Source organism: Schistocerca piceifrons, chromosome 3 (assembly GCF_021461385.2).
Source record: "Schistocerca piceifrons isolate TAMUIC-IGC-003096 chromosome 3, iqSchPice1.1, whole genome shotgun sequence".
Taxonomy (NCBI): Eukaryota; Metazoa; Arthropoda; class Insecta; order Orthoptera; family Acrididae; genus Schistocerca; species Schistocerca piceifrons.
Window position 1 is genome coordinate 915,287,236 of NC_060140.1, and position 144,179 is coordinate 915,431,414.

The 144,179-nt window shown below is 43.3% G+C and overlaps 6 protein-coding genes and 1 non-coding gene across 7 annotated transcripts; 6 read left to right on the top strand and 1 right to left on the bottom strand.

The window, feature by feature from the left end:
• Window positions 1-13,801: 13,801 nt before the first annotated feature.
• LOC124789435 (cuticle protein 38-like) lies at window positions 13,802-14,506 on the top strand. The gene is made up of 2 exons (XM_047256782.1): window positions 13,802-13,870; window positions 13,996-14,506. Exons 1-2 carry the CDS (start codon window positions 13,859-13,861, stop codon window positions 14,428-14,430), a joined length of 447 nt encoding a protein of 148 aa, XP_047112738.1. The 5' UTR covers window positions 13,802-13,858; the 3' UTR covers window positions 14,431-14,506.
• Window positions 14,507-36,290: 21,784 nt separating this feature from the next.
• LOC124789437 (cuticle protein 16.5-like) lies at window positions 36,291-38,191 on the top strand. Its single transcript, XM_047256783.1, has 2 exons — window positions 36,291-36,386; window positions 37,673-38,191. Exons 1-2 carry the CDS (start codon window positions 36,375-36,377, stop codon window positions 38,114-38,116), a joined length of 456 nt encoding a protein of 151 aa, XP_047112739.1. The 5' UTR covers window positions 36,291-36,374; the 3' UTR covers window positions 38,117-38,191.
• A 1,815-nt stretch (window positions 38,192-40,006) lies between these two features.
• LOC124791136 lies at window positions 40,007-40,112 on the top strand. Its single transcript, XR_007016556.1, has one exon. It is a non-coding gene; the product is annotated as a U6 spliceosomal RNA (small nuclear RNA).
• A 10,001-nt stretch (window positions 40,113-50,113) lies between these two features.
• Window positions 50,114-51,469, top strand: LOC124789729 (cuticle protein 16.5-like). The gene is made up of 2 exons (XM_047257179.1): window positions 50,114-50,157; window positions 50,943-51,469. The coding sequence occupies exons 1-2, from the start codon at window positions 50,146-50,148 to the stop codon at window positions 51,384-51,386; spliced, it is 456 nt and encodes a 151-aa protein (XP_047113135.1). The 5' UTR covers window positions 50,114-50,145; the 3' UTR covers window positions 51,387-51,469.
• An 11,456-nt stretch (window positions 51,470-62,925) lies between these two features.
• LOC124789779 (cuticle protein 16.5-like) lies at window positions 62,926-64,849 on the top strand. Its single transcript, XM_047257244.1, has 2 exons — window positions 62,926-62,969; window positions 64,330-64,849. The coding sequence occupies exons 1-2, from the start codon at window positions 62,958-62,960 to the stop codon at window positions 64,771-64,773; spliced, it is 456 nt and encodes a 151-aa protein (XP_047113200.1). The 5' UTR covers window positions 62,926-62,957; the 3' UTR covers window positions 64,774-64,849.
• Window positions 64,850-81,022: 16,173 nt separating this feature from the next.
• LOC124789888 (cuticle protein 16.5-like) lies at window positions 81,023-82,181 on the top strand. Its single transcript, XM_047257409.1, has 2 exons — window positions 81,023-81,067; window positions 81,688-82,181. The coding sequence occupies exons 1-2, from the start codon at window positions 81,056-81,058 to the stop codon at window positions 82,120-82,122; spliced, it is 447 nt and encodes a 148-aa protein (XP_047113365.1). The 5' UTR covers window positions 81,023-81,055; the 3' UTR covers window positions 82,123-82,181.
• Window positions 82,182-102,908: 20,727 nt separating this feature from the next.
• On the bottom strand, window positions 102,909-103,603 carry LOC124790138 (cuticle protein 16.5-like). Its single transcript, XM_047257724.1, has 2 exons — window positions 103,562-103,603; window positions 102,909-103,433 (listed from the first exon to the last, which is right to left on the bottom strand). The coding sequence occupies exons 1-2, from the start codon at window positions 103,571-103,573 to the stop codon at window positions 103,011-103,013; spliced, it is 435 nt and encodes a 144-aa protein (XP_047113680.1). The 5' UTR covers window positions 103,574-103,603; the 3' UTR covers window positions 102,909-103,010.
• Between the last annotated feature and the right edge of the window lie 40,576 nt (window positions 103,604-144,179).

Below are 144,179 nucleotides of genomic sequence, written 5' to 3' on the forward strand. Positions count from 1 at the left end.
ATTCGTGACAGTGGCTCGATTGGATTGCGTAAAAATTTGGACTACGTAAAAAAAATTGTAACCTTGTACGGGCGCTGTTGACCACGCAGTTGAGAGCCACAGAAACCCAACATCATCATCATCATCATCATCATCATCATCTGAGAGAGAAAATATTCAAGCAACAGAGAAACCATGGGTTCTACTACAACAGAAGTAAGAACGTTACAACAGACATACGTCCGAAAAAAAAAAATCTTTCGCAATATTATTTCACTTATGCGGTGACGAGTCACCGCTGATTTCAGTATGACATATTTTCTTAGTTGTTTGAGACGCTTTCACTAAGTCACCGAATGACCGGGCTCAAATTTTATCTATGGCCTACGTTAAATAGAAATACAATACTACTTCAACAGGTTACATGTCACAGTTTATTGTAGACTCATGTCTGTAAAAGGAGGTGTTTCACGCATCATGTTCACATTTGGATGCAGTACTGAACTCGTATATCCTATGAATTACGGCACACCATCTCATAGATCTTGACATGTCTGTATAATGTGCTGCTCAGTTTCTGTAACCATATCAACGGAAGAGCCGTACGCTGCACTTTTGAGACGACCCCAGACAGAAAACGCCAACAGATTGAGGTCAAATGATGTCGAACACTGAGTTACGTTCCCAGGTGGATCTATTCATATTGAATCGTCTTACATCAGCTGCAAAATGTGCTAATGCCCACATTTTCCAGACTTTTACTCTGTGTGAAAACTGAGCCCAATTTAATGGGCAACTTTTGCAAAACGTTTACGCTTCAAATACCTTTTTACATACTAGGTCAATATTTCATACTACTTTGTATCTTATACATCAGCTTCTGTTGTATTAATGAAATAATAAGCAACCAGTTGCATAAAAGAAGTATGAGAAACTAAATTACTTTTATATAATTGGTTGCTTATTATTTAGTTATATTTCATACTGAATTCATCAGCGAAACGATTAAGGGAACAGTGGACGAAGAGGTGTCGATGTTAACTATCAGATGATAGGCTACTCAAATGAACTGCTACAAGATAAAACAAATGTTTTACACTATGTGAACAAAAGTATCCTGACACCCCCAAAAATAAACGTTTCTCATATTAGGTGCATTGTGCTGCCACCTACTGCCAGGTAATCCATATCAGTGACCTCAGTAGTCATTAGAGAGTAGAATGGGGCGCTCTGTGGAACTCACAGACTTCGAACGAGGTCAGGTGATTGGGTGTCACGTGTGTCAGACGTCTGTAAGCGAGATTTCCACACTCCTAAACATACATAGGTCCACTGTTTCTGTTGTGATAGTGAAGTGGGAACGTGAAGGAACACGTACAGCACAAAAGCGTAGAGGCCGACCTCGTCTGTTGTCTGACAGAGATCACCGACAGTTGAAGAGGATCGTAATAGGCAGACATCTATCCAGATCATCACAGAGGAATTCCGAACTGTATCAGGATCCACCGCAAGAACTATGACAGGCGGGAGGTGAGAAAACTTGGATTTCATGGTCGTGTGGCTGCTCATAAGCCACACATCACGCCGATAAATGCCAAACGGTTCCTCGCTTGGTGTAAGGAGCGTAAACATTGGACGATTGAACAGTGACAGTGGAAAAACGTTGTGTGGAGTGACGAATCATGGTACACAATGTGGCGATGCGATGGCAAAGTGTGGGTATGGCGAATGCCCGGTGAACGTCATCTGCCTGCGTGTGTAGTGCCAACAGTAAGATTCGGAGACGGTGGCGTTATGATGTGGTCGTGTTTTTCGTGGCGGGGGCTTGCACCCCTTGTTGTTTTGCGTGGCACTATCGCAGTACAGGCCTAAATTGACGTATTAAAATCGTAGACCAATAGATGCATACACTAAGCAGATTCAGAAGGATGTAGGCTGCAGTACATACTGGGAGATGAAGACACTTGCACTGGATAGAGGAGCATGGAGAGCTGCATCAAACCAGTCTTTGGATTGAAGACCACAACAACAACAAGCACCTTCTTGCTTTCCACTGTTGAAGAGCAAATCGGAGACGGCGATTGCATCTTTCAACACCATCGAGCACCTGTTGATAATGCACGGTCTGTGGTGGAGCAGTTACACGACAATAACATCCCTATAATGTGCTGGCCTGCACGGAGTCCTGCCTGCATCCTGTAGAACACCATTTGGATGTTTTGGAACGCCGACTTCGTGCCAGGCCTCACCGACCGACATCATTACCCCTCCTCACTGCAGCACTCCGTGAAGAATGGGCTGCCATTCCCCAAGAAACCTTCCAGCACCTGACTGAACGTATGCCTGAGATAGTGGAAGCTGTCATCGAGGGTAAGTGTGGGCCAACACCATATTAAATTCCAGCATTCCTGATGGAGGGCGCCGCGAACTTGTAAGTAACGTTTTGCCAGGTGTCCGAACACGTTTGATCACATAATGTACACTCCTGGAAATGGAAAAAAGAACACATTGACACCGGTGTGTCAGACCCACCATACTTGCTCCGGACACTGCGAGAGGGCTGTACAAGCATTGATCACACGCACGGCACAGCGGACACACCAGGAACCGCGGTGTTGGCCGTCGAATGGCGCTAGCTGCGCAGCATTTGTGCACCGCCGCCGTCAGTGTCAGCCAGTTTGCCGTGGCATACGGAGCTCCATCGCAGTCTTTAACACTGGTAGCATACCGCGACGGCGTGGACGTGAACCGTATGTGCAGTTGACGGACTTTGAGCGAGGGCGTATAGTGGGCATGCGGGAGGCCGGGTGGACGTACCGCCGAATTGCTCAACACGTGGGGCGTGAGGTCTCCACAGTACATCGATGTTGTCGCCAGTGGTCGGCGGAAGGTGCACGTGCCCGTCGACCTGGGACCGGACCGCAGCGACGCACGGATGCACGCCAAGACCGTAGGATCCTACGCAGTGCCGTAGGGGACCGCACCGCCACTTCCCAGCAAATTAGGGACACTGTTGCTCCTGGGGTATTGGCGAGGACCATTCGCAACCGTCTCCATGAAGCTGGGCTACGGTCCCGCACACCGTTAGGCCGTCTTCCGCTCACGCCCCAACATCGTGCAGCCCGCCTCCAGTGGTGTCGCGACAGGCGTGAATGGAGGGACGAATGGAGACGTGTCGTCTTCAGCGATGAGAGTCGCTTCTGCCTTGGTGCCAATGATGGTCGTATGCGTGTTTGGCGCCGTGCAGGTGAGCGCCACAATCAGGACTGCATACGACCGAGGCACACAGGGCCAACACCCGGCATCATGGTGTGGGGAGCGATCTCCTACACTGGCCGTACACCACTGGTGATCGTCGAGGGGACAATGAATAGTGCACGGTACATCCAAACCGTCATCGAACCCATCGTTCTACCATTCCTAGACCGGCAAGGGAACTTGCTGTTCCAACAGGACAATGCACGTCCGCATGTATCCCGTGCCACCCAACGTGCTCTAGAAGGTGTAAGTCAACTACCTTGGCCAGCAAGATCTCCGGATCTGTCCCCCATTGAGCATGTTTGGGACTGGATGAAGCGTCGTCTCACGCGGTCTGCACGTCCAGCACGAACGCTGGTCCAACTGAGGCGCCAGGTGGAAATGGCATGGCAAGCCGTTCCACAGGACTACATCCAGCATCTCTACGATCGTCTCCATGGGAGAATAGCAGCCTGCATTGCTGCGAAAGGTGGATATACACTGTACTAGTGCCGACATTGTGCATGCTCTGTTGCCTGTGTCTATGTGCCTGTGGTTCTGTCAATGTGATCATGTGATGTATCTGACCCCAGGAATGTGTCAATAAAGTTTCCCCTTCCTGGGACAATGAATTCACGGTGTTCTTATTTCAATTTCCAGGAGTGTATATGAACGTATTTGCATTGTCAGACAGCTGAGTCCACATCCTCCTGGTGTCCAACGGGCGTTCCAAACCATCTGATGAGGATGCTTAGGTATCAGAAATTCATTTCGGAAGCTACAGTAGGTAGGTTATTACCGTATACCATGGATTATTTGAACGATTTTTTTATATCGAAATCGTTTCGAGTGACCAGGATGTGTATACAAGATTAGTTTCAATGTTATTACACATATTTTTCAGTTCTACTCAAGTAACTAAACCAAAAAGCTTGTTTGTTTCCAGTCTATCGGTTTTTAAATAAACATTCGTCTGTGTAACAGTATAGGGTGTCCAGATGAAATTGTTTTACGTTATATTTAAAACTTGCTTCGCTTCTCAACACACATTTTATGTTATAGGGCGAATTATGAAAAACCTTTGTTGATGCACATTGAACTCTCTTCAGAGGCATTTACAGCTCTAATTATAGGTAATTATTACTGCTAGTGTTGTAGGTATGGACACCAATATTCTTCTCAAATCGTAGTTCATCATTTATGACACATATCATATACAGAATATAAAGATGCAGTTAAATGCTTCTTCCAAAAGGTGTCTACAAGATGACTACAGGTGAACACATATTATTCTTACTGTTCGCTTTCTTGCAATTAATAGTTCGGTTATAAGTCATGAGCTAAGCCAGAAATTTGTAGAATAAGGCACTATTCAGAGGAAAAATGCAAAATATGTTAGGACACGACACTTTTGTTCCCAAGACTGGAAACTATTCGAAGGGCAAAAATAGTTGAAATTCACTGTACGAGCAGCTAAGCAACACCCTTCTACCTGTTCGATATGCACACTTGTGGAAGGTAGCGTGTGCCGTGGTGTCTCGTTTGGACACTCGGTTATCGCTGTACAGCGTGCTCTGGACGTTAATTCAAAAGATTTCTGCCTGTGTCTGTTCTACTGAAGGCTGCTGGCTGGCATCTGGGGAAAACGTGGCGAGGCCGACGAGCTATTGGGGGGGCGGGCGGTTGCCTGGGCCAAGGGAGGCTGGTGTTCGAGGCCAAGTGTTATAGTTGGGCGGTTGGGTGAGGGAGGGGGGGGGAGGGGGTCAGCCATCAGTCAGTTAGGGTGAATAGGACACTGTCTTCAACTATTGAGTTCGTCCATTTCTGTGGGACCTAAGTACTTGTAAGGTGTCAGGCAAATCCAACACATTCCATGAAAACCCTGACATGATAAGCAAATCCAGTAATATGTCACATAGCTCCGAATAAATCGTGACATTAAATTAACCAAAGTAATACGAGTAACGAGTGAGGAAATGGAATACCACAGACTAACACAAGAATGCCTAAATGCATGTCATACCTTCCCACCGTGGGACAGACGCAGTTCCGAGGGGAGAAGCGAGAACAGAAGCCGATAGCAGAACCGTGTTAAGCTGGAAGGCCCTACGATAAGGGACGGACGGACACCCACGTCGCCAGCTAACCGCTAGGACGACACCACCCGCAAGTTTTTAGCGTGAGACTTTTTCGAGTCTCTGTCACGTTAGGACCACCCCCCAGCCCATGTTAAGAGATAGAGCCCTCCAGAAGAACGGTATAGATCTTACAATAACACAATCGGTATTGTAATTGTCAACTGTCGAAGCTGCGTTGGTAAAGTACCGGAACTTCAAGCGCTGATAGAAAGCACCGAAGCTGAAATCGTTATAGGTACAGAAAGCTGGCCTAAGCCAGAGATAAATTCTGCCGAAATTTTTACAAAGGTACAGACGGTGTTTAGAAAGGATAGATTGCATGCAACCGGTGGTGGAGTGTTCGTCGCTGTTAGTAGTAGTTTATCCTGTAGTGAAGTATAAGTGGATAGTTCCTATGAATTATTATGGGTGGACGTTACACTAAACAACCGAACTAGGTTAATAATTGGCTCCTTTTACCGACCTCCCGACTCAGCAGCATTAGTGGCAGAACAACTGAGAGAAAATTTGGAATACATTTCACATAAATTTTCTCAGCATGTTATAGTCTTAGGTGGAGATTTCAATTTACCAGATATAGACTGGGACACTCAGATGTTTAGGACGGGTGGTAGGGACAGAGCATCGAGTGACATTATACTGAGTGCACTATCCGAAAATTACCTCGAGCAATTAAACAGAGAACCGACTCGTGGAGATAACATCTTGGACCTACTGATAGCAAACAGACCCGAACTTTTCGACTCTGTATGTACAGAACAGGGAATCAGTGATCATAAGGCCGTTGCAGCATCCCTGAATATGGAAGTTAATAGGAATATAAAAAAAGGGAGGAAGGTTTATCTGTTTAGCAAGAGTAATAGATGGCAGATTTCAGACTACCTAACAGATCAAAACGAAAATTTCTGTTCCGACACTGACAATGTTGAGTGTTTATGGAAAAAGTTCAAGGCAATCGTAAAATGCGTTTTAGACAGGTACGTGCCGAGTAAAACTGTGAGGCACGGGAAAAACCCACCGTGGTACAACAACAAAGTTAGGAAACTACTGCGAAAGCAAAGAGAGCTCCACTCCAAGTTTAAACGCAGCCAAAACCTCTCAGACAAACAGAAGCTAAACGATGTCAAAGTTAGCGTAAGGAGGGCTATGCGTTCATTGAATTCGAAAGTGAAATTCTATGTACCGACTTGACAGAAAATCCTAGGAAGTTCTGGTCTTACGTTAAATCAGTAAGTGGCTCGAAACAGCATATCCAGACACTACGGGATGATGATGGCATTGAAACAGAGGATGACACGCGTAAAGCTGAAATACTAAACACCTTTTTCCAAAGCTGTTTCACAGAGGAAGACCGCACTGCAGTTCCTTCTCTAAATCCTCGCACAAACGAAAAAATGGCTGACATCGAAATAAGTGTCCAAGGAATAGAAAAGCAACTGGAATCACTCAATAGAGGAAAGTCCACTGGACCTGACGGGATACCAATTCGATTCTACACAGAGTACGCGAAAGAACTTGCCCCCCTTCTAACAGCCGTGTACCGCAAGTCTCTAGAGGAACGGAGGGTTCCAAATGATTGGAAATGAGCACAGATAGTCCCAGTCTTCAAGAAGGGTCGTCGAGCAAATGCGCAAAACTATAGACCTATATCTCTTACGTCGATCTCTTGTAGAATTTTAGAACATGTTTTTTGCTCGCGTATCATGTCATTTCTGGAAACCAAGAATCTACTATGTAGGAATCAACATGGATTCCGGAAACAGCGATCGTGTGAGACCCAACTCGCCTTATTTGTTCATGAGACCCAGAAAATATTAGATACAGGCTCCCAGGTAGATGCTATTTTTCTTGACTTCCGAAAGGCGTTCGATACAGTTCCGCACTGTCGCCTGATAAACAAAGTAAGAGCCTACGGAATATCAGACCAGCTGTGTGGCTGGATTGAAGAGTTTTTAGCAAACAGAACACAGCATGTTGTTATCAATGGAGAGACGTCTACAGACGTTAAAGTAACCTCTGGCGTGTCGCAGGGGAGTGTTATGGGACCATTGCTTTTCACAACATATATAAATGACTTAGTAGATAGTGTCGGAAGTTCCATGCGGCTTTTCGCGGATGATGCTGTAGTATACAGAGAAGTTGCAGCATTAGAAAATTGTAGCCAAATGCAGGAAGATCTGCAGCGGATAGGCACTTGGTGCAGGGAGTGGCAACTGACCCTTAACATAGACAAATGTAATGTATTGCGAATACATAGAAAGAAGGATCCTTTATTGTATGATTATATGATAGCGGAACAAACACTGGTAGCAGTTACTTCTGTAAAATATCTGGGAGTATGCGTGCGGAACGATTTGAAGTGGAATGATCATATAAAATTAATTGTTGGTAAGGCGGGTACCAGGTTGAGATTCATTGGGAGAGTGCTTAGAAAATGTAGTCCATCAACAAAGGAGGTGGCTTACAAAACACTCGTTAGACCTATACTTGAGTATTGCTCATCAGTGTGGGATCCGTACCAGACCGGTCTGACGGAGGAGATAGAGAAGATCCAAATAAGAGCGGCGCGTTTCGTCACAGGGTTATTTGGTAACCGTGATAGCGTTACGGAGATGTTTAATAAACTCAAGTGGCAGACTCTGCAAGAGAGGCGCTCTGCATCGCGGTGTAGCTTGCTCGCCAGGTTTCGAGAGGGTGCGTTTCTGGATGAGGTATCGAATATATTGCTTCCCCCTACTTATACCTCCCGAGGAGATCACGAATGTAAAATTAGAGAGATTAGAGCGTGCACGGAGGCTTTCAGACAGTCGTTCTTCCCGCGAACCATACGCGACTGGAACAGGAAAGGGAGGTAATGACAGTGGCACGTAAAGTGCCCTCCACCACACACCGTTGGGTGGCTTGCGGAGTATCAATGTAGATGTAGATGTAGAAAGGGCTACACCACCCGCAAGTTTTAGCGTGAGACTTTTTCGCGTCTCTATTACGTTAGGACCACCCCCCAGCCGGTGTTAAAAGCTAGAGCCCTCCAGAACAACAGTATAGATCTTACGATAACACAAAATGGGCTACACCACCCGCAAGTTTTAGCGTGAGACTTTTTCGCGTCTCTGGTACATTAGGACCACCCCCCAGCCCATGTTAAAAGATAGAGCCCTCCAGAAGAACAGTATAGATCTTACGATAACGCTAAGAGGACCACACCAGCTGCAAGTTTTAGCGTGAGACTTTTTCGCGTCTCTGTTACGTTGCAAACTTTAAAAAACATTGCCCACCACGAAAAGTATAACGTTTCTCATTGGATAGACAGAATTTTTGTAGGCGGAGCTTAAGGTTAACATTGAGACCCTGATTGGTCAGATGAAAACACAGCCAGTTAGTTTTTTTTAAACCAACTTCGGTAAATTGTAATAAGGAGAAGTTAGGGGAGTTGCTTCGGAGACGGCGAGGTGAGCGGAGCTGTGCTGTCCGCTACCCCCTGACGAACACCGACAAGGTAATGAACGCACGCGATGCCGCATAACAGCCCATAAAGCTTCACTCAGAACTGCAGAAGTCTCATCTGTTACATCCCCTCTTTGCGTAATACTAGTGTCGATCGTCAATTAAACCTCATGGTGTTCACATTTGCCACTTGAAGTAAAAATCTGAAACGCGATGATTTTTCTGCTATATAGTTATTGAGAAGCCACATCAGCCACTGTAATTTACGACAAGTTAGATAAATAATTAAAGATAATTCAGGGTCACTGTGGACCATTTTGATAGTTTTCTCTTTTGAGAAACTTAATTTAAACCTAGATATTATAGATGTGATATGGCATAGGTCATCCTTCGATCCATTGTAAAACTTGGAAACCCATTCAGGGAATATTCGTTCACAATTTTGTTGAACGCAGTTGGTTTTTACCATCCTGTCTTAAAACATTTCCTTTTATCAATAGTGCAATTAATAAACGATGTTTTGTGAGTAGAATAAAATTTCCAATGGTAAACGTAACTGCTTTTTCGACGTTATTTTACCAGCTACCTAAAAACAGGAAAGCCTTGAACCCCTTCCACTAAATTTAGTTAGTATTAAGATTCCTTTACAGGGAGTGCAGTGGAACTGATGCTGAAACCATTAAGTATTTGGTTATATCGTCGCTAGTCTCACTGAACTCTCCTGAATTCTACATGTCATGTGTGGTCTGACGCCTCCTTACCAGCAACAGGTCCCAGGTTCAAACTAGACAATTTCCTAAAAAACACGCTCAGAGCGTCGTTGCGCGAAAGTGGTAGGGAGACACGATATAGAAAAAACAGACACCACGCAGAATGTTTAGGTACTTGTCTGACTGGATCTATAACCAGACTTTGGACGTGTAAGTGAAGTTCCGGACACCACATGGGTTAGAGGCTGCTCTTCGTGTGGAGTGTAACCTTGGAACGGTTACGAGCTGGTATGAGAGGACATATCTCTTCTAACCGATCAGTACAACTGGTATATTGAGTGAACTGCCTGTTGTTGGGAAATGTTTTCCTGTTTAATTTGCAGAACACATACCAAATGTGCTAGCTCCTATTGAACATCCTCACCGCGTGCCACAAATGGCACGTTGTATACCAAAGACGGTACGCAGCCGCGCACCTGAGTATATCGAAGTTACTTCATAAGACATATCCGTGGAACAGGATAAGCAGTGGTGCCACAGAAGCAGTCACTCACTCGTGCATATAATAAACATATTTCACGCAAATTACGTAGGATAAAAATACCGATCACCCCAAGCTGAGAAGAACCGATCTTTTCGACTAACCTGCGGATGACCATATCGATTCAGAATCCCTCTTAAACGTACAAAAAGCTGAAACTATAAGTGAATTTGCTGCCTCCCCTTTTTCATGTCTCCGTTGCCACACGATCTCCAGTAGGAAGACGTCCGACTGCAACAGGTGTTGAAAGCTGACTAGATCCTGTCTGTATCCGAATAATCGGGAAATTTTTTATAATTCCAGGAAGATGCTGGATGTGAACTGAACACGGTAGATATGAGAGAGAATGTATGTCGTTAGATGGTCCACGTTTGTGCTGACATTGATAATCTTAAAATCAATAATTACATTTCAGAAGTACTCTTCCCTTTCTCCTTAAGCCTTTAATCCACCACATCTCTCATCATAATGCCTGATTAAGAATTTGGTCATCTTCTGTCTATACAGTCCATCTCAGTGTCAGTTACAGAAGGAAAAGTGGCAGACTACAAGGAAAACTGAAATATAAAGACACTTGGAGGAAAAATCAGCAATTTCTTGGAATACCAAAAGCGATTAGGCACGCACAAGATAGTTTGAGAAACACATAATATGGAGAAGCTTACCACATCACCGACATGTATTTTTTAAAACTGTGCGTTACAAAGAAATTCTAGTTTCGATAGTAGCTCTTTCCAAGGTGTATTTAAAAACATACTAGCACTCCAGAATTGTATAACAGCCGAATTACAAAAGCCCCCACAACCGTATTGGAGCAGTATTTTCCAAAATAACAGTAACTGTAAGTATTAGGACACGCCAACCTTGTAACACAAAAATCGTTTCGTAAGCATCCGTGTATACCACAGTCGTCTAAGTGACGATTTAAAACATAAAACCCACAGAGTGATAATGATTGCGATTGTTAGAGCAATAACACACAAATAAAGACCACAATAAACATTTGTTCTTGTTGTTGTGGTCTTCAGTCCTGAGACTCATTTTATGCATCTATCCATGCTACTATACCCTGTACAAGCTTCTTCATCTCCCGGTACCTACTGCAACCTACATCCTTCTGAATCTGCTTAGTGTATTTATCTCTTGGTCTCCCTCTATGAATTTTACCCTCCACGCTGCCCTCCAATGCTAAATTTGTGATCCCTTGATGCCTCAAAACATGTCCTACCAACCGATCCCTTCTTCTAGTCAAGTTGTGCCACATATTCCTCTTCTCCCCAATTCTATTCAATACCTCCTCATTAGCTATGTGATCTATCCATTTAATCTTCAGCATTCTTCTGTAGCACCATATTTCGAAAGCTTCAATTCTCTTTTTGTCTGTTTCATTTCCATACATGGAAGTACTCCAGACTAATATCTTCGGAAATGACTTCCTAACACTTAAATCTATACTCGCTGTCAACAAATTTCTATTCTTCAGAAACGCTTTCATTGCCATTGCCAGTCTACATTTTATATCCTATCTACTTCGACCATCATCAGTTATTTGCTCCCCAAATAGCAAAACTCCCTTACTACGTTAAGTGTTTCATTTCCTAATCTAATTCCCTAAGCATTACCCGACTTAATTCGACTACATTCCATTATCCTCGTTTTGCTTTTGTTGATGTTCATCTTATATCCTCCTTTCAAGACACTGTCCATTCCGTTCAACTGCTCTTCCAAGTCCTTTGCTGTCTCCGACAGAATTTCAATGCCATCGGCGAACATCAAAATTTTTATTTCTTCCCCATGGATTTTAATACCTACTCCGAATTTTTCTTTTGTTTCCTTTACTGCTTGCTCAATATACAGATTTAATAACATCGGGGATAGGCTACAGCGCTGTCTCACTCCCTTCCAAACCACTGCTTCCCTTTCATGTCCCTCGACTCTTATAACTGCCATCTGGTTTCTGTACAAATTGTAAATGGCCTTTCGCTCCCTGTATTTTACCCCTGCCAACTTCAGAATTTGAAATAGAGTATTCCAGTCAACATTGTCAAAAGCTTTCTCTAAGTCTACAAATGCTAGAAACGTAGGTTTGCCTTTCCTTAATGTATCAAAAATGGCTCAAATGGCTCTGAGCAATATGGGACTTAACATCTATGCTCATCAGTCACCTAGAACTTAGAACTACTTAAACCTAACTAACCTAAGGACAGCACACAACACCCCTTAATCTATCTTCTAGGATAAGGCGTAAGGTCAGTATTGCCTCACGTGTTCCAATATTTCTACGGAATCCAAACTGATCTTCCCCGAGGTCGGCTTCTACCAGTTTTTCCATTCGTCTGTAAAGAACTCGCGTTAGTATTATACAGCCGTGACGTATTAAACAAATAGTTCGGTAATTTTCACATCTGTCCACACCTGCTTCCTTTGGGATTGGAATTATTATATTTTTCATGAAGTCTGAGGGTATTTCGCCTGTCTCATACATCTTGCTCAGCAGATGGTTGAGTTTGGTCGGGACTGGCTTTCCCAAGGCTGTTAGTAGTTCTAATGGAATGTTGTTTACTGGTTCAAATGGCTCTGAGCACTATGGGACTTAACTTCTGAGGTCATCAATCCCCTGCAACTTAGAACGACTTAAACCTAACTAACCTAAGGACATCACACACATCCATGACCGAGGCAGGATTCGAACCTGCGACCGTAGCGGTCGCGCGGTTCCAGAATGTAGCGCCTAGAACCGCTCGGCCACACCGGCCGGCGGTTGTCTACTCCTGGGGTCTTGTTTCGACTTTTGTCTATCAGTGCTCTGTCAAATTCTTCACGCAGTATCGTATCTCCCATTTCATCTTCATCAACATCCTCTTCCATTTCCATAATATTGTCCTCAAGTAAAGCACCCTTGTATAGACCATCTATATACTGCTTTCAACTTTCTGGTTTCCCTTCTTTGCTTAGAAATGGGGTTCCTTCTGAGCTCTTGATATTCATACAAGTAGTAATAAATATTAACAAGCGGGAAACAAACATCACGATGCACAGCCACAAACCACACCTACATACAGCTGCCGAGCGGTTCTAGGCGCTCAGTCCGGAACCGCGCGACTGCTACGGTCGCAGGTTTGAATCCTGCCTCGGGCATGGATGTGTGTGGTATCCTTAGTTTAGTTAGGTTTAAGTAGTTCTAAGTTGTGGGTACTGATGACCACAGATGTTAAGTACCATAGTGCTCAGAACCGTTTGAACCATTACATAAAGCTGCTCACGGTACCGTTACATTCATGGTGCCTTATTTGTGCTCTCTTTGACAGTTACATCTTTCCGTGCACTCTTGTACACATGTGACGGTAGCATAAACATGTACACTTTATAAAATGATTTTGATTACGGTGTGTTTTTACGTTTTTAGATGGTTTTGATAATGAATCCCATTTGAAATTAGAAGTGCTTTATGAAGCACAATTCTAAAGTACAGCCTATTGGAACGATATGATTCCTCAGATTTCCTGAGGTTTTGGTTGCCACCCATAAGAAGCTGAAAGACTGGTAGCCAATCATAAGAAGTTGTTAGACAGTACACCACTGATACAGCATATTACCGCTTCTCTCAGCCGAAATCGGCAAGTTTTTGTAGCATGCGTGACTAAATCCGGCAGTTTCGAGCCAACGCCCAACACAGGACCTCAGGCAAGGCCTCGGCGCGAGGAGCAATGCTTTCACGTCAAGTGACACCGGTGTATATAAACCCGCACCGTCCACTACTGAGGTACATTTCGGCAGCGGCAGTAGCAGCAGCAGGAACTCCCCCAACCATGAACACCCTGGTACGTACTTGCCGTGGTGTTGATGCACCACTCACGCAGACTGAAAACCCTTTGCTGGTACTTTCCTGTTACATTACACTAGTAGGAAAATAAAGCATTGCCTAAGATTACTTCTCGTATTTCAGATCGTCCTTAGCGCCGTCCTGGCCGTGGCCGTGGCTAAGCCCGGCTACGTGGGCGCCGCCCCCGCCGCAGTCGTCGCCCCCGCGGCCTACGCCGCCCCCGCGGTGGTGGCCGCCCCCGTGCACGCCGGCTACGCCGCCTACGGCCCCGCCCCCGTCGCCGTCCGCTCCGACGGATACCTGGTGGACACCCCTGACGTTGCCGTCACCAAAGCCGCCCACCTGACCGCCGTCGCCCAGACTCAGGCCCGTGACGCCGTCGTCAACGGCGCCGCCGCCCTGGCCGCCCACGCCTACGCTGCCCACGCTTACGCCGCCCCCGCTGTAGCGTACGCCGCCCACGCTCCAGTGGCGTACGCCGCCCCCGCCGCCTACGCTGCGCCCGGTGCCCTCGCAGCTGCCGCCCACCTCCACGCCAAGGCTGCTCTGCTGGGCTGAAATGTCTGATTAATCTTCCCTTCATTACTTCTCTATCTATGTCGTATAAAAATAAATAAAAAAATCACAAAACAAATTTTATGATTCGTTATTTCCTTTCCCACTGTCATTCTGCAACAAGTAATACATTGTCTTAACATCACGCTACAAACTCAGGAGTTTCCTAAAATGTTGGCTGCTACATTTTTCTGTTCTAGGAGCACTGTTTTTCTTGATTTGTATCCGTAATGTGCCAGAAATCACAACAGATGAGTCAGGCAATATTTCAGTTTATGAATGACACGAGTTTCGTACATTCTTGGAATGAAACGTAAATAATTTAGCAAATATCGAAGTGGCGTCTTCAAGAATGTGGTTCGCAGAGGGCACATGGTCTCCTAACTCTAAGAACTCAAGTCTCGTGCTATTAGGTTGTTGCATGTTCATAGTGTTTTAGCTTTGGATGTCGGTCTTCCGGCTGCTGTGGGATTGTTTATTGATTGTCATTTCTTATTTGTAGTTCACTGCTGCTCTTAGAGTTTACAAAATGGCTTTGAGCACTATTGCGACTTATCTTCTGAGGACATAAGTCGCCTAGAACTTAGAACTAAGTAAACCTAACTAACCTAAGGGCATCACACACATCCATGCCCGGGGCAGGATTCGAAACTGCGACCGTAGCGGTCACTCGGCTCCAGACTGTAGCACCTCGAACCGCACGGCCACTGTGGCCGGCTAAAGTTTACATATTGTCATTTTGACACTTACAGATAGTGAGTGGACGCTAGAAAATGCAGTGTCAAGTACATTTCTGATATACTCAAAAATGGTTCAAATGGCTCTAAGCACTATGGGACTTAACATCTCAGGTCATCAGTCCCCTAGACTTAGAACTACTTAAACCTAACTAACCTAAGGACATCACACACATTTATGCCCGAGGCAGAATTCGAACCTGCGACCGTAGCGGTCGCGCGGTTCCAGACAGTAGCGCCTTTAACCGCTTGGCTACCACGGCCGGCTCTCTCCGTTTTCAGGAAGACCTTCGTCGTTTAATGAACATCGTTTAAACACGATAATCCACAACGATCCAATTCAGTTTACTCGAGAAGTGGCATATGTGATGAACTGTGACCATTCGTATGCATGCAATTGGGAAGATTAAAAATCGGATGTATGGGTACTTCATGCTCTAAGCCAGAATCACAAAAAGTCAGCTGATGGTCATACACGTATGTGCCTATCTGCTTGCTCGTCATCAATTGGCTCGTAAACAACATCGATGATTCCTATCCTGTCCCTTTACTGGTGACGAGAAATGGTGTCTTTTGGCTAGCGTAAGGAAAAGATGGTGATGGTTGAGCACAAATTAAACAGCAACATTCCTTACGAAGACCTGGGCGCATCCGCAAAAGATAATGTTATGCATCTGGCGCCGCAGTGACAGTGTGGCGCACTACGAATTGCTTCCCAGATGTGTAAACATCACCACTGACAGTTGCTGTCAACAAATGAGACGTCACGCAGACGCAATGCGAGAACAACTACTGACAAAACTGCCTGTGAAGTGATGTTATTCCACTATAACGCCCTCCCGAATTCTGCTTCACTGGCAAAATACACTATACACATGTTGGGTTGGGGAGTCATTCCGCACCCACATTATTCGTCTGATCTTGCGGTCTCAGATTCTCACCTTTTTCTCTCTCTATCTAACAGCTTTCTAGGAACTACCTCTTGGGATGAAAATGAGCTCCGAGTTCTTCTCCTGCAAACCATGTAATTGCTTCAGTCGCGGAATCAAAAAGCTATCCCAGTGTTGTAAATAATGAAGAAGAATATATTATTGATGACGAAAGTGTCTGTCATGCGTCTCTGTTGTGTTTATTAAACTTTGGGAAAAACTTCACGAACTTATGCACCAATTTCTAACACAAGACTAGAAGAAAACATAAACGTCGAACATTTCTTCTGGTTATTGGGTCTGAATGTAACGGAGAGCCTCGTTTGATATACCACAGTCAGCATTGTGTGCAGAAACTGATGTAGTTACTACAGTAACCTTCTCTGCCATTGCAACTGATATTGGAAAAGGTCACTAAAGGCCTTGCTGCTGTGCCCCATACCACCATATCATCATCATCATTCTCATTTGAGATTGGAAGTCTTCTTTACTGTAGTCATTTTCGTTCTATTAATGCTATAATGCCTTGTTTTGTGGCAAATATTTTCATTTACAAATAATCGTCTTCGGCTACAATATGAATATTAAAACAATTATTTTCGCAGAATCTGTATTGGCTTTTCTCCAACACTCTCCGAGTTTGAATGGCCCTCTCCACTCTCTCTATGCTTGTAATATGGGCCCTCTTGGAGGAGACTTCAGAGTTCACTATGGAAAACAGGGAAAAGAAAGCTGTTTGCATTTGGATAACACATGCTTAGCCATCGTTTGTACTATCCTACGGTTTCCATTTTCATTAGGTTACTACAAAAATCAGTAATGTAGTCAGTCGTGAGCCGATATTAATTGATCTTTGAGGTGTCAGTTTCGACTTCATTGAATCTTCTCAAACAGGGAGAAAAACTAGCTTCCGTCGCAACAGCAATTACGTATTTATACCAAAACTTACAAAACAGATCCGCAGTGTTGTCTTTCCATAATTAAGGAAACTCGTGCAGAAACACTTTGTAAAATGCTGAGAGAAAGAAGTATTATTGGGAGGAAATTTTGGGATCCAGACAGAAATTAAATAAATCACCTGTGATATCCAATTTGCCTTTAAAATTATGGTAGTGCCTGTATCATTCACTGAGGTGACAACGAACTCGGGATAGCTATATGCACATACACTGATGGCGGCAGTATCGCGTACACAAGGTATAAAAGGGCAATGCATTCGTGGAGCTGTAATTTGTACTCAGGTGACTCATACGAAACGTTTTACGGCGTGATTATGGCTGCAAGTGGTAATTAACAGTCTCTGAATGCGGAATGGTAACTGGAGTTAGACGCATGAAACATTCCATTCCGGAAATCGTTAGCGAATTCAGTATTCCGAGATCCATAATGTCAAGATCGTATCAAGAATACAAAATGCCACGCATTCTCGCCAGCGACAACGCAGTGGCGAAAGGCCTTCACCTAAAGATGGAGAGCAGCGGCGTATGCGTAGAGTTGTCAGTGTTAACAGACAAGTAACACTTCCGGAAAGCGTTTGACTCGGTGCCCCACTGCAGACTCGTAACTAAGGTACGAGCATATGGGATTGGATCCCAAATATGTGAGTGGCTCGAAGACTTCTTAAGTAATAGAACCCAGTACGTTGTCCTCGATGATGAGTGTTCATCGGAGGTGAGGGTATCATGTGGAGTGCCCCAGCGAAGTGTGGTGGGTCCGCTGTTGTTTTCTATCTACATAAATGATCTTTTGGAGCGGGTGGATAGCAATGTACGGCTGTTTGCTGATGATGCTCTGGTGTACGGGCAGGTGTCGTCGTTGAGTGACTGTAGGAGGATACAAGATGACTTGGGCAGGATTTGTGATTGGTGTAAAGAATGGCAGCTAACTCTAAATATAGGTGAATTAATGCAGGTGAATAGGAAAAAAAATCCCGTAATGTTTGAATAATCCATTAGTAGCGTAGCGCTTGACACAGTCACGTCGATTAAATATTTGGACGTGACATTGCAGAGCGATATGAAGTGGGACAAGAATGTAATGGCAGTTGTGGGGAAGGCGAATAGTCGTCTTCGGTTCATTGGTAGAATTTTGGAAAGATGTGGTTCATCTGTAAAGGAGACCGCTTATAAAACACTAATACGACCTATTCTTGAGTACTGCTCGAGCGTTTGGGATCCCTATCATGTCGGATTGAGGGAGGACATAGAAGCAATTCAGAGGCGGGCTGCTAGATTTGTTACAGGTAGGTTTGATCATCACGCGAGTGTTACGGAAATGCTTCAGGAACTCGGGTGGGAGTCTCTAGAGGAAAGGAGGCGTTCTTTTCGTGAATCGCTACCGAGGAAATTTAGAGAACCAGCATTTGAGGCTGACTGCAGTACAATTTTACTGCCGCCAACTTATATTTCGCTAAAAGACCACAAAGATAAGATAAGAGGGATTAGGGCTCGTATAGAGGCACATAGGCAGTCAGTTTTCCCTCGTTCTGTTTGGGAGTTGAACAGGGAGAGGGGATGCTAGTTGTGGTACGAGGTACCCTCCGCCACGCACCGTATGGTGGATTGCAGAGTATGTATGTAGATGTAGATGTAGACTGCGTGAACTAACCACAGAAATCAAAGTGGGATATAGGAAGAATGTATCTGTTTGGACAGTGCTGTGAAATTTGGTGTTAATGGGTTATGGCAGCAGACGAACGACGCGAGTGTCTATTCTAACAGCACGACATCGCCTACAGTGCCTCTCCTGGGCTCGTAACCATATCGGTTGGACCCTAGACGAATGGAAAACCATGGCCTGGCCAGATGAGTCACGATTACAGTTGGTAAGAGTTGGTGGTAGTGTTGAAGTCTGGCGCAGACCCCACGAAACTTTGGACCCAGATTATCAACAAAGGACTGCGCAAGCTAGTGGTGGCTCCGTAATGGTATGGGCTGCATTTATATGGAATGAACCGGGTCCCTGGTCCACGTGGACACATCATTGACTGGAAATGGTTATGTTCGGCTACATGGCAACCATTTTCAGCCATTCATAGACATCACGCCCCAAAACAACGATAGAATTTATATGGTTGATAATTCTGGACAATTTAAGCGAATGGTTTGACCACCGAGATCGGCCGACATGAATCCCATCAGACATTTATGGGGCATAATTGAGAGGTCAGTTCGTGTACCAAAACCTGCACCGGCAATATTTTCGCAATTATGGACGTCTGTAAAGGCAGCGTGGGTCAATATTTCTGCAGGTGGCTTCCAGAGACTTGTTGAGTCCATATCATGTCCAGTTGCTGCATTAAGCCGAGCAAAAATAGGTCAGACACGGTTTTGGGTGGTATCCTATGATTTTTGTCGCGTCAGTGTAAGCATGTCGTTAAAGCTTAGTTTCAGAATTATTTTAACAGTGGTATGGAATTAGTCTTCCTAAGAATTCCTCTTACAGTAAACAGCACCAGCCTAGAATTGCTACTCTCTGCATGGCTAGGCTTTGATAAGAAGGACCGGTGACATGACATTCAGCTCACGTGCAGGAATATAATGTGCGACTGAGCTGGGTGGACGGAGCTTAAAACTTCACAAAGAGAACAATTTGTTGTTAAAAATAATACTCTAAGTGGTTTACACAGTCTGACAAAAAAAGTGAAGCAAGTAGAAGTGGAGGAGGAAACGAAGTGAAATTACACAGGTTGAAAAGTATTTTATGTACTTCCAGTTATTACAAAGTTGAATCAAATTTACAAATAACTTGACAGTACGAATCCACATATCAGTATGATGTTACACCCCTTCTGACGTGGATTCATGCCTGATACGGATTGCAGGGACGTCATAAAGCCATTAATTCCCCCCCCCCCCCCCCCCCTGAGGCTACATGGCCCACGAAAGTTGTAACTGGATGTTGATGTCCTCGATGCAGGCACCGGAACAGAGTCGATGACCGAGCTGGTCCCACAAAATCTAAAACTGTACACTAAAGAAGCTATTGCGTGAAACTCGTTATTATACACTGCCATAACAGTGCTGTAATGCGCGAAGTCGTAGTACGTATCTTGCAATTCTGACACAGAAAACTAAGACAGTAAAAGTGTGCATAAAATTACAAACTGAACTTTGACAGAATAGTACCGAAAAATGCTTCATTTAAGATACTCTGCAAATTCACGAACCCAAACTAAGTACAATTCCGAATCCTGAATGACACACATACGGACATGTGATACGGCACGGTAAGGGTAAGAATTTCTGAGAGAAGAAAAGAGATATGAACTAAGCTTTAATTCGACTGACCCTTATTATAATTTATAAAGCTGGGATTGACTGTAAATAATCTTACTGTGCCCTATCACTTATGTCTACATCTAGATCTAAGTGATTACTCTGCTATTAAATGAACCACCTTCAAGCTGTCTCTCTACCGTTCCTATCTCGAATGGCGAGCGGGAAAAACGGGCACTTAAACTTTTCTGTGCGTGCAATGATTTCTCTTACCTTATCGTGATGATCATTTCTCCCTATGTAGGTGGGTGCCAACAGAATGATTTCGCAATCGGAGGAGTAAACTGGTGATTTAAATTTCGTGAGAACATCCCGCGCACTGAAAAACGTATTTGTCTTAATGACTGCCAGTCCAATTCACGTATCATGCCTGTGACACTACCTCCCCTGTTTTGCGATAATACTAAACCAGCCGCCCTTCTTTGTACTTTTTAGATGTCATCCGTCAGTCCCACCTGATACGGATCCCATACCGCACAGCAATACTCCAGAACAGAGCGGACAAGCGTGGTGTAAGCAGTCTCTTTAGTGGCTCTGAGCACTATGCGACATAACTTCTGAGGTCATCAGTCGCCTAGAACTTAGAACTATTTCAACCTAACTAACCTAAGGACATCACACACATCCATGAACGAGGCAAGATTCGAACCTGCGACCGTAGCGGTTGCCCGGTTCCAGACTGTAGCGCCCAGAACCGCACGGCCACTCCGGCCGGCAGTCTCTTTAGTAGACCTGTTGCACCTTCTTGTTAAGTGTTCTGGCAATGAATCTCAGTCTTTGGTTTGCTCTACCCACAACCTTATCTTTGAGATTGCTTCAATTTAGAGTATTTGTAACTGTAATCCCTAAGTATTTATTGGAATTCACAGCCTTCAGATTTGTGTGACTTATCGTTTGATCGAAATTTAGTGCATTATTTTTTTGTACCCATGTGAATAACTTCACACTTTTCTTTATTCAGGGTCAATTGCCACTTTTCGTACCATACAGATAACTTAGCTAAATCATTTTGCATTTCGTTTTGGTCATCTGATGAATTTACAAGATGGTAACTGTTAGCATCATCTGCAAACAATCTAACAGGGCTACACAGATTGTCTGCTACGTCGTTAATATAGATCAAGAACAACAGAGAGCCTATAACACTTCCATAGGGAACGCCGGATATTACTTCTATTTTACTCTATGACCTTCCGTCTATTACTATGCACTGTGACCTTTCTGTCAGGAAATCACGAATCCAGTCGCACAACTGAGGCAATATTCCATAGGCACGCAGTTTGGTTAGAAGACGCTTGTGAGGAACGCCGTCGAAAGCTTTCTGGAAATCTAAAAATGTGGAATCAATTTGACATCCCCTGTCGATAGCACTCATTATTTCTTGAGTATAAAGAACTAGTCTTCTTTCACAATAACGATGTTTTCTGAGTCCGTGCTGATTATGTGTCAATAAATCGTTTTCTTCGAGGTTATTCATAACGTTTGAACACAGTATATGCCCCAAAACCATATTACAAATAGACGCTAGTGATATGGGCCTGTAATTCACCGAATTACTCCTATTTCCCATTTTGGGTATTGGTGTGACTTGAACAATTTTCTAGTCCTTAGGTACAAAACTTTCAATGAGCGAGCAGTTATATATAATTGCTAAGTATCGAGCTATTGTATCAGCATACTCTGAGAGGAACCTGACTGGTATACAATGTGGAGCAGAAGCCTTGCCCTTATTAAGTGATTTAAGCTGCTTTGTTACACCGAGGATATCTACTTCTACGTTCTTCATCTTGGCAGGTGTTTTTGATTGGAATTCAGGAATATTTACTTCGTCTTCTTTGGGGAAGGAGTTTCGGAAAACCGTGTTTAAAAACTCCGCATCAGTGGCACTGTCATCAGTGACTGCACCGTTGTTATCGCACAGTGAAGGTATTGATTGCGTCTTGCCATTGGTGTGGTTTATGTATGACCAGAATCTCTTTGGGTTTTCTGGCAGATTCCGAGACAGAGTTTCGTTGTGGAATTTATTAAAAGCATCTCGCATCCAAGTACGCGCTATACTTCGAAATTCTGCAAGACTTTGCTGTTCTTAGGTATTTTGCCTTATTTTAAATTTGGCATGCTTTTTTCGTTGCCTCTGCAACAGCGATCTGACCCGTTTAGTGTGCCACGGGCGATAAGTACCATCACTTGTTAGTTTATGTCAATTGCTGTCGATACTATCTCTTTGAAATCATTCCACATCTTTTCTACGCTTATGTGAGCAGATCTGAAGGAGTGGAGACTATCTCTTAAAAAGGAGTTAATAGCATTTTTATCAGCTTTTTTAAATAGATGTACTACGCGTTTCTTTTTGGTATTCAGCCAGGAAGCAACTGCCTTGTGGTCGCTAATCCCTGTATTCGTCAGGATACTCACCATTTGTCCAGGATTTTTTGTTGCTAACGGGTCAAGTAGGCTCTCGCAACCGTCTGAGAAAGCATTCAGTACAATTTCGGATGACGTTTCATGCCTGAGGCCGGTTTTAAACATATAGACTGCCTTTAACAAATTTTAGTGACTCACCTAGTGGTAACAGAAACTCGAGATTGTCCGAATGTAGTGAATGCAGTGCAGCAGCAAAGTAGCTAAAGAAAAACTTGCCCAAGTGCAATGCAAGATAAAGCAACTATGCCAAGCACATCATACTTTAAGCCTTAAGTACCTGTGTACCTCTAAGTGCAATGCAGTGACACTCGATTACAGAAGAAAACTTTACTATCCTAAATGATATAGAAGAGACGAACATTGAGAAAAAGCTGTTATGAAACTGACTTTTCATGATAACAACAATATTTACGAAATTCAGTTCTTATAAAAAGCATAACTCTGCCATGTAGCTCGTTATTTAAATGGTAAAGGCGTGGTGAATTTCTTACTCTGAGTCCAAGCCATGGGAGTGGATGATTTTGTTTAATCTCGTCTCGACAATCAAATTAACCGAATCATCCCGAAAATTGGCCTTTCTCAAACTCATCGTAAAGTACATGCTAGCAATGAATGGAGCGGCATTTTACTTGAATATCTTCACACTTCTAAAATCAGTCTTAGCACACCATATCTGCAAAAACTAACATCTTCGGCGCTTGCATCTCTTTGTGCTGGTAACTATTTTCCCAAACCGCTAAGCAGGTACTTACAGACGTTTCTAGGTCAATACAATGGGTTGTGACTTCATCTGACGAGATGACACTCATGGATCATATATACACCACCTGACAAAAAAAGAATCGTAGCACACTGAAGACGTCGTAGAATGTCGAAGTAGCTTCGTGTACGTACGCACCAGCGGCGATGATGTAAATGACTGGATTTTAATTCTCTGTGATAGGTACAACGACCTCTAGAGTCCATTAGTATTGTTCGTCTATATTGTTCTTATCAAGCCTGATAGGATAGACACTGAAGAGCCAATGAAACTGGTACACCTGCCTAATGCTGCGTAGGGCCCCGCGAGCGCGCAGAAGTGCCGCAACTCGCAATGGCATGGACTCTACTAATGTCTGAACTAACGCGGGAGGGAACTGACACCATGAACCCTGCAAAGCTGTCCATAAATCCGTAAGACTACGAGGGCGTGGAGATCTCTTCTGAATAGGACGTTGCAAGACATCCCAGATATGCTACATAATGTTCATGTCCGAGGTGTTTGGTGGCCGGCGGAAGTGTTAAACTCAGAAGATTATTCCTGGAACCACTCTGTAGCGACTCTGGACTTGTGGGGTGAGGCATTGCCCTCCTGGAGTTGCCTAAGTCCGTCGGAATGCACAATGGACATGAATGGATGCAAGTGATCAGACAGGATGCTGACGTACGTGTCACCTGTTAGAGACTTACGTAGACGTATCAGAGGTCCCATATCACTCCAACTGCACACGCCCCACACCATAACAGAACTTCCACCAGCTTGAACAATCCCCTGCTGACATTCAGGCTCCATGGATTCATGAGGTTGTCTCCATACCCGTACACGTCCATCCAGTCGATACAATTTGAATCAGGCGAAGTGTTTCCATTCATCAACTGTCCAATGTCGGTGTTGACGGGCCCAGTAGAGGCGTAAAGGTTTCGGTAGTGCAGTCATCAAGGGTACACGAGTGGATCATCGGCTCCGAAAGCCTATATCGATGATGTTTCGTTGAATGGTTCGCACGCTGACACTTGCTGATGGCCCAGCATTGAAATCTGCAGCAATATGCGGAAGGACTGCACTTCTGTCAAGTTGAACGACTCCCTTCAGTAGTCGTTGGTCCCGTTCTTGCAGGATCTTTTTCCGGCCGCAGTGGTGTCGGAGATTTGATGTTTTACCGTATTCCTGATATTCAGGGTACACTCGTGAAATGGTCGTACGGGAAAATCCCCAGTTCATCGCTACCTCGGAGATGCTATGTCCCACCGCTCGTGCGCCGACTATAACACGACGTTCAGACCCACTTAATTCCTGGTAACCTGCCATTGTAACAGCAGTAACCGATCTAACAACTGCGCCAGACACTTTGTCTCTTGTATAGGCGTTGCCGACCGCAGCGCCGTATTGTGCCTGTTTACATATCTCTGTATTCGAATGTACAAGCCCATACCGCTTCAGTGTATGAGGGGTGTGAGCAGCATCAAATGCTGAGTGACCACAGTGGAGGAAACGGAGATATCACCAACTCTTGTGAGAAAGTGTTATCACACCTGACAAAATTTGAAAGGGAACTCATTGTGGTTCTCCAGTTGGCCCGCTGGTCGAATGGTGTAATATCCACTTACGTGGAGGCAAAATTCTGATAAGACAGTGGCCGGATGTTGGTCTGCATGGGAACGTGTGGGTGAGCATGCTGGGGTCAAAATTTTGGTCGAACATGTCTTTCCACGACAAGGGAGGATCGCGGTATTGCGCACCAAGTACATCGTAACCCCTTCACATCTGGGCCAGTTATCCGAGAACAAGCAAGGAACACCTCCAACGTACTGTGTCATCCTGCAACGGGTCACGTCGTCAATGCTAAATTATTCGAAAACGGCACAACGCATCGATTTCTTTTCTGAACAGTTGTTTCCAGCACAACCTTCTCTGTAACACCACAACAAGCTATTCAGACTCGATCTGTACGATATAACCCAGTGTTTGGCCACATCTGCTGTGACACAATGAAGACTATGTCACAGGGCGGACAGCACTTTCGATCCGGCTTTTGTTTCTTGCAGCATTGGATTCTGAAGCATTTGAAAATGAGTTCGATTTCAATATGTGGTTACAATTTCTTTTTTAATGTACTTGTTTTCTCTCACGCTTCAGCACCAACTTCCGTCGAATTGCCAAATTCCCCGTTGCCTGCCATCTATAGACTACAGTCCTGTTGGAGTTATAGTGTGGATGACGATTATCGCGTTATTGATCTTCGTTTTCCTGACGGCTTGCTTGTATTGGGACCTTTGCCTAATGGATGGAAAAGGGTCTGCGAACTAATGAATAATTCAGAATAAGATTTTCACTCTGCAGCGGAGTGTGCGCTGGTATGAAACTTCTTGGCAGATTAAAAGCGTATGCCGGACCGAGACTCGAACATTCTGAAACATCCTCAAGGCTGTGGCTAAGCCATTTCTCTGCCATATCCTTTCTTCCAGGAGTGCTAGCTCTGCAAGGTTCGCAGGAGAGCTTCTGTAAAGTTTTGAAAGTAGGAGACGAGGTACTGGTGGAAGTAAAGTTGTGAGGATGGGGCGTGAGTCGTGCTTGAGTAGCTCAGTTGGTAGAGCACATGCCCGTGAAAGGCAAAGGTCCCGAGTTCGAGTGTCGGTCCGGCACACAGTTTTAATCTGCCAGGGGTTTCAGACTAGTACACACTCCTGTTGAACAGCTCCAGGCAATGTGGACCTTCGGGAAGCTGAAAGGAAATCTCAATGGATTGATTCGTATGTTGGGCTCAAGGTATCAGTGGTGATTGGGTTGTTTCGGGGAGAAGACCAGACAGCGAGGTCATCGATCTCATCGGATTATGGAAGGACGGGGAAGGAAGGCGGCCGTGCCCTTTCAAAGGAACCATCCCGGCATTTGCCAAGAGCGATTTAGGGAAATCACGAAAACCTATATCAGGATGACCGGACGCGGGAGTGAACCGTCGTCCTCCCGAATGCAAGTCCAGTGTGCTACCCACTGCGTCACCTCGCTCGGTATATCAGTGGTGAGTCGCTGCATTCAGCAGTGGCCGAGCTAGCGTTATCCAGGGACGAAACCCGGGCAAACGTTGCATCTATTCTATCATAAGGGAATACTGGGGATCGTCTGCTTGCAGCAGGACTAAGATCACTTGTGCCCTATCCAGGCTCCTACTGACCCCTCGTCACCGCCAATCATGGCTACTCTGATGCTGTGAGGGAGTTGACTGGAGAGTGAAATGGCACTCTGTAGCCTTCAGTGGAGAGAGTTGGTACTGTCTGTCAGCGAATGATGGACGAATAAGTGTAAGGCGAGGACTTGGTGAACTGCCTGTTCCAGAGTGGATTTGCCCACTTCAAAAAGCTCCCACCCCAGGCTTCATGGTGTAGGGAGACACCAGTCACACCTTGCGGTCACATTTGGTGTTACTGCCGGGTAAAGGAAACAGTAGCAGCTACACTGCACGGGCTGTTTGCCTCCTGCTACTTCCATTATTTCGAGGGGAAGGTGATGTGGTTTTCTAGCAGCACAAGGCACGTCGATATGCGGCTAAAAAAATATATAATATCCTGTGAGATAATTTATATACGGCCCAGTCATACTAATGTGTCCACCGACTATGTGCGACGTCACCGCGCAATAACCATTCACAGACGGCAGATGACGGCAACTGAAATCGAGCGTAGTTCAGAGGGACGCGCAAAACAGCGCAGTAGTTGTCTCATTTCGGAAACGGAGCGGTATGTCTGATGTACGGAAAGGCATGATAATTGACTTGCGGGCCAAGGGTGGAAGCATATCCGAACCAGATAAGTTTCTAAACTGTTCGGTTGTCGCTGTAGTTCGAGTTTACTTTGCCTCGTAAAATTGCGCTCTCTAAAACTGGTGCTGAAGCAATTGCGGTGATACACAGGTCACAGATTACAGGGGTGAGCGAAAGCTGCGGAGATTTGTACGTGCGAATAGACGTGCAACTGTTGGGTATCTGACTACCCACATGCAACAAGGTGCCATCGAGAGCGTCTCCTCAACGACTGTTCAGCGAACGTTGCTGCATATGGGCCACCGCAGCAGGCGCCTGGTAGATGCACCCATGTTGACTGCCGTTCATCGGGGACGAAGGCTGCAATTTGCACGCCAGTGGCGCAACTGAGTGACGAACAGTGGTCTTTTCAGATGAATCACGTATTACGCTCCATCGCACATCCTCGATGATGAGTGTTCATCGGAGGTGAGGGTATCATCTGGAGTGCCGCAGGGAAGTGTGGTTGGTCCGCTGTTGTTTTCTATCTACATAAATGATCTTTTGAATAGGGTGGATAGCAATGTGCAGCTGTTTGCTGTTGATGCTGTGGGGTACGGGAAGGTGTCGTCTTTGAGTGACTGTAGGAGGATGCAAGATGACTTGGACAGGATTTATGATTGATGTCAAGAATGGCTGCTAACTCTACATATAGATAAATGTAAATTAATGCAGATGAATAGGAAAAAGAATCGCGTAATGTTTGAATACTCCATTAGTAGTGTAGCGCATGACACAGTCACGTCGATTAAATGTTTGGGCGTAACATTGCAGAGCGATATGAAGTGGGACAAGCATGTAATGGCAGTTGTGGGGAAGGCGGATAGTCGTCTTCGGTTCATTCGTAGAATTATGGGAAGATGTGGTTCATCTGTAAAGGAGACCGCTTATAAAACATTAATACGACCTACTCTTCAGTACTGCTCGAGCGTTTGGGCTCCCTATCAGGTCGGATTGAGGGAGGGCATAGAAGCAATTCAGAGGCGGGCTGCTAGATTTGTTATAGGTAGGTTTGATCATCACGCGAGTGTTACGGGAATGCTTCAGGAACTCGGGTGGGAGTCTCTAGAGGAAAGGAGGCATTCTTTTCGTGAATCGCTACTGAGGAAATTTAGAGGCTCACTGCAGTACAAGTTTACTGCCGCCAACTTATAATTCTCGGAAAGACCACAATGATAAGATATTAGGGCTCGTACAGAGGCATATAGGCAGTCATTTTTCCCTCGTTCTGTTTGGGAGCGGAACAGGGAGAGAAGATGCTAGTTCTGGTACGTGGTACCCTCCGCCACGCACCGTATGGTGGATTGCTGAGTATGTATGTAGATGTAGATGTAGATGAAAGGAAAAAACCATGCAACAATTGTCGGAAGAGTGCAAGCCGGTGGAGAGAGTGGTATAGTTCTGGGAATGTTTTCGTGGCATTTCACGTCGTTCTGGAGGGCACAGTGGATCAACACATGTAAGCATCTATCCTTGTGGCTATGTTCACCCCCACACGAAACTTGTTTTTCCTCGATATGATGGCATCCACCAGCAGGCGCGTACTTCGAAGACCACCAGAATGAGTTTATCGTACTTCGCTGCCACCAAACTCCCCAGATTTAAACCCAACCCAGAGTCTGTGCGACCACCTCAACCGGGATATCGTGCCGTGGATTCGCAATCGAGAAACCTAGAGTAGTTGACCACTGCAGTGGAGTCAGCATGGCTTTATTTCCCTGTCGGCACCTTACACTACGTCACTGAGTCTCTCCCTGCAACTCTCCCAGAGGTCCGCGTTGCAAAAAATAGACTTTTCACAGCTTTTCGCATTAACATGACTGTGGTTACTGTGGGAATCGGATGTAGATACACTGCAGCCACTAATGAACAGTCTACGACAAATTAAACTAGTAGACCAAGGGGAAGTGTACTGAAACCGTGACTGACACATCGGTTTTTTTCAATGATAGCTACTTTATGCCACAGCACCATACTAACAAAAAATTATGTTGACTGTCACTGTAATTAAATCCACAGTGGAATACTCTGGCAACGGTAGACGGTGTAGAAGGCATAACTGAATAGACATGGGATGGGAAGCAGTGGAAAAACAGTGCATTAGAATCCTGGAAGATGGCGGTTCAAATTCCTCTGGCACACCTAGATTTAGGTTTTATGTAGTTCTCGAAAATCGTTTAAGGAAAATTCCGGAAGCGTTCGTTTGAAAAGGATACGACTAATTACAGTACTCACGCTTACTCAATTTGAGTTTGTGCTCCATCTCTAATGACTTCGCTGCAGACGAAATTTTGAATCCTAGACTTCCTGTTTCACTTGAGTAGGAAATACTTGCTAATGAACCTCGCGACGCCCCGGGTTCACGAAAACTGTATAATAAACAATCCTGATAAACCAGTACGAATCTGTGACTTTGCAGAGGAATGCGCGCTAACGTGAAACTTCTCAGACAGGCTGAAACTATTTCCCACTCTCGGACTGATTCCGCACTGTGTTCTCACACTGTCCACAGTCGTAACCTGTAAGGGATTTCCAGCTTCCTGAACCGCTGAACAGCTATCATTGGAGATGACGTGACGCAGTATAGTTTATGGTGTTCTTGACGCTGACGACCTTACTAACGTTCATTGTGAATGTGGTGGCTGACTGACTAACTTACCAGTGCACAGTGTCTCAGACGTGCAGGCATTTGTTTCCGTATCGGCAGCGATCGCTGGTCCGCAGCTGCTTGTTTGACCTCTGGGTTGCCCTCCGCAGCCTTGGAACACTGGCCTACACGTGTGCACCCACAAGGTCGCCAGCGTACGGTTCACTTCGGCAGCCCCAGGCAGTCTGGCCGCAATGTACGGACTGCTGTCCGCTACATTCAGTCACAGTCAATTGCTTAAGTTTCTAAAAAATTACATATTTCCAATGGAAATTACGTGGTTCACTAGCAACTCCCTTTATTTCATTTATTACTTGTTTTTCACTGTTTTTTGCTAGAACTATCACAAAAGTACTTTAAAAATCAGTCACCGCTTTCAGTCTGCCAGTGGTCATGATCAGAGTCCATACAGATAAAACATAGCAGTCATTGTGCCGTCCACAGCTACCGAAGACCCCACTCAACGCAAGTGAATGTTCCCTGCAGTATAATACTCACCACCTCCAGCCTGCGACTCTGGCGCGTTGTACGCCCTCTGATCGAAAGTATTGGGACGCATACTTTTCTTTTTTTTTGGGTCATCACTCATCTGACTGGTTTCATTCGGCTCACCCCGAGTTCTTCTTCTGTGCCAGCCTCTTCATCTCAGAGTAGCATTTTCAGCCTACGTCCTCAATTAAGTACTGGTTGTATTCCAGTCTCTGTCTTCCTCTACGTCTATCAGTGGACATTAATATGAGATTTATCCAACCTTCACGTTTGTGATTACTTGAGATCTCCTGCGCACTCTATGAATGAGGTCAGTCATTGTCTGTGGAGGAATGGCAGCCCATTATTACATAAGAGTCTAAACCAAAGTTGACCTTCTGACTCGTACCAAAGGTGTTCCACTGAGTCCAGGTTGGGAATCTGGACAGGTGAGCCCATTTCAGGAAAGTCATTGTTCGGTAACCATGTCTCAGAGATACAGATTTGTGGCAGGACGCATTCTTCAGCTAATGCAAACAGTTATTGTCTCCGAAAAGTTTCTCTACAGTAAGTAGTATACAATGCTGTAAAATTTGTTCATATTTTTCCTCGTTTACTTAAGCCCAATAAGGGGACCAGATCTTAATCACGAAAAACGGCCCCATACTGCAATACCACCTCGCTGGTACAGTACTTCACTGTTGGCATTACAGATGATGGCAGGTAACACTCTACAGGCAATCGTCAAACCCAACTCATTCCATCAAATTGCCATGAAGTACGCTCTGGCTCATCAGATCACTGGTTTTCTGTAGAGGTAAAGCTGGATAAATGGGCCCCCACTCTGTTTTTTTTATATAACACCTTTAATTTTTAGTATAATCACCTGAAATTAACATACAACATTTCTCTAGTATGTTCTGCTATAGATACGACATGTTTTCGTCCAACTTTTTAATATTTAAAACAAAATTTTATTTTTTTCCTGATACTTTGCATTTTGTTGCGTCAAGAATTTGTGCCGGTAATATGGGCCCCAAGGTAGTTTGAAATAAAAAGAAACAAAAATTTGAAAAATATAATTTTATTTAATTTTATTGTATAATGAAAGAAAGATCCAGTCTGAACATTGTTAATTAGTCTACTGGTGGGATGATTTTCACAGCCTACGCCTAACCTATTTACAATAGTCACACACATAAGCATATTTTTCGCATCCAGCGCATTCGTTTTGAGCCCACGTCTCACAGGCTATACACTGGACCCAAAGTTCATCTTTTGTGTCCTTTGAAAAAATCCCTTCACAAAATAGACATACAGCGTCGTCAACATCAGGGACAGGAACACTAACTTTTTATTTCTTGTGCAAAGCTGGTAGGCCATGCGCCTGACGTCATTTCTGGTAAGGCCGTAGAATTTGGATTCCATAATGAGAAGATATTTAACCAGTTCATCCTCAAGTCCCTGTGGTAAAACCGGTGGAAAGCCTTTGCAGCGTGGAACGAGGGACAGAGTACACTTTAACCGCTTTTTTCAACCCCATTTTTTCTCTTTAATAGCTACAATAGCATTTGCCATATTTCCTTTGTCCCACGATTGCCGTTTCGATTTTTTTGGGTGTACAAGTTGTGTTCGAGGCATCTGAAACATAAAGAGTAGCAATATCTGATTGATTTTACGGGGCCCATAATACCAGCAGCAAAAGGGCCCATATATCCACCCTCGCCATCTTGGGAAAAACGATCTTGCCTACGGTTAGTTTGGTTCGCAACCGACGTTAATCAACGTAAAACGGTATCCCAACAGCAAGCCAAATACGTACCTTACCTTAGTTCTACTAGTAACATGTTAGAAATTTGAGTTTTATTCAAGTAAACACTAACCTTTAAAACTTTTGATGACAGCGAAAAAATTCACAGCACAACTACTCAGAAACCATGACAGCTACTACGTCTGCGCACTCTACAGTGAAGTTTGGCAACTAGTTCTAGTAGTTCATGTGCTCTCTTCTAGAATTCGTGGCCTGTACTTCCAAATATGTAGGGGGCCCATAATACCAGCAGGGGACCATTTTTCCACCTTTGCCTCTATTCCATCGTCCAGTGGCTTTGCTCTCTACACCACCTCAAGCGTTGCTTAACACTTACAGGAACGTGTGGCTTATGAGGATACTCTTCACCACCGTACCCCATTCGTTTTAACCCTCACGCACAATGACGGTGCTAGCTTGACTGCTAGTAGCCCGAAAGAGCTCACGATTGATTCCTTCCAATGATTTCATGCGATTTTTCGCAACTTCCCTACGAAATGCTCGTCAGCCCCTGTTCATCAGTACAGTGAGGTACGCCTGGCCTTTATTAAAGCTATGGTTCAAGATCACATCACTAACAGTCTACTTGGCCATATCTAGAAGAGCTGAAATGGCCTCGATGGATTTGTCACCCTGGTGACGACGTCCGACGACTACTGCACGTTCGAAGGCACTGAGCTCTTCTGACCTACTCATTGTGCTGTTACTGTTTCTCTGCTGACCACACCTTACTCCCTGCCTCCTCTTATATTGGTTTTTCCGCTTCTCGAGACATCTCGTGGCCAATTCATCATTACATGTTGCCCTGACACTTTTGATTACATAATATTTCGAGTAGCTGTCAGATGCAACAATCAATCTGTAATAAGAAACGTGATTTGGACCGACTGACCCTCGGTCGGGTCTCGATGATCCCGTGGTCACTGCAGCTGAGGCGTGACACATTACAAGGGTTGTCCAGAAAGTAAGTTCCGATCGGTCGCGAAACGGGGAAAATCCGGTAAAGCTTTGCACAAATGTGTTGGAAAGTGTCTCTAGTAAGCCCGTCGATGGTGTCGCGGAGCTCTTTTCAGTTTTGAGTGAACAGTGACCACGTAATGATGCATAGGAAATAGCGTCTCCCGCCAAATATGAGGGCCAGGTTAGAGATTTCGCCTGTGTCAGTTCCTTCTTCGTGCCCATTCTCGGCCGCAGATTGTAGTATCAATGAAGACAATCCTGCAGCGTTTCCGATGAGAAGTGTTTGATCACCCACAATACAGTCCATAATTGGCTCCCCCTAAGTCTCATCTCTGCTCACAAGAACCACTGGCTATGAAGACAAAGTTTTTCCACGGACAACGAGCAGCAGACCAGTGCAGATAACTGGCCGAAAGCACAGGCGGCTGCTTTCTATAACGAGGATATTGGGAAGTTGATACGTCACTACGAGAACACTCGAAGTTGGAGCGCCGACTATGTAGAGAAGTAGGTGGAAGATGTACCTAACTGTTGCAGATAAAAAGTTTCTCGTTTTTACTGTGGTTTCCATTTCGCGACCGATCGGAACTTACTTTCTGGATGAACTCACGAGCTTCGGACCTTTTTCTCTTTCTTCGCCACCTCATCTCGTATTTGTGTTCTAACGTTATTTGTCGCTCTCAAGGCGACCCTCGTATTATTATTTTGAAACATGTATCTCATTTAAATAAACGTTTTGAGGTGGCAGGAGTCTTGGGGTAGCAATACCCAAGTGTACAGATGCAGGTAGTACCACGTACACAAGGTATAAAACGGCAGTGCATTGGCGGAGCTGTCATTTCTACTCAGGTAATTCTTGTGGAAAGGTTTCCGACGTAATTATGGACGCATGATGGGAATTATCAGACTCCGACGCGGTGGGGTAATTGGAGATGGGCGCATGGGACATTCCATTTCTGAAATAACAAATTCAATATTCCGAGACTCACATTTTCATGAGTGTTCTGAGGATAACAAATTTCCGGCATTAACTCTCACCACGGACATCGCAGTGGTCGACGGCCTTCCATTAACGATTGAGAGCAGCAGCGGCGTTTGCGTAAAGTTGTCAGTGCTTACAGACAAGCAACGCTGCGTCAACCAGTCGGAGAAATCGATGAAGACATGCGACGAACGTATCCGTTAAGACAGTGCGGCGAAATTTTACGTTGATGAGGTGTAGCAGCAAACGAACAACCCGAGAGATTTTGCCAACAGCACGACATCGCCTGCATCACCTCTCCTAGGCTCGTGACCATGACAGTTACATCCAAGACGACAGGAAAGAAGTGCTTTAGTCAGATGAGTCCAGTTTTCAGTTGGTAAGACCTGATAGTAGGATCCGATTGTACCGTAGTCCCGACAAAGCTATCGACCAGAGTTGTCAACAAGGCGTTGGTTGTGGCTCCATAATGGTGTGGGCTGCATTTACATGGAATGCACTGGATACTCTGGTCATGCTGAACCGCTCACTCATCGGAAATGGTTATGTTCGGCCACCTGGAGACCATTTCCAGCCATTAATAAACTTCATGTTCCCAATTAACAAGGCGTTGTGTCACCATACCAAAACTGTTCTTTATTGGTTTGAAGGAGACTCAGAACAATTCGAGCGAAAGATTTAGCCACTCAGATCGTCCAAGATGAATACCATCGAACACTGACGGGAAAAAATCGAGAGATCAATTCGTGCACAAACGGAACACTTTCGAGTTAATGGACGGCTGTAGACGGAGCACGGTTCAATATTTCTGCAGGGAACTCCGAGGGACTTCGAGTCCCTATCAAGTCGAGTAACTTCACTACGCGGGGCAAATAGAGGTCCGACAACATATTAGGAAGTATCCCATGACTTTGTCTTCATAGTGTAGCGTAATGCTCGATACTAGTTCCGCAAGACAACAAATTTTTTGATGGCATTACGCAGCTGCAGTCGATATGTTACGTACAAAATGTACCCAACCTAACAGTCCTCTGAATGTAAACGATATTTCTGGTCGAGTGTTTGTGAAAGTAGTAGCATCTATTCCTGTGATATCGGAGTTAAAACCATGGATAAAGCAGAATATTCAAAACTAAAAGACACTCATTAACGTCGAAAATACTATCAGGCGGAAGTTAGAATACATGGAAAGTGATTTTAAAACAGCAAATTCCGTATTGAATCGAACGTTACAGCAGAAAATGTAGTGACAGGGATGTGAACATCTACCACAGATAACTGGGGGTTCTGAGAGCAGGGAAGATGAAGTAAAGAAAGAGCAGAAGTGCTCCAAGTAATGGTAGAAAATGTCTTACTTTAATCGGAGCTTTCGTTCGGTAGTAATAAATCAAATAGTTTAGTTCAGTGTGTGATTCAAATTCAGTATAATCTAGAAGTAATAATGAGACACTTTTTCACCGAGGAAACAAGTATTAACTGCTGGAATTATCTTAAGTAAGACAGTCGTCAACCCGAATACTGTTTTTAACACCACAGGGCTTCATTAGGCCTGTTGGAGGTGGTATGACGTTGCCTACCACCAATCGTTGAACTGACTTACGATATTAGTTCTAGGGGAACCTACGACTTAACATGAGCTGCAAACCACGGTGCCACTGAGACTTTTTCACAGAGGTGAAAGAAGCAGTCAGTAGCACACAAAAATCCTAGGAGTGACCGGATATCGAATCAGAAACCTTAGATCTGTGGTCTGGCACTTCGCGACTGAGCCTTTAATAATCAACCGATTGTCCTACACATCAATGAGTACAGTTAATAGCAAAAATGAAAATTACGATCACAGATATTGCGTTTTGATCGACAGCGACCACTTCTTTATTTATTTAAGAAATGTTTAAATCGTCTTGATCACTGACTCATGTTCAATTTATTTTGTTACAAAAGCGTAACTTCCATCCGGAGCACACGTTCCGGGAGGTGTGTGGCCATCGCAAGACTACGCCCACGGCAGGACCTAGCACAAGGTCGGCGGTGCAAGGTTCGCTACTTTCACGCATTGTGACGTACGCTTGGCCGACTTCGTATAAATAGCGGGCAGATACCAGACAGAAGCACATTTCGGCAGCAGCAGTAGCAGCAGCAGGAAGCAGCATAACCATGAACACCCTGGTACGTACCATTCTTCCAGACTCCAAGAGCAAATGCCTCGTTAGAGCCCATTACTTTAGCTTGTAATGAATAGCTACTGTTGTCTCTTATTTCAACGTTAACGGTACATTTCTCAAGTCTAGTTGGAGGCCACATTAAATGTAACGTAAGTTTGAAATGTTCGGAGATATATTCTAAATTCGAAAGTAGGACTTGAATTTGCTGTGAAAATGTGGGAATGAATATCAAATATAACATAAAGGAACTTTGGAGGTAATAATTATATCTCATGTGAGTACTGCACAGTTTTACTGGTCGTTACTATGTAGTATGAGACAAAATGCAGATAATTTCAGTTACAGTCTGTTACGTAAGAGCGTGGTCATCATTGCAGCCAGATGGTAAAAGAGATCGCCTTAGATCTGTCACAGCCCAGTAGGGTGGAGTTTCGTCCGTCATGCAGTGTACATTAAAGCATTAGTTTATTATGAAGTCTTTACTTAGATAGGCAAGAAGAGACTATGGTGCATCAAACGTGTGTCTTTTTGAGGCTGTGTTTCTCTTTAGCCGCCCAAAAAGTGATTCGTACAAAAGCGGGTAAAATGATATAAATTGCTTAGAAATGTGGATGACTTTGAAAAACACTATTAAATCGGCAAAGTGACTCCTAAAGTGGAAAAAAATGGTTATTAACCTTTTTATTCGGGAAATTCATTCTTAACATTGCGTCAAGTGCAAGAAACATTCACTTTGCAATAGCTGTCAACGCAAATTCGACGCATTTCGAGGTCTCTTCTACGTGAATATGCGCAAAATTTGGTTGCGACAGTGCTTCGGATATGCGAAGCAATTATCGACGCTACTGGTGACTGGACGAGTTATTAATTGTAACTGCATTATTTTTTTCTCATATGTGATGTTTACATGCGATTTAGGTTGTTGACAGATACATTACCATGATTATGTTTAACAAATTGGTCACGCTGCTACGATTGTAAAAGGCTAGAATAGTCCATGTAAACTGTTGACGACAGTGGCAGGTACTTCAAATGAGATTCATAACAGGAAAGTTGCCACTATCCTCGCAAAAGATTTGGTAAATTTAACCATATTAATGAGCATAAAATTTCGCTTCGTTTGCTTGGCTTTCAAGAGAAATATCCCTCTGTCCTCGGTTGGGTAGAAAACGCATAATAGTTGTTCGAAGTGCCTGCTAGGCACTGTGTGGGGGTTTCTGGGCCTTTATTCAAATGCAGAAGTTATGATACCATGAGGAACACTAATTCAAGTGGCATTCTGCATTTCAGATTGTCCTGAGTGCCATCCTGGCTGTTGCCGTGGCTAAGCCCGGCTACCTGGGGGCCGCCCCCGCCGCAGTCGTCGCCCCCGCCGCTTACGCCGCCCCCGCTGTGGTCGCCGCCCCCGTGCACGCCGGCTACGCCGCCTACGGCCCGGCCCCCGTGGCCGTTCGCTCCGACGGCTACCTGCTGGACACCCCTGCCGTCGCCGCCACCAGGGCCGCCCACCTGACCGCCGTCGCCCAGACCCAGGCCCGTGACGCCGTCGTCAACGGCGCCGCCGCCCTGGCCGCCCACGCCGCCCACGCGTACGCTGCCCATGCTTACGCCGCCCCCGCTGTGGCGTACGCTGCCCCAGCCCATGTCGCCTATGCTGCTCCTGCAGCATACGCCGCCCCCGGCGCTCTCGCTGCCGCCGCCCATCTCCACGCTAAGGCTGCTCTGCTCGGCTGAAATGTCGTCTGTAGAAAAAATGTGCTGCATTTTTAAAATAATCTACAAAAAAATAATAAATAATTGAAACCACTATATTTCTCAACTTTATTTTCCATTTCTATGACTAGATACTAATGCATCCGAATCATATCCTAGCTACATACAAACTACGTATCTAACTTTGAAAGTCAAACAGGAATCCATTGTTGGTACCAGCAACACTATGCATGGCATTTCTCTTTGGATCACGCCAACCTACTAGAATGCTGTTAAAATAGTATTAAATAGTTTCATGTGTCTGACACCTGAAATCTGAATGAGAGAAGTATTGTATATACATATGAAACAGCGTATGTTAATGTTTTGTAGCTATTGCTTTGGCAGCGTTCATTTGAACAATGTTAATATATGTCCCACGGGCATTAAGTTGACCATCAGTAAAGGTATCCTCAGTATCTGATATTTTGAAATAGTCGTGGTATATAGACAGTCCTTAAATCGTATAGCAATCATCGAAAATAAAACTCTGACATCACACACAAAAGAAAGTTCCCAGAATGAATTGGTCAAACTGCAGCCGAGAACGGGCCGCTTGAGCCTCGGTCTAGCACACAGTTTTAATCTGCCAGAAAGTTTCAAAGGGAGGGTTATCAAATTCAAAGATGAAGTCTCATGTCACTAACAGGAATTTAAAGCGCAACTTGGCGGTGACGGCAATTACACGATGGTATCAGAGTCAAATCAGCTGCCATAGGCACATGTTTGAGTGGAGGAGCACTCGAGACCACGATGGTCATCAAATGCACCCATTATAAATTTAGAAAATTATTTACTTTAGACGTGGCGTGGTTATATACTATTTTATAAATGTATGACAACACACAATGCGGTGCATATCTTTCTGGGCAACCATCGTAATTTTCTGAGATGTCATTCTACCATTCGATAATCTAGCTAGCGCATCAGTATTCAAATTGTGGTGGAGGTGGAAATACTTATCATACATAGTGTTTACGCAATGTAATTTATTGTATTTTCAACAAATTTATATTCATTTCCCTCTTTAAGGGTTGGGGTTGGGTTCTTTGGGGGAGGAGACCAGACAGCGAGGTCATCGGTCTCATCGGATTATGGAAGGACGGGGAAGGAAGTCGGCCGTGCCCTTTCAAAGGAACCATCCCGGCATTTGCCTGGAGCGATTTGGGGAAATCACGGAAAACCTAAATCAGGATGGCCGGACGCGGGATTGAACCGTCGTCCCTCTTTAAGGTTTTTCCATTACGGTATACATATGCAAATGACCCAAATGAAACATCCATGCTACAGGCCGCGTAAATCGTAAACTCTGTTCAACAATTTAACGTTGCTACCCTGAGACCTCTGAGGTTTTTCTATCACAGGTACAAATTGACTGTTCTGTGTGTTTATCTGTAGTCGAGTGTGTTTATCTACAGTTGAATGAAGACCATCTGACATAGTTAGCAGCCCCAGGAAAACATACTATCACGCATCCAAACTCTTGTGTTTCAGTTTTGAGGATGGACCTGTTGGCGAAAACGACTTCGACTTAGGCCCATATTATCAATGGAGCACCGAAAGCAGAAGCTACTCAAACGAACTGCTTATGATTGGCAACAACTGCCATCCGTTCTGAGACAAGTTTTAACCTTAGAACGAATAATGGACGCCACTGTATCCAATGGAAAACGTAGAAGAACAAATAATCTGTGTCCACTGCTGGACACTAGACAGGTGTTTGAGACTGTAAGATCACATCCCCGTCCACCCATCTTCATATAGGTTTTGTCGTATTTCCACGTCAAAGTTGGAATGGTTCCTGAAACAAAGCCATACGCGAAACCTTACCCTTTGTCCACTGCGAGATACCGTTTCACTTCCGTGGGGCTCGTATACTCGCTTCGGTAGTGCATATACTACATCTGTAACGATACAGTGATTTGCATAGCCTCTGTTCAAGGAAGAGACTCAACATCGAAAAGAGTTCTCCAATGATAATTGGAGCAAGACCTAAGTCGAATCAAGACACTTTCATGAGATTTATTGGTCTAGAAAGAGAACTCAGTACTGTAAAGTGGAACAAAATGTTTGATATCCTCAGCAATACAAGTATATATTACAGATAGAGACGAATAACATAGCGTAGCTACAAGAACAAAATGAAACAAGAAGAGTGCAAGATTAAGAGAGCTATGCTAGGATTAAAAGAAGAGTGAGGGATTCTATATTGTCGGCTCTTAACAGTTCGACCTATGGATCGAAGAAGCAAAAGAAAGAAAAATAGAAACGTGTAAAACTAGGACTAAAACGCAGTGTGCAAGAATATGATGATTTGGTAGTCGTCTGTGAAACTGAAGAAAAACTGCAGGACCTGTTGAATATAATGAATAATCAACGGTGCACAGAGTAAGGAATGGGAACCTAAGAACAGGAAATAAGCACTAGAAATCAGTCTTGTCACAAAAATAATGTTAAAATTAAGGTTCCTGTAGTTCTGGCAGTGAAGAAGTTGTGCCCCTTGGAAGCAAGATAAAACACATCGGATGAAATGGTAAATGAATCTTGTGTGTGTCTGGAGTGGGGGAGGAGGGAGTGAAACGGATGCGATAAACAAGAAGGAATGCATGGTATGTAAGGACATGCAAGTGTGACAACAATGGGAAATGGATATCCACGCAGAACTGGCGCAGGAGAGGAAAGGTTAACCACTTGTAGGTGAACATGAGGGTAGAAGAGCCAAATTCACTTGTTTGGCTGGTTAGTGCCGTATCTACACGATCACATATTCGGTATTCAAAAACTAAGTGAACACATATTCGAAAATGAGGTCTTGAAAGTTGAGGTCGACCTTCTCACACTGCGTAACAGTTTTACACTGAACGCTATAGTTACTGTTCAGTGTCGTTTCTATTTCGTAATATTGGCGTATCTTCCGTCATTGCTAAGCTGCCATAATATTTTTCGACGGTGACATTATTATTAGTTTTGTGTCATTATTATAACTTTAGTGAATCATTGCTGTAGGTGGTTCAATAAGTTTGCCGTTTACAGTTGGTTCGTACAGCCACTACGACGGTAAACATAACTCAATGGCTGTTGAAGCAGACGTTGCGACATTATGACGAACTGAGGCAACATTTAGTACCACAGAATCGAACGTTTTTCTGTGGTGTCAGGAGAAAATCAAACGTATGTTATGAATGTCAGGAGACCTAGACGGGTAAGCTTTAATTTGTTGGAGTAATCGGTTGAGCAGTATATAAGAAAGAAACGCAATGAAGGCTTGTTCGATAAGTTATTTGAGCAAAATGGAGGTATTGCATAACGTGGCGAAGAATCGAAAGCGGGTATGGGTTATTATGAAAATAAAATGGAGACTGTGCTACGCATGGGAAATGAACTCATTGTATTCAGATCAAAATGCATCAGTGAAAGCGAGAGGAGAAGATACCAGCTGATAGAACTAGGAAAATAACTACGACCAGGTTTCTGTCTGTCTCCTATCACTTCCAATCCATAATTAGAAAATATTAACTACAACAGCCACTAGATTATAAGGGGGTAAAAACTGGAGGAAGAAGAATGTGGCGCTTGAGGTGTGCAGGCGACATGTCCTGCTAGTAAGGGGCGAAAAAGAATTAGAGGGTATAGTGGATACCATTGAGCTACAGTAAAGGTATATGGAATAAAAATCAGTACACACAAAGTAAAAGTAATGGCTTCAGAAGGAGAAGTATGGGCATGTGTCCAACTTTGGAGAAATTAAGAGTGCATTAGTACTGGCGAAAGAGGTATTTTACAAGAGAAGAAGAATTATCAGCAATACGGACAGAGATTTGAGGAAAATGCTAATAAAAAGTTTAGTAATGAGCGTCCTCCTGTATTGTGCTGATATGTGAACACTGAGGAAGGAATATAAAACTAGACTGAAGGTAACTTAAATGTGGACATGGCGAAGACTGGAAAGAATAAGATGGACGAACAGAGGGATAAATGAAGAAGTACTTGGAAGACCAGGAAAGCAAAGACAGTTTCTGGATGGAATAAGGAGAAGGAGACGAAAGTGGACTGTATAAGACCCCCGTCCGCTACTGCTATACCATAACCTTAAAGTTGAAGGCAGGTCGTGAAATAAAACTATCTTGTTAAAGCAATTATGGTATAACGCAACAGAGCAGTGTTACCCTCTGAGAGGAATTTTCTTATGTTGACCGTGTTGTACCTAACGGAGGTGGCTTATCAGAAGTGAAAGTCAGATGTACGTAAATATTCAAACAGCAATAAACAATATTTAACCTATCAACACTGTTCAAAGGATAAAGAAAACGGTCGCCAGCCTAATTAGGCAAGAGAATGATTGACATTCTTGTTCAAAAAAATAGGTATGAGTTACTTTCACGGACAAACACAACCTGTACTTTGCCACACGCGAGTATAATGAACTCTGGCACCTGAATACAGTGTGTTCAGGTTAAGGTTGGAGTTAACAGATCAGAACAAACTATTGGCAAAAATATAACAGATAACAATACACACTATTACTTTCAGGGCTTATTCAAACTGAATGGTCTTTATAACGTTGCTATTAATATTCACGGTAGAATCATAAATTGGACATATGTTCAGTATTACTTTTCAAACAATTTCCTATCTGACAAAAAATTGTAAACGTATTTCACTGAAAAATTGTGAACTGGTCATAGTTTAAGTCTCTCTCAGTAAAATACTTTTCTATTTAGAATAAAATTTAAATGGAATTCACTAACAGATTACTTCTCACTGTCTTTTGAATAAAGAAGTTACTGTTTTCATAAACAGTTGTCTTTCTATTAATCGTTATGTAGCATGAGCACAACAGACAAACTATAGATCCTGTTACAACATTAATATGCACTTTTAATATACAAGGGGAGTCCAATATTGTACAGAAGTTCACTTGAATAGGAAGAGTAATTGAAACTTGCTATAATTAAGTAACTTTGTACATTTGAAGTACTTTCAGAAGAGGGGGGCCCTTAATCTTGACCACTGTAGCAGAGCATACTAAACACACTTTCAATACACTAAAAAAACAAGCCCTTAACAAGTATCAACAGTATTAGTTTCCAACACTTACTGCAGTATAACACAACTTGACATATCTGTAAGCAACTGACTCACCTTTTGCGATTTACCACAGGCAGCAATGTCATCATTTACTAAGCAAAACTTTATAAGCCTCAGTTTTAAGAACTTCTAATTTTGAAGTTGGCAACAATATATTCATAAGCAGTTTTAATAGAAAAATTATTTTCAGCAAGCATCATGTACTTCATCTCACTCTCTTGCCACATTAACTTTAACTTTCTTTCAATAAAGGACATTCGGTAAGCACTTTAGAGTGGGAGAGACCCTAAGTGGGTATGTGACTGAGGATACATCACGGTAGGTACAACAGTTCAGTTAAAATTTACCTTGTGTTTGAGTACACAAAACATCCAATGAGCTGATCCTTCACTGCACATTACTATAGTGTTCCATTACAGTGATTGCGCAGTGTGGTGGCGATTGCATGTTGGTAGGTGGATTTGCAGGTAGAATTGCCGTTCTCTGTAATTTCTTGGTGGCGATGATAGACACCAATTCCGGAATAGTTCCAGCTCTTTATCTATCTATCCGAGGCATTCGAAAGCGCCAGGAAAAGCCTCTCTCAGAAACAACACAATACACAACTTTTACATGAGCAGCTGTCAGTTTGGTAGCTCGTCCCCGACTGACTCTTGTTTCACCTTTCTACCTAGGCCGACCACAATTTACGCGTGCTACACAGTTCCGTTCCCGAGGCGAACCACAATACCTTTTACATACACAATAACTAAGAACCCTAAGGGAAAGTCAGCAGTTTACATAACAGCAAACATTTTAAATAAAACAGAACATTTGCATTTACTGGTAGTTCTACACATAATTATTTAAATAAAAATTATTTAATTTTAAAGATAACCAAAGATTTTATATGAGGAAGACAAAAGATCATTACAGAGATTATACTTCGTTACAGTATCGAATTAATCGAACACTAATTACAGAAGTTCAGCGATGGGATGTTGAGCAAAACAGAAAGCTAAATGAATCAACAAAAGGTATGTAATGTTTAAGCTATGGTGTTACAACTGGATATATATTAAGGAAAAGGAAGGTCTGTAATGACACAATTAAATAAAGATTGTAAAACACGTCTTTTAGAGCATGTAGACACAGCATTAATTGCATTCGTGTATCTCAAAATTTGAGTCCACCGCGGAGTAGGAAATATTTGAAAGTAGGTTCAAATGGCTCTGAGCACGATGGGACTTAACATCTAAGGTCATCAGTCCCCTAGAACTTAGAACTACTTAAACCTAACTAACCTAAGGATATGACACTCATCCATGACCGAGTGAGCATTCGAACCTGCGACCGTAGCGGTCGCGTGGTTCCAGACTGAATTGAACGTAGGTGCCAGTATTCTTAGAACATAACAAGTAAAGCCATGTGTTAGAAGTGTGATGAACCATTTGAACGTAAGTTGTCATTTTCGTGTATGAAGAAACTTCAAAAGGCTGATATTTTTTCACAATTAATTGCTTATAAAGAGTAATAATGTAGAAACATGAAGTATGTAGAGAAAGCAAATGCACCATGTATACTAAATTAACATAGTTGCTGTCTCCGAACAGTTATTCCACTGTACGTATTACACAATGCTGTCAGATGTGTTCATTTTAAACGGCATTTAGCGTTTTCTTAAGTACAGTAAGGGGACCACACCGTAAGCATGGAAAAGTTCCCATACCACAATTCCACCTCGCTGGTACGAATACTTCACTGCTGGAATTACAATTGATGACAGGAATTCGTAAACCCAAATCCTTCCATCGAACTGCCATTTAATACACCGTGGCTCGTCATATCACTTGTTTCTAGTCATCCATTGTCCAGTGACTTCTCTCTTCACACCACCTGAAGCGTTGCTTAGCAGTGACTACCGAAAACTCTGGCTTATGAGGAGGTGCTCCGCCACTGTACCATATATATTTTAAATCCTAAGCAAAATGGAGTTGCTTACTTGAGTGCTAGTAGCACTTTAGAGCTCACAACTGATTCCTCCCACTGGTTTCACGCGATTTTTTGCAACCTCCCTCCTAACTGCTCGCCGGCCTGTGTTCGTCAGTGTATATGATCAGCCTGGGCTTGATTTAGTTGTGATCGATATTTCGCTATTTCAGTTCGCAGTCGCACAACCAACAGTCGACTCGTCGAGATGGTTGAAACGGCTCTGATGGATTCGTTTTCGTGTGACGTCCAACGACTTGTCCACCCTCGTACATGCTGAGCTCTGCTTACCGACTCATTGCGCTGTAAATTCGTGTCAACTGACGACACGTTACTCCCCGCCTCCTCTTATAATGACGGTTCCTCTTCTCGTGAAATTTAGCGGCCATTCCTCATTACATAGAAGTGTCCGGACAATTTTCATTATATTCGAGCAGCTGTCCGCACACGACCATACACCTGGTGAAACAAGAAATTTCGTCCCACCAGGTGATACGATTCCATTAATCCCAGTCCAATCTCGATGATCAGTGCAGCCGTAGCAAGAAATATTGTGCCCTCTTAAGTTTTACTCCTTCTTCTCTTTCTTCACAGATAAATACCGTATTTCTATCTTTAGGTTACTTGACGTAGTGAAGGCGACTCTCATATTATTCTTTCGAGGCATGTATCCCATTTCAGAAAACGCAATGAATATCTTTTGTAACGCTACAAAACTTACATTGAGGCGACGTAAGTCATGGGATACAGATACCCACGTATACAGATGGATGTCGTATCACGTACACAAAGTATAAAACGGGAGTGCATTCGCAGAGCTGTTATTTGTGCTCAAGTGATAGATGTGTGAAGGTTTCCACCTGATTACGGCCACAGGACGGGAATTATCAGCCTCTGAATGGAGACAGACGCATGGGAAATTCCATTTCGAAAATCCTTAGCGAATTCAATATTACGAGGTTCACAGTGACAAGAGTGAGCCGAAATACCAAATTTCAGGCATTACCTCTCACGACGGACAGCCCAGCGGCCGACGGCTTTCACTTAACGACCGAAAGCGGCGGCGTTTGCGTAGAGCTGTCAGTGCTAACAGACAAGCACCTTTGTGTGAACTAATAGCAGAAATCAATGTGGAACGTACGATTAACGTATCCGTTAGGACAGCGCGGTGAAATTAGACGTTAACGGGCAATGACAGATGATTACCGGCGCGAGTGCCTTTGCTAACAGCACGACATCATCTACAGCTCTTCTCCTGGACTCTTGACCGTATCTTGTGGACCGTAGACGACTGAAATACGATGGATTTGGCGGATGAGTCCCGATTTCAGTTGGTAAGAGCTGATGGTAAGGTTCGACTGTGGTGCAGATCCAAGTTGCTCCATAGTAGTGTGGGTTGTGTTTACATGGAACAGACTGGGTCCTCTGGTTCCGCTGAACCGATCATTGACTGGAAGTGGTTACGTTCGGCTACCTGTAGACAATTTTCAGCCATTAATATATGTTCCCAAATAACAGCGCGTGATGTCACCGTATCGCAGTTGTTCCAGATTGGTTTGAAGAACGCTCAGAATAATTAGAGCGATGGCTTTAATCAGTCAGATCGGCCGACATCAAACCCATCGAACATTGGTCGGATATAACTGAGAGATCAGTTCGTACACAAAATCCTGCACCGGAACGCTTTCGAATTAATGGGCGACTGTAAAGGAGCACGATTCACTATTTCTCCAGGAGACTTCAAAAGACGTTTTGAGTCCATGTCACGTCGAGCAGCTACAATACGCTGGGCTAAAGGAGATCCGACACGGTATCAGGTGTTATACCATGACTTCTGTCACCCTACTGTAGTGTAATACTCGATACTAGTTCCGAAAGACAACAAATGTTATTGACATTACGCAGCTGCTGTCGATACTATTATACAAAGGGCGTTCAGAAAGTTTTGCACAGTCGTCTCTAATTGCAGGAATGACATTTCGTGTGAACATACTTGGAACATTTAGCTGTAAGTTGGTACATAAATGTATTTTCTTTTATTTACAGGTGAGCTGTAATGGACAGTGAAGTAGATGTCAGGTTGTGACAATGGCCGGTGGTGGAGTTCCTCTTCAAGACCGGCGATGTCTCTGCCACATCGATTGACAGGAAAAACTTCTCATGGTCGCGATTGACAGTCATATAATATTTCTTAAAAGACATCATAGTTGCCGTTGAAATATTTATTATTACGATAATAAGAAATATTTCATACAGTCTACTGCGACTATGATGGCTATTAAGAGATTCAAAGCAAGTTTCCCGTCTTTATGGGGAGGGCACAGTAGATCGCATCAGTATCCAGCGGTGGTTGCAGAGGTTTAAAGAAGGTGATTTCTAGAATGAGATTTTCACTCTGCAGCGGAGTGTGCGCTGATATGAAACTTCCTGGCAGATTAAAACTGTGTGCCCGACCGAGACTCGAACTTGAGACGCTTACCTTTCGCGGGCAAGTGCTCTGCCAACTGAGCTACCGATGCACGCCTCACGCCCGGTACTCACAGTTCTACTTCTGCCAGTACCTCGTCTCCTACCTTCCAAACTTTACAGAAGCTCTCCTGCGAACCTTGCAGAACTAGCACTCCTGAAAGAAAGGATATTGCGGAGACATGGCTTAGCCACAGCCTGGGGGATGTTTCCAGAATGAGTTTTTCTCTCTGCAGCGGAGTGTGCGCTGATATGAAACTTCCTAGCAGATTAAAACTGTGTGCCCGACCGAGACTCGAACTCGGGACCCTTGCCTTTCGCGAGCAAGTGCTCTACCAACTGAGCTACCGAAGCACGACTCACTTCCGGTACTCACAGTTATACTTCTGCCAGTACCTCGTCTCCTACCTTCCAAACTTTACAGAAGCTCTCCTGCGAACCTTGCAGAACTAGCACTCCTGAAAGAAAGGATATTGCGGAGACATGGCTTAGCCACAGCCTGGGGGATGTTTCCAGAATGAGATTTTCACTCTGCAGCGGAGTGTGCGCTGATATGAAACTTCCTGGCAGATTAAAACTGTGTGCCCGACCGAGACTCGAACTTGCCCGCGAAAGGCAAGGGTCCCGAGTTCGAGTCTCGGTCGGGCACACAGTTTTAATATGCCAGGAAGTTTCAAGGTGATTTCTCTCTACTGGACAATCCACGATGCGCTAGACCATCGACGGCGGTGAGTGATGTGAATAAGGAGAACATTGATCAAATCATCCAAAATGACAGATGTGTGACGACACGAGAGCTTGCTGAAATTTCTCGTATGTCAATGGGCAGCGTGGTATCATTGGTTCAGTCACTTGGGTATAGAAAAATGTGTGCACAATGCCAAACCCTATACAGCCCTTATGACGTAGGAGAAAATCAGCAAAATGTGTTGGAAAATTGTTGCTAATCCTGCCTACAGTCCAGACGACTTGTCTCCGTAAGATTTTTACCTCTTTGGTCGTCTGAAGGTCCTCCTGCGCGGTAAAACATTTGATAGTGAGAAAGGCCTTATTTCCTGTTTCAAACGATGGCGTAAAAGTCAGTCACCAGAATTTTACCAAAGTGCAATTACATCATGCAGAGAACGTTGAGCCAGATGCGTCACAGCTGATTTAGTAGGCTGAATGTGTCGCTAAATGTTACAAGTTGGTTCACAAAAATTTTCATTCTCCTCCTGCGAAAAATAAAAAAATTGGAGATGACTGTGCAAAACGTTTTGAACGCCATTTGTATAAAAAATGTCCCACACATAATATTGCTCTGAATGTAAACGATATTTATGACCGAATGTTTCTGAAAGTATTAGCATCTATTTCTGTGACAGCGGAATTAAGATCCTGGATAAACAAAAATTTGGATAATTAAGTGATACTCGTTTACGTCCAAAATACTAGCCGACAAAAGTTAGAATACATGGCAAGTGATTTTAAAACAGCAAACTCTGTACTGAATTGAGCGTTACACAAGAAAAAGTATCGGTTAGCGGCAAGGGTTTTAACATCTAGCACAGATAACTCGGAGATCTGAGAGGTGGGAAAATGAAGTGAAGAAACAGACAGCAAAAGTACAGCAAGCAATCGTAGAAAATATCACGTTTACTGCTGTCTTCGTTCTGAATTAATAAAACGAAACGTTTAGCGCACTGCGTATTTCAAATACAATATAATGTTGATGCAACGAATGAGTCACGTTTTTCCTGCTTTGCACAAGCAGAACGAAGAAACAGGCAGTAACAGCTAAAATTACCTAAAGTGAGGCAGTTATCAATCCGAAGATTGTTTTGAAGATCACAATGCTTCATTAGACATGGTCCAGTTGGAGGGGGTATGTGGTTGCCTTTCTCCAATCTTTGAACTGACTCATCCATCCAGTTCTTGGGGAACCTATGGCTTAACATGAACTACAAACCAGAGTGCAACTCGCCGTTTTTCACAGAGGTAAAAGAAGCGGTAAGTCGGACACAAACAAATTCTAGGATTCACCGGAAATCGAATCAGAGACTTTTGGATTTGTGATCTGGCATCTCATCACTGAACCACCAAGCCACATAAGGGTTGCCGAGACAGACAATAATCAACCGGATGTGTAACAAAGGACTAAGTAGAATTAATAACAAAAATTAAAATTACGAACATAGATATTGCGTTGTGGTCGACAGCTATCTCTTGTTAATGTTTTTACAAATGTTTAAATCGGCTTGATCACTGACTCATATTCAATTTATTTTGTTAAAAAACCGAACTTCCATCCGGAACACACATTCCGGGAGGTGTGTGGCCATCGCGAGACAACGCCCACGGGAGGACCTCGCACAAGGCCGGCAGTGCAAGGTTTGATACTTTCACGCATTGTGACGTACGCTTGGCCGACTCCGTATAAATAGCGGGCAGATACCAGACAGAAGCACATTTCGGCAGCAGCAGTAGCAGCAGCAGGAAGCAGCATAACCATGAACACCCTGGTACGTACCATTCTTCCAGACTCCAAGAGCAAATGCCTCGTTAGACCCCATTACTTTAGCCTGTAATGAATAGCTACTGTTGTCTCTTATTTCAACGTTAACGGTACATTTCTCAAGTCCAGTTGGAGTCCACATGAAATTTAACATAAATTTGGAATGTTCGGTGAAATATTCGAAATTGGAAAGTAGGACTTGAATTTGCTGTGAAAATCTTGGAAAGGGTATTCAATATATACAAGAACTTTGTGGGTAAAAATTATATCTCATAAGAGTACTGCACAACTTTTAGTGGTCGTTACTACGTAGTCTGAAACAAAATGCGGATGATTTCAGTTACGGTCTCTTAAGTAAGAGCGTGGTCGGTGATATACGCAGATGGTAAAAGGTAGCACGTTTTTTTCACAGCCTAGTGGGGGAAACGAATGTCCTTCATGGAAGTTCCATAAAGCATTACTTTACTTTGAATTCTTAACTGAGATACACGGTAAGGTACATGAGTGCAACTTGTGCGTATCATTTTCAAGCTGGGTTCCTCGCAATTCTCGCAAAATATATGGGTAAGTTTAACGAAATAATATTGCACACAAAACGAGCTACAATTGCACTACATTTACGTGGGTTTCGGCTGAGGTTTCGCTCTGTTGGAATAGGATAGGCATGAAAGTGGTCCTACTATTACCTACTACGCAGTTTACAGTTGTTTGTAGGACATTTATTCAAGTGCAGACCTTGTAAGTTAGGAAAAGTAGGGCGACTAATGATTCCAGTGGCATTCTGTATTTCAGATCGTCCTGAGTGCCATCCTGGCCGTTGCCGTGGCTAAGCCCGGCTACCTCGGCGCCGCCCCCGCCGCAGTCGTCGCCCCCGCCGCGTACGCCGCCCCTGCTGTGGTCGCCGCCCCCGTGCACGCCGGCTACGCCGCCTACGGCCCCGCCCCCGTGGCCGTGCGCTCCGACGGCTACCTGCTGGACACCCCTGCCGTCGCCGCCACCAGGGCCGCCCACCTGACCGCCGTCGCCCAGACCCAAGCCCGTGACGCCGTCGTCAACGGTGCCGCCGCCCTGGCCGCCCACGCCGCCCACGCCTACGCTGCCCACGCCTATGCCGCCCCCGCTGTGGCGTACGCCGCCCCAGCCCATGTCGCCTATGCTGCTCCTGCAGCATACGCCGCCCCCGGCGCTCTCGCTGCCGCCGCCCACCTCCACGCTAAGGCTGCTCTGCTCGGCTGAAATGTCGTCTCTAAAAAAATACTGCTTTTGTAAAATAATCTACAAAAAAATAAATAAACCGTTGAAATCACTGGATTTCTAAACTTTGTTTTTCATTTCTATGACCAGATACTAATGCATCAGTTTCATGTGCTAGCTACTTACAAACTATGTATCTACGTCTGAATGTGAAACACTATGAACACGTAAATGGTGTATTGGTTGGATCACGCCATTCTACTAATATCATGCTAAAGTAATAGTAAATGAATTATGTGGGCTGACCCCTGAGAGAGAGATGCATTCCACATACGTATTAAACAGCATTTGTTAGTGTTTCGTCGGGTTTGGTTTGGCAGTAGTAATTTCAACCATATTAATATATGACCGAGTCACAATTTGTCGTTGGGCACTACGTTTACAATCCGTACAGGTACTCTCAGGATATGGTATTTTTAAAATAAAGACAATCGTTAAATTACATAGTAATCATCGAGAAATAAACTGTGACATCACGTACAAAAGAGGGTTCGCAGAATGAATTTCTCACTCTGCTGTGGAGTATGGGCCATTTGACTCTCGGTCCGGCACACACTTTTAATCTGACAAAGTTTAAAAAGAAGGTTATCATCCTTAAAGCAGAAGTTTCATGTCACTGATAGGAATTCAAAGCGCGTCTTGGCGGTGACGACACCTGCGGGATCGGATCAGAGTCACATCAGCTGCCATAGGCACATGGTTGAGTGGAGAGTACTATCGACCACGATGGCATCTAATGTATCCATCTTATGCATTTCGAAAACGTTTGAGTACAGATGTGCTGATGTGGTGTACCAATTTATAAATGTATAACAATTCTGCTGTTCAGTGTACTCACTTAAAAGGGGATCTCTTTTTTTCTCTATTATTGTTGTAATTTTCTGAGTTGCCATTCTACCACTCACCGATATAGCAAGCATATCAGTTTGTAGCCAGTGAACCATCGCTAGCAAAGTCGGCTGTACAACTGGAGCGAGCGCTAGGGAGTCTCTCTAGACTAGACCTGCAGTGTGGCGGCGCTCGGTCTGCAATCACTGATAGTGGCGACACGCGGGTCCGACGTATACTAACGGACCGCGGCCGATTTAAAGGCTACCACCTAGCAATTGTGGTGTCTGGCGGTGACACCACACTTACAATAACAAAATGAAACCATAAGAGTACAAGATTAAGAGAAAGGTGCTAGGATTAAACGGAGGAATTCCGCAGTGTTGGTTCTTTACAGTTCGACCTATGGATCGAAGAAGCAAAAGGAAAGAAAGAAACTTAAAAAAAAATTGGGACTAAAACTGAGGGTGAAAGGATATCATTAAAAAGACTGGCTTATGTTTTAGCAGTCCTCTGTGAAACTGAAGAATAACTGCAGGACATGTTCATCATAATGAATAATCAACGGTTCTCACACTATGGAATGAGAACCAAAGAAAATGAAAGGAGGAGCAGAGATAGATTAGGTCACAAACAAATAATGTCAGAATTGAGGATCCCTTAGCTTTGACAGTGAAGAAGTTGTGCCGCCCTGGAAGCAAGACGATACTCTACAGAAGAAATGGTAAATGAGTCGTCCGAGTGCCTGGAGTGGGAGAGGGGAAAGTTAAACGGAAGTGTTAAACAAGAAGGAATGCATGGTATGTAAGGACTTGCAAGTGTGACAACAATGGGAAATAGTAATCCACGGAGGATTGGCATAGGAGAGAAAAGGTGAACGATTTCTTGGTGAACATGACTGTAGAATGGTGCAAATTCACTTGTTTGGTTGCTTAGTGCCGTATATACACGATCCCAAATTCGGTATTCAAAAATTAAGTGGACTCATATTGGAAAACGAGGTTTTAAAAGTTGAGGTCGACGTTCTCACATTGTACATTAGGTTTACACTAAATGTTATAGTTACTATTCTATGTTGTTTAAATTTAAAAATTTTGTAGTACCTTCCATCATTGCTAAACTACCATCAATGTTTTTGGACGGTAACATTTATTAAACCAAGCATATCACTTACTATTAGTTTTCTGTCATTATCATATCTTTAATGAATATATGTTGTAGGTGGTTCAACAAGTTTGCACAGAGGCTACAATGATAAATTTTAATCAATTGCTCTTGAAACGGACGTTGCGAAATTATGAGGAGCAGGGACCACATTTAGTAGCAGAGAAGTCAACATTTTTACGTGGTGTCAGAGGAAAACAAAAGGCATGTTGCGAGTGCCCGGGGAACTAGACGGAGAAAGTTTGATGTGTTGGAGTACAGGTTGAGCAGAATAAGAGAGAGAAATGCAATGAAGGCTTATTCGATACGTTATTCGAGCAAAAGGGAGATACTGGATAAGGTAGCGAATTATCGACAGCGAGAATGGGTTATTATGAAAATAAAATGGACACTACGTTATGTATGGGAAATAAAACCATTGCGTAAAGATCGAATTGGATCAGTGAAAGTGAGGGGAGAAGGAACCAGCTGATAGAACTAGGAAAAGGACTACGACAAGGCTACTGTCTGTCTCCTGCCACTTCAAACCTATAGTTAGAAAATATGGATGTGCACAACACCCTAGAAGATAAGGGGGCAAATACTGGATGAAGAAGAATGTGGTGTTTGAGGTTTGCGGGCGACATGTATTCCTAATAACAGGTGAAAAAGAATTAGAGGACATAGTGGAAACCATTAGGTTAAAGGGAAGGTTTATGGAATGAAAATCAACACGCAGAATATAAAAGTAATGTCACAAGGAGGAGAAGTGTCAGAATGTGTAGCTAGCCTTAATTCACTGCCGGTCGTTGTGGCCGAGCGGTTCTAGGCGCTTCAGTCCGGAACCGCGCTGCTGCTACGGTCGCAGATTCGAATCCTGCCTCGGGAATGGATGTGTGTGATGTCCTTAGGTTAGTTAAGTTTAAGTAGTTCTAAGTTCTAGGGGACTGATGGACTCAGATGTAGGGTACCATAGTGCTCAGAGCCATTTAAAGATTTGCCTTAAATCACTTGGAAGCAGGACAGAAACCTATTGAAGAGCGACGAATAAATTAAGAGCAGAATAGTATTGGTGGAAGAGGCATTTTATAAGAAAAACAATCCTGTTTCTAGCGCCATTTTCCTTAACATCAGTCGCTCGTGTGCTTTGTGTGGCACCTTCTTCTCCCTTACCAACCACTTCATCTGAAATCGCTGCTCGCGCACCTTGCGCAGCGCCAACTACTTTCGTCTAATTTCATTTTCGGACAACACCCTCTTTTCGACGTTTCCACTTTCGTTTCTCCCTTCTAGTAACTCCCTGGCCCTATAACCCTTTCTAAAATCTTGCCACTCATAGCGCTTTAAACCGTAAAAAAAAATCATCACTCCACTCCGCGATCCCTAAATACTCCTTTTCGCACAAATTGTCTGTCTTTGCTTGGTTGTCGATGCTTGGGCTTTCACTTAACAACACGTCCGATTCCTTTCTTATTTTGGCGATATTTGCCACCAAAACCGGTCCACTGAACGCAGTTATGACGTCATTCTCCCTGCTGCCATTACTGCAATTGCACTAAGGGCAGCTGATCGCTCCGCCACGTTCATTGCACTCGATTGCTCAGTTCGCACCCTCGCCCCTGTAGCATAGCCTGTCGCCTGTGACTCGTTCATGTGTGCGCCTGTTATTCTGCGTGTACAGACCTGTGACGCTGTACTGCCACTTACTCGTGTCTCATATTCACATTGTTTTGAGCCGGCTATTGTGGCCAAGCTGTTCTAACGCACTTCAGTCCACAACTGCACGACTGCTACGGTCACATGTTCGAACCCTGCCTTGGACATGAATGTGTGTGATGTCCTTACGTTAGTTAGGTTTAAGTAATTCTAGGTTCTAGGTGACTGATGACCTCAGATGTTAAGTCCCATAGTGCTCAGAGCTATTTGAACCACATTGTTTTGGTCGGTATGATTTCATTAGTTTCGGCCGGTACTATTTGTCCACATGAGTATGGCCCATAAGACACGTGGGCCTTAGTTTTCCACGTCATTTTGGTTTTGATAGTTTCACGGTGCAAATCCTCTACTGCGAAGTCAGATGCTACCGCGAGCTCTGCCTCTACCTCTTTGCATCATATTTACGTTGTAAAGTTCATTCTCATTGTGTTCATAATCTCATGATTACCCGATTCTGGCTGTTATTATTTTGACGATAATCGCGGTTCCCTCTCCAGTGGTCCTCATCTTCGACCCTTTCCAAAAGTGATGAGAAGCTTTTGTGATTACTTCCCACGTAACGTTCAGAATCCTCTGGGAGCTTTTTCCATAGTTCCCACACTATTTCAGATTCTGTTCATCTGTTTCTCACGTGTGTCAGTTTCCGATACCACATTCTGCAAAACTCTTTCACTGAGTTTCTGCCTCTGTTGCCATATAACCTGGCAATCATAAACTCCCACCATAGGCAGTCCTGTTATTGCTCTGACCAGTTTTCCTCTATTAATTTCTGTTTAAATTCGCCAAATGACATTTGTTCTGTATCGAAATCTAGGCCACATCTTATCACTTTGCCAGCTAATGTGCTGATGGCCACATTTACGTTTTCCTGGTCCACTATGTGATCAGGAATATTCATTTCACAGTTTTTAAAAAAAATCAATGGGGTGCCACACATTATGCCTTTTTACCAGATCAAATCATTCTTCACCCTCTAGCAAATTGCTACACGTTGTTCTGGCAATGACACAATTCGATTTTTCTCTTTTTTTCCTTTCAAGTTCGCTCACTTTACCTTTAATTTGGGGAAGTGTTATGTTCACGCTTCTTTTGGCATGTTGTCATTTGTTTATTCATTTCCTTTTCGGAATCACTCACCGTTTGCCTCAATTGAGAAATTACGGTTTTACATTTGTTTACTCATTTGTTTACTATTTCGGTTTTGACGCTGTAAACATTTTCATCAACTTTTGTTACAACGAGAGGTTCAACAGTGTCTTGAATCTTCATTATTTCGGCATCGAACATATCGTTGATGTCATTAATCTGTCTCTGCTTAGTGGTGACATTGTTATTGATAATATCTATTTCAGTTGTTAAGTCCTTGACTGCATTACTCACAACACGTACTTTTGAGTCTATCTTTTCGATCTGTTTACTGATTTTAACACCTGGTGTTTTAAGCTGATTGTTAATATTACTACCTTGTGCTGCAATTTGTGCTGACAACATTTTTAACAAATCGTTCATGCTCAGCGCTTTCTCGCTATCTTGTTCTAAGGTGTCCTCATACTCAGATTCTAATTCTCGTGTTTCGATCGGTTCACTTTCGACTTTTGATGAATTGAACATATCCATCTAGCCATTAACGTAACTACTGTCATCATTCATGTCGTCTGTCATACCTTGTTTTATTTGTAACGGGCTCACCATTTGAATTTGATCGTTGACGTGCATATGGTACTCAACGTAATCCTGTTGCCATCCCGTCGCATTATCTGTGTTCTCGTCTAGTGAACTACTGTCTGCTAGTACAACAGGTACTTTTTAGTTTCGCTCATTCTGACCTACTGCCGTCTTTGTATCAATTTTAGTTTTGTTAACACTCTGTATTTTATCTTTTAAAGACCTGTAAAGTTTTCTGTTAATTATTTTGCCTGATCTATTGCACGATCGCGCAGCTGGACATTCAATACTCATCTTCAGTTACTTTACGACCAATATTTATGTTACAATCTCTATTGTAGTGAGTAAAACTTTGACCAAAGTCCTGTCACGGTCGTCACATACAACACTAACGTGCCGCGAAACACGCTAATGTTACCTTCTGAGAGGATTTCAAAGTTCGACCCTGCGTGTGTCTAATGGAAAATTGTATTTGACTATAATTTCGAATTTTGTGCAGTTAACCGTAAAACCAAATAGACTTTAAAATTCGGAGTTAACAAGTGGCAAAACTGTAAGTGAATGAAAAAAAAATGAACAGTTGCGAGCCTAATTAGGCTCATTAATTTGAAAATATATATTTGAGAAAATTGCATATTAGTTACTGAAGTTACTTTAGTTGAAACTTCCCTTTGAATAGCAAACAGGATACAAACATCGCAGTGCACTCTGTACTGTGTGTAGTAGTAATTACAAATAATACACACCAGTAAATTATGCAGAGAAAAATTCCATCAAGCTCGTACTAATGATGACTACAATCATTACCATTACTTAATCAAAATACTGAAACATCACCGCATGGATCGCAGAACTTATTTTTGACATGAGGGGCTTCTATCTTGACTGACATGAATAACACAAATATAGATGAATAACATCTTAAATGCACTTTTTAAGCTCCTCTGCATATAGGAGTTTTCCTTAGCAACAGTAATAGTTCATTTTTTTCTTAATAGGAGAACAATATGATGGGAACCCATAAAATGGTATCGTTTCACTACCCAAGGTTCTTTGATTGTTCTTAAAATAAAAAATATCTCTGAAAATCTAGCCATTCACTTAAATTAATTTGCAAGGTAATAAAATGCAACATGGGGCTTAAGTAACTTCAAAATGAACCATTTCTGATGCGTACCAAAACTACACAATTTGAAAATGTGCATAACTCCACTTCTAAGAATACTACCACAAATCGGCTCATTGAACATTTATATGTACTTGTACTTTAGCCACCTGTGAAGTAGGCATTCTTGCCAATAATATTTACACAATGTTGCACTGTAATTCTCCAAAACTATATTTTAAACTAAATTAAGGATGCTTTAGCAAAAGCCTATTCAACTTCACTTTAAATAATTAAGGTTTTCACTTTCCTATTGATTAATTTTTAAATTTTTGTACTTAAACTTGCTACCTTAACAATTTCACTTGAGTAGTCCATAAAAAAAGCATCCAAATTTTACTCCTACTTTAACTTTTACCATTACTTTTACTTTAGACAAAAAATCACTTTTAAACGCATGAATGCGATAATTGTCCATTTAAATCAGAATACTCGGTTTTAGTAGCACTTAGGTGAGGACTCTGCGTAGGTTCGTGATCAGGACTGAAGTTATGGTTTCTAACACCAGTTGACGTTTTATATGTTTATTATTGAAAGAACATACAAGTTAATTGGTCCATGCCAATACAGATTACGTAACTGAATGTATGAAGCCTGTGAAGCAGTGACGACGATTAGTGGCAGGCGAAATGGCCGATAATTGCACTCACGGCTCTCGATGCGCCAATGATCTATGAAATCTCTTCTTGGCTTCGGGTTTTCAACATATTAGAGTGCTTTTATTACTCCGTCAATACCAAGTAATAGCCAGGTCCACATCCGAGTCCTTTTTTATCACTGCCGAGATGTACCGTGCTAAGTCTAGCCTCAAACTGCATACCGTTCACACAAAGGAGCCGCTCAGTTCGACCGCCAAACCCACCTTTCACATCGCTCCATGCCACTTTCGCTGCAGAGGGAGTTCTCTACAGCGTTTACATGTTACAAATACAAGTGCCGCAAACATGAACCAGCATTTAACAAACATACTTCTCTCATAAACATATTCACATTACAATAATTTAAAATTTCAACATATTCTTTCGATTTTTTTCAAATATACATTACAAAAGTCTAATTTTCTAGCCATACAACAAGGAGTTCAAACACCACAGAATGCACACTTCATAAATTGCGGATACACACTTACTTAAAATAAACCTACTCCTAATAAGTGTTACAAGCTGTGAGCCATATGCGGATCGTGTTGATGCCGTTCATAGCTTGGCATCTTGTAATAGCCACAAACAATGTTACACACAATTAACGTCTGAAGGCCGGAATTACAAGTGGGGAAAGCAATGACATGTTAAAACATTAGAGTAAATTTTGAACAATTATGACAAATTTTCCAAATACGACGGAGTGATCCACAGACAGAGCTCCCTGGATCGACCAGAGGAAGGTGACTACAGCTGTGTAAGCGGTGAGACAGGCAGCCAAGAGTTGTACTCATATAACAGGATGGCAACTCACACCAGGGGTAGATTAAGCGCAGACCGACCGACTAACCAATCCTAACGTCCGATCACCGGTGCAACGATGGAGTATTTTTAGGCAAGGGCGAAGGGACGGACAGATACCACGTCTTCAGAAACACACCCAAGGCCGAAGGAAACACTAAAAGCAAGGTAGACCTCCCAAAAACATATGCACAGTACAATTCAAGAGGCTGTCGAACCACACGCCGTGTCGCACAGCAGCAACACGTCGAGGAAAGGTACACTGCCTTAAAAAGTACGCTAACCTCCATGGCAGGTAACTGGGGCGTTAGCGGCCACAAGGCAGAAAATACCACTGGTTGCACTTCAGTAATAAGAATACTAGTAAATCCAAACCAACATCAAGCAGTAGAAGGCGCCAAATAGCTTCCGCCAACAGACTCCACATGTTGCTGTTGGTCTCACCGACCCAGGAAGCAGCAACACGCAAACAACAGCGAGATCTGAAACGGGTTTCAGTACTGGACACGTTTCACTCAACTTCAAACGTCCTGGGTTCGGTCGTCGGCGACAGCAGCTCGGTCCGACAGTGTCTGCTCCCCACCAGCGGTCCCGGCCTGTCCTCACACTGCAGACCTCCTCGCTGCTCCGTCCGAAGCCGAACTCATCGCTGTTCGCAACCCCTCACCAACTCCAGTACGCAGATAGCATAAAAGCAACTATTCATTCAAAACCACAAGACACACGCGGATCCAGGAAAACAATTCCACCAACAACTCACAATGCTAAAACCAGTCACTGTGAAACAACACGGACGAATTATAAGAAGGCACAAACACAGAGAAGCCATAAGTGGTCGGAAGACCAAATGCACGTCGTCCGCTGCAACGACAGACCGAACGACCAACCAATAGTCGTCCCCACCCAAGTCAGGCACAGGAAAGATCCCAGTATAAATCGTTGACTGACAAATTATTTCCCTGAGGCCACTTCGACGGGCGGACACACAAAGGTGAAAGTTGCACTATACGGATATCACGGTCCATTCAACTAAAACTCGCTGAATCCGGTCCTTGACGTGGTCGTGCACTCTCACGACCACATCTGACATTGCATGTGTGATGCCAGCGGTCAGGCGAGTACTGGCTGTCCGGACCTCACTGCTGCTGTGTCCCAACGCCCCTACCTCGACACACAACGACCCGGAAATACTAGAGGCCGCTCCAAAGATGGTACCACAGTATGCGCTATCGACAAGCGCTGCTGCTGCCACTCACGGACAGACAAGGTGAGCAAACTTAGTGGAGCCAGTGAACACACTAAGAAAACGAGACGCCACTTCGATAGTACAGGAGGCATCAACGTGAGCTGCACACGGCTCAAGCTGTCTGTGCCAACATACAAGCAACACTGCGTGAACCTATAGCAGAAATCAACGTGGAACATTGCGTCCATGGCTAAGCGACCGCTTTCCATGAAGTGGGGCCGGGGCTGTTCCTCAGATAAGTAACGTTGCTTGACATGGTACCACGGTACTTTAGCTTTTTATGTTTGACCGTGCTTTATTCTGGCATATATTAGTTTATTTTATGCTTCTGAAGATGGCTAGAGTACTTCAACTGAAACCTGGGTAACTTTTCGCAACTGAGGCGGAACTTTGACGTATTAATAGACTTCGTGTTCCCAAACAACAACGTGACATGTGATCGTATCACAATTGTTCGCGATCGGTTTGAAGAACACTCAGAATAATTCGAGCGATAGCCTTAATCAACCAGATCGGCCGACATGAAACCCATCAAACACTGAGCGGATATAATCGAGAGATCAGTTGATACGCAAAATACTGCACCGGAACAGTTTCGATTTAATGGGCGACTATAGAGGAAGCACGGTTCAATATTTCTGCATGGGACTTCAAAAGACTTTGTGAGTCAATGTCACGTCGAATAGCTAGAGCACACCGGGCTAGAGGGGGTTCGACACGATATCAGGAGGTACCCCACGACTTTTGTCACCCCAGTGTAGCGTATTTCTCGAGGCTAGTTCCGCAAAAATACAAATTTTATTGACATTACGCAGCTGCAGTCGATACTATTTTATAAAAAAAATGGCCATTAGTTAATATTCCTCCGAATGTAAACGATATTTCTGATAGAGTGTTTGTGAAAGTAGTTTCAGTAGTTATGTGATACTCGTTTATATCGAATACACTAGCTGACAAGAGTTAGAATACATGGCAAGTGGTTTTAAAACTCAAATTCGGTACTGAATTGAGCATTACACTAGAAAAAGTAACGGGTAATGACAGGGATTTGAACATCTAGCAGCCGGGCAGAGTGGCCGAGCGGTTCTAGGCGCGTCAGTCATGAACCGCGCGACGCTACGGTCGCATGTTCGAATCCTGCCGCGGGCAGGATGTGTGTGATGTCCTTAGGTTAGTTAGGTTTAAGTAGTTCTAAGTTCTCGGGGACTGATGAACTCAGATGTTAAGTCCCATAGTGCTCAGAGCCATTTCTTTTTTTAACATCTAGCGCAGATAAATGGTTCAAATGGCTCTGTGCACTATGGGTCTTAACTGCTGAGGTCATCAGTCCCCAAGAGCTTAGAACTACTTAAACCTAACTAACCTAAGGACATCACACACATCCATACCCGCGGCAGGATTCGAACCTGCGACTGTAGCGGCCACGCGGTTCCAGACTATAGCGCCTAGAGCCGCTCGGCCACTCCGGCCGGCTCTAGCACAGATAACTGGGATTTCTGGGAGGAGGGAAAATGAAAGGACGAAATAGACAGCAAAAGTACAGCAAGTAAACATGTCTAACGTTAATTGGTGCCTCCGTTCTGTGTTAATAAATCAAAAATCTCAGCGGGCTTGGTGATTCAAATTCAACATAATGTTGAATCAACGCACGAGATAATTTTTCCCTGCTTTGCACAAGCGGAACGAAGGAGCAGGCAGCAACAGGTATAATTATCTAAAGTGAGGCAGTTATCAAACCGACGATTGTTTTGAACACCACAGTACTTATTAGGTAGGGTCCAGTTGGAGGTATTATGTCGTTGCCTTCCTACAATCTTTGAACTGACTTATCCATCCAGTTCTACGGGAACCTACGGCTTAACGTGAATTAGAAACAACGGCGCAACTCGGCGTTTTTCACAAAGATAAAACAAGCGGTAAGTAGCACACAAAAATGCTGGGATTGACCAGAGATGGAACCAGAGACCTTTGGATTTATGATCTGATACTTCGTTATTGAACTACTGAGCCATATAAGGGTTACCGAGTCATTTAATAACCAATCCTATGCGTGACACAGAAATGAGTTATTTATTTAAGAAATGTTTAAATCGCCTTGGTCACTGACACATATTCAATTTATTCTGTTAAAAAAACGGAACTTCCATTCGGAACACACATACCGGGAGGTGTGTGGCCATCGCAAGGCAACGCCTACGGGAAGACCTCGCACAAGGTCGGCAGTGCAAGGTTCGGTACTTTCACACATTGTGACGTACGGTTGGCCGACATTGTATAAATAGCGGGCCGATACCAGACAGAAGCACATTTCGGCAGCAGCAGTAGCAGCAGCAGGAAGCAGCATAACCATGAACACCCTGGTATGTACCATTCTCCCAGACTCCATGAGCAAAATCCTCGTTAGAGTCCATTACGTTAGACTCTAACGAATAGCTACTGTTCTCTTATATTCCAACGTTAAGGGTATATTTCTCAAGTCTAGTTGGAGCCCACAAGAAATGTGACACAAATTTTGTATGTTCGCTAAGAAATTCGAAACTGGAAAGAAGGACTTTAATTTTCTTTGAAAATCTTGGAAAGTGTATGAAATACATAAAGGAACTTTGTGGGTAAAACTTATATCTCATAATAGTACTGCACAGCATTTACTGGTCGTAACCACGTAGTCTGAGACAAAATGCAGCTGATTTCGGCTGCAGTCTGCTAAGTAAGAGCGTGGTCGGAATGATATGCAGATTGTAAAAGGTATCACCTTTTTTTCACAGCCTAGTGGAGGGAACCTACGTCCTTCATTAAGTGTGCATAAAGCACTGGTTTACTTTGAACTCTTGACTGAGATACACGAGAAGGTACATGATGAGTTCAACTTACGCGTCGTATTTTGAGGCTGGGTTTCTCTGTAGTCTCCCCAAAGGTCGGAAAATAAGTCAACCCACAGCGTCTAAATATATGATGAAACCAAAGTAATTTCTCCAAAAGTGTGTAACATTCTATAACTTAGCTTATAAACGTGGATGATTGAAGAACGTGACTGAAGCGGTAAGGTGGCACCAAAAGTGGAAAAAAATTATTGTTAACCTTTTTTCGGGAACACCTTTCTTAACATTGCGTCAAGTGCAGGGAAAGCTCATTTTGAGACAGCTGTCAAAAAAGGTCTGACACATTTGGAGGTCTCTTCGCGGTGAATACGGGAAAAACTTTGTTTCAAACATGTCTCGGGTATGCCAAGCACTGAACGACGCTGCACATGACAGGACGTGTTATTAATTGTAGTTAAATTCGCCTTTTGTTGATATATGATGTACGTATATGATCTAGGTTGTTGTCAAATACATTTTTCTACTGGTTAACCCAACCATGATCATGCTTAAAAGACTGCACACGCTACCAGGATTGTAACAGGCAAGTAAATCCCGTGTAAACTGTTGACGACGTTGTTAGGTACTTCAAAGAGGACTGATAGTAGGAAAGTTGGCGATATTCCCGGAGATTATTTGGGTAAAGTTAACAAAGCAACATTAAACGTAGGACGAGCAGCAATTCCACTAAATTTACTTGGGTTTCTGGAAACGTTTCGCTGTGTTGGAATAGGAAAGGCATAATAGTGGTTCTAAGTGTTACCTACTAGGCAGTGGTTTGTGGGACATTTATTCAACTGCAGACCTTTTAAGTTATGGAAACTAGGGCGAGTACTGATTATAGTGGCATTCTGTATTTTAGATCGTCCTGAGTGCCATCCTGGCCGTTGCCGTGGCTAAGCCCGGCTACCTGGGCGCCGCCCCTGCCGCAGTCGTCGCCCCCGCCGCGTACGCCGCCCCCGCTGTGGTCGCCGCCCCCGTGCACGCCGGCTACGCCGCCTACGGCCCCGCCCCCGTGGCCGTGCGCTCCGACGGCTACCTGCTGGACACCCCTGCCGTCGCCGCCACCAGGGCCGCCCACCTGAACGCCGTCGCCCAGACGCAGGCCCGTGACGCCGTCGTCAACGGCGCCGCCGCCCTGGCCGCCCACGCCGCCCACGCGTACGCTGCCCACGCTTACGCCGCCCCCGCTGTGGCGTACGCCGCCCCAGCCCATGTCGCCTATGCTGCTCCTGCAGCGTACACCGCCCCCGGCGCTCTCGCTGCCGCCGCCCACCTCCACGCTAAGGCTGCTCTGCTGGGCTGAAATGTCGTCTGTACAAAAAGTGCTCCTTTTGAAAATAATCTACAAAAAAACTAAATAAATATTTTAAATCACCATATTTCTCAACTTTTTTTTCATTTCTGTGACCAGATAGTAATGCATCAGAATCATATTCTAGATACTTACAAACTGTGTATCTACCTTTGGAAGTGAAACAGGAAACCATTGTTGGTACCAGCAACAGTGAGAACACGTACTTGGTATCCTGTTTAGATCAGACCGTCCTACTAATGTGCTGTTAAAGTAATATCAAATAATGTTTTCTGGCTGACAGCTAGCACCTGAGTCAGGGAAGTATTGCACATATACAGGGTGTTACAAAAAGGTACGGCCAAACTTTCAGGAAACATTCCTCACACACAAAGAAAGAAAATATGTTGTGTGGACATGTGTCCGGAAACGCGTACTTTCCATGTTAGAGCTCATTTTATTACTACTCTTCAAATCGCATTAATCATGGAATGGAAACACACAGCAACAGAACGTACCAGCCCGACTTCAAACACTTTGTTACAGGAAATGTTCAAAATGTCCTCCGTAAGGGAGGATACATGCATCCACCCTCCATCGCATGGAATCCCTGATGCGCTGATGCAGCCCTGGAGCATGGCGTATTGTATCACAGCCGTCCACAATACGAGCACGAAGAGTCTCTACATTTGGTACCGGGGTTGCGTAGACAAGAGCTTTCAAATGCCCCCATAAATGAAAGTCAAGAGGGTTAAGGTCAGGAGAGCGTGGAGGCCATGGAATTGATCTGCCTCTACCAATCCATCGGTCACCGAATCTGTTGTTGAGAAGCATACGAACACTTCGACTGAAATGTGCAGGAGCTCCATCGTACATGAACCACATGTTGTGTCGTACTTGTAAAGGCACATGTTCTAGCAGCACAGGTAGAGTATCCCGTATGAAATCATGATAACGTGCTCCATTGAGCGTAGGTGGAAGAACATGGGGCCCAATAAAGACATCACCAACAATGCCTGCCCAAACGTTCACAGAAAATCTGTGTTGATGACGTGATTGCACAATTGCGTGCGGATTCTCGTGAGCCCATACATGGTGATTGTGAAAATTTACAATTTGATCACGTTGGAATGAAGCCTCACCCGTAAAGAGAACATTTGCACTGAAATGAGGATTAACACATTGTCGGATGAACCATTCGCAGATGTGTGCCCGTGGAGGCCAATCAGCTGCTGATAGTGCCTGCACACGGCGTACATGGTACGGTTAACAACTGGTTCTCCCGTAGCACTCTCCATACAGTGACGTGGTCAACGTTACCTTGTACAGCAGCAACATCTCTGACGCTGACATTAGGGTTATCGTCAACTGCACGAAGAATTGCCTCGTTCATTGCAGGTGTCCTCGTCGTTCTAGGTCTTCTCCAGTAGCGAGTCATAGGCTGGGATGTTCCGTGCTCCCTAAGACGCCGATCAATTGCTTCGAACGTCTTCTTATCGGGACACCTTCTTTCTGGAAATCTGTCTCGATACGAACGTACCGCGCCACGGCTATTGCCCCGTGCTAATCCATACATGAGATGGGCATCTGCCAACTCCACATTTGTAAACATTGCACTGACTGCAAAACCACGTTCGTGGTGAACACTAACCTGTTGATGGTACGTACTGATGTGCTTGATGCTAGCAATGAGTCGCATGTCAACACAAGCGCCGAAGTCAACATTACCTTCCTTCAATTGGGCCAACTGGCGGTGAATCGAGGAAGTACAGTACATACTGACGAAACTAAATTGAGTTCTAACATGGAAATTAAGCGTTTCCGGACACATGTCCACATAACATCTTTTCTTTATTTGTGTGTGAGGAATGTTTCCTGAAAGTTTGGCCGTACCTTTTTGTAACACCCTGTATATGAAACAGCGTATGTTAATGTTTTGTAGGTTTTGCTTTGGCAGCAGTCTTTTCAACCATATTAGTATATGACCGCCCTCCCAGATAGCTGAGTGGTTAGCGCGGCTGTCTGTCACGTCAAGGGGCTCGGGTGCGATTCCTGGCTGGGTCGGAGATTTTCTCCGCTCAGGGACTGCGTGTTGTGTTGTCCTCATTATAATTTCATCATCATCAGTGGAAGGCTACGGAAACCACCACTGAACCACTTTCCTAGACACTCATGCGGTGGATCTCTCTGATGAGGCTTCCCCCATGACAAGACAGAACACGAAGTCAGTCAGTGTAACACTGAGTTACATAGTGATGTTGGGCATTACACTGACGATCCATACAGGTACTCTCAGTATCTGCTTTTTTTTAAATAGTCGTGGTAAAAAGACAGTCTTTAAATTAAATATTAATCATCGAAAAATAATATTGTGATATCATATACAAAATGGGGTTCCCAGAAACAATTTTATTTGAAATTTGTGGTAAGATCTTAAGGGACCCAACTGCTGAGGCCATCGGTCCCTAAGCTTACACACTACTTAGTCTAACTTACGCTAAGGACAACATACACATCCTTGCCCGAGGGAGGACTCGAACCTCCGACGAGGGGAGCGCGCGAACCGTAACAGGACCCCGTGCGGCTCCCAGAAAGAATCTGTCGCTCTGCTGTGGAGTACTGACCGTTCGAGTCTTGGTCAGGCACACATTTTTATTCTGCCAGTAAGCTTAAAAAGGAGAGATATCATATTTAAAGATGATGTCCCATGTCACTAACAGGAATAGGAAGCGCGTCTTATCCTTGACGACATCTGCCAAATGGTATCAGCTCACATCAGCCGCCGTCAGCGCATAGTTCAGTGGAGTAGTACTGTCGACCACGATGGGCATCAAATGTATCCGTCTTAAGAATTAAGAAAATGATTTAGTGGTGACATGCAGAGAGGATACACTAATCTATAAGTGTATAACAACACAGTTTTTCTATGTACTCACTTACGAGGAGATTTCTTCTTTTATATGCTATTGTTATTTTTCTGTTATTATTATTTTCTGACTTGTCATTCTACCGCTCAGCGATATAGCAACCCTGACAGTGTTCAAATTATGGAGCTTTAGAAATACCTATCATACATAGTTTTTACACAATGTAATTTATTGCACATTCTACAAATTTATACTCATTTCTCTCGTTATGTTTTCCCCTTACGGTATACACATGACAATGAGCAGAATGAGCCACTCACACTATGGGACTTGTCAGTCGTGATCTCCGTTCAACACTTCGGAGGTGTTTCTATCACAGGTATGAATTATCTACAACCCAATGACGATGGTGAACGAATATCGACTGACGTACTTGACAGTCCCCGTCAAATAAGCTATGACGCAGCCAGACTCTTGTGTTTCAGCTTCAGCTGGACCCGTTGCGAAAAGGACCTCGATTCAAGTTCAAATGGTTCAAATGCCTCTGAGCACTATGGGACTTAACTGCTGAGGTCATCAGTCCCCTAGAACTTAGAACGACTTAAACCTAACTAACCTAAGGACAGCACAAACATCCATGCCCGAGGCAGGATTCGAACCTGCGACCGTAGCTGTCTCGCGGTTCCAGACTGTAGCGCCTAGAATCGCTCGGCCGCTCCGGCCGGCTCGATTCAGGCCCATACTAACAATAGAGCACCGTAAGGAGAAGCTAGCTACGCAACCAAACTGCTTATGATTGGCAAAAGTAGCCATCTCATCTGAGACAAATTTTAGCGTTCCATCGAATAATAGACGCCACTATATCCGTTGGAAAACGTAGAAAAACAAATTATCTGTGTCCACTGCGGCACGCTAGATCCGTGTTTGGATTGGAAGATTATATCCCCATGCACCCGTCTTAATATAATCTATGTTGGACCACCTGTCGGAGTGGACGAGTGGTTATAGGAGCTACAGTTTGGAACCGCGCGACCTCTACGGTCGCAGGCTCGAATCCTGCCTCGGGCATGGATGTGTGTGATGTCCTTAGGTTAGTTAGGTTTAAGCAGATCTAAGTTATAGGGGACTGATGACCTCAGAAGTTAAGTCCTATAGTGCTCAGAGCCATTTTTTATGTTGGTCCATCATGGCCAGTGGACATTGGCTGGTTAAGTAATTGTGAAGACAACCAATTTCGGCATTTCGTCATGGGGCCTGAAGATGGCATAATGAAATGGCGAAACTGGCCACATTCACAATAAAATAAGATAAAGTACACAGCTGTGGTTGTTCAAATGTTCAAATGTGTGTGAATTCCTAGGGGACCAAACGGCTTAGGTCATCGGTCCCTAGGCTTACACACTACTTAAACTAACTTAAAACTAACAACAACAACACACACACACACACACACACACACACACACACACACACACACACAAACACCCATGCTGGAGAGAGGACTCGAACGTCCAGTTCGAGGAGCTGCGCAATCCCTGACATGACGCCTCAGACCGCGCCGTCACTCCGCCCGGCAGGCTGTAGTTGAATTTTACTGATATTGACATCTTCATATAGGTTTATCTTGGATTTCCGTGTCAAAGTCGGCATGGTTTCTGAAACAAAACCACAGGCGAAACCCTCATGTTTAGTTCACTACGCGATAGCGTTGCGTTTCTGTGGGCCTCGTACACTCACCTCGGTAGTAGGACTACATCTGTAGTCAACCAATGAACTAAACGAGTTCTTGATTTTAGCAATAACGTTCATTAAACCGTAAACAAAACATAGACTTACTGATTATTTCGCTGAGGTAAATGATAGTAGTAGCGAAATATTCTTTCTTGAGCTGACAATGTTGTCGAAAAATCCTTCAGCTCAACATCTACTGTATAGGACGGTGTCGCTGTCCAAATGACCGAATGACCAAATGACACAGTGCTGCTCATAAGAACTACTTCTCTCTAGACCTTGAAGCTCTTGCCTGGACAACACAGCAGAAACACTTGTTCCTATCAGAATACAACCACTAGAGATCCAACTACTAAGAAGAGTAGGTGGGTACAGTCTGTCGGTCGGGAGAGTGAATGTAGGCATCAGAAAAGAACTGAGCGCAAAAACATATAAATGAGCAAATTAAAGAATACAGAAAGAACTGGAAGAATTATGCCACAAGAATGGAAGACGACATACCAAAATCGATGATTTACCCAGTGGGCAGAAAAATTTTGGAAGACTGAGCAAAATCAACAATTTCAACCAAGAAGGCGAACAGGAAAATGCCTAATGTACGCAGAGAAAAGAAGAGATATTTAAATACTACGATTTTTTTAGTAACTGTTATTTTAATAAGTTTTGTAATTACATATAAAACTCTGGGCTGATGTAAGAGGACTCCTGAAGACATTAATCTGTTCGGGTTAAATTAATAAATAAAAAATTAAACATAATGTACAGGTTATTCCAGGACGAAAGGACAAAATTCTGCGATATGACAGGCTCGATCAATTGAATCAAAACACTTCATGTGGATATATGCCCTATTCTCAATGGTTCCCAAGGCAGAACACATTTAAGAGACATTGTTGCTTATTTTCTTCACTGTTCAGTACATTGTCATTGTTTACAACATACCATAATAATTTAGGCGACGTCGAGATGAATAACCGGATGTGGATACGTGGTCTATCAAGCCAGAGAACAACCTCCAAACTGGCGCACCTACACCTCAACGCAATCACGTTGCGCAAGGTCTTTCGTATTCTCTCGCTCTCTTCCAGCAACCTGTAAGTCCTTGAGAAAAAAATGAATAGGACCTTTTTGAAAGAAATTTAGCGTAGTTCAGTTTTATACTGCAACTAGTTTTCGCTAGAGGCCGTGGATTTCGTGTTGCCCAAGAAAATCGCACAAAAGTAACTTTAAATGTGTTCCATCTCAGAAACCAATTGGAATAGAGCATAAAACCCTATTCAGTTTTTTGCTTCAAATGATCTTCCCTGTCATATCTCTGAATACTGACCATTTCTCCTGAAGCAGCCTTTATACATGGACTATCATATGTGCTAAAATTATTACATACGTACAGCTAAATTTAGTATTCTATCCGCCCTAACTAATTTAAACTTTCATAAAGGCTACCAACACACCAACAAAAGCAACTATAAATGCAACAGACATATAAGAAGACATAATATTTCACCCAACAAGAACACTCACACAAGAAGGAAACAGAAGAGCCACAACACAAGAAGATGACGACTAGAACAGATGGAAAGGCGCTCAGTCAAGAAAGCGAATTGCAAGCTGTATCACTGTGCTAAGAGATCGGAGAGATGCCTCGTGACATGTGGTCTGCTCCCTGCGATCTCGTCCACGAGATATAGTTGCCTTGGCGGGGAGCAGCGAGCTAGCTTGCAATCCGAGCCATAAGTGTGGTGTGGAGTAGCGAGGTAGAGAGCTATCTTGTTATCTGATTCCTGAGAGTAGTGGGGAGCAGTGAGCTAGTGAGATGTCCTAGGGTCCGATTGGTGACAGTGGTCGGGATCCTGAGCTGTTGTTGGGGGGGGGGGGGGCAGTGATGCCTGGATTGTTTGCGATACACTCTGACCGCACAGTGGCTGGAGACCACAGCATTAATGATCGCTGGCAAAATATTCCGAATGCAGTGGTAAGTCAAAAGCGAAGAAGTAACAACTCACTCAAAAGTATGTAAACGTTTATTGAACTTCTGAAATTTCAGATATTCTTTTGAACTCAAGAGTGGAAACATGATGCTGGAAGTGTTTTGCGCGTTGACGTATTGTACTGAAGCACTTCTGCCTCGTTTTACCTAGTAGCTGCACAGTCAACGTGCTAGACTCTGAAACAAAGGGCCCCAGGTTCTAATACAAACAGGGTTGAAGACTTCTTTTTCACTCAGAGACAGGATAAAGTGTTGTGTTTACTTTCATATCGTCATAATTAGTATTACTATTGAGACGGCTGAATACCTATGCCCGTCAGACAACAAATAAAAAAAAACCTGGATCTTTCTTTATTTTCTGTTTTCATGGAAGAGAAAAACTTTAGGTACAAGAAGGATATGCAAACCCACATGTGCACATTGTGTACACTTTTTTTGTAGCTTGGGAAACGTTTTCTTAACGATGTGTGATAGCTGCCAAGAGTAGAGTTTCCACCCCGCTCATTATAGCCACCAGAGCTGCCATACATTTTATCCAAATCATCCATGATCTACTCCTTAGAAAGATCTGGTTCTCTGAATCCCAGGAGCAGATTGCTCATCTCTTGGTTTTGTTGCTGTGCAGTGTGCTCAGAACACAGCAGCTGCATATGTTTCTGATGATAAAGGAATGCACAAGGGATATTTACGTGGAACATGGCAGTATATGAGAATATTAAATGAATGCCACTATGGAATCATCAATGTGAATTGACATAAAGTGAACGCTGAAGGACATGAACATTATCTGCGACTGAAACGACAACAATCTAGTTAAGGACCCTTTTCTTCGTAAAGTTCAGTTTCGCAAGGAATAACGATCTTCTTAGTATCAATGTAGGCACTACCGTTAATTAAAGAAAGTAAAGTGGATCCATGTGTTACTTGACTATTTTTCAAATCCACTTTCATACAACACTTGTCACTAAATGAAACAGATCATCCTGTTTTGGCATTGCCGTAAACTGATAGAATCAAAAACTTCACAGTATTCCTTGTACAATTAATTATCTTGCTTCATTAATAATTAGTAAGCCGGCCGCGGTGGCCGTGCGGTTCTAGGCACTTCAGTCCGGAACCGCGTGACTGCTACGGTCGCAGGTTCGAATCCTGCCTCGGGCATGGATGTGTGTGATGTCCGTAGGTTAGTTAGGCGTAAGTAGTTCTAGGTTCTAGGGGACTGATGACCTCAGATGTTGAGTCCCACAGTGCTCGGAGCCATTTGAACCATTTGAGCCAATAATTAGTAGTTTAGTTGTATGTGTGAAAGCGTGAGTGATTTTTGTGTGTACTATAAATGTAAGTTACTGTGTAATCCAAAGCGACATAAGCAATATCGTTTGGAGACTTTCGTCAGCAGTCCAGTGCTGTCGTAGTTCTACTAAATTACTGATTTCAAAACTTCAGGTGGATGCGCAAGAAATAGTAATTTCCAGTGTACTTGGAATTTAGTTATTGCTCGGCGTTCGTTAGTCCGATGCCAACGTTCACGTTTTTGCATATATCGGTATTACAAAATTATGGAATCCCACAAACCGCATTGTAGGGCTTATGAAAACTACCTTCGAAGACTATCTAGGAGGAAACAGGAGGCGAGGGACGAAAAGAGTTCAGATTCTAAATGATGAGATAGCAGAAAAATGATGATGATGATTGGCTGTTATACGTGAGGACATTGAAGACGTCCCATTTTACACCTTGGGGAAAACTACAGCTAGTTGAGCAACTTTTCGTGACGTTTTACGAAAAACTAAGTGCATTTGCGAGCTATACGGCAGCGTAAGGCAAAAATTCCATGTGCCAAACAGACATAATAACAGTTTTACACTGAAGAGCCAAAGAAAGTGATACACCTGCCTAGAATCGTGCAGAAGTCGGCAACAAGACGTGGCGTGGACTCGAATAGTGTCGCAAGTAGTGCTGAAGGGAACTGACACCATAAATTCTGCAGAGCTGTCCATAAATCCGTAAGAGTACGAGGGGGTGGAGATCTCCTCTGAACAGCACATGCAAGGCATCCGAGGTATGCTCAATTATGTTGATGTCTGGGGAGTTTGGTGGCCAGCGGAAGTGTTTAAACTCAGAAGAGTGTTCCTGGAGCCGCTCTGTAGCAATTCTGGACATGTGGTTTGTCGCATCGTCCTGCTGGAAATGCCCAAGTCCGTCGAATGCACAAAGAACACGAATTGATGCAGGTGATCAGGCAGGATTCATACGTATGTGTTACCTGTCAGAGTCGTATCTAGACGTATCAGTGGCCCATATTACTCAAACTGCACACACCCCACACCATTACAGAACCTCCAATAACTTGAACAGTCACCTGCTGACTTGCAGAGTCCATGAATTCATGACGTTGTCTCTATACCTGTACACGTCCATCCACTCGATACAATTTAAACGGGACTCGTACGACCAGGTAACGTGTTTCCAGTCATCAACAGTCCAATATCGGTATTGACGGACCGAGGCGAGGCATATATCTTTGTGTCGTGCAGTCACGAGTGGGCCTTCGTCTCTGAAAGCCCATATTGATGATGTTTCTTTGAATGGTTCATACGCTGACACTTGTTGATGGCCCAACACTGATATCTCCAGCAATTTTCGGAAGGGTTGCCGTTATGGAACGTTTGAACGATTGTCTTTAGTTGTCGTTAGTCCCGTTACTGCAGGATCTTTGTATAACGGTAGCGATGTCGGATTTGATGTTTTAGTGGACTCCTTATATTCACGACACACTCCTGAATGAATTGGTCGTATCGGAAAATCTCGAATTAATCGCTACCGCGGAGGTGCTGTGTCCCATCGCTCGTGCGCTGGCTATAACGCCACGTTCAAACTCACTTTAATGTTGATAACCCGCCATTGTAGCAGCAGTAACCGATCTAACAATTGCGCTGACACTTGTTGTCTTACATGGGCGTTAACGAACGAGGGCCGTATTCAAAAAATGGTTCAAATGGCTCTGAGCACTATGGGACTTAACTTCTAAGGTCATCAGTCCCCTAGAACTTAGAACTACTTAAACCTAACTAACCTAAGGACATCACACACATCCATGCCCGAGGCAGGATTCGAACCTGCTACCGTAGCGGTCGCAAGGTTCCAGACTGTAGCGCCTAGAACCGCTAGACCACCGCGGCCGGCATTTGAGAGACATTCCCACAAATACTTTGAAGGCAAGCTCTGATTTACGTATAATGACTTTACGTAACTCTTGATTTGGTGGGCCCTGTGCAGATCGGTCATTCGCCGGTTGCCTCAGATCGAGGCGTCCTGCCACTCCGACTGATCGGCATCGTCTTCTGCAAAGGGTGGCCGCCACGCCGGCGCAACTAGGATACACTAAAGCGTGTGTTAAAGGCTGGTTCCATACCACTTGTCCAGAAGTTGTTTCAATAAATGCACAATGGAGGAGAATATAATTCTGGTGCGAAATAGCACAGTGCCTTTGTGAAACCACAGTCAATATGGAAGCATCGAGCTACCAGGAGCTCAAAATGCAACAGGCAGAAACCAGAACCCGCCACCCGACGCGGCAGTATCGAACCAAAACACAGGAGAGACTTTATGAAGACCCAGATCAGCTCAAGAGGTGGGCGACAGTCACAGTGATTAATCCAAACAGCCACCCAAATTAGGTCAACTCCGGAGGAGACAGCAACATGCACAGTTCAAGGGTGGGGTTAATATACACACCCGTTACCCCGGAGATATCACAAAATATCTAGAGTAGAACATTGGGTGACCCATGTGACGGTACAAACCCCCGTTACTAGATGAATATTTCTAGTATGCAAGCATTGCTTTGTGGAGAGCGAGCGCGCTACATGGTGCGTGACTCGCGGAAGCGAGTGGCGCGCCCGCGCCAGTTTTGCAACGGTCGGTGGGACGCCTCCGTCGCCACGTGGCCTGCAGCTTGGGGCATTGTTTGGTTTTTCGCGCATTACGCGAAAACTATGTAACCTACGGTGAAGAGCGCTTCGGCAGTGGATTGTTGCCAGCGATATGCACCTTCTGGAAGATCGATCTTTATTTCAAGTCACGAGACGCAAAAGTTATAGTAACTTCAAAATCGGTTAATATCACGAATACTGAAAGATTGATAAAAATAGTAAATACCGACTTACAGGGATGAGCGAGCACTCATTAAAAACGTTTCGTCATAGCGGATCGAGTGCCGTAGTCATATGTTCAGATTCATTAATAATTAAGCCCGTAAAGAGCAGTAAGCAAAGTTTAAGGGAAAATTGTTTATAAAATTCAACACAAAATTCAGGACGTAAAGAACCACTCCATCTACAGGCCACAAGTGGCCCCTCGGGACCATCCAACCGCCGTGTCATCCTCAAGGAGGACGCAGATAGGAGGGGCGTGGGGTCAGCACGCCGCTCTCGCGGTCGTCATGATGGTATTCTTGACCGAAATCGCTACTGTTCGATCGAGTAGCTCCTCAATTGGTATCACGAGGCTGACTGCACTCCGAAAAATGGCGACAGCGCATGGCGGCCTGGATGGTCACCCATCCAAGTGCCGACCTCGCCCGACACCGCTTAACTTCGGTGTATCGACTGCGGCAAGGCCGTTGCCCGGACGTAAAGCGTATTTTAAACTAGTTACGCTATACTATACACTTAACTTGCAATAGTTTTCATTGTTAGCAAATTATTATTAACATTTATCGCCGATAATTAATTAATTATTATAGATATCAAATTTTGAGCAGCGCAATGTGTAGATCGCCATAGATTACGTCTAAGAACTGTGCTATATGCAGTTCTATGTTAAAACTTTGCAGCATAGATGTCAACAAACAAATTTGGGCTAAGTGGCGAAATTTTGCAAAAACTAAAACTTGATCTACGGGCGATAGAATAACCTTAGAAATTAATGAAAATTAGTACGTAAGATGTACTTTTTAGCGCGGTTCCGATGGTGTAGTTATTTCTGTCGAGGGATGTATGTATCACAATTTGTAACCTTAACTGGTGCATAACGAGGGGGTTACTGTCCGAGCCTATATAAGAGAGCGGCCATCCTCGCCAGGAGTGAGTCGTTGGTCAGTCGTTTTCGAGGGTGGATGGCGAGCAAGCCCCACTTGAGGGTGGTCCAGGTGGTCGTTTGAGAATTCTTTTTCGCACTAATTTATTTCGACAAAGAGTATTGTTTAATAGTGGAACTGTGCAAGCATATATTTGGTGAACTGGAAGTGCTACGATTATTTCTGTGAGTAGGATTTACGAGGTATACATCGTTGTAAGTGAACATGTGGCGATCTGTGATTTCGCGACAAAACTGTTAGAGCAAGGAGGACAGTGGGACTTGTGGATCTGTTCGAATTGACTGAATAACTTTAGATTATAGCAGCCTAAATTACTGCAATTTGGGGCTCGGAGTCAAATTATTATTAAAGTAAAACTGTAAACCGTCTGACCAGTGCTAATTTCATTGTGTGAAAGAAAGGACAACGCCAATAAATAGTGATCGAAATGTGTCGTGAAAAACTGATTTTGCTATAATAATCGCCTAATCTTGTTCCCTAGCATAAACTGTACCTATGTCTGAGTGAATAATTAATTCAAAAAACTATAACAAAGTGTACTATTGCAACAAGTGTGAAAATCATCCCCTGAGACTTACGTGAGAGCCAAACTTCGCAATAACATTTTATAACCAACATTTGCAAGTGGACATTCATGTGAACTCTCTGCAACCGCACATCTTCTTTATTATTTACCACCCTGTCGCAACTTACAGATTACCAGAAGAAATATGAAACAGCTGCCACCAAGGCGTCACTCTCCATGCTCTTTCTTTCAGGAATTCACGTAAGCAGTCAGCCAAATCATCAGTCAGTTTGTAACTAGGACAAAAATCCGTGCCCATGATCGCACCACTACAGCATCTCGGCCGAATAACAAAAGTTAAAGATCACTAAGTTCTGGGAAAACAACTAGGGCAGACGATGATCGCTTTCAACCGAACGTAATACCTGTGTGCCTCTCGTTCTGGTAAACGGTGAGACCGCCTATCAGTTCTGGCGGCTGCCGCTTCCGCCCCGGCCAGCCCCGCTCCACACTACTGCCCCGCCTCGATCATTCCGTCCACTGTACTGCCCATCGTCCCATCTCGCGGCCACCGTCCCTGAAATCGAGCTGCCGCCGGGTGGCCAGTGCCTCCACCAGAACAAGTACATCCCAGAAGCGAACAAACAGACAGACCCCATGAATTCAAAGGAAGCTGAGCCACACGACTCAAATAGGAATTATTCGGTGATAAACAAGGTAAGTACGACCGACAAAACGGCTGTTTATTCGGTTTAACAGCAACTGTTTTGATCGACGTGAAGTGGATTAAAGTTGTCCTTACCAGATTCTTTTAAGACTGAAAGTCTCCTATGACATCTTTCTTTCGCTTGTGCCTGCATCCCGCGTTGCGCAGGTTCGGCATTGTTAGAATCTGATTTGGCATGGTTAACTTTAAGGGGTGGCCCTTCCTGCCGCCACCCGGTACCCCCAGAACGGAATTAGTATCCCCTACGTGGCTGCGTCTAATGTAGTCCATGGAATAGTGTGAACGTCTTCAGAAGTCTGCGAGTCATGTAACTGAGGCGGGACATGGGACCAGCCCGGTATTCACCGTGTGGGATGTGGAAGACCGCCTAAAAATCACACCCAGGCTGGCCAGCACACCGGCCGGACGGATTCGATCCGGGGCTGCCGCGCCTGCCTGAGTACAAGGAAGCAGCACATTAGAACTCCCTGCTAATCTAGCGGGTAAATTCTCCTATGACGTATGTATGAAACTGTTTCCAGGGCATAGTTTTAGGCGCCAGTGTGAGGCGTGAGTCACTAGTGACGTAACACTAGCCACTGAACATGGATACTGAGATATTGTGTGACAGCAGGGAACAGAAAGTGTCCAACTATTGAAGCAACCACCCGAGGTACTTTCTTTTAACAACAGTAATGAATAGTTCATCGAGGTCGGCTACGGAGACCTGACAGGGTTCGTTCTGAATCACTGGGTGGCACAGCATTCTGGTGATCATTTTCCTGTATCACCAACCAGTTTGAATTATTTTATGGTGGTCCTAAATCGCTTAAAGAAACTGCTGGAGACTTCCATGCGAAACGAACACGTCAATTTTCTTTACTCAGTTTAAACCGTCTGTATTGACTTCCTAGTGGACCGTTAAAGTCTATATCAAGTTTCATTAAGAAAGGGATGCGACCTTTTGTACTGCTTTGGGACACAATCCAACGTGTTATTTAATAATGATTCATCACTTTAGTATATAACGACGAAGACAACCATTACAAACTATCCCCGTGTGCGGGTGGGCATTACCTTCTTGAAATGTAAGCCAGAATTGATTGCCATGAAGGACAACAAAACGGGACCTACAATGTCGTTGACGTACCGCTGTACTGTAAGGATGCCGCGCGTGACAACAAAACTCGTCAAGCTATGAAGCGAAACCGCATCCCAGACCATCACTTTTGGTTGTCGGACCTTCCGGCGGACGACAGTCAGTTTGGTATCCCACCGGTTTCCAGGACGTCTGCAGATACGTCTTTGGTTTTCACTCCCTCTACTTCCATCGCTCCACTTGTGCCATGAAAATTTCCTTCACAACCTTCAGTACTTTCCTCCTTGGTACTGCCCTTACAACTACAATGTTTGGAGAGAATAAGAATATCTTGGCAGCTGTCTCCACTGGCAGCTGTCACGACTCCATTTAGAGATTTATGACCTCTATGTTACAATGATCCATATAAAGCAATAGTTAAATCTCTACACTTTCCATTATCAGTCCAGTCCCATTATAATTATAAAATGGAACATCTCCATCGCATTTGTCACACTTCAATAACGTTTTGCATGCCAAACCAATGGTTGAAGTTATTTTCAATTCAAGCCCTCTTTCTCTGCAAACTTGGCATAATGAATTATGTTTTAAAATATTTGACACCCTGTAAATGTTAATTATTTCATTCAATCTTTACTGTCACTTTCATAGTTTTGAAATTTTTCTTAGCTGTCAAAATGTTTCCTGCTGGAAGAAGTTTCCTCACACGTATGTGGAGTGGTTGGTGAAGCAGACGGAACAGCCTCTCCCATCGAAACGACAAAGCATTTCTTCTTCCACTCATTGCGTGTTTTCTTATACCCTCGATTGCTGAAACCAAATGCCTAAAACAGATATGAGAAAAATTCGTCAAATACGTAAAATCGCTGAACCAAACAACAAACACATAGCAAACTTCGCAAGTCAACAAACACGGCGTGTTGTTTATGTTTATGGATATGAACATTCACTTGTTACAGAGATCAAGATCGTCAACATTGGAAAACAAAATACTGGCGAATTCCACCAAGAAAAGCTACCTAAACACAATGAGTGGTGTCGTCAGAGAACTCGCTACGGCCATTAACGCGGCGCCGTGCATCAACTTTGAAACGATAAAAACACACTTAGAACTCATTTAGAAGAGTGCAACTTGACTTGTTTTAATCAGAAAACTCCAAATTATTTTATAATGGAAAAGTACAAATAGCCTTAATTTTGCCAGTTTCATCGTTCCGGCTCCCCTTAAACAGAATGAGAGACGTCAGAGAAATCCAAAAGGGAACTAAAGGTAATCATGAAAATTTTAGGTGCAAATTGTACTGAAGAAGAATCATATAGATCAAGAGCAAATAAGGAAAAATCAAAATGTGGTGAGATACGGAAAAGCTCAGGTTTAAATTGAAAGGACAGTTTAAAAGGACAGGACCAACCAGACTAGCTATACAAGTCGAGGAATTCTGCAAAAGTCGCACTAAAGCTAACATTAAAACTATAAAATTGATAGGTTCAGCAAATAGTGTCCTAAAGGGAGCAGAAATAGCACAACTTGATATACCAGAGGGCCAAATTTCCGGATATAATCGACGACTGAACTTCGGAACAACTTGACCAGTCGACAGGAAAGGACCACATTCTGAGAAAATGGAACTATTATGGGTACAAAGAAAATGCCTTTTGTCGTACATCGCGTAATCCAGTGGCGCTCAAACGTGACTTGTAATAATAAAGCAATGTGGAAAATGTACCTCAGTGTGAGATTTTCCTACTATCCATTTCATTATTGAACGATTTTTCAGTACGTCTGAGGTTTCTGGCTAAAAATAAAGTATATGTATGTCCTTAGGCTTCAGCTAAATGTCTGATGATGGGGAAATAATAAATCAAGAAATAATTCAGCCTAAATCAGTTACTAGAGGTAAAGGAAGTACGCGACAGGAAAATCAGCAACGAAACAGACGTTAGAAAAGTTAAAATTGTTCAAGAGGATTTTATTTTATTTTTTGGCAAAAAATCTGGATTATAGAAATGACACGCATATAATTTTAACAAACACTTCACGGGTGTTGCCGTTAAACAACTTCCTCACCTCATTCAGTGTCGGACACACAAGGTCAGCAGACCCTCCGGAACGAGTCAGGCCCCACGAGACAACGCCCGCCGGAGGACCGTGAGAAAGGTCAACTGTACGGAGTTACCTGCTTTCACGCACTGTGACGTATCCGTGACAGCGCAGCCTCGTATAAATAGCGAGCAGAACGTGGACAGAGTCACATTTCGGCAGCAGCAGTAGCAGCAGCAGAAAGCACTACAGCCATGAAGACCCTGGTATGTACCACTTCTCCCAAACATTAGGACAGGATTCGTCTTGATATGTAACGTCTACTACCAAAACAGTCTGATAGTATCTATTACAGCATTCGTCTCGCCCTTGGTATGTCTAAACGTATCAGGAAGAAGTAACAGAAATATGTGAGAGTACCAGTAGCGAAACTCCAGAATAATATATTACAGTGTAATACTCGATTATTTTTGAGAGCTCCGATAAGTAACTTTGACGGGTGCTAGATAAGGAATTTCCGGACGCCCATGCTCTCAGCCTTTAATTTTTTTAAGGTAGACGAAATAGCGTCCCAGAAATGCTGTTGCTCAGACGCAGAAACAGTGCCACAGCTCCATTGTCTCGTAAATAAAATTCCTGTGAGAATCACGACTCCAAGATGAAATTCGGTTAGACATCTGTGAAGAGAGTAGAATCATTTTCTTATGTATTTTACATGATTGACACAGGACAGTGAACTATGTGCCACGAGCAGGCATCAGTTAATCTGTAGTGTTTGAGTATTGCTGTGAACTATAATACGACAGTAGCAGCTATTTAGGTGTTTACGTAGAACAAAACACGTAGATTAGTAAACAGACGAATAGAGTGACATTCCCAATTTCAGATCGTCCTGAGCGCCATACTGGCCGTGGCTCTGGCTAAACCCGGTTACCTGGGAGCTGCCGTTGCCGCCCCCGCCGCAGTCGTCGCCCCCGCTGCCTACGCCGCCCCCGCAGTGCTAGCCGCGCCCGTGCACGCCGGCTACGCCGCCTACGGCCCCGCCCCCGTCGCCGTGCGCTCCGACGGCTACCTGCTGGACACCCCTGACGTCGCCGTCACCAAAGCCGCCCACCTGACCGCCGTCGCCCAGACGCAGGCGCGTGACGCCGTCGTCAACGGCGCCGCCGCCCTGGCCGCCCACGCCGCCCACGCTTACGCCGCCCACGCTTACGCCGGCCCCGCTGTGGCCTACGCGGCCCCCGCCCCTCTGGCTTATGCTGCTCCTGGCGCTCTCGCCACCGCCGCTCATCTCCACGCTAAGGCTGCTCTCCTGGGCTGAAATGTCTTTCTGTAATTCTACTCCTTCACTAAAATAAAGAAAACTCTAAAAAAACGTGATCAATGTGGTTATTTCGATTACTTTTGTATTATTTGATGCTCTGGTTGTGTGATGATTCAGATCAAACAGGACTCACTTGATTCATGTTTCAAAGACACTAAGTATTCTGAGCTGTCAAAAGGTACCCTGGTTGATGCAGGTGCAATACGAGAAACCTTACAATTCATTTCATGCGGAATTAACTTACTCTTTCGGTTGGAGGTGTACCTCTGGTGCATTTAGTGATAAAAACACTTACCAAAAGGTGTAAGCTGTTGAAACTCCACTAGATTCCTTAAAATTTTTCGTAAGGTCACACTTCACCTCCTGAAACACAGATCCCAAATTCATGGATGTGAACGATACACGCGAGCTGTTAGCCGTTGCCAATGTGCCACGAGCAGGCATCAGTTAATGTGTAGTGTTTGAGTATTGCTGTGAAGACTCAATGAAATCCATGCAGAGCAATATGGCCATTTTTTTTATTTACATGTCAAGTTCCGTAGGACCAAATTGAGGAGCAAATCTCCAAGGTCAAGGAACGTGTCAGTACATGAACTTACAACATAAAAGTAATAACAGATAAAAATAAATGTTCATGAACCTGAAAAAAAAATCAGTCCATAAGTTTAAGCAAACTCTATCAGCAATACAATGAGAATCAGCTTAATTTTTCAAGGAACTCCTCGACAGTATAAAAGGAGTGACCAATGAGGAAACTCTTCAGTTTCGATTTGAAAGCGCGTGGATTACTGCTAAGATTTTTGAATTCGAGTGGCAGCTTATTGAAAATGGATGCAGCAGTATACTACACACCTTTTTGCACAAGAGTTAAGGAAGTCCGATCCGAATGGAGGTTTGATTTCTGTCGAGTATTAACCGAGTCAAAGCTGCTTATTGTTGAAAATAAACCAATATTGGTAACACGAAACGACAATAAGGAATATACATATTGAGAGGTAAATGTCAAAATACCCAGACTCGTGAACAGAGGTCGACAAGAGGTTCGTGAACTCACACCACTTATTGCCCGAACCGCCCGTTTCTGAGCCAAAAATATCCTTCTAGAATGGGAAGAGTTACCCCAAAACATAATACCATACGACATAAGCGAATGAAAATAAGCAAAGTAGACTAATTTACGTGTCGAAGTATCACTCACTTTCAATACCGTTCGAATAGTGAAAATGGCAGTATTAAGTCTTTGAACAAGATCCTGAACGTGGGCTTTCCACGACAGCTTACTATCTATCTGAACACCTAGGAATTTGAACTGTTCAGTTTCACTAATCATATGCCCGTTCTGTGAGATTAAAATGTTAGGTTTTGTTGAATTATGTGTTAGAAACTCTAAAAACTGAGTCTTACTGTGATTTAACGTTAGTTTATTTTCTACAAGCCATGAACTGAGGTCATGTACTGCACTACTTGAAACCGAGTCAATGTTGCACACAACATCCTTTACTACCAAGCTAGTGTCATCAGCAAACTGAAATACTTTAGAGTTACCCATAATACTAGAGGGTATATCATTTATATAAATAAGGAACAGGAGCGGCCCCAACACTGATCCCTGGGGCACCCCCCACTTGACAGTACCCCACTCAGATCCCACATCACAGCCGTTATCAACATTGTGAATAATGACCTTTTGCTGCCTGTTGCTAAAGTAAGAGGTGAACCATTATTCCATAATGGTCCAACTTCTGGAGCAATATAGTGAGATCAACACAGTCAAATGCCTTTGTTAAATCAAAAAATACGCCAAGCGTTCGCAACTTTTTGAACTTTTTGTTTAGCCTATCCAGTACCTCACAGAGAAAAGAGAATATAGCATTTTCAGTTGTCAAACGACTTCTAAAGCCGAACTGTACATTTGATAGCAAATCGTGTGATATAAAATGATCAATTAACCTTACATACATAGCCTTTTCGATAACTGTTGCAAACACTAATGGCATAGAAATAGGTCTAAAATTATCTACATTATCCCTTATTATAAAGTGGCTTTACTACTGAGTGTTTTAATCGCTCAGGAAACTGACCATTCCTGAAGGAAGAACTACAAATACGGCTAAATGCAGGGCTAACATGTGCAGCACAGTACCCTAATATTCTACTAGACACTCCATCATAACCATGAGAGTCCTTAGTCTTCAGTGATTTAATTATTGACTCAATCTCCCTCTTGTCTGTATCACAGAGGAGTATTTCAGACGTCAATCTCGGAAAGGCATTTGCTAAGAAACTTGTATGATTTCCTGTTGAAACTAAATTTTTATGTAATTCACCAGCAATGCTCAGAAAATGGTTGTTAAATACTGTACATATATCTGATTTATCAGTAACAGAAATGTTATTACTGCGAACTGACTTTATATCATCAAACCTGTGTTGCTGACCAGAGACTTCCTTCACAACTGACCATATGGCTTTAATTTTATCCTATGAATTAGCTATTCTATTTGCATACCACATACTTTTTGCCTTGCTAATAATATTTATAAGCACCTTACAATACTATTTGTAATGGGCTACTGTAGTTTGATTGTGAGTACTTCTAACATTTTGATATAATTCCCGCTTTGTTCTACATATGATATCCTTATCCCACTAGTCAGCCTACCAGGCTGTCCATTACTGCTAGTACCCCGTTTAGAATGTTCTAATGGAAAGCAACTCTCAAAGAGCATCAGAAATGTGTTATGAAAAGCATTGTATTTGTCATCTATATTATCGGAACTATAAATATCTAGCCACTCTTGTTCCTTGACAATTTTTGAAAAACTCTCTATTGCTGTTGGATTAACTGTCCTACGTAGTTTGTAATTAAATACGACATTGGTTTGAGTACAAAAACCTTTTAGTGTTAAAATTTGTGCATCATGGTCTGAAAGGCCATTCACCCTTTTACTAACAGAATACCCATCTAGTAATGAAGAATGAATAAAAATATTGTCTATGACTGTGCTACTGTTCCCCTGCACCCTAGTTGGAAAAAACACAGTTTGCATCAGATCATATGAATTTAGGAAATCTACCAATATTCTTTTTCTTGCACAATCATGTACAAAATTAATATTGAAGTCACCACATATAACTACTTTCTGGTACTTCCTACAAAGTGAATCAAGAACCCTCTCTAGCTTTAGCAAAAATGCTCTGAAGTCGGAGTTAGGGGACCTATACACAACAGCAATTAGAAGTTTAGTTTCACTAAATTCAACTAATGGTGCACCACTTTCAAATATCTGTTTAGTGCAGTGTCGTGATACGTCTATGGACTCAAATGAAATACTGTTTTTTACGTACAGAGCCACTCCCCCAACCCGCAAGGAACCACTTGAGAAACAGCCAGCTAATCTGTAGCCTGGTAAAGGAAGCCTCTGAATTATCAAATTATTTAAGTGGTGCTCTGATATACCAATAATTTCAGAGTTAACATCTATTAGTAGTTCACTAACTTTATCTCTAATACCATCTGTTTAAGGATCTCTTAATAAACGTAAAGCTTAAAAATTTGGACGTCAATACGCTGCAACAGCCGACACTGTTCTCAACCTGATAAAGTGCATGTCACCCTGCCTGCCGAGCTTTACCCGTTAAGGAGACTATGAGAAGCAAAAGTGGTCAGCTGATAGCTCTTGAGGCATCTCTGTAGTGTCATGTGAGTGTCACCAGCGATTAATTGTAGGAGGACTACAGAAACACTAATAGTTACTACATCTTTTATTTCTGGTCTCATTTTGTATACCGTTTTACACCATTCCGTCACCATCGTGTAGAGCAGAGACATTTCCTTAGACTATCACAAGATGTGCAGTAGGAGCGACTGTAACCCAGAACAGCCTTACCCTCAATGATAGTGTCCAACCGAAATATTATTTGCATTTGCGATGGTTGATTGAGATTGTACACAAATTTACGAGTCGTTTGATACGTCTTTGGTCGCTTTGAATAATATTCCGAAAGGCGATGAAATTAATCGTCAGTTTAACGGTATCAAAATAATTTTCCCCGGCAATGAGTCATCACCAAGAAGGAGTGTTGTGTGGTAGAGGCAGGGGGAATTTCCCAAGCCTTGGTTTAATTATTCGTAATAATTCGCAACATGGTGACTAGCAACAAGGGCTGGTGGAGTCGTTCCTGTGAATTTTTTGCCATGGCTTCCTTGCGTCGCCACTACAGGATCACCAACCTTTCAGTGAGACCAGGTCTTACTGGCCGGATCAAATTGGAACTTTCGGCCTGTTTAGTTTGGCTACAGACGCGTCTTTTGTGCCAGAGGATGCATACTGAGGTGCAGTGTCCTCGGTAGTACCTGAGCGGATAAGTCCTCTCAGTCATTCGTAGTTCTTGGTTGGAGTCGATTCGTGATTTTCAGTAGCATATGTGTTGTGCCACCCTTCCCCCATTTGCATGACCTTGTGCGTGCTTGCTACTGTTCGTAGCAGCCACAGATCTCACAGCTTGCTTTAGCACTGTTTTGCATTGACTGTAATGTAAGCGCGATATTTCCGGTTGTGGATTCGCAGAAATACAATGGTTTGGATCTCAGTCGACGAACATGATGGAGGTAGCCATGCTTCCAAGATAGCGTTTTGTACTGTCCCTGCCGGGGTTCAGTCTATTCACTTCTCGTTCCCATTAAGCTTCGTTCCTCTCTGATCAGGGGCTGGACGAGATATCAACAGGTAATTTGCAATTACTTGTTTCTTTAGTCTCATCCCGCAGCAAAACTTTTCAGGCTAGATTGATCAACTGTGTGTGGGTTAGTCATAATTAAGGTGTAACAGGCTACCTCGCATTTCCACGTGTTTTCTCTGGAACAACATATGCAAGCTTTTATCAAATCTGTCGGATTTTTGTCTGCTGAATTCCCTTGTTGCTTCCTAGGAATATTGCTTTAGCTATCTGAAACCCATACTGGACGAGATGGACCCAGATGGTGGCCGTGTTCAAGAGAGCAGTAAATTAGCAGGTTAGACTAAATGTATCTGTTAACTGGGATTCAGAGGTCAGGCAATTTTTCACTTATTCTCCTGTCAGCATCGCGACATTCTTTCGGCAGAACACCGATGAATTAACAATCAGGCCAAGCTGGTGTTGCTGAAAAGGTAGTGAGTCGTTATAAATATCTGCTCATCTTTCTGAATATCAAACTGAGTTACTGTAGCTAAGTTACCTACGACGAATACTTGAACTAAATTTTCCCCTATTCAGATTGATCTCGTTGGAAACAGCAGTGGTTAGCGTCAGAAATGTAACAAAACTTTGCAACACACTGGATCGTACATATCAGTAATACCCCGAGTCTTTAAAGAATCGAACTCCCATGTATAAAACAATTTGGAACTTCTGATGTGTTAAACACTGGATGTTAAGCACGTAAAAGAGAATAAGTTTATAAAATGTTCAAAACTATGTTTAAACCGTGTTTCAATTCGCTAAGTTGACTATTTATCAATTACTAGGTGAGTATATTATTGGTAATCTCTTCTCCGTATCCATAAACGCTAGTTTGTCTCACAACACTACGTTTATGACGTCATATCTCCAGAACTATACGTACTATGATATAATGTCGCAGATACATTCAGTGTTACATGCAAATAACGTCTGCAAAAGTCTTTCAAATAGAATTAATAGTAAAACAGTTATTTTTTAAGGCGCCTTGCCTGATGCTTAATTTCTACGGCACGAAAAGCGAAAATATAGTAAGCGACGAACTATTTTCCTTTCATCATTTTGTGCGAAGGTCAGCGTAAAAGAAATTATGTGTGAATTTTGTTGTAAGTCGCTTAGTGCTCTCATTCCAGAATAGTGGATCAATATATTCTGCGTTTTTGCGCCCTTTGAACTACGCTATTCCATGACATGTGCACAGTTCCTATCTAAATATTTGTCTTACTGTGTTAAATTTTTAACATATGAGTATACTTCTTAACGAGTAGATTATGACAGAACTTTAAATTTTTAAATTCGTTTAATTATATGAGGTACTGAAAATCAAATTTTTGGTGCCCCTGGAAGTTATACACAACCTGCAATTATGATCGGGTGACCGTGCTCCGGGTTACTCGTTTAGTAACAATGATTGTACATACGTCCCAAAACGTATAAGCTGACGAACTCTCTGTCACACTGTAGATTTATATTTGTTTGAAGGCTTCTGGGAAAGCGCAGTGCATCTCAAATGAAACATGCATAGTAGTTGCCAGAACGACCAGGTGTAGAATATTGGTCCACTGGGAGTCCTTAAGCAGCAGACATGACAATAGACATGAGCGAATTCAGACACGCACTGCTAGGATCGTAACACTTCCACACAGCCCATACGAAACTTTGGCATACTTAAGTGAGTTATATGGGAATCCTTGGACGAAACATACCGCAGTCCTCGCGAAAACCTATTGGGTAGATGTAGAAGTTCTGTACGCTGAAGTTTATCATGAGAACAAAGTGAGAGAGATTGGGACAATCATTTTTCCCTCGTTCAATACGAGAATGAAAGAGGAAACGAAGCTGATAGTATAGGTACCACGTACCTTCCAACACGACCTATAAAATGTCTTGCGGATTATTTATATAGATGTAGACACAGATATCATCAACCAAATGTACATAAAGCTTGTATAACTCCCGACTAAACATCATAGGTTAATTGATATTCATGTCAATTCGAAACGGGCAGAAGACTGAAGCGGAAACAAACGTGTTGCTTTATACAGTCCATTTACAAACTGACTAAGAGGTGATATGTACTGACTCCATTACAGCCCTGCGGTTCCTTTCCAGAGCAGCTGAAGAAAAGCCGAAACTGCTTTGGCACAGAAATCTCAAGAGAGCAAAGGAGCTTCAGAAGCTGATATTATGCTGGTATAATGAGCGACCAACACATCAACGAAATGGCACAAAGTATGCAACACATACCTCCTACTGAACTACGGATACCCTACGAGAAACTTCATAGCACACTCGACAAGAATGCAAAAACAGACTGGAAAATGTTGCTGAACACGGACCGTAACAAACGTGATGTTGAGCGATTCAGCAACAGATCAACAACACCATTTGTTTCGTAACTCATAGCTCACAGGAGAAGAATTCTTACTATTAATAAGAACCCACATTATTACTAAGAAAACTTAAATTGGCTCAAATGGCACTGAGCACTACGGGACTTAACATCTGAGGTTATATGTCCCCTAGAACTTAGAACTATTTAAACCTAACTAAACTAAGTACATCGCACACATCCGTGTCCGAGGCAGGATTCGAACCTGCGACCATAGCGGTCGCGTGGTTCCAGACTGAAGTGACTAGAACCGCTCGGCCACAAGGCCGGCAAAACTTAAATTTACTACAATATCTATCTGAACTGCGATATCTACAGCATTGTATATAATATTATACAAAATTAACAGAATGCCACAAATCCAACCATCCAAGATCAGTATCAGTATGTAATGTTTTAAAAGTGACGAATTATCTTTCTTGTAGAGTAGTTCATAGCTCGATTTACAGTACCGTTTCCCAATGTATTTCACTGATATTCAGAAAAAGAAAATTTTTCCAACGTTTGCTTAAGCACACTTCTGAATATATTAATTATTGCAATTGTAGGACTGCATACTGGGCCGATACTCAAACTCGGGACTTTTGCCTCTTTTCTGAAGACGCTACCCTTTTACTTTTATTTTACATACTTATTACAAGCGACCATATGAAAAAGCATGAAAGAGTTCCATAAAAGGCAGCAAATTGTGAGGACTAATATAATTCTTCTTTTTTGTAAATTTTTTTATGGAGCAGGAAACAGAACATGTTTGAAGTTTAATCCACATTTCTCATATTGAACCATATTTTAATAAATGTCATGAAGGCAGAAATTTCTAGTAAAATAATCAGTACGCACTCCATTAATACATGAAAGTAACTGACTTGCAATATTACGCCATATAAAAGAAAATCCGAATCTCCAACTCTCCAACAGAGAGGGCCAGTCACCTTCCGTAATGGTTCGTTTGTTCAAAACTAACTACGCTGTGGAAGTTCTCAGAGCTAGAACACCCCAACTGTTCGGAGGATCTATGAATACTCTTCCTAAGTTACTGGCAGTACGTATCCCATATTTCATTTGGCGGCCTATCTTTTCGTGTTCTTCCCGTAAGTGCATCCAAAATTGCAGCTCGTCCATTCCGCTATCGTCATATACGCAGTTCACCCCCATCCCTGCGATCCAATAGATCGCCTTGGGTTTTTGTCTGGGAAAGTACGTCACATCTGCGTAAAGAATCACATACATACGATCCAACAGATCACGTTGGATTTTGTCTGAGGTAGTACGCCACATCTGTGTAAAGGATTACCGCCGGTGGGATCTCTGTGTAAGTGCTACGTCCAATAAATCTGTGTAAAGGATTGCCGCCGGTGGGATCTCTGTGTAAGTGCTACGTCCAAGAAATGCTATGATACCACGTGTCAGGGTCCACGCTTCTTCGCCTTTTAACACACCAAACGGTATTCATCCTTGTCCATCAGCCCACAATTCCTGCAAGGGGGTGAACCAGGCGTGTTTATTACGTGTAGTCTAGTCCGTTTCATGTACTTGTGATTAACTAGAACATACCATGAGGATCGAGCCGCCGAGTTCAAGTATGGGGGCAGCACGGAACGCCAGAATGTCGGGCAAGTTTTCATCAGATTCGCCGTTCCAGTATGTTCCTGTCAAGATACCGCATTAAGAGACGATAAGTGTCTCGCACCGTCGGTTCTCTGCACGTCGCTAGCTCATCGTGGAGGTATATATAGTTTACAAGAAACGTTGCACAGTGAGAAAGTGTCGGCGAGATGGCATTAGTTCGTCAGTGTCGAGTTTATTGTATGCGTCCTATGGTGCCATATTCTGAGCGTCGACCGCATGAACAAGGCCACAGACTCAAGGTGGCCATTCGTAAGGCCAAGTCCACCATGTCACGTTCTGGGAGTTAGACTGGCATAACAAATCCCGTGCATGACATCGTATCCGAAGGCCGTCCTCAGCAACCCGTAATTTCCGTCGGTAGCTACAATAATTAGGCAACACATGGCAGTCGCGATGCAAAATATTCGTTGACATACTGCACGCGTTATTTCATGTACAGGACTCGTAAGGAATTATCTCGAAACCTGAGCGCGAATCATCTGGAGCTTACAGTTCATTGTCGCCGTCCTCCGCAGATCATGGGTAAAACGAATCCCCAGGCATCTCAACGTTTCCACCACTCGTAACGGGCCGTGGTCCCCATCCAGTCCTCGTCCAATGTGGATTACCCCGATTTTTCCATATTCAAAACACTGCCAGCCGGATCTCCATACCGTGCGATCCAGTGGAGGGAAATTCGCACCTTCTCTGCCCATGGGATAAGAAACAGCAGGACATCCGCACACACCCGACAGATGAAGGTGTTGCCCCTCAACTACATGCCAGGGAGAGTCTGCCGCAGTCCATTCGGGGGCGGCTCAAACGCTGCCGTGATCAGCGCCCCTGGTAGGGGGCAGCCTTGTCTTACTGAGCTCATAGTGGAAATGGGTCCGGCATCTCGGCCGCTCGCTGCCACTCTGGAGATGGCACCCCACAGCAGTCGCATGGGTGGGAGAAACGCCATGCTGCGCATGACCGACGTTAGGAAGTCATTTTTCTTTCTTTTGGTCATCAGTCTTCTGACTGGTTTATTGTGGCCCGCCACGAATTTCTCTCCTGGGACAACCTCTTCCTCTCGGAGGAGCACATGCAATCTACGTCCTCAAAATAGATCAAATGGCTCTGAGCACTATGGGACTTAATCTGAGGTCATCAGTCCCCTAGGCTTAGAAGTACTTAAACCTAACTAACTAAAAGGACATCATACACGTCTATGCCCGAGGCAGGATTCGAACCTGCGACCGGAGCAGCAGCGTGGTTCCGCACTGAAGCGCCTAGAACCGCTCGGCCACAGCGGCCGGGCCTACGTCCTCAATTATTTGCTGGGTGTATTCCAATCTCTGTCTTCCTCTACAGTTTTTGCCCTCTACAGCTCCCTCTAGTACCATGGAAGTCATTCCCTCATGTCTTAAAAGATAACCCTGTCAGGCTGCCCCTTCTCCTTATCAGTATTTTCCACACATTCCTTGCCTCTCCTATTCTGTGCAGAACCTCCTCAATCCTTACATTATAAGTCCACCTAATTTTCAACTTTCGTATGTAGCACCACATCTCAGTTGCTCCGATTCTATTCCGTTCCGGTCAGTCTGGAACCGCGTGACCGCTACGGTCGCAGGTTCAAATCCTCCCTCGAGCATGGATATGTGTGATGTCCTTAGGTTAGTGAGGTCTAAGTAGTTCTAAGTTTTAGGGGACTGATGACCAGATGTTAAGTCCCATAGTGCTCAGAGCCATTTGAACCATTTTTCTTCTGCTCCGGTTTTCCCACACTGTATATTTTACTATAATACATAGTAGTGTTCTAAGAAATTTAAGCCTCAAATTTAGGTGAATGTTTGATACCAGTAGACTTCTCTTGTCCAGGAATGCTCTTTTTGCCAGTGCTAGTCTCCTTTTGATGTCCTCCTTACTCCTCCAGTCATTGGTTATTTTACTGCCTTGGTAACGGAATTCCTAAACTTAATCTACTTCGTTGCCATTAATCCTGATGTTATGTTTCTCGCTGTTCTCATTTCTGCTACTTCTCGTTACTTTTATCTTTCTTCGATTTACCCTCAATCCATATTCTGTGCTCATTAGATTGTTCATTCCATTCAGCAGATTATGTAATTCTTCTTCACTTTCACTGAGAATAGCAATGTAATCAGGGAATCTTATCACTGATATCCTTTCACTTTCAATTGCAATTCCGCTCCCAAACCCTTCTTTTATTTCCATCATTGCTTCTTCGAAGTATAGATTGAACAATACGGTCAAAAGACTAATTCCTTGTCTTACACTCTTTTTAATTCGAGCACATCGTTCTTGGTCGTCCACTATTATTATACCCTCTTCGCTCTTGTACATGATTTATATTACCCATCTGTCCCTGTAGCTTACCCCTATTTTTCTCAGAATTTCTAATATCTTGCACCATTTTACATTGTCGAACGCTTTTTGTAGGTCGACGAATCCTATGAACGTGTCTTGATTTATCTTTAGCCTTGCTTCCATTGTCAACCGAAAAGTCAGAATTGCGCCTCTCCTGCCTTTGCCTTTTCTAAAGCGAAACTGATGGTCATCTAGCACATCCTCAATTTTCCTTTCCATTCTTCGGTGTATTATTCTTGTCAGCAACTTGGATGCATGAGCTGTTAAGCTCATTGTGTGATAATTATCACACTTTTCAGTTCTCGCGTCTTTGAAATTGTGTGGATGATATCTTTTCCGAAATCAGATGGTATGCCGTCAGACTCATCCATTCTACACACCAAAGTAAGTAATAGTTTTGTTGCCATTTCCCCCAATGATTTTAGAATTTCTTACGGGATGTTATCTATTTCTTCTGCCTTATTTGATATTAAGTCATCCAAAGCTCTTTTAAATTCTGATATTTACTGGATTCCCCGTGTGTTCTAAATCGACTCCTGTTACTTCTATTACATCAGACATCTTCTCGTCATGGAGGCTGTCAATGTATTCTTTCTCCCTATCCGCTCTCTCGTCTGCATTTAACAGTTGAATTCCCGTTTCACTCTTAATGTTACCGCCCTTGTTTTTAATATTGCCTAAGGTTGTTATTACTTTCGTGTATGCTGAACCTGACCTTCCAATAATCATTTAGTTTTCGATTTCTTCACATTTTTCATGCAGCCATCTCGTCTTAGCTTCCCTGCTCTTCCTATTTATTTCATTCCTCAGCGACTTGTATTTCTATATTCCTGAGTTTCCCGGAATATTTTTGTACTTCTTCCTTTCATCGATCAACTGATGTATTTCGTCTGTTACACATGGTATCTTCGCATTTACCTTCCTTGTACCTATGTTTTTCCTCCCAACTTCTGTGATGGCACTTTTTAGAGATGTCCATTCTTCTTCAATTCTACCGCCTACTGAGCTATTCCTTCTGCTGTATCTATAACCCTAGAGATCTTCAAGCAATCTCGTCATTCTTTAGTACTTCCGTATCCCAATTCTTTGCGTATTAAGACTTCCTAATTAATGTCTTAAACTTCAGTCTATTCTTCATCACTACTATACTGTGATCTCAGAGTATATCTGCTCCTGGTTATGCCTTGCAATCCAATATCTGATTTCGGAATCTCTGTCTGACGGAGATGTAATCTAACTGAAATCTTCCCGTATCACCCGGCCTTTTCCAAGTATACCTCCTCCTTTTGTGATTCTTGAACAGAGTATTCGCTATTACTAGCTGAAATTTATTACAGAACTGAAATTTGTTACAGAACTCAATTAGTATTTCTCCCCTTTCATTCCTTGTCCCAAGCCCATATTCTCCTGTATCCTTTTCTTCTACTCCTTCCCCTACAACTGCATTCAGGCCCCCATGACTATCAGGTTTTCATCTCCCTTTACGTACTGTGATATCCTTTCAATATCCTCATATACTTTCTCTGTCTCTTCATCTTCTTCTCGCGACTTCGACATGTATACCTGAACTATCGTTGTCGGTGTTGCTTTGCTGTCGATTCTGATAAGGACAACCCCATCACCGAACCGCTCACAGTGACACACTTTCTGCCCTGCCTTCCTATTCATAACGAATCCTGCTCCCATTATACCATTTTGTGCTATTGTTCATATTACACTATACTCATCTGACCAGAAATACTTGTCTTCTTTCCAAATGGTTCAAATGGCTCTGAGCAATATGGGACTTAACTTCTGAGGTCATCAGTCCCCTAGAACTTAGAATTACTTAAACCAAACTAACCTAAGGAGATCAGACGCATCCATGCCCGAGGCAGGATTCAACCTTCGACCGTAGCGGACGCGCGGTTCCAGACTGTAGCACCTAGAACAGCTCGGCCGCAACGGCCGGCTCTTCTTTCCATTTCAATTCAGTGACCCCTACTATATCTAGATCGAGTCTTTGCATTTCTCTTTTCAGATTTTCTAGTTTCCCTACCACGTTCAAGCTTCTGGTATTCCATGTCCTGACTCGTAGCACGTTATCCTCCCCTTTGTCAGTTCCCTTCCGGAGATCCGAATGGGGACTATTCCCGAATCTTTTTCCAATGGAGTCATGATTAATGCGGTCAAAGCTGGATCAAAATTGACGGAGACCTGAGCCGCTCTAAGTCGACAGGTGGTGGACAGCGCGATTAATTCTCTCCAGCCATATCCAAATTCTGACCTCAAGCCTTTTTCGGTATCAGGAGAAAGTATCCTTCTTTTCCTCGTTTACGGATCATTTGTACTGTTACCCTTACTAGACAGCAGGTATTGAGATGGAGGGGTAATGGGAAGAGGCAGGTCTCCCACCTTCGTGATGCAAAATGCCAACGCATGGTGGAGGACATGGCTGCCTCCGTTGGGACACGTGGCATGGCTGCCTCCGTTGACGACATTCTCATGGTCCTGTCCTATTATGGTGGATCGAGTGAGCAAAGCCAACTTTACAGATGACGTTAATATATTATGGGAAGGTGGTATCTCGATGGCAGCGCACCACCTCTGACTTTTACATTACGCTCCTCCGGGAACTGTGCGCTCAACCACCTACGCCAGAGCGCCAGTCAGCCGTCCAACAAGTCAAGGTGAAGTTGATACACCTTGCGACGCTAAGGATGACGGGTACGATGGTACGCGTGAGGCCGGCCGGGGTGGCCGAGCGGTTCTAGGCGCTACAGTTTGGAACCGCGCGACCGCTAGGGTCGCAGGATCGAATCCTGCCTCGGGCATGGGTGTGTGTGATGTCCTTAGGTTAGTTAGGTTTAATTAGTTCTAATTTCTAGGTGGCTGATGACCTCAGGAGTTACGTCGCATAGTGCTCAGAGCCACTTTTGACTACGCGAAGTGCCTCCAAGAAGACCCCAGGCCCTGATGACTTTAAGTTGGAATTTCACCGTGCCTTTGTGACCAGTATGACACCGATGTGGTTATGCATGTTTAATCATCTGCGTCAAGAAGTACCAGTTCCCGTAGAATTCACAGGAGGACTCATGATCCTGATACCCAAGCCACGTGGTGGCAAACGGCCTTGTGATTATCGCTCCTAGACCGTACTTAGTAGTGACAATCTTTATGCACATAGTGGGCAGTCGTATCAAAAGATCGCTGGCGAATCGAATAGATGTGGATCAGTCTTGTCTTGGCGGCTTCAATAATATCCACACAGCCTTGGGAGATTGGCGCAACGTCATCAAAGCTTCAAATGGCTCTGAGCACTATGGGACTTAACTTCTGAGGTCATCAGTCCCCTAGAACTTAAAACTATTTAAACCTAACTAACCTAAGGACATCACACACATCCATGCCTGAGGCAGGATTCGAACCTGCTACCGTACCGGTCGCACGGTTTCAGACTGTAGCGCCTAGAACCGCTCGGCCACTCCGGCCACCACAACGTCATCGCCCTGGCGGCTCAGTGCCGCCTCCGGGGGGCAGCGGTTGTTGTAGATTTCAGTTGGATCAGGTACAACTCGCGGCTGTGTTGAACAGGATGGGTGTCTCGCCATTATTGACCACTGCAGTGATGCGGCTGTTTCATGGCGCCGGATCAGCGATGGTGATATACAGAGGGAGAACAGAGTATTTTAGATCTTAAGGTCTGTCAGACAAGGTTTCCCCTTGTCGATAATCCTATATGTGATCGCTTTGCAACAATGCCTCGCAGACCTTCGCCGCCGACTTACCGGCCGGCATCTATAATTTAAATGCAAAACATACGCAGATGACATTATGTTCCTCTTCCGAAATGAGGGGGAGACTCGATCAGCACTGGATTAGCTGCAGACGTAGGGGATAGCAGCTGGAAACGAGATCAACTTCCGAAGATCACAATTCATGCACGTGGGGCGTGGGTTAGAACCAGGAACGGAGGGACACTTACCTGTGGTCAAATCTTCCGATGATTGGGTTGTTGTTGTTGTGGTCTTCAGTCCTGAGACTGGTTTGATGCAGCTCTCCATGCTACTCTATCCTGTGCAAGCTTCTTCATCTCCCAGTACCTACTGCAACCTACATCCTTCTGAATCTGCTTAGTGTATTGATCTCTTGGTCTCCCTCTACGATTTTTACCCTCCACGCTGCCCTCCAATGCTAAATTTGTGATCCCTTGATGCCTCAAAACATGTCCTACCAACCGATCCCTTCTTCTGGTCAAGTTGTGCCACAAACTTCTCTTCTCCCCAATCCTATTCAATACCTCCTCATTAGTTACGTGATCTACCCACCTTATCTTCAGCATTCTTCTGTAGCACCACATTTCGAAAGCTTCTATTCTCTTCTTGTCCAAACTGGTTATCGTCCATGTTTCACTTCCATACATGGCTACACTCCATACAAATACTTTCAGAAACGACTTCCTGACACTTAAATCTATACTAGATGTTAACAAATTTCTCTTCTTCAGAAACGATTTCCTTGCCATTGCCAGTCTACATTTTATATCCTCTCTACTTCGACCATCATCAGTTATTTTACTCCCTAAATAGCAAAACTCCTTTACTACTTTAAGTGTCTCATTTCCTAATCTAATCCCCTCAGCATCACCCGATTTAATTTGACTACATTCCATTATCCTCGTTTTGCTTTTGTTGATGTTCATCTTATATCCTCCTTTCAAGACATTGTCCATTCCGTTCAACTGCTCTTCCAAGTCCTTTGCTGTCTCTGACAGAATTACAATGTCATCGGCGAACCTCAAAGTTTTTACTTCTTCTCCATGAATTTTAATACCTACTCCGAATTTTTCTTTTGTTTCCTTTACTGCTTGCTCAATATACAGATTGAATAACATCGGGGAGAGGCTACAACCCTGTCTCACTCCTTTCCCAACCACTGCTTCCCTTTCATGCCCCTCGACTCTTATAACTGCCATCTGGTTTCTGTACAAATTGTAAATAGCCTTTCGCTCCCTGTATTTTACCCCTGCCACCTTCAGAATTTGAAAGAGAGTATTCCAGTTAACGTTGTCAAAAGCTTTCTCTAAGTCTACAAATGCTAGAAATGTAGGTTTGCCTTTTCTTAATCTTTCTTCTAAGATAAGTCGTAAGGTTAGTATTGCCTCACGTGTTCCAACGTTTCTACGGAATCCAAACTGATCTTCCCCGAGGTCCGCTTCTACCAGTTTTTCAATTCGTCTATAAAGAATTCGCGTTAGTATTTTGCAGCTGTGACTTATTAAACTGATAGTTCGGTAATTTTCACATCTGTCAACACCTGCTTTCTTTGGTATTGGAATTATTATATTCTTCTTGAAGTCTGTGGGTATTTCGCCTGTCTCATACATCTTGCTCACCAGATGGTAGAGTTTTGTCATGACTGGCTCTCCCAGGGCCATCAGTAGTTCTAATGGAATGTTGTCTACTCCCGGGGCCTTGTTTCGACTCAGGTCTTTCAGTGCTCTGTCAAACTCTTCACGCAGTATCTTATCTCCCATTTCATCTTCATCTACATCCTCTTCCATTTCCATAATATTGTCCTCAAGTACATCGCCCTTGTATAAACCCTCTATATACTCCTTCCACCTTTCCGCCTTCCCTTCTTTGCTTAGAACTGGGTTGCCATCTGAGCTCTTGATATTCATACAAGTGGTTCTCTTATCTCCAAAGGTCTCTTTAATTTTCCTGTAGGCACTATCTATCTTACCCCTAGTGAGACAATCCTCTACATCCTTACATTTGTCCTCTAGCCATCCATGCTTAGCCATTTTGCACTTCCTGTCGATCTCATTTTTGAGACGTTTGTATTCCCTTTTGCCTGCTTCATTTACTGCATTTTTATATTTTCTCCTTTCATCAATTAAATTCAATATTTCTTCTGTTACCCAAGGATTTCTATTAGCCCTCGTCTTTTTACCTACTTGATCCTCTGCTGCCTTCACTACTTCATCCCTCAGAGCTACCCATTCTTCTTCTACTGTATTTCTTTCCCCCATTCCTGTCAATTGTTCCCTTACGCTCTCCCTGAAACTCTCTACAACCTCTCGTTCTTTCAGTTTATCCAGGTCCCATCTCCTTAAATTCCCACCTTTTTGCAGTTTCTTCAGTTTCAATCTGCAGTTCATAACCAATAGATTGTGGTCAGAATCCACATCTGCCCCTGGAAATGTCTTACAATTTAAAACCTGGTTCCTAAATCTCTGTCTTGCCATTATATAATCTATCTGATACCTATTAGTATCTCCAGGATTCTTCCAGGTATACAACCTTCTTTTATGATTCTTGAACCAAGTGTTAGCTATGATTAAGTTATGCTCTGTGCAAAATTCTACAAGGCGGCTTCCTCTTTCATTTCTTCCCCCCAATCCATATTCACCTACTATGTTTCCTTCTCTCCCTTTTCCTACTGACGAATTCCAGTCACCCATGACTATTAAATTTTCGTCTCCCTTCACTACCTGAATAATTTCTTTTATCTCGTCATACATTTCATCAATTTCTTCATCATCTGCAGAGCTAGTTGGCATATAAACTTGTACTACTGTAGTAGGCATGGGCTTTGTGTCTATCTTGGCCACAATAATGCGTTCACTATGCTGTTTGTAGTAGCTAACCCGCACTCCTATTTTTTTGTTCATTATTAAACCTACTCCTGCATTACCCCTATTTGATTTTGTATTTATAACCCTGTAATCACCTGACCAAAAATCTTGTTCCTCCTGCCACCGAACTTCACTAATTCCCACTATGTCTAACTTTAACCTATCCATTTCCCTTTTTAAATTTTCTAAGCGACCTGCCCGATTAAGGGATCTGACATTCCACGCTCCGATCCGTAGAATGCCAGTTTTCTTTCTCCTGATAACGACGTCCTCTTGAGTAGTCCCCGCCCGGAGATCCGAATGGGGGACTATTTTACCTCCGGAATATTTTACCCAAGAGGACGCCATCATCATTTAACCATACAGTAAAGCTGCATGTCCTCGGGAAAAATTACGGCTGTAGTTTCCCCTTGCTTTCAGCCGTTCGCAGTACCAGCACAGCAAGGCCGTTTTGGTTAATGTTACAAGGCCAGATCAGTCAATCATCCAGACTGTTGCCCCTGCAACTACTGAAAAGGCTGCTGCCCCTCTTCAGGAACCACATGTTTGTCTGACCTCTCAACAGATACCCCTCCGTTGTGGTTGCACCTACGGTACGGCCATCTGTATCGCTGAGGCACGCAAGCCTCCCCACCAACGGCAAGGTCCATGGTTCATGGGGGAAGATTGGGTATCACCCTTCATAAGGAGACGGCTAGAACGGCTACGGAAAACTACCAACGGCTGTTGCTCAGAGGTCGTATGTCAGTGCGTGTAAACGTCCTTGGATATGCTTCAGCGAGTGTCACTCGTCAATTTCTATCTCGCTCCCATACACCTTCTTCCCTTGACGCGCACTTGGGCTATGAGGATTCAGGCGTCTTTTGGGTACTACGTTAATTTGGAAGGGCTCTTTAAGGTACAATACAACACGTTTACCATCCCAGCCCGAGAAGGGGCCGTTGGTTTAGCCAACGTACAAGAGAAGACACGTGCCATATGCATTAACACCCGCTAAAACGGTGGCACAACAGGAATCACTCCCTTACGGGGACGTTCATCGAAGAACTAGTACCAAAGTCGCATCTTCCCCCCGGTCGGTGTTGGCCATATATCGCCCCCGTGAACATATGTGCACATATTCATCGTTGAACACAGTTACGTATGATTGCATTTACAGACGTCCCGACAGCCGGCATCGAAGGACGTTTACCACCTGCTTGTTCGACAGATCCCCCGGAACAGGGTGGAACGGAAACGTCCTGCCGTTAATTGGCAATTGGTTTAGTGCACAGTACACCACCCCCACCTACCCACAAGTCAGGTCAACATGATACACTGTAGTGAACCAGAAAGACCCAACGAATGACAAAAGGTACCCACTACATTTTGTGGATTCGCCCATGTATCAGCAATGCGGCGTGCTGGTAACGGAAGCGTTGACTGTCTGTACTCTGACAAGGAAGATCATAGCGTTCATGAGGCGCACTATAGACACGACAGTATCTTCCTATATAGTATTTTTTCGAGAGGAAACGTATTTTCCGCGTCATAAGACGACCGCAGTGGCGTTGATCACATATATCATGGTCCATATGGTCATATAGAGATCCACATAAGAACGTACTGGATTACTGACAATACTTGAAAGTGGGACACATAAAGCTGTTTCGACTACGAAATTACATGGAGTTCTATGTAAATTTCCTAGGAACGGTTTTTGCGGACCCGCCTGGTAGTTTGTGTGTGCCTGGTGCGTAAAGATGAGCGGCGGTGTGGTCGTTTGTGGAATCGACCAAGTAAAGCGATCAGCTAAGGGAAAGCAGGCAAGTATATGCCCGAGGGGAACTAACAGTTGCACATCTAGTCATGCAATGTTTCTTTTAATTTTGTTTTAACATCTATATACACACCGGGTGATCAAAAATTCAGTATAAATTTGAAAACTTAATGAACCACGGAATAATGTAGATAGAGAGGTAAAAATTGACATACATGCTTGGAATGACATAGGGTTTCATTAGAACAAAAAATACACCCCATATTGCGCGCGTCGTTTCGTGATGATCGTGTGCTCAGCCGCCACTTTCGTCATGCTTGGCCTTCCATGTCCCCAGACCTGAGTCCGCGCGATTATTGGCTTTGGGCTTACCTGAAGTCGCAAGTGTACCGTGATCGACCGACCACCATAACTCCGGACATGGTTTACAGTGCTGTTCACAACATTATTCCTCGACTACAGCTGTTGTTGAGGAATGATGGTGGACATATTGAGCATTTCGTGTAAAGAACATCATCTTTGCTTTGTCTTACTTTGTTATGTTAATTATTGCTATTCTGATCAGATGAAGCGCCATCTGTCGGACATTTTTTGAACGTTTGTATTTTTTTGGTTCTAATAAAACCCCATGTCATTCCAAGCATGTGTGTCAATTTGTACCTCTCTATCTAAATAATTCCGTGATTTATTCAGTTTTTTAATTTATACTGACTTTTTGATCTCCCGGTACATTTTTAAGGGTGTGGGAGGTGGTCGCACTTTGACTTTGTTCTTACTTCCTGCTGCATGTTAGGACGGCAACGAGGTTCCTTCGAGGACGGTTATAATGTTATAAGAACATACCACGGTTTTGTGGATAATAAAGTTTTGTGTTTCTCCAACCTTCCTTGAAAAAATAAAATAAAATATAAATGTCGGTAGAGTACTTTCTCGCAAAAGAGGTCGGAAAAAAGTCGGCAGAGCACTTATCCACTTTAAAAAGAACACATGCAAAAAAGTCGGGAGAGCACTTGCCTGAGAAAGGCAAAGATCCCGAATTCAAGTCTAGGTCTGGCACACAGTTTTAATCTGCCAGGAAGTTTCGTATTTGCACACACTCCGCTGCAGAGTGAAAATTTCATTCTGAATTGTGATTACACGTTATGGGTTCATTATCTCACACAGTGTTCGCTAGTCTTTATATAATTTTCCTTTTAAATAATACATTGTATTCTTTGCAGTCTAGCAACAAATAAATATCTTGCTAGTATTGTTATGTCACATAATCATATGAGGTCAAATGAGTTTTACCCAATATCAAATAAAAATATTGATTAGCTGTTGTAATACTTTTATTAAGTTTGTACAGTAGCTTCCTGCAAACATGTCACATAGTGACACATCTCAGGATAAGGTATGTCGCAGATGTAGACATTTCAGCCCAGCAGAGCAGCCTTAGCATGAAGGTGGGCGGCGGCGGCAAGGGCACCTGGGGCTGCAAAGGCAGCTGGGGCGGCGTAGGCCAAGGGAGCAGGGGCGGCGTACGCCACTGCGGGGGCAGCGTAAGCGCGGGCGGCGTAGGCGAGGGCGGCGCCGTTGATGACGGCGTCACGGGCCTGAGTCTGGGCGACGGCGGTCAGGTGGGCGGCCCTGGTGGCGGCAACGGCAGGGGTGTCCAGCAGGTAGCCGTCAGAGCGGACAGCGACGGGGGCGGGGCCGTAGGCTGCATAGCCGGCGTGCACGGGGGCGGCCACCACAGCGGGGGCGGCGTAGGCAGCGGGGGCTACCACTGCGGCAGGGGCGGCGCCCAGGTAGCCTGGAGTCGCCAGAGCCACGGCCAGCATAGCGCTCAGGACGATCTGAAATTCATAACGGTACATTATTTACACATCCTTTCATGTCAATGTCCTTACAACAATAGACGAGAGTGCTAGTGCTGTGTTAGACGAGACACAGAATCATTCAATAAGATTACGTTTGTGCTTACCAGGGTCTGCATCGTGGAGGTGGTGGTTGTAGTGCTGCTACTGCTGCTGCCGAAATGTGCCTGGCCAGTGGTCACGGCCGCTATTTATACGGGCCAGTACGGCTGAGTGTGAAAGCAGTGCACCTCGTCATTTTGACCTTGTGTGTGGTCCTTTCCTGGGCGTTGTCTTGTAGGAACCGGGTATGTCTTTAATATTATGTCTAAGAGTGTTTGCGCTTCCTGAATGAGATGGAAGGAGAATATTAACTTTTCGACTTTTTGTCCATAGTTTAGATACATCTGGAACACGTGTCACGGTCACTTCGAACATTTTAGCGCTTACTTCCCCAGCTATCTTCTTCACGAGCATAAAATCCAGCTAGCAACTAGAAGTTTTACTTCTGATGAGGATGACTGGTGTAGCGGCTAAAAGTTCGAAGACTTTTCTAATGACTTAATTTGTCTTCTAGCAGCATTTAATTGTTTTTTTTATCACATGAAAAATCGATTTTCCTTAATAGTCTCTGAAACTACATCTTACTTAGAGTCCCCTGTCAAAATAAATGCCCCTACTGTAGCAGTTTTAAATTGAAATTTGATAGGAAAGGAAATTGTTTATAGTTACCTTTAAATGTGTACATTTTCTTTATTTACCTTACATCTAGGTCACCACAGTGGTTGAAATGGCTCTGAGTACTATGGGACTTAACTTCTGCGGTCATCAGTCCCCTAGAACTTAGAACTACTTAAACCTAACTAACCTAAGGACACCACACACATCCATGCCCGAGGCAGGATTAGAACCTGCTACCATAGCGGTCACACGGTTCCAGACTGTAGCGCCTAGAACCGCTCGGCCACCCCGGCCGGCTCACCACAATAGCAGTATAATGAACGACTCATTTGAACCCCTTTAAACCTTCGAAATCCTCCTGTGTTCTACCCTTCTCTATCCGATTCCTGTACAGTATTGGAAACTAACTCGGAACATGTTTTTAATGGGAAAACAGCCAAAGTTGCAAATTTTTACTTTTATTTGCTTGATGACTAGTTTCGGGTCTGGAACCGTTTTCAAATAATCCAGTGAGTCACAATCGTGTTTCCTAGTACGCAAGAACCATTCCAAGATAAAAAAGTATACATATAACAAAGTGCAAATGACCAATTACAGAGCATACATATGACAGTTGTAGAAGACTTCTCATTTACCTTCTTGGTGCAAAAGTTGGTGCGTCTGACGCTATACAGTCTCTTACGCTCGCAATAGTGCGAAATTGATCATTCTTTCTTCATTCTGGGCATCTTTTACTGCGAGTGGAACAGAAGTTCACGGGAGGAACGTATATCGTCCGCTTTCTTCATTTCCAATTACTTTGGCTGTGGAAGAACAATACTTCATATTAACTAAAATGTACAAAGTGGAGAAATATAAACCCAGTACATCTTATCTCTCACTTTATCTTGAAGCTCAAATATTAGTAGTAAGAACACCACCTGTTCTAGTGGAATGAGAAAAATCAATTTAGATATATTGTCATTTTTAGCAGCAGCAGTATACTAAATTATGAGAGTTTTAAGTGCTCTACTCGGCCTCTAAAATAAAAACTTAGCTAAGACACTAGTTTAAGCCATAAACAATCAGTAAAAACTTTCAGCTATATTGAGTATGTATGTCATCAATGCCAAAAGAACCTCCCATTATGTATGTGTAGCTTGCTATTCCCTGTGTGATCTTTGTAAAACAAGTCCTTATCAGTTCCATGAGCAGTAATGTTTCAATATGTACAAGGAAACTTTATCAGCTGCTGGTACGTAGTTCTACATTGGAGCACAGCGAATTTGACAGTTGCGTTCACCTAAACGTACGTCGTGTTAGTGTCTTGATAATCAATTAATTGATATTCGTAAATTTAAGTAAGGAAAAATGTTAGTAATTCCATGGAATACGCATTTCTCTAACAAATGGTTTTTTCGGTACTGTTTATGTCACACGCGTTTCGGAAATGGAACTTCATTCTGAAGTATTTGAGTATGTTTACAGTTACATATTTAAAGCTGGAATCTCTTTAAATTGAGAATGTGTAAGAATTTTGGTTTAGTGACATAGCCAAAAACACTCGTGACAAAATAACTTACAGACAGCTTTGTGTTTGAGAGAAAGACAGAGAGAGAAACGGAGAAACACAGAAATAGAGATGCATACCTAGTAGCATACAGTACATCCCTCATTTCTGATGGAGGCTGGCCCCTAAAGTATTGCTGATTGATGCTGTATCATGACTACGCATATGCCGGCAATAGATCTTGGAAATAGGTCCAAACAGGGTGTAACGCAAGGCACACACACTTGACTCGATGGCGTCTCAGATAACACGGAGATCAGAAAGACGCTGGTAAACACGTCAATACCCTCACATTCGTGGTGTGTGCGTCAAGCCAGTCTGATGAAGTTCGGGTGGTTGTAGAGAATTCATACAGCTCCACTCTGTCGTTTAGTGAACAAAACACGAGCTTACCAAGTATCAGAGCACATTTGTCACTGGATTCAGGACTCCCTTGCAGATAAACCTCAGCTTATCGGTCTTAGCGTAACAAAACTGTAACACAGTCTTCAACAGAACAGTGAGCGCCTTTCTGAGACCATTACCGTATACGTATAGTTTGGTTACTGATTTGTATGGATGCAAGCGAAGTAATCATTACGCCATTTCAGAGTACTGATTGTTCTATCAAAATGACGGTCACTTTCTTCATCTGTGTCGCCATGATCTCGATAGCTCCTCAGTTCATGAATAAATAGCTTATCAGTTTTGTAGCCGTGTGTGTAACTGCTGAAATGCGTTTTTTTATCACGACATATCTTTAGCCTTATTCAGCTCTTACGAAGGATTGATGTCTGATGTTTCACAAGAATTGTCATCTTCATCACTAATTCTGGAAATAAGAGATAGGAATTCAGTTTCAAATTTAAAATTTCTGTCTTAAATGTCCGAACTGGCAATGAATTACGTCATTAGCGATAAAAGAATGAGAGAATCCTAAGTTTTAAGTGAGTAAGAAGCGACATGTATGCTGAGAAAAGAGTCTAATTTCAGCAGCTGCATACACTATTAGGACAATTAATTAAGTATTCATACCATTCAGTGTACTACGCATTGCTCTTTTATACGTATCCTCGTTGAATACTACCAATAAAACACGAAACTGCATAACTGACAACGAAGTCTGTTAGCAAGCAGTGTTTTTCAGTCGGCCGATACCAATGACTGCAGGCAGCCACATTGCGAAATGAAGCCATGGGTAAGGGCCGTTTCAGCACACATCGCCCCTCCCTACTGACGCACTTTTCGGAACTGTGTGTTGTAGTGGAACTCATCCGTCAGCATGTACGAGTATCTTGATTCATCAGTCAGTTCGACGTTTTTCCATGCTTAATCGGAAGTAGTGTTCTCGGATTCATGCTGTTACCTGTTCTGTGACGTATGGTGACATAGGCTACACCTCTGAGCCAATGGCTTCTCCGCACCATATCGCAGAGGAAGCTACGGATGTGGGTAGTGTCAGTTATCGGAGAGACGCCCAATAACTAATCATCAGTGCTGGTGGCGTTGAGAATCAGCTGAAGCCACTAAAACTTAACAAGGCCTCAGGGCTCGAAGGAATCCCTATCATAGACTACGCAGAATTTTACGTTTAGCTTAATCCTCTTTTAAACGTAATGTGTCGTAGATTTTTCGATCAATAAATAGTTGCAAGAAACCTCAGGGGACACTCACTGCAATATCGACAGCGGAAGATCCCAAAAAGCTATCGTCTGATATCATCTTCTATTTGACTTAAAACTTCAGGCGATATGCTTGTTCCGACTTCACATTTTTGAGATCACTATTTCATTTGACATCTGTATGTTACAGGATCTTATAATCTCCGGCACGCTAACCGGCATGGAGCCGCGCAGGGTAGCCGCGTGGTCTAGGGTGCATTGCCACGCTTCCCGCGCCTCCTCCCGTCGGAGGTTCGAGTCCTCCCTCGGGCGTGGCTGAGTGTGTGTCGTCCTTAGCGTAAGCTAGTTTAAGTAGTGTGCAAGCCTAGGGGCCGATGACCTGAGCAGTTTGGTCCCATAGCAACTTAACACTACTAAAAAAAAAACGGGCACGGCGTTCGAAATCATTGCTCATGCGAAACTCAACTTGTGCTTCTCATACAGAAAAGCCCAAATCATGACAGGTAGCTGAAGTATTTCTTCACTTGCGAATTACGCATCGGGGTAGCACACATTCGAAAGCACTGCGGTTCAGATCCGTTTCCAGCAGTCCCTGATACATGTTTTCCGAGGTTTCTGTAATTCGCTTACGGAGCTTCGTTTGGAAAACTCACTGCAGCTTCCTTCCCTCCTCTGTGCCAATTTCAGCTAGTGACCTGTCTAAGATCTTCTCATCGACGAGACATAAATCGTAATGTTTCGTTACTTCCATTTTTACAGCATTGTCTGTTTTCTTTTATAAATAAAATATACACAATATAAGTCGTTTCGATGCAGGAGGAAAATAAAAACGAAAAAAGAGCACTACCTATCATAACGCAACAGTTTTATTGCACAAATTAAAAAGTCTGTGAAGTTAGAGATACAAAGGACGCAAAAATGGTTCAAATGGCTCTGAGCACTGTGGGACTTAACTGCTGTGGTCATCAGTCCCCTAGAACTTAGAACTACTTAATCCTAACTAACCTAAGGGCATCACACACATCCATGCCCGAGGCAGGATTCGAACCGGCGAACGTAGCGGTCACGCGGTTCGAGACTGTAGCGCCTACAACCACTCGAACACACCGGCCACCCACACGAGGAACGTTCAGTGAGTAATGCAACATATTTTCTTCTGAAAACTGGTTGGTTTAATTAGGGATTTCAGTACAACATATTATTCTCTCCTGTTTTCGCTACAAATTCCTATTTTTCAACACAATCTCCGTTCAGTGCGACAGCCTTAGGACACTTACTGAAAGGGCCTGTATGCCCGCTTTGTAGCACAGTATTGGTCGACATCGGATTCAACATCTTGCTACATCAATCACCTTCCTGTCATCCTGTCATCCATGTACTGCTCTCCGGGAAATGCATCCTTCATTGGGCGAAATACACTCCTGGAAATGGAAAAAAGAACAGTTTGACACCGGTGTGTCAGACCCACCATACTTGCTCCGGACACTGCGAGAGGGCTGTACAAGCAATGATCACACGTACGGCACAGCGGACACACCAGGAACCGCGGTGTTGGCCGTCGAATGGCGCTAGCTGCGCAGCATTTGTGCACCGCCGCCGTCAGTGTCAGCCAGTTTGCCGTGGCATACGGAGCTCCATCGCAGTCTTTAACACTGGTAGCATGCCGCAACAGCGTGGACGTGAACCGTATGTGCAGTTGACGGACTTTGAGCGAGGGCGTATAGTGGGCATGCGGGAGGCCGGGTGGACGTACCGCCGAATTGCTCAACACGTGGGGCGTGAGGTCTCCACAGTACATCGATGTTGTCGCCAGTGGTCGGCGGAAGGTGCACGTGCCCGTCGACCTGGGACCGGACCGCAGCGACGCACGGATGCACGCCAAGACCGTATGATCCTACGCAGTGCCGTAGGGGACCGCACCGCCACTTCCCAGCAAATTAGGGACACTGTTGCTCCTGGGGTATCGGCGAGGACCATTCGCAACCGTCTCCATGAAGCTGGGCTACGGTCCCGCACACCGTTAGGCCGTCTTCCGCTCACGCCCCAACATCGTGCAGCCCGCCTCCAGTGGTGTCGCGACAGGCGTGAATGGAGGGACGAATGGAGACGTGTCGTCTTCAGCGATGAGAGTCGCTTCTGCCTTGGTGCCAATGATGGTCGTATGCGTGTTTGGCGCCGTGCAGGTGAGCGCCACAATCAGGACTGCATACGACCGAGGCACACAGGGCCAACACCCGGCATCATGGTGTGGGGAGCGATCTCCTACACTGGCCGTACACCACTGGTGATCGTCGAGGGGACACTGAATAGTGCACGGTACATCCAAACCGTCATCGAACCCATCGTTCTACCATTCCTAGACCGGCAAGGGAACTTGCTGTTCCAACAGGACAATGCACGTCCGCATGTATCCCGTGCCACCCAACGTGCTCTAGAAGGTGTAAGTCAACTACCCTGGCCAGCAAGATCTCCGGATCTGTCCCCCATTGAGCATGTTTGGGACTGGATGAAGCGTCGTCTCACGCGGTCTGCACGTCCAGCACGAACGCTGGTCCAACTGAGGCGCCAGGTGGAAATGGCACGGCAAGCCGTTCCACAGGACTACATCCAGCATCTCTACGATCGTCTCCATGGGAGAATAGCAGCCTGCATTGCTGCGAAAGGTGGATATACACTGTACTAGTGCCGACATTGTGCATGCTCTGTTGCCTGTGTCTATGTGCCTGTGGTTCTGTCAGTGTGATCATGTGATGTATCTGACCCCAGGAATGTGTCAATAAAGTTTCCCCTTCCTGGGACAATGAATTCACGGTGTTCTTATTTCAATTTCCAGGAGTGTATATGGAAGTCGGAAGGTGTGAGATCTGGGCTGCAGGGTGGATGAGAAAGAACAGTGCAGTGAAGTTTTGTAAGCTCCTCGCGGATGTGCAGACTTCTGGAAGGCCTTGCGTTGCCATGGAGAAGGAGATGTTCTCTAGTATTTTTGTGGCGAGGAACAAGCTGTAGTCATGTCTTCAATTTCCTTATGGTAGCACGATACATCTCGGAACTGGTTGTTCCACCATGAGAGAGGACATCAAACAAGAAAGACAATCGCCATGACCTTACCAACTACGGGTGCGGCTTTGAAATTTTTCTTCAGAGGAGACGTGGTGTGGTGCCACTCTATGGATCGCCATTTTGTTTGCGGTTCGAAGTGATCAATCCACGTTTCATCGTCTGTGACGGGGTACGACAGAAAATTGTTACGATCAGCGTCATAATGGGAACGCAACTGATCATAGATGGTTGTTCGTTGCTGTTTTCTGTCTTCCGTTACGCGGCGAGGAAACCAGCGGACACACACCTTTGACTATCCCAACTGGCGGAGGAGTGTATCAGCGCTACCAACAGAGAAGTCCAGTTCTGCTGCGACCTGTTTGATTGTGATCCGTCAATCGTTTCCTGCGAGAGTGTTCGCACGTTCGAACATTGCATAAGTCACAAAAGTGTTAAGGCTTTCGCGGCCACTTGTTGACAAACTGCCTATTTGCTTCTGTCGTGGGTTCTTCGGCCAGTACTAGTGCTGGCGAAACGTCAGTAAAATCATCAGACGAACGTCGGCCGAAGAACCCGAGACAGAAGCAAATAGGCAGTTTGTCAAGTTACAAGTTCTTCGTCAGTGCTATTTACTCACAATGGGTCTACTGAAGGATGCGAGGGGGAGCGGCGAGGTCGAAATCACTGTTTACAGCAAAGAATGTCCTTATTAGCTTCGGTACACATATGCTTTGTGGCTCAGTGAGCCTAATATTCCTTTCCTAGTTGACCCTGGCCGGCGGAGACATATGATCGGCGGCATCCGCCCGGAAAGCTGTGTTTACATCCGGCTGCACTGCCGAGAAGACCGTGGAGTGCCGACAGCCTACTACGGCACGGCTGCGATATCAGCGGCGCACTGCTCCTTTTGGCGATGACGAAGACCCCTCTGGACGGTCATCATTGGCCCCTCATCTGTTCACCATTGCTGGACTTTCAGATTGCTCTGCTCGCGATTCGAACCACTGCCTCTGGGATGGAGTCAGACGGCGGCTGGGGCTGCAGCACTGAGACCCTTTTAGAACGCAGCGCTGGTCGAAGCAGGCGAAGGTGGCAGGCTGGAATCGCTGGGGCGCTAAGTCCCCCCAGGAACTCAACCCTGAAGGCCGAGGGTGCAGCCTAGACTCCAACCGATGGCTGCTGCTAGCGATGTTGCATCTCCCACGGCTCGACGCGGCCCCGGCATCATTTTGGTGCTTTAGAACTCGAGGGCGATACGAAGAAGATGAGTGGACAATGAATCTATGATGAAACTGCCCTTCCCCAAAATACAAGGTTTGGAACTTAAATAGTGGCAACTATTCACAACCGATTCAAAAGAGTAACATTTTTGCACCTGTTCATTCAGTCTGTGTGGCGGCGTGTAGGAGAGTGTAAACAGACAGGGAAGCGGGTTGCACAGCGCAGGCAGCCAACAGCAACAGAAAACAGCATAGCGCAGCAATAGTCGCCGAGATGAGTAAGGCGATGTCTCCATGCCAGCACTCGTCTCCGTTATGAACGACGTGATTAGCCGAGAGTTATTCGATAGAATATATGGTTTATTTATCTGTATAACTTGATCAGTTTAGGTCCATCAAGCCCTCAGCCGGTACAAAAGAGTTGCATGTTTGCACCTGTAACTTGGTTCAAATGGTTCAAATGGCTCTGAGCACTATGGGACTTAACATCTTAGGTCATCGATCCCCTAGAACTTAGAACTACTTTAACCTAACTGACCTAAGGACATCACACACATCCATGCCCGAGGCAGGATTCGAACCTGCGACCGTAGCAGTCCCGCGGTTCCGGACTGCAACGCCTAGAACCGCACAGCCACCGCGGCCGGCGCACCTGTAACTGTCCTTCAAAGTAGTCACCAGCGTTGTGTAGAACCCGTTGCCAGCGATGTGGAAGGCGTAGTATACCGTCAGAAGAGCCTCTTCTGTTGATGGTGCGAATCGAGAGGTCTACTGCCTGTCGAATCTCAGGAACAGTTCTGAAGCCAATGCTACGAAGCCAAAACTGAAACGCCAGTCCAATGAATGGCGTCATTACGGGTCGCCGAGAAAGCTGAAAGTGCGTCAGAGCCCCAGTATGGTGAAAGTTATGGTGATTCTCGTCTTCGACTGTGATGGTGTTATCCTAACGCATTACGTTCCTCCGGGGCAGACCGTCAATGCACGGTATTACTGTTTGTTTTGGAGCATCACCTGTGACCAACTTTGCGAAAGAAGCGGCGACACTTTCTGTGCTACCCACCCATTATTTTGCACGATAATGCGTGGGCGCATACAGCACAAATTGTGGCTGCTCTGTTCGGTCTATGAGACTGGGAAGTACTGTACCATGCACCATACTCCTCGGACTTAAATCCTTGTGACTTTGATTCGATTCCGAAGATGAAGGAACCGCTTCGTCGCATTCCCTTCAGAACTGTTCCAGAGATTCGACAGGCAGTAGACCGCTCCATTCGCACCATCAACAGAACAGGCTCTGCTAACGGTATACCACGTCTTCCACATTCACACTTATTCGATAGAAACTTAACTTCTCTAATAGAGTATTGTGATTAACACAATCAAAAGCTTTTGACAAGTCATATAAGATCCAAACTGTTGATATTTTATTGTTTAAAGATTTTATTATGTGCTCTGCGTACTTTCTTGCTACAAAAAAGGTACCACATTTTTATGTGTGTTAACTTGTAGAGTTTTTGGAGCGATGAGGTACAGCTGGGTGGTGCAGCAGAGCATCTCGCCCGTTCTTGCAGTTTCCGCCTGCCACGGAGTCCTCAACCCGTCTCCGAGATCTTTTGAAACAGCCTTTTTAAATGAATACTGTTCAGGACTTCGATCTAGGGAAACATGTACCAATAACCAACAGCTGAATAAATTAGTCTGACTTTTATGGAATTATCGTCACTCAAGTGTTTTAAAGCAAGGCCGGATTTTTCTCGATAAAGGTATAAAAAAGAAAAGAAAGCAGGTGACCAGCATGAAAAGAGTGTCAACGTTTCCTGAAATATGTTCAAAAAGAGAAGAATCCTTTTCGTCTTTCGGCTGCACTTGCTTTTGTCATACCTGCCCATATAAGAAGTTTCACGTACAAGCCACCTACCTAAACTGCAGGCAAGAGTCCTGTCTAATTATTTAAACAGCACCCGCGTTGTTTTAACGTGTACAGGACAAACCCATGAATTATGTGAAATGCGTATTGTATGACGACGTCGATTTTAAAGGGTGACAATTATTGAACTATATGAAATAATATCTTCATAACTACTGAACGGTTTGCGTCAGAACGTTCAAGGTGCACCGTTGACCGGGGGACATGATGGGAATTAGTACGCGCAATATGGTTTGTTTTAGCGTCGAAGATCACTTTCATTTGGATGGGTTCGTCAATAAGCAAAATTGGAGCGTTTCGGGGACTGAGAATAGGCATTCGCGATCGAGAAGTCTCTTCACCCTCAGCGGGTGACTGTACGGTGTGCAATGTCTAGTCATGGAGTAACTGGTGCGATCTTCCCTGATGGCAAGGCGACTACCGAAGGGTACGTGACCGTTTTGGAAGATGATTCCACACCCATTATCCAAAGCGACCCTGATTTCGACATGACGAGGTTCATGCAAGACAGATCTCGACCCGATCGAAGAAGGGGAATGACTCTGGGGTACACAGATGTCACTTTCACGGTCCTCGATTGAACGCCATATTTTCCGGGTCTGATCACATGTGATTCCTTTTCGTGGGGGCTATATCAAGACACGGTATATACACTCCTGGAAATTGAAATAAGAACACCGTGAATTCATTGTCCCGGGAAGGGGAAACTTTATTGACACATTCCTGGGGTCAGATACATCACATGATCACACTGGCAGAACCACAGGCACATAGACACAGGCAACAGAGCATGCACAATGTCGGCACTAGTACAGTGTATATCCACCTTTCGCAGCAATGCAGGCTGCTATTCTCCCATGGAGACGATCGTAGAGATGCTGGATGTAGTCCTGTGGAACGGCTTGCCATGCCATTTCCACCTGGCGCCTCAGTTGGACCAGCGTTCGTGCTGGACGTGCAGACCGCGTGAGACGACGCTTCATCCAGTCCCAAACATGCTCAATGGGGGACAGATCCGGAGATCTTGCCGGCCAGGGTAGTTGACTTACACCTTCTAGAGCACGTTGGGTGGCACGGGATAGATGCGGACGTGCATTGTCCTGTTGGAACAGCAAGTTCCTTTGCCGGTCTAGGAATGGTAGAACGATGGGTTCGATGACGGTTTGGATGTACCGTGCACTATTCAGTGTCCCCTCGACGATCACCAGTGGTGTACGGCCAGTGTAGGAGATCGCTCCCCACACCATGATGCCGGGTGTTGGCCCTGTGTGCCTCGGTCGTATGCAGTCCTGATTGTGGCGCTCACCTGCACGGCGCCAAACACGCATTCGACCATCATTGGCACCAAGGGAGAAGCGACTCTCATCGCTGAAGACGACACGTCTCCATTCGTCCCTCCATTCACGCCTGTCGCGACACCACTGGAGGCGGGCTGCACGGTGTTGGGGCGTGAGCGGAAGACGGCCTAACGGTGTGCGGGACCGTAGCCCAGCTTCATGGAGACGGTTGCGAATGGTCCTCGCCGATACCCCAGGAGCAACAGTGTCCCTAATTTGCTGGGAAGTGGCGGTGCGGTCCCCTACGGCACTGCGTAGGATCCTACGGTCTTGGCGTGCATCCGTGCGTTGCTGCGGTCCGGTCCCAGGTCGACGGGCATGTGCACCTTCCGCCGACCACTGGCGACAACATCGATGTACTGTGGAGACCTCACGCCCCACGTGTTGAGCAATTCGGCGGTACGTCCACCCGGCCTCCCGCATGCCCACTATACGCCCTCGCTCAAAGTCCGTCAACTGCACATACGGATCACGTCCACGCTGTCGCGGCATGCTACCAGTGATAAAGACTGCGATGGAGCTCCGTATGCCACGGCAAACTGGCTGACACTGACGGCGGCGGTGCACAAATGCTGCGCAGCTAGCGCCATTCGACGGCCAACACCGCGGTTCCTGGTGTGTCCGCTGTGCCGTGCGTGTGATCATTGCTTGTATAGCCCTCTCGCAGTGTCCGGAGCAAGTATGGTGAGTCTGACACACCGGTGTCAATGTGCCCTTTTTTCCATTTCCAGGAGTGTAGTAAGAACCCCAAAACCATCGCAGAACTGAAAACAGCTATTCAGGTGGTCATCGACAGCATCGATGTTCCGACACTTCAGCAGGTCATGCAGAATTTCGCTATCCGTCTCCGCCTCATCATCGCCAATGATATCATATTCTAAATCCGAATATCAGTAGTGACGTTTACATATTGAATAAAGGTTGTACACGCCGTTTTTTGTGACTAATTTACATTTTTTCATATAGTTCAAAATTGTCTCTCTATATAGCCTGGTATGATGAAAATATCTTTATGAACCTGAGGACGGTCCCCGGACCGAAACTGGCTGTTCAATCAAAGAAGTGTATCAGCAGTATCCGCACTTGGAGATAAAACGTTTCGTTGTTGAATTAACTACGAGCTGTGGGGCACCACCTTCTTAAACTACATTTTAAGAATGTTATTGTGCACACGGGCTGCTTTATAACAGGCTGTACTGTCACACTGACACAGTTATCAACCTTGAACTGTTCTTCTATTATAGGCAGTACACAGTTCGGTAAAATGAGTTCTTATCTTTCCTCATTTAGTGTTTTCTTAAGCTTAATCTGGAGACCACGTACCAGCCGCTAATAACACGTCCATTCCGTAACAATACCTCCTCCGGATTTCACTGCTGACACTACACACGATAACAGGTACATTTTTCCAGGAATACGCCAGACCCAAACCGTTTATGGATTTTAGTAGGGTATAGAGTGATTCAGTGCTCAAAATCATTAGTTTCGATCACTGAGTACCATTATATGTGGGGTAATTTACCTTCTTCCGCACTATCAATGTGCGCTGGTGTCGGCTCTTCAGGAAGAATACGCTGCCATTCCTCCACAGACATGAAGGCATCCCGATGAAAGTGTTACCAGCAGAGTTCAAGCAGCAATAAAGTCGAAGGTTGGGCACACCTCATGTAAATGTTCACAAATAGATATCCGCATACTTTTAATCAGATACTATATGTTTGCGTCGTCTGTAATGGAATGACATATCTGACAAGAGAGGCTGTTAATAATACACGGAGTAATGTCCTTGTTCTCTTCCTAATGTATATCTTTGCGAGTGAGTGTAAGAAACGAGAGCCCGAATTACAGAGCAATATCGTGGCAACCTTGCCACGGGAAGCAGAAGTGAACAGCATGCTGGCGGCCTCGTGAACAGGCACCTCTTTCAGAGGGAACAGCGGCCTTGTGCAAGGTTGGCCAGGCGACACAGTCGATACAATGGAACCCGATGTGGTGCTACGTCGAGAAGTGCGTGGTGCGTTCAATAAGTAATGCAACATACTTTTTTTATCCAATTTTGGTGTAAAAAATGAGGAATTTGTAGCGCGGCATCGTGAAATGTTCCCACTTCAGTCCCTAAAGTTGTAGTCTGGTCCCTTCAACCCCCACAAACTAACCATACTCTCTAAAGATCACGAAGGTCCGATGTGTGGTGACGCTATTCGAAGGCTTCAAAGTGGCCTCTGTGACGCAGGTGCGTTCCAGGCAGAGGCCTGTCATTGAGTTTCTTGTGAAGGGAAACCAGAGCATCGCAGATATTCATAGGCACCTGCAGAATGTCTACGGAGACCTCGCACTGAACAAAAGCACAGTGATTCGTTGGCCGAGGAGTCTGTCTTCATCGCAACAAGACTGCGCAAAGCTGTCACAACTTACGCTTGCCGGGCTTGAATAAGAATCATGACGATTACGTTGAATCAGTGTCGGACCTGTGGAATGGATACAGAACTCGAATTGTCGTGTTGAGCATTGTAAGAGCAAGTGGTGTGCTTACTCTGTCTTATTGTTAGCAAAGATTTACAAATCGATTGGGCAGTGCAACTACCAATACCAATAAAGAAATACAATCACTGCAAAATACATTCAGCCCCTTAAGCACTGAATCCTAAGGCCTGTTCAAAACTCAAGCGTTAGGTCCCTGTGCACATAACAAATAAATTAAGTATTCTTACCTCCAGAGCAGCGACGGTGGAACGCGATGTATTCTGGTCTCTCACAACAAATATCAATGCTAGCTACAGGCTCGGCAGTGTTCAATGCTGGTCAAAATACTTGAAATGCGCATGAAATTCATTTGGCTGATAAACGAGAACATTGAAGAAAATTCAACTTCATTAAAATTTAAATGACCTGGACTGGGAGGTGGTACCGATTATGGTGCCACTCAGTTCTTTTAGCAAATCTATATTGCGAGTTAGATTGGGTTTTCTAAAACATCTGACAATTGAACCTCACAACTGATTCACAAACAATGAGATCTTAACAGCGAGTATTATCTAATTTCATTAATCCAACATAAATGCAAATCATCAAATTACACATAGCTCTGTTAGCAAATCTTAAAAGCATTACAAAAATGAAATATCTAACCGGTCCTTTTCTCAAAACAGTTTACGTACATTCGGTGGTTACCCAACAATTACAAATTATCAGCCAACTTATCTGTACTAATGCACTGACAACAACAGAAATCATAATTGTTTAATATTTTTACCTTATTTCCACGAAGACATCTGCTTGCATGTTCAACGATATTGAGATACCCACATTAATGCAACTCTTGGTGGCTCCAAACAGCACCCCCGCAAGAACTGCCTACTCCATCGTCTTTCCCTCACAGACAGCTACCTACAACTGTGCGCCAAGCGCTCTCTTACTCCAACGAATCAGTACAGTGTCTTTGGGTCTGCGGTCCCACACAGTCAGCGATCCGCATTATCGAGCCTATCAGAGACATTCATCCTTCATAGTATACTAGTTTCATTTTAATTTATTATTATTCTTATCATATTGCGATGCCACATACAAGTGTTGAGGCGTAGCGCCGTATAACGGTCCTGCCTTGGAGGCGGTTAAGTGGGAGATGTGGCTCAGAGCTGGATAGTGACAGATGGTGACGCAAGACGGGACGCGCACGTAGTTCATGTATCAGCCGATAGAAGACAATATTGGATAGGGGACTGATTTAGTTTCGATTGTGCCCACTAGAGTGCACTAAAGTAATAGAATGTTTCTCATAAACTGTTCTAGTATTTTCATAAAGTGTTATTATGTCTTTTGTGTATGTAAAATGGTATAAATGTGTTTTAGCAGTATGAATGATGCGTGAGTGTGGAGTATCGTTAATATGAAGATAATTGTTTGACGAGTTATGTAGGAGGATTTAGTGGGCGAACATTTCGAAGAAGTATGGATATAAACAAAGGGGATTTTTGTAGAATAGATTTGTAAAGCAAGTTTATGGTAAAGGGAAAGTTAATTCAGGTATAAATGACAATAATAAATAACTTTATGCGTAAACATAACTTCAGCATATTAGATAATTACGTCGGTAAAAGGTGCAGTCGTTAGGTCTACTATTTTGCCATTGGTTATTGACGAAAAGCGCGGAATGACGCGGGAGAATGTTGTATTGGCTGTTGAGTAAACTGAAAAACGGTAAAGCAATATTCTTCGAGCGCCTTTCTCTGCTGCTAGAGAAAACTGAGAGTATTCTAGAGAGGAGTCGAAGCCTAGCCATGAAACAGATCGGACGTGTGTAGTAGTAGTTCCGATGGAAATGATAAGTTGCCGGATCTAGCAGTGTTTCATACATCAAAAGTTTTGGAAAGTGACGGCATAATTATCCCGATGTGTGTGTGTAGAAATTTCGGAATTTTTAAGCGAATTTTGTGACGAGAAAAGACATATATTCCGTGTCGCGTATTGAGCAGGTCGGTGGCTAAAAACTGTGACTGCATTTGGTACCGACAGACTTAATGTTTGGCGAGCATTATCAATCAAAAACAATCAGTAGTTTTGTAGCTATTACGTTTTCGGGAAATGCAACACCATAAACTTGCTAACGTGAGTGAAAGGGATTGTGAGGGACTGTGTTAAGACTAGCACGGGCTTGGCAGTGATACTTGTTCACCTACGTTTCAGAATATATTTATTGAGGACAAAATATCGAACCTTTCATTTCGTGTTTCTCCCTTAACATAGATTAGTGACTCAAATTGCGGCTGGTTCACGTCGAAGTACAGTAGGTTTCACTCGGCTCTCCTACTGATGATCTGCTGAGACAATCTTCACAGGTAGCTGCAGGTCCGTCGTAAAGGGACGGAAAGAACAGAACCGCCACAATGTGTTCCAGCAGACGCCTTTCAAACTGCTGATGTCAGTAGTGGCAGTACGTCAAAAGTTGCTGCTATTGCTGCTGCTGCTGCTGCCACTAATAATAATCATAATGATAATAACACTAATAATGAAAATAACAACAACAATAACATTACTAACAATGGTGAGGGGGGGGCATAACTCTGAAATAGGGGGGTTTGTGTTGTGCTCCTTGGTTTGGTTGTCTGTCCTTTGTTTTTTTTTTTTTTTTTTTTTTTTTTTTTTTTTTTTTTTTTTTTTTTAAATTACAGTGTACTAAGAGCAGTGGGCCCAATCAGTTCCGGATTGACCAATACAGGGGGTGGTGCCTTGACTGAAACATGTTCGGACGCCGTTAGCTCTGCCAGCTACGTTTTGCTGACACTCGGCGCTATTCGGCAGTATCCTGTCAGAGTCGCTGCTCGCCCCAGTGGTTGACAGAAGTTGAGTGTTCTCTCTCGTAATTATTTGGAGATTCCTCTCCTTAATGTGTTCGAGCTGCGCCAAGGTGCGCCCCCTGTTCCTTGTAGTTTGGTCACTCTTGTTTTAGGGTGGGTCTTCCGCTGGCGCGTGTCCGCAGTTGCGTGGAACTTAAACTGACTATTACGATAACAGTCTTTTATGTCTAAATATAGTTGTTATACTTGAAAGGGATTTCACAAGTGAGTTCAGTGGAATAAGTCACTACATAAGTGTTCGAATTCCGTTATTCTGTGATCTGGTTATTGGTCTAAGGTTCCCGTTGGGGAATTGGCTCTTTTACTTAAAATTTGTTATTTAATATTATGTATAGTTGCTTGTTTTACCAATGGGGATCTAGTGCCGGTAAATTTCTGTTGAATTTGTGGGCAATTGTGGTTGTCATCTATACTTATCTGGGGCTATTTGTTATTTAGTTAAAAAGAAGGATCTTTACTTAACTTGTTTCATTCCATATACATTTGCCAAGGCTGTCAAGGCTTATAAATATTTTTGATATTGGTGTCTATTGGAAATAGGCTGTTTGGGGTTACTTGTTATTTAGTTAAAAAGAAAGATCTTTATTGTTATTGGTGTCTATTGGAAAAAGGGTGTTTAAGGTTTATAAATATATTTGTTATTGGTGTCTATTGGAAAAATATTTGGTAAAAATGTTTTTGGGAATATGTGTAATAAATCTTTGTGAACTACAAGCCTATGTTTGTATTTTCTTGTGATTGTCCTTTGTGACTGGTTTGAGAATTGTAAATTTCATGTCCCATTGTATGATCAAATGAATCTGGGCACCTACTAGTGGACATTACTGACGACAGTGTCAACGCTTAGGCTTTATAACGGCCTTAGTTCGGCTGCAGGCACTTTCAGCGAGTAGTGTGAATGTCTGTGGAGGAATGGAAGCCCATTCGTTCTCAAGAGCCGAAACCAGAGGAGGTAGCGGTGTTGGACGCTCGCGTCTGGGTGAAGTCGACGTTCTAAATTCTCATAGGACAGACCAGTCATTTCAAGAATGTTATTGCCCGTAAGGCATTCCCTCAGAGATGCTGCTTTGCTGCAGGATACACTATCATGCTGATAGAAACACCGATACCAAACTGTTATCTAGCGTATTCAGTACATAATACTGTCGAATCTGTTCAGGTCCTTTCACCTTTAACGTTTTACTAAGAGCAAAAAGGAGAACACACTCTACCCACGACAAGCATCTGTCATACCATAATACTATGTAACGGTACACGGAGTAGACCACACATATGTGTGCTGTTGATAAAAATGGAGTTGTAACCGATGTCATGTGCTAGATTTCTAGCTTATTTTTGCTATTCAATGAAAGTAATGTGAGTTTTCTTTTTGTTCGATGTGTCATACTTCTTACTTGTACAAGGTATATTTTTCAAACAGAAGTTTTCAATAGTCGATATGTTACGCAATAAAGGTGATGAGCACCAACAACGTTATCTTTGATTGTGCGTATCATTGTCGTTGCTAGTGTAGTACTCAGTGACAAATGAGAGTGTACGGTGTTCGTTGTGCAAATGCAGAGGATGTTGGTTTTTGGAAATTTGATTTTATGAAGACTGACGTCAGAACTGTTAAGATATTCAGGTAACATTGTTACTGCTTTACTAGCTCAAGGTGTAACTAATTTTGAGTTTAAAAAAGGCAGATTTATAACATGAATTTCCTTAATTGGTTTGAGCCAGTCAGTTTGATTGTCAAGACGAGATTAACCAAAATTATCTGCTCATATGACGTGGTCTCACAGCTCTGGATTCACCATTCATTTACTATTCTTTTAACTAATTTCATGGCGGAGTGAGGTATTTTTAACAAGGAGTGAATTTTGTCAATATTATTGTAATTGTTGAGGAACCAAAGCGTAATACAGGTTTGAATGCTAGTCTTTTTTACCATTCAGTAAGATTAATTTCTTCCACAGTCCCCTCACTGAATTTCTCATTTTCAATCGAGTTACTGCATTACACTCAGCTGAACACTGTTGCTTAAAGTGAGGTATGATGTGCTTAGCATTCCTGCATATGTCTGCATTGCACTTGGGCACCTTTTATTTTCTTTAGATGGTTTCCTGTATTTTGACGTTAATCACTTTCGACCAGTAATGAGTTTCCTGTGCCACACGGTGTCACAAAATTTGTTAAGGCCAACTTACTATCACAGTCAGGACACAGTAAAATCAGTCACAGTCATGCATTAAATTTGAAAATCATCATCCGCGTTGACTCATGTAAAGAACAGTTCAGATATCATTTCTTACCCAGACATTCTTACTCTTACAATACAGTGTTTCATCAGAGTGCGTGTTGTTTAAGGTTTGGAGTTTTAGTTAGACAGTCTGCATAAGAAAATTTATGTGGCATTTTAATAGAAGTATTTTGGACAGTTATTCTTTCAAAGTTCAGCTTGTAATTCTATGCAGAAGTCTTACTGTGTTAGTTTCGTGTGCTGAAATTGCAAGAAACGAAATGTAAGCACTGTCGCTGCTTCGCACAATACAGAATTTCACAGGATAGCTTATTTAGTATACAGTTTCTGGATTTTTAATTGTTTTTGGTAAAAGTTAATCGAAATACAGTTACAGGATAACAGATAGATTTGGCGACTCTTTTCGTCAGATAGCGTTTACATAGTCACACCACTTGCATTTTTCAGGTTCATATTCAACATAGACACACATGATAGTTAAGAATAGGAAACCTGTTTACGAATGCAACAACAACAGCAACAACAACAACATAAATAGCAAACAGTAATAAAAGAAAACAAGTTTCTGGCCGATGTAGTAAGTCGGAGATCGCAAGCTAGCAGGCCAAGAGATGGGGCAGCGGCAACCGGCAGAGAGGACCTAGTCTGGAATTCCCTAAGTGGTTAGGCGTCCGGTCTGCGGTGTGCTAAAAAGTGTCACCAGCCTTTGAGAGAATGTCAGTGACGATATGTGAATACTTTAGATATTCGCCAAATATATGTAAGATTAGTTTCAAACTGGCTACATCAATTCTGATTACACAATCGAACCCATTACAGTAGGACGGTTCCATTACAATTTTCACCACCTCATTAGGTCCAGTATAATGAATGTTATTAATATTCATGTGTAAAAGGTATCTCCAGTGAACTTGTTAACGATTGTACACAATTCATAAGCAAATGATATGCCAGCTAAAAGAGAATGAAGACAATACTACTATGACTCTAGATTATATTTTAGTAAAGAAAAGAGGAATTTGTCGTCAATAAAATACCATGTTGCTGTTAGTGGATGGCAGAACAAAATCTCATCATATTTACACTGAAAGTTTAACATGTGAATGAATTATTAATACTGTTGTACTTCATTGTTCATGTACATTGATAAATTAATCAGTAATATAAGATTGTAGTAACACTAGTTGAATGGAGTAGTACCACAGGTTCATAGAGAAAATTTGTAGCATAACATAGTTATCTAAAAAATTATAAGTGCAACTATATTTAAATGTAATCTGAGCATTAATGGGATGTAAAAGAATTAACAATTTTCATAATGCATATTTAATGCAAAATAGGTTTAAATTATGTAAACAATCATGGTTGTGGTATAGAAGATCTGATGTGACTACAATGGTAATCATGTGACGTAGTTAAAGTCAGAGAGAGCAGAGCACATGTCGGTAATTTCATTTGCTGTCCTTTTAGTTGGTGAAATTTTGTGTGGTCTACAAGCCACTTGTGATGATGTGGTGTGCAGAAAGTGGGACTTAGTTATTTTTATTTCAGTGAAACAGTTGGGATTCTTGATATCAGCGCTTTAGTATGGTCAGCTGTATTGACTTTGTGTTGAGAGTTAAGTTATTTATCAAACTTACGTTAATGTGCTTAGATTAACAAATGAGTGCACTGTACAGCAGCGCTGCCACAAAATAAACGTTGCCAGTGTATAATCACCTCACTCTAACTGCAATACTGTTTCAAAACATATCTAATTGTTGTGTGTAGTATTAGGATTATGAAACAATCATTTCAGGTAACTTCTTACCGCCGGTCGGAGTGGCCGAGCGGTTCTAGGCACTTGAGCCTGGAACCGCGGGACCGCTACGGTCGCAGGTTCGAATCCTGTCTCGGGCATGGGTGTGTGTGATGTTCTTAGGTTAGTTAGGTTTAAGTAGTTATATGTTCTAGGGAACTAATGACCTCAGATGTTAAGTCCCACAGTGCTCAGAGTCATTTAAGCATTTTTGAACTCCTTACCTTTGATCTGAATAAATTCAATATTAAACATACTTCTTCTGTCAAGGTAACTTTTTGTCCTAAAAGGCTGTCATTCATTTAATATTACATTTTTATATGTATTTTATTCTCAGTGATAGTTCCTTAGGCGGTGTAGTGTCATTTGAGCAACTTTTTAAACCTAAAACACCTGCTGAGGCTCATTACGTTACATTTTATATTAGCCATTAATATTTTGTACTATAATTTTGTCATTTAGCTGTTCTCCTAACATCTCGGTTTGCTCCTATAAATGATGAGACCTAAGGCTAGTATTCTTTTTAACATATAAAACTGATTGTTAAAAGCATTCATGCATTAATACCTGAGAAAAGTCTCATTTAATAACTTTTTGATACATTCGCTTCACTTATAATTAATTGTTGACTGTACATTTCTGCAGTGTAATGCTCCATTGTTGCATGATATCCGGTAGCTACAAAGTATTAGTCTTACGAATTGTATACGAAGAAATTGACAGATGAAAAAATTCTCCAAGTATTGGGTGAATGTGATGATCTCAGCCCTTTAACTGATGAAGATTCAGACAACATTCCATATAATGAAGACACATTTGGGAAACACCTTTCAGAAGACCAAGATGGTACCAATAATATTGACAGTACTGAAGGTATATTTCTTGTAAAGCATCTGTATGTAATAAAATTCCAAATGAGGAAACAAGAGTAAGGAAGCATTTACAACAATATACCAGGTTAACACACTGAAGCTCCCTCCTATGAAAACAATTGTAACACCGAGAGACGAATTTGAACAATGCATTTCTTCCGATATTGTAGAGAGAACTGTACGGTTCATTGAAAACGAGGCTGGAAGAGCGTATAAGAGAAAGTACTTTCAAGCAGAGGGAAAAGATATAGTGTACAAATAAGAGCTCCGACAGATGTTTTGATAACAAATGCTCTTCTAAATATTACACTGGCGCAGAAGTCCTTCGAGTTATTCTGTGAGTTTAATGAACGGCAGATATACAAACAGCAGAGACCTTAGTCATCAGTAATATCATTCAGTATTTACAACAGTCTGCCAATGCTGTGGTAACTTTTAGATTCAGCGACTGTAGAAATCACGTAGTTCTGAAGCGAAGAACAAGTCGAATCATGTTCGGAGCCTGTTTTCATCCGGATAGGAAGTTCCTGGAAAGTTGCTAGATAGAGACCGTAAGAGGTGAAAATTCGAGATAGCAAGATCAGATGAATAAAGTGGGTGCGGAATGACTTCCCAACCCAACTCTTGTATAGTGTTTTTTTGTCAGTCTGGCAGAATGCGTGTGGGTGTTACCGTGGAGTAACTTCACTTTACGCAGTCTTCTTGGTCGTTGTTCTCGGATTTCGTCTGCAAGACGTCTCGGTTGTTGCCAGTAATTGTCAGCAGTGATGGTTACACTTCGTGGAAGCAATTCGTAATGCACCATACCGTTTCTGTTCCACCAGATGCACAATATTATCTTCTGTGGACACAAACAGGTCTTCGTACAGGGACTTGCTGCTCTGTTTGGGCTCAGCCATTCATTTCTTTTTCTTATGTTAGCATAAAGACGCCATTTCTTGTCACCAGTAACTAGACAGGATAGGAACGGTCGGGTTTGTTCACGAGCCAATAGATGGCGAGCAAGCAGAGATGCACATATGGCCACCAGCAAATTTCTTTGATTTTTGGTTTCGAGCATTCCGTACACCCGATTTTTCTTGTACACATCGCTGAAGACTTGTTTCAGCCATATATCAAAAGGACAAATGGTTCAAATGGCTCTGAGCACTATGGGACTTAACATCTTAGGTCATCAGTCCCCTAGAACTTAGAACTACTTAAACCTAACTAACCTAAGAACATAACACACATCCATGCCCGAAGCAGGATTCGAACCTGCGACCGTAGCGGTCACGCGGTTCGAAACTGAAGCGCCCAGAACCGCACGGCCACACCGGCCGGCCCAAAAGGACACAACTCGGACTTCAGACATCTGTTCTTCATTGTATGGAAAATGTTGTGCATCAGTCTCAAGACTCCAATGCTGTAAAAAAAAAAAAAAAAAAAAACAAAAATACAACTCTAGGAAAGAGGAAGCGTTGTCACATGTGCGATTCTCAAAAAGGGAGAATGCAGAAAATACCTTTTAGCAACTAAAGAACAAAGGTATGTGCTGAGCATTCAACCTCTGTAGTGAAGTGAAACAATTGCTCTCCATGAAAACAAGACACAGAAATAGAACCATTTGAGATATAAAATCGACATAATATACATATTTGTAACTGATACAGACGATTTTTTTTCAAGGGCCTATTGTCCAGTGAATTTTAGAAAATTAAGTAAAAATTTTGTTATTTTACCACATTAAATATTTCTGGAGTTTCCTGGAAGAAGGAACCATAAGGCAAGATGGCGAATTTAAGTATTTGAAATCAAAGATGTTTAGAATATGCATCTTAATAATAACTAAATGTAATATATGTGCTAGTCAACATTTAATATATTTAGGTTTTGTAATAACAAATAATTTATTTTGAAAATTAATAGTACTGTAGTCCTGAAAATATAAGAATAACAGTAAACTTGCGTAGTGGTCCTTCTAAGATAGACTAACAGTGAATAAGTTTTATAAGAGTAGGTAGTGCTGTTATATATTTAATTTTAAATATAGCAGTAACATTGATGGACTCTTCACATAAAAATGGAATAAGATGTAATAATGTAGTTATTTGTATATTACAACCTCTTGCATTTCAAGTCTTGCTTTCATCAAACATCGTATATAAGCAAACACTGGTTTCATCATCTTTCTATCCAAACAATCCTCGAACGTCACCTTCTTTCACAAATGTTACTGGTGCATGATTCACGCTTTCATGTTTATGAGCGCATTATAGTACTACAAGTTGCATATTTCAGTTGAAAGTATTATTGTATCTTGACTACACTCTCTTTTGCCTTGGGTCTAGCAATGAAGTATTTGTTGAGATCACATCTCCAGATCTTTCAAGGGTTCAGACAGTGAAGGGTTGGTTCTGTTCTCTACCATAGCTGAAAGATATGGTAACGTAGTTATGACTTTGGTCAGTTTCTTCAATTTTGATCATATTAGTCTGAAGTTCCTGTCGCCTTGCCTGAAAGAAAGTTCCTAGCAGAAAATATGTGTATAACGTTCACTTGATAGACACTGATTAACCATGAAGAAAATGAAGTGATAACTAAATTTTTGTTTTGTCCTCCACAGAGATCAGAAAATAAAAATTACTGTTAATTAATTTTGAAAGGGTGGTTCAGAAATTAGACAAGTGAATCTGAATCTTTTTTTGGTTACATTTCCATTAAACAGTGTATAAACGACGAACTGTCATTGGGTATGTGAACTTTAAACATGTACAGTCATAGAAGCCTTTTATAAAATGGACTGGTTACATTCAACTTCGGAACTGGTGAATTTTGAGAAAAGTCAAACTCAACAAGATAAGAAGTGACTGTCTTGCTCTTAAGGACGAAATCATTCTTCATTGAGAGGCATCTCTCTGTCTTCCTCTCGTGCTGTGCATACTCTAATTAACAAGCAACTGTTGGATCACGTTTTAGCGTGTTTTGATGTGCTGCTTTCAAACATAGTTACAACATTCTTCAAAGAACGTTAAATAAGTTACGTATTTCACAATAAGCTTTTTGCCAGTTTGGCCAAAAAGTATTTGGAGGACATTTGAAATAATATCTTGACGTTCAAGTTTGGATTTTAAAAGTTATTTAAATTTGGTGAACTGCCAGAACTGTTATTCTTTTCACTAAGAGTCATGCTTTTTTTTTTTTAAATTTAACCTAAACACTTGATTCCAATGTATATGGGTGGTTATCGTGACTGCGCCTTCTTTTTTCAAATGTTTCATTTTTTCTCTTATTCTGTCGGACCCCCATTCTTGGTAACGACACTTGGGAAAGCTTGCACAGAGCTACATGGCTAATTTTAACCTTAGATTCTGCTATAACTAACATATACTCCCATTTGTTGTTTGGAAGCGTCTTTTGATTTTCGGTTTTCTTTGTATATTTCTTATCTTTCGGTTTCATGGCCTGTCCCAAATAAGAATCATGCGTCTCCTTACTCTGTCTGTTAAAAGTATTTAATATAATTTCTTTTAGATGACACGTTTTCTGGCAACAATCGTTCATTGCCGAACACATCTTTTTCATAAAGTTAACTCCATTACTGTTTTCATATGTATGATCACTATTCATCTTCCTCGTAGCATCTGTCATCTTCAGACTACTACTGCAATAAAATTTTTTGATTTTATTTCCACAGGTTTCCATCTCATATCATTGTATATAAAAGCAAACATAGAGAAATTAACAAAACATCCAGTGCACAGGGTTCACACAACTGCACATCAGACACAATGAGTGTTTCCAATCACTACACTGGCGAAATTCTGAAACCAAACTTGGACAGAATGTTGTGTACACTATGGCAGATCATTTAAAACGATTTCCCGGAAAATAAGAGGTAGATTGTATTCCAGGAAGCACCTGATTTATATTTATATTAATAAGACCTTGACCTGCATGGATAAATGATGATGGCGTCCTCTTGGGGAGAATATTCCGGAGGTAAAATAGTCCCCCATTTAGATCTCCGGGTGGGGACTACTCAGGAGTACGTTGTTATCAGGAGAAAGAAAACTGTCGTTCTACAGCTCGTGGAATGTCAGATCCCTTAACCGGGCAGGTAGATTAGAAAATTTAAAAAGGGAAGTGGATAGGTTAGATATAGTGGGAATTAGTGAAGTTCGGTGGCAGGAGGAACATGACTTCTGGTCAGGTGAATACAGGGTTATAAATACAAAATCAAATAGGGGTAATGCAAGAGTAGATTTAATAATGAATAGGAAAATAGGAATGCGGGTAAGCTACTACAAACAGCACAGTGAACGCATTATTCTGACCAAGATAGATACGAAGCCCACACCTACCACAACAGTACAAGTTTATTTGAAAACTAGAAACGCAGATGACGAAGAGATTGATGAAACGTATGATGAGATAAAAGAAATTATTCAGATAGTGAAGGGAGACGAAAATTTAATAGTGATGAGTGACTGGGACTCGACAGTAGGAAAAGGAAGAGAAGGAGACGTAGTAGGTGAATATAGAATGGGAGTAAGGAATGAAAGCGAAAGCCGCCTGGTAGAATTTTGCACAGAGCATAACTTAATCATAGCTAACACTTGGTTCAAGAATCATAAAAGAAGGTTGTATACATGGAAGAAGCCTGGAGATACTGGAAGGTATCAGATAGATTATATAATGGTATGACAGAGATTCAGGATCCAGGTTTTAAATTGTAAGGCATTTCCAGGGGCAGATGTCGACTCTGACAACAATCTATTGGTTATGAACTTGAAGAAATTTCAAAAAGGTGGGAAATTGAGGAGATGGGACCTGGATAAACTGAAAGAACCAGAGGTTGTAGAGAGCTTCAGGGAGAGCATTAGTGAGCGATTGACAACAATGAGGGAAAGAAATACACTTGAAAAAAATGGGTAGCTTAGAGAGTTGAAATAGTGAAGGCAGCAGAGGATCAAGTAGGTAAAAAGACGAGGGCTAACAGGAATCCTTGGGTAACAGAAGAGATATTGAATTTCGTTGATGAAAGGAGAAAATACAAAAATGCAGTAAATGAAGCGGGCAGAAAGGAATACAAACGTCTCAATAATGAGATCGACAGAAAGTGCAAAAGGGCTAAGCAGGGATGGCTAGAGGACAAATGTAAGGATGTAGAGGCACATATAACTAAGAGTAAGACAGATACCGCCTACAGGAAAATTAAAGAGACCATTGGAGAAACGAGGACGATCTGCGTGAATATCGAGAGCACAGATGGAAACCCAGTACTAAGCAAAGAAGGGAAAGCAGAAAGGTGGAAGGAGTATATAGAGGAACTATACAAGGGCGATGTTCTTCAGGACAATATTATAGAAATGGAAGAGAATGTAGATGAAGATGAAATGGGAGATACGATACTGCGTGAAGAGTTTGACAGAGCACTGAAAGACCTGGGTCGTAACAAGGCCCTGGGAGTAGACAACACCCCATTAGAACTAATGACAGCCTTGAGAGAGCCAGGCCTAACAAAAGTCTACCATTTAGAGAGCAAGATGTATGAGACAGGCGAAATCCCCTGAGACTTCAAGAAGAATATAATAATTTCAATCCCAAAGAAAGCAGGTGTTGACTGATGTGAAAATTACCGAACTATCAGTTTAATGAGCCATGGCTGCAAAATACTGACACGAATTCTTTACAGACGAATGGAAAACTGGTAGAAGCCGACCTCAGGGAAAATAAGTTTGGATTCCGCAGAAATGTTGGAACACGTGAGGCAATACTGACCCTACGACTTATCTTACAAAATAGATTAAGGAAAGGCAAACCTACGTTTCCAGCATTTGTAGACTTAGAGAAAGCATTTGACAATGTTGACTGGAATACTCTCAAATTCTGAAGGTGTCAGGGGTAAAATACAGGGAGCGAAAGGCTATTTACAATTTGTACAGAAACCAGATGACAGCTATAAGAGTCGAGAGGCATGAAAGGGAAGCAGTGGATGGGAAGGGTTGTAGCCTATCCCCGATGTTATTCAATCTCTATATTTAGCAAGCAGTAAAGGAAACGAAAGAGAAATGCAGAGTAGGTACTAAAATCCATGGAGAAGAAATAAAAACTTTGAGGTTCACCGATGACATTGTAATTCTGTCAGAGACAGCAAAGGACTTAAAAGAGCAGTTGAACGGAATGGACAAGGTCTTGAAAGGAGGATATAAGATGAACATCAACAAAAGCAAAACAAGGATAATAGAATGTAGTCGAATTAAATCGGGTGATGCTGCCGGAATTAGCTTAGGAAATGAGACACTTAAAGTAATAAAGGAGTTTTGCTATTTGGGGAGCAAAATAACTGAAGATGGTCGAAGTAGAGAGGATATAAAATGTAGACTGAGAATGGCAAGGAAAGCGTTTCTGAAGAAGAGAAATTTGTTAACACCGAGTTTAGATTTAAATGTCAGTTAGTCGTTTCTGAAAGTATTTGTATGGAGTGTAGCCATGTATGGAAGTGAAACGTGGACGATAAATAGTTTAGACAAGAAGAAATAGAAGCTTTCGAAATGAGGTGCTACAGAAGAATGCTGAAGATTAGATGGATAGATCACATAACTAATGTGAAGGTATTGAATAGAATTGGAGAGAACAGAAATTTGCTTCACAATTGGACTAGAAGAGGGGATGGTTTGGTAGGGCATATTCTGAGGCATCAAGGAATCACGAATTTAGTATTGGAGGCCAGCGTGGAGGGTAAAAATCGTAGAGGGAGGCCAAGGGATGAATACACTTAACAGATTCAGAAACATGTAGGGAGCAGTAAGTACTGGGAGATGAAGAAGCTTGCACAGGATAGAGTAGCATGGCGAGCTGCATCAAACCAGTCTCTGGACTGAAGACCACAACAACAACAAGACATTGATTCACTAGCATACATTGCAAATTTCATTGTTACCTTAGAGAACAAAAAAATATGTAAATAAAAAATACCTGTTAATCTCGAAACTCACCGCAGGTGTTTACCACGATAAAATAGCCTGGGTATTCAATGGTTGAGGGCACTGTGTACATCGCACAAGAGCATCCCTATGTTCGCATAAGAGCCACTAAATTTATTAAACTGTAGTTGTTAGCAGCAAAGCAGTCCATCTGGTAAATAATATCACTTCATTTTGTTGCCAGAAACCAAGATAAAGCATCGGTTGTCCACGCGAAGCTGCAGCAACGATCTGCGTATTTCACTTTTCGCGCTACACGTAGCTAACGTTCGTCAGGCATTCGCTACAGGGTGCAGCGTGATTCATCGCTCTCAATCATTCGTTTCCCGTCATCCACTGCTAAATGACGTCGTTCTCTACGCCACCTCAAGCGCCGTTTAGCACTGAGCATAGGAATATGTGGCTTATGAGGAAATGTTCGAACATTGTACCACGTTCTAGCTACCCACAGTCATTGTGATAGAGTTCCTTTTGGTAGCACTATGGGACTCACGAGTGATTGCTTCCACTGATTTCATGCGAGTTTTTGCAACGACGTTCCTCAATGCTCCACAGTCCCTATTCTTCAAAACACGAGGTCTGCGTGATCTTGGTTTAGCTATGGTTGTTCCTTCGCGTTCGCAATCACTTCACCAACAGTTCATTTGGGCAGATATAGAAGGATGGAAACGTTACTGACAGATATGTTACTTGGGTGAAATGCATCGACTAGTCCACGTCCGAAGTCTCTGAGCTCTCTTGACTGAAACGTTGTCTTCGTTCTGCTTTCCTACTAACAACGTATATTTCCAGTCTCTTTTATGCCAGTGTGACCGCCTCTGGTAATGTCTAACAGTCAGTTCCTCATTTCACAGCGGTGTCCGGATACTTTTGGTTCAAATGGCTCTGAGCACTATGGGACTTAACTTCTGAGGTCATCAGTCCCCTAGAACTTTGAACTACTTGAACCTATCTAACCTAAAGACATCACACACATCCATGCCCGAGGCAGGATTCAAACCTGCGACAGTAGCGGTCGCGCGGTTCCAGACTGTAGCGCCTAGAACCGTTTGGCTACTCCTACCGGCCCCGATACTTTTGATCAGACAGTATTCTTAGATAGGTGACGCTGTGGAACTGGATTGGTGGCTTTCCAGACGTCAATAAATATTTCGATAATGTGTACTGCACTCGATACACGCTTCTGTATAACGTGAAGTTGTGCCGACATTCATCACGTATCGTTAATTGCCACGACATGACCTGTAGTCCACTTTGCAGGCAGGCCTCTATGCTTACATTGGCGGCATCGTCAATAGAGTGACAATGCAGGAAGTCCCGACGACCGAGGTCGTCGAGTCAGGGTAACAGCTGGTTTCCTACGAACTCCGCCCTTCGGTCCAGCAGCCATAAAGAGCGCGGGTACCGGGTTCAGCGTACCGCGTCCGTAACAGGACAGATCACACGTTGCGGTTATCCCCGCCTGCAATCCGTATCTGCGAGCGACGCAGCGCCTGCCGGGCGTCGCCCCAGCTGCAGCCGCCCTGCACGCAATTCTGCGGACCTTGTACGCACCCGGAACTCGGACACACCAACAACGCCTACGGACCGGTCTCACACTAGCAGTGTCAACCGGAGCTGCTCTCCTGAACATTAGATATTCAGCTCTCTACAGGTGCGAACTCACCTTGCTCCTTCGACGCTATCACTAACACGCGGGAAAACTGCTGGACTACTATGGTTTGAAATCTGATAGTATATTAGTACACTACTGCCCATTAAAATTGCTACACCACAAAGATGACATGCTGTAGACGCGAAATTTAACTGACAGGGAGAAGGTGCTGTTAGCTTTTCAGAGCATTCACACAAGGTTGGCGCCGGTGGCGACACCTACGACGTGCTGACATGAGGAAAGTTTCCAACCGATTTCTCATACATAAACAACAGTTGACCGGCGTTGCCTGGTGAAACAATTTTTGTGATGCCTCATGTAAGGAGGAGAAATGCGTACAATTACGTTTCCGACTTTGATAAAGGTCGGAATGTAGCCTATCGCGATTGCGGTTTATCCTATCGCGACATTGCTGCTCGCGTGGGACGAGATCCGATGACTGTTAGCACAATATGGAATCGGTGGGTTCAAGAGGTAATACGGAACGCCGTGCTGGATCCCAACGGCCTCGTATCACTAGCAGTCGAGATGACAGGCATCTTATCCGCATCACTGTAACGGATCGTGCAGCCACGTCTTGATCCCTGAGTCAACAGATGGGGACGTTTGCAAGACGATAACCATGTGCACGAACAGTTCGTTGACGTTTGCAGCAGCATGGACTATCATCTCGGAGACCATGACTGCGGTTACCCTTGACGCTGCATCACAGACAGGAGTGCCTGCGATGGTGTACTCGATGACGAACCTGGGTGCACGAATGGCAAAATGTCTTTTTTTTTTCGGATGAATCCATGTTCTGTTTCCAGCATCATGATGGTCGCATCCGTGTTTGGCGACATCGCGGTGAACGCACATTGGAAGTGTGTTTTCGTCATCGCCATACTGGCGTATCACACGGCGTGATGGTATGGGGTGCCATTGGTTACACGTCTCGGTCACCTCTTGTTCGCACTGACGGCACTTTGAACAGTGGACGTTACGTTTCAGATGTGTTACGACCCGTAGCTCTACCCTTCATTCGATCCCTGCGAAACCCTACATTTCAGCAGGATAATACACGACCGCATGTTGCAGGTCCTGAACGGGCCTTTCTGGATACAGAAAATGTTCGACTGCTGCCCTGGCCAGCACATCTCCAGATCTCTCACCAATTGGAAACGTGTGGTCAATGGTGGCCGAGCAACTGGCTCGTCACAATACGCCAGTCACTAATCTTGATGAACTGTGGTATCGTGTAGGAGCTACATGGGCAGTTGTACCTATACTTGCCATCCAAGCTCTGTTTGACTCAATGCCGTCATTACGGCCAGAGGTGGTTGCTCTGGGCACTCATTTCTCAGCATCTATGCACCCAAATTGCGTGAACATGTAATCACATGTCAGTTCTAGTATATTTGTCCAATGAATACCCGTTTATCATCTGTATTTCTTCTTGGTGTAGCAATTTTAATGGCCAGTAGTGTATCAGACAAAAGAAAAGTAGACGTGCTACCTTGTGACACCTTCTGTCTCGACCGCAAAGTATTTCCTTTAAAAATACGACATCTTTTAATTTCTTATCCGTCATCATCAGATATAAAACTTTTGGCTAGTAATAGCACTTCAGTGTGAACTTCAGTATCATAAGCAGCAGACTCTACCAGAATTTCAACTGTGCTAAATAATAATTGTAGTGATACAGTAGTTGCGAAATAGCGCAGAGAACTTTGCGGCCTACGCAAAATGTGGCATCTATATAATTAATGTAATGAGTGTTTTATAATATTTTAGTTTAATGTTTCATCGTTTTTTTTTCTTGTTGCTTGTAGGTACATCACGGAGATCTGGTGAGCGTACTTGGCCCGTGTACGCGTTAATCCGTTGTCGGGTATTGCAGCCAGATCGAGGCCGGCCGTCCGCCTCAACAAACAGCCGGTGATATAGCACACCTTTGGCAATCATTATTTTACGGTCAAGCAAAAGAATTATTATTTAATGATACGCATGCCTTTTAAAATGTGTTCTGTCTCTTTTAAGCCTCTACATTTTTACGAAACCTGTCAAGAATTTATACTATAAGGCCTACCATTGTATATCGTTTGAGAAAATAAACTTTTTTCATTCATCAGGCATCAGCCTGGTGTGATGCAGTCCGCCACGAACTCCTCTCTCTCGCCAATCGCATTATCTCAAAGTGATGCTTGCACCAAACGTCCTCAATAAATTGTTGGATGTATTCAAATCTCTATCTTCCTCTACAGTTTGAACTCTCCACAGCTCCTTCTAGTAGTGTGGAAGTTATTTCCTAAAGTATTAAAACATGTCCTATCATCCTGTCCCTTCTTCATGTCAGTGTTTTCCACACGTTCCTTTCTACGCCAGTTCTGAGGAGAAGTTCCTCGTTACCTACGACATCAGCCCAGCCAATTTTCAACGTTCTTAGCACGGTATCTCCAACGCTTCGATTATCTCACATGTATTAAAACACTATTTAATTTCTATAAGCAATAAAGTCAGAAACATATCTTTGTTTGTATAATATTTCGACGACGAGTATTTAGAATCAATATTTTGTGTTTCAAGGACAGGAAAGAAAGAAGCTACAAACTGTTTGGCGATGAATCATTTACAGGCAGATTATGGAGGATAGGTTCTCATGGTAAATTAAAATCGAAGAATATTAATTTCAAGTGTAACTGCTAGGGCAGAGACCAATGTTTTACTGACTGCGCTGAGTACCTGCCTAAAAGAGAAATTCAGTAACTGAGTATTTCAAAAATTTCTCAAAGTGGACATAGAAAAGAATATTTGTTTCTTCCTCGAGTGAGCAGATATTCACTAATTTAACGAAATACAGCCGAATTGTGCCAAATATCAGACGAAGCTGTGGTGATGAGGCGACATTACAATGTTGTACCATCATCAACCCCATACATTCTGTAGTTATAGTCGAATGGTGGAATTATTATTTATTGTGGTCGTTTTCTTGGGTGGGAATGCTCACTTCAGAGGCCATCTCAGTTTCATTGACGGAATTCCTATCAATTTTTGCACAGAACCTATTTTGGAGCTAGTCTTCCCATAGCTCACATTTACGGAAATATCTTCCTTGGAGAACATTTTCTCAGTGACTAAAAAATTCATAGATCACTCCTGTTTATTTAACTGATAAAACAAGGAAAGCGCGCAAACATTATCTCCTTAGCGTCTCCTAATTGTTGGATTATACCCTTACTTTCTAATCTCAGATATAATGACCTCCTTCGTGTAAAACAAGCATCTCTACGTCAGTACTAGTACATGGAGAGCCACTCGCCAGTTTTACAAGCAATAAACACGAGCGAACTGATATATTCCGTCTTTCTAGATTTAGGGAAGATGTTTGACACGGTACTACACCACTATGAATTATTTTCAAAAATTATGACGTCAGGAAGACGTTTCTGTCTGTTTGAAAGCTTTATATTATATGAAATACCTGATGTGAAAAGATAGGAAACATCAGATGTGTCCTAAGGAATTCTGACTAGAGCACTAAGGTGTTCATTACACATGAAAGACCGATGATATTAGTAAAACAGCTCATTGACTATCCTCTAACTGCGCTTTCATTAGAGAAATATTGTTATGGATAAAAGGTAGCAAATTACAGACAAATTGAGCTGTAATACACTTAAGTTATTGAACGCCCATTTTCATCAGCTGCTGGTAAGTACGAGAATATGTGCACAAACAAATGAGGAAATCATAATCATGCACAATAATGAGCTTTGTAAAGCATTTAAATATTTAACGAGAGGATATGATATGGAAAAGAAACGTGTGTATTGCACCTATTGAATGTTACTTCTCCATTATTTCGCGTCAGTTTGCTATTACAACGATAAACTCCGTTGGGTGATTCGCTGTAGTGAGTGAATGTGCAGACAAAATTATATACATAATAACGTATGGTAGGTATAAGTGAAGGCAGACTGTATGAAAGAAAAATAAAAGAGAATGAACGTAACTCTGCGACTAAATGAGGAGGATTTGAACGATTCAATCGATGAGCTTGTCATGAATTAATGTTGTTGTTTTGCTGATCGTAATTCTGTGGTAATTGTAGGAAAAATGTGAGTGTTATGCTATACCATTCGTGCTAGGTTTTAAACGCTGATTGCCTATGAAAGTTAATCCAGGTATGTGTGACATAATCTGACTTCTAATTTTGTGCAGTATCTACATAGTGAATACTTACTTTGTACACCGATTTACACTGGGCATAGGAAAAGAAAATGGAATTTACATGAACCTGAATACTTCTAACAAACATCTTATTCCATCTCTTCCTTCCGCTTTGTCCATTTCCTTCACCCCCCCCCCTTCTTTGACCATATCTTTCTCCCCCTCTCTCTTTCCACAACCTTCTCACCTTCCTTTTTCACCTGCCCACCACCGCTCTACACCTTTTAACCGCCTCATATATCATCCCTTCCTCCTCTCTGTCAATTCTTCCTGCCTTCACTCTGTCCATTCCCCCTGTATCCATCTCAAACTGTCCCCAGCCACCCTCATTTGCACACATAGACCCAGCAGTACAGTAAATAAAGTAGGATGATCCTACTCCCATAATATGCCTGTCATGCAGGACCATCTGCATATCAGGCATTTGATGATCTCTTTTTGCCCCTGACATACAGACTGCCGTGGAAAGGGGGTCGAGAATGCAGGTTGATACTACTCCAACACAATACACCTGTCACAAACGGCAGCCTACATGCTCAGGCATGGAAAACCATTTCTTCCCCCTGACATGTAGGCTGCCCTGCAAAGGTGGTTGATCTGGCAGGCTGATATTGTTCCCACACAAGTGACTGGCACCGAACGTGATTTGAAAGAACGTTTGAGTATAAATGCATACATTTACCCCCAAAGACAATCAAATCGCAATAATGCATATAATGTTAAAGTTCAGAAAGCACCTGATGCACAGCTTTCAAAATGAGAAAGAACTGAACAAAGAAAAAAAAGTCAATACAAATCGTAAAATGATGAGAAAGATTCATTAACGAGGATTGCGACGGAAGTGAATGTTCTACCAGTGGGATAAACTGAAAAGAAAAAAGTGATAATTCTGCACTAAGTATCAGATTCTGCCATCCTCACAATAACACAAAGATTCAACGTCCACATGGAAAACATGTCTCCAAGTCCTGAAATTTTTAAGCCCAATTGTATACCTTCAGTTTCACAATAGGAATAAAAAAATCGTTATGTAAGAACTATACGAGGCACAAGTATGTCTTACCTCATTGCAAAGCTGACAAACACTGACCTATGCAATTGAACTCGTAACACAAACCTCTACTCTGCTTAGCAAATACACAAGAGAACGTTGTTCAACGACATCCACCAGCGATCTCAACAAGGCAGGCTGTGAGTTGATCGGCCGGCACTGCCGGAATTCAACGAATAACTTCAGAAATCTAAAGACAAGTAAGTTGTTCAGAATAGATTGCACTAAGCTGCAGCCACTAGTACAAAAAATAACTGAATAGCAGCAATAGCAAATTGAATATTGAAAGTGGCAATCTAACAGCCAACTTTCAATGCATAGTGGAAGAACAAGAAGGTTAGTGAGGATGGTAAGTGATTTTACTTAGATAAGATAAAAGAAAACAAAAATCAAGATGGATTTTAGGGGTTGCAGGACATGGGGGGGGGGGGGGTACGATAAATAATAGCTATATTTAAGGTGGCTACTACCGTGGCTTATAAGGATACACAACAGAACATTTACCCTTTTGTTGTGCAGTGGATCATCTTGAATTACTTTCAACAATTACTCGTAGATAAATTAACGGAAAAGATGAAGAGTTGTGAATTCAAAATAGTAATTACATGAAGGAGATGATAGTTGCAAAATCTTACTATTACTGTGGCGTGCAAGGAATATTTTACTGGTAGCACAGGGAACTAGTGGGTAAGACATATAGCTGAATTAGTTTCTCTAAATTACATGAGGCAAGAGCCTGGATAGTTCGACCAAACATGAGTACGAAAAAGATGTTTTATCCAGTGTGAGCGTGGGCTTCATTCACAATTATCCTTACGTCAATAGTACATTACTAAACCACTTTCCATGAACTTGCTGTTTAGAGGAGATGCAGAAAGGAGAAAGACTGGGTATTAAAGACCCATAGACAAAGAGATCAATAAACATGGAGCACAGGCGTTTCCCTATGAGGGTAGCTGCCTACCTAAGAATATCCAGCTTATTCTGGAATTGCATTTTTGTTCTCTTCCAACATTGATTTCTTTTACTGTGTTACGTGTGTCATGCCACGTATTGTGCGTTTAAGATATTGTCCCATGTAGTCAACAGAGAAAAAATACAACCGATTTCATAAGCTACTCAAAGACCCATTAAGTTTTCAATATCATAAGTATGATTTGGAAAGTACCCTGCCCAAATAGACGAGTAGTAGTTCTGAAGATTTACAACACAGAGCTGCAGGGTGTATTTGCGTGTAATAATAGCTTGACTGGTGCATAGTTACCAAATAAAACTTTTCTGCGCTATCACGTAGTAATTATTAACATTGAGATCGATGTACTTCTCTTTATATTCTTTGTTTCGTAAGATGCATTTGCAGCCACGAAACAATAGCACTTCAACAAACAAGTTTGCTCACAGTCCATAAAAACATCAACATCGTTAGATTCCCCTTAATATAATTTCAGCATGAAAGTGTTCCTCCCAATTTACACAGAAGATAATGTTAATAATGCAGAATTATCGTTCATGAACAACTGGTATTTCGTCATCATCATACACGGAAAAACTTAGTTTCTCATAACAGTTATGCGCTTTAAAATGTGTGTTTTATGTTTAAGGTTCCAAACAAAGGGAATTTTTGTTTGACTGACTTGTTTATTTTCGACCGGATTTCGTAGTATTACACCATTGTCAGGAAAGAACTGAACGACGTCCACAACAGAGAGTAGTACGTAGGAAACCAAACATCTGATGCAAAGATTATACCAACACATGTCTTTAATAGTGACATTAGGTGTCTTGTTTTTATTCATCCTCTGCAGTTACAGCTATTACCGAAATCGTCGTATTAGAAGGAACTCTCAACTCTAACAACACAATACATTATTTTATGTAACAGTCAGCCCAGTACGTATATAATTCAAGAGCACAGATGAAAGAGACTTACTGTAATAATGGTGTACAGTGAATTACTTACGTGCCGTGAAGCAACTAGCACTTTTTCAATGGTGCCGCAATGGGATTTGAATTTTCTGGCAGCAGTTCGAACGACGGCGCTTGCGCCTGTAAAGAGCACAGCTATCTATGCACTGCCTGTGGTGTAAGGATGCGCCTCGCAGTTGTTAAGTCTTAGGCCAGAGATGTATACTGGACTGGTTCAAATGGCTCTGAGCACTATGCGACTTAACTTCTAAGGTCACCAGTCGCCTAGAACTTAGAACTAATTGAACCTAACTAACCTAAGGACATCACACACATCCATGCCCGAGGCAGGATTCGAACCTGCGACCGGAGCGGTCGCTCGGCTCCAGACTGTAGCGCCTAGAACCGCACGGTCACTCCGGCCGGCCGGATACTGGACTGGCTCTAGTACTTTTTTCGGGACTTAACTGTTACTTTTCGCAACAATACATAAAAATGCTTTCAAAACTGTGTCTTTTGAGTCATAAATCTGGGTCATGGCATGTAGAAAATTACGCCTTTTCGATGTCCTACCATAGCCGTTGTTCCTTTATGTACTGCGGACACACTAAATAGGTACTGACAATTTACACACATTTTTTCAAGATATACTGCAACTGTATGTAAGTTACTGATGTCCTATTACCTTCCACTTTACGCAGCAGAAGCGCAACCGACACGGGCGAAAATGCAGTACAGAGTAGTGCAGATAGCTGCATGTCTCGCGCAGCATGCTCTTCTAGACTCCCCTCCGCTCAATGAGCGAGAAAAACTAAACGGATTTTACTTATATACTCGGCGAGTGACATAACTTGACATTCGCTGACGTAATTAATTCTGGAGTTATAATTCAAAATGTACCACGCTGTAAATGGCGCTTGAAATTGTAGCAAGGCAAAACCCCTAGAGCCGGCCCTGGTTGGATGGCACAGCAGTGAGCGAGAGCACCTGCTTTACCTGGAGCTCGACTGGAAAGAGTTTTTCAGTGTGGTGCGTCCCCATCATAACAGTTATGTACACACATCTAAAAAAAAGTTTTGCATCACCTCAGTTCCGAGTGTTCCGGAACCTGTACTGGAATAGAGATCAACACAAACATCAATTTCGCCCTATTTACTGCTCATGAAAACCACACATTGCATGTTGTACCATAATACATCGAAACCTTCAGAGGTGGTGGTCCAGACTGCCGTACACACCGGTATCTCTAATACCCAGTAGCATGTCTTCTTGCATTGATGCATGCCTGTATTCGTCGTGGCATACCATCCACAAGTTTATCAAGCCACTATTGGTCCAGATTGTCCCACCCCTCAACGGCGATTCGGCGTACATCTCTCAGAGTGGTTGGTGGGTCACGTCGTCCATAAACAGCCCTTTTAGATCTATCCGACGCATGTTCGATAGGGTTCATGTCTGGAGAATGCTGGCCACTCTAGTCGAGCGATGCCATTATCCTAAAGGAAGTCATTCACAAGATGTGCACGATGGGGGCGCTAATTGTCGTCGTCCATGAATACGAATGCCTCGTCAATATGCTGTCGATATGCTTGCTCTATCGGTTGGACGATGGCATTCAAAACGTCAGGGAACCTCTACACTGCTTCAATCGCAGGACAGTGCGTCTAAGGCGTCCAACCTGTCCGGGTTGCCTCCAAACACGTCTCCAACGATTGTCTGGTTGAAGGTATATGCGACGCTCATCGGTGGAGAGAACGTGATGCTAATCCTGAGCAGTCCATTCGGCATGTTGTTGGGCCCATCTGTATCGCACTGCACGGTCTCGTGGTTGCAAAGATGGACCTCGCCATGGACGTCGGGAATGAAGTTTTGCATCATACTGCCTATTGCGCACAGTTTTAGTCGTAACACGACGTCCTGTAGCTGCTCAAAAAGCATTATTTATCATAGTGGCGTTGCTGTCAGGGTTCCTCCGAGCCATAATCCGTAGGTAGCTGTCATCCACTGCAGTAGTAGCTCTTGGGCGGCCTGAGCGAGGCAAGTCATTGACAGTTCCTGTCTCTCTCCATCTCCTTCATGTCCGAACAACATCGCTTTGATTCACTCCGAGACACGTGGACACTTCCCTTGTTGAGAGCCCTTCCTGGTACAAAGTAACAATTCGGACGCGATCGAACTGCGGTTTTGACTTTCTAGACGACCCGAGCCGTGCACCTCCTTCCTGGTGGAACGACTGGAACTGATCGGTTGTTGGATGCTCTCCTTCTAATAGGCGCTGCTCATGCATGGTTGTTTATATCTTTGGGCGGGTTTAGTGACGTCTCTGAACAGTCAAAGGGACTGTGCTTATGATACTTTATCCACAGTCAACGTCTATCTTCAGGAGTTCTGGGAACTGGGGGATGCAAAACTTATTTGGTATGTGTATATTCAGTGACAGAGGCTGCCGCCCGTCATAGGATAGTTACTACCAAAGAGATTTTCGAAGGATTCTGAGGCAGTCCTGTTACTAGAATCATTCTTGTTGAACACGATTAAACATCTTTTATACAGAATCGGTAACTAAGAATTCTTGTTCACAATGAAAACTGGAATCTTGTGTGGAATATATAAATAAGTAAAGATGTTTCCGAGTTCGAGTCTCGGTCCAGCACACCTTTTAATCTGTCAGGAAGTTTCAAGAAAACATGCGTTTCATATAAAACTAACCATCAGTTGAGGTTCGCCGATGACATTGTAATTCTCTCAGAGACAGCAAAGGACTTGGAAGAGCAGTTGAACGGAATGGACGTTGTCTTAAAAGGAGGATATAAGTTGAACATCAACAAAAGCAAAACAATGATAATGGAATGTAGTCAAATGAAATCGGGTGATGCTGAGGGAATTAGATTAGGAAATGAGACACTTAAAGTAGTAAAGGAGTTTTGCTATTTGGGGAGCAAAATAACTGATGATGGTCGAAGTAGAGAGGATATAAAATGTAGACTGGCAATGGCAAGGAAATCGTTTCTGAGGAAGAGAAATTTGTTAACATCGAGTATAGATTTAAGTGTCAGGAAGTCGTTTCTGAAAATATTTGTATGGAGTGTAGCCATGTATGGAAGTGAAACATGGACGATAACTAGTTTGGACAAGAAGAGAATAGAAGCTTTCGAAATGTGGTGCTACAGAAGAATGCTGAAGGTAAGGTGGGTAGATCACGTAACTAATGTTGAGGTATTGAATAGGATTGGGGAGAAGAGAAGTTTGTAGCACAAATTGACTAGAAGAAGGGATCGGTTGGTAGGACATGTTTTGAGGCATCAAGGGATCACAAATTTAGCATTGGAGGGCAGCGTG